Here is a 144179-nt window from a genome sequence, read left to right as displayed (position 1 = left end):
TCTTTTCTTTCATGTAAGAACCATTATAATACATAACATGCCCAGATCAATATTGCTGATAGCCTTTCACTTTAACGTAATGTGTAGTCCTTTGTTTATGTTGATGTTTGCAATCATAAGTAAGTTTATATATGAACAAGTCACATTGACTGTAGTGTAGTTCCTAGTTTCCCACTAGGCCCTGCGCATTGGAATAACATAAACAGTAGTATCGACGTGGAACTGCGGATATTCCAGGCCTCCACTGACTATGCTAAACTTAATTGGGTTGTGTTACCAACTAGCTCAGAGGTCACTGGAAACTTTCTTCTCTGCATAGGAAGTGATCAGCTTCCTTGGCACAGACAAGAAGGGATTCAGTTTTCCAACAACCGTGCAACATGACAACTTTGCTCCTCAGATCAAGAGTCAATCTCTAGGGTCGTGTGAAACAATAGACATGTATTTCACTCAGTCAGTCTAGTGCAGTTTACTTTCACAAGATGTAGAGAATAGAGAGACGGGCGTTTGTCAATAAAGGGTTAACATTTATTGAACAGTCTTTCTTCTCGTACAAGAGAAATGTATTGCCACAATTGCAATAATTGTTATTATAAAAAGTACGTACAGTAAGATAAGGATTGCGAAATAGAACTGTAAAAGCATTGATATGGTTTCTTAGCCATACAATGGTTTAAAAGTAATAAAACATATATACAGTCATATATACATTAGGCTAACATACTCAACTGGTGCTTCTAACTAAGCCTACCCCAGTGTGCCTGACCTAAGCCTAACACGTGGAAGGGGAGTAAGTAAGTAGCTTTAAGTTAAGTTGGTTTTGCCAAGGTTTGTTTCAAGAATTCTCGTCTAAGGGTTTAGTCAACACCATACCTCTGAATAGAATGATGGAGGATTGGTATCTCCTTCAGGGGTCTCTCTCGATATCCCAGTCACCCGCGAGGGTAAACCGGAAGCGCCGGGACTGGATTTCTCTGCACGAGAAAGGCAGCGGCTTCTCTTCAGCGCGTCGAGGAAGGAGGGGGGACAGCGTCCGCGGGCAGCTGGAATCTGCTGGATGTATTCGCAGAGGACGGCTGTTCAGCTCCTTAAGCGTACTGCACCATAGTTCGCGCTGTAGCGGCGATAATGGTAATCAGCAGCTTCACCACCACAGGATAGCAGGCTGCAGCAACAGAGTGCTAGATTTACCAACACGGGGTCATGCAGGCAGCTGGCATCAGCAACAGGCAACGAACTTTGCTTAAGGCAACGTTGGTAATATTTATACCTGACAGGTGCCGGGTTTGACGCAAGTTTGCTGGACATAAGACGTCAATTAAAGATGTCACTAGGAAGTGATAGTTATCAGTTGCTCATTAGAGTTCCATTACTAATCAAAACATAGCAAGCGGGGATTTCCAGGTTTGCTAAGTTTTTATCTTGTTGAAGAACTCGGAGTGTTATCTAGGAATATCAGATAGGGACTGCTGCACTGTCATTGCACTAATTGGTCGCAAAGGAAGTAGCAGAGAGTCATGCTGGAATGTGGCTCTGTTCGTGTGAGGCCAGAGATGACTTTTCAGAAAATCGCACTTGAACGGTTATGCCAATATAGGGAATAAATGGATTTATAGCAGAATAGGGGCATAAGGTCACAGTATCGATCAGGAACCTAGATAAACACGCAACACCCACTCCACGGGTTAATGTCCATCAAAATTACTAAAACTAAGCAATTAGATGCATGTGTAACAATGCCCACCCCAAAATACAAAAATGCATTCGAAATAGGCGTACTTGTAATACATGGAATTTAGGTACTGTACGTTTTTTTTAAAGCATAATAATCATTCAAAAAACTATTGCATATGAAATCAACGGACGTGCAAAAGGAATTACACATGAAGTATCTCTGACAGAAGAAAGGCGAGATAAATCATCACATAAAAATGCATTGTAATAACATGTGTGCTAGAGGCTGGTGTAATGTTGTTATGTCTCTAGATGTGTTTAGAAATAGAAGTGTGAAGCTTCTGTTCTCTAAGAATAGTTTTTACGTTAAGCAAAGAATTGTTCGTGCCAAAAAAGGTCAATATTAGAAAAATTGTCCAATTCAAAGAAAATAGATTTCCAAAGCTCTTGGCAGTTTCTGTTGATCAAAACTGAAGGCCGAATTCAGAGTTCATGGGAACGCTGTGTGTCGGAAAGCTTTTCAAAAGTTATTGTTTCTCTGTGGGTGAGAACATCGTATCAGACAGGCTCTCAAAGAATTGGTCTACAAAATCAGGTGATAGTTCAACCAAATTAGATAGCGCTGTAACTTGGCAGGTGTGAGAATGATTGCTGTCATCGAAGGCAGGACCAGCAATGCTCACAGAACGTTGTACCTGGATGATGTTGCTTTTGTCACTCGCTCCACTGTTACCACTTAGCTGTAGTACAGGAGTCTCCACAAATGCCGTCATCAGGATTGGTAGCCGCTGGGGACAACACAATGCGTGAGCCGTTATTGGACTGAGCAAAGTATCGACGTCCATTGGTACTGCTGATGGAAGTGAAAGACAGATGTCCAACACGCATTCATCGCCGCAAAGCATACACCGTAGCACAGGTAAAATGCAATTTTGCCATATCGGTCTGAATGAAAGGAACCAGGTCATGTTTAGATCTCTCAGCCTGGCCAATCCGAGGACGTTAGTTATCCTGTCCCGGTAGCGCATTGCTAGGATTGTCTCTTCCATTCCCATGGGAGCTATGTCTGAGCCGAGGCTTGCCATAACGTAGCAGGAGGGTCAAAAATAGAATCCCTGCGACGAGTCCCAAAAATAATGGTATGCCGCCAAAAATGGAGCGCACAAAATTAGGAAAGATTCCCAAAATTGCCTGGAAGGGTGTTAGCAGTCCCGTAAAGACTGTCTTAAATATGCCTGGGATGCTTGTTGCACTAGACATGTTAAGGAGTTGGCTGAACATTTCTACGAAATGCACGGGGCAATTTGTTGATAAAAGGTCATGAACCTCAGTAGCCGTCCTTGCGACTAGAAGATCATACGTCTCTTTAGATGACGTTATAGGCACTGTTGTCTGTAAAAGTACAGATTTCATTTTGCTTAATGTATCAATTCGTATAGAATAGAGATTCAGACGAGGCCAGAGGGGAGTCACTATGTCTGGAGGCCCGCTCGGAAACAATGCTTGCATACAACATTTGACCATGGACGTTACTTCTATTAGATAACTTTTCCCTGGCGTGAGGCCACAACATCTGTGATCCGTTCTAAGAATGTAACTCCCGTTCGCGAGTTGCATAAAGAAGGGCTCTATCTGAGTTGCAGGTGTGACTAGCTGGTGGCATGAAAGGTTGTTTGAATTTCCATCACATGCTCCGTGTAAATTAATACCCTGACACAAAAGTATACCGCTTAGTGAATGTTTACAATTTTCACCACTAAGAAATACATTTTTGTCACTGTCACTATAGCAAGAATGAGTGTATGGTAATTTCCATTCGGATTTTACATATCCCTTACCCAATTGTTCATATTGGCCAGCAGGTATGTACTCAAGGCACTTTTTAAATCGGAAAGTTGTTATCGGAATTGTGATAATTCCGTGTATTATCCATTCAATGACAGGACTCTCTGACATTGTCAATGGTAATCTCTCGAGTTTTTCGATGCTCAGGATTGTATAGTCTGCTCCTTTCTGTGCCAAACTGATCTGTTCATCAGTAAGGTTAAAACTGGAAAATAATGACGTTGTGTTGATTAAACGCCAAGGCACATAGCCTGAACGAAGATTTTGCAGCATCCAGCCTAATTCTATAATAGAGAGTAATTGAGACTGGCCATGTTGTAACATTAGCAAATCTCTGTCTATCACATCAAAGGCAGAGGATACAATATTGTCCAAAGAATATATTCTGCAAGACAGAGTCGTTATCCCATTGTCTACCACAGAAAGTGATTTCTCCAAATTAATACGATCAATTTCTCGTATTTTTTCAGCAGTTTCAATTTGCTTTACTTTCCAAGCCTCGTTGTAAGCAGCATAGATACTGGTCGCTATGAAACGCTTCTGACGCTGTTTGCGTGGTCCAAGAATGAAATCGCGCAAATCAGCACCTTCTTTTAATAAAGACAAGTGTTGCTTAATTTCAGCCAGTGTGGACGAGGTTAGCCATTCAAGGCAGAGTTTCCCTACACTGTATGTTGTTATAATCCCTGGATGTTGTCTCTGGGAGTATCTTGAGTCTAATCTGGTCATTTTTATTCAGGAATCTATTTTGACAGCTATCTGTGTCTGTAGGCCAGATTAACCACTTTTTCCAATCAGGATGTGTTCTGTTGAAATTTAAAATTTGTGACACGTCTAACTCAATATCAGCTGTTGCATTTTCAGGTATTGGCTTTGGTATAGACGGTGTTTTAAGGTCTTTGTTCTTAGCTAGGCCAAGACAAGATGTTTGGTGTATTGTGTCATTTAAAAATAACATTTGTTCAGGTATCATGCAGGTTCTAAATAGTGCTTCAATGCCTTGCACCTGCCAATCTTTTGTACCCCAAATTGTTTTCGTTTCAATATTATTTTTCCAATAATCAAAACCAAATGTCATCATTTTGTCATAAAATGCTTCTGAATATATCAATTTAGAATTTGTCAGCATTGTTTTCATTCCTGTTTTATCTAACAGTTTATAATAAAACGTTTCTGCATCACTTGTGTTAAACCCTGAGAAGTATTTGAATTTCTCAAAAAATGCTTTAGAACTGCTTTTAGGTGGTGTAGAACAATGTTCCCATTGATTATACATAAAAACATTTCTAGGCTGTGCAGATTTATGTAAGTAATGATCCCCATAGTGGGTGTAACAGAATAACTGCTCATAGCTAGATGAACCTTGTAAATAATCATGATCTGTGAATCTAGCTGACATTACTAAATCAGACATCATGTCATTAATACTGTTAAAGTCCCAATCATCAGAGAATGTACTTGGTGTCACAAAGTCACTTAAGGAAACCTTTAGTTGATGAGGATACTTCAGGATTTCGACCGGACCATATATCTCATAGTCTGTTTTCTCCCATACTACCCCACCAGGTATTGGAATTGCTGTGACATTTACTGTTGACAGTTCTCTTTTCTTCACGTGGGATGATCTGTGTGGTTTCAGGACTAGGTTGATGTTCTGACTTGCTGTGTCCATTCAATTGTAATGAACTTCCCTAAAATTAAAACTAAAATTAGGCATAGTAGGAGTATGAATACCCCTGAGATAATCCAATGCTCAATCAACGGTGAATCCAGATATAGTTCTTTGATTTGTTGAAGGAGTCCTGTTGTATTTTCTTTAGAATACTTTTTTGTTTCTGGCATCACTTCGGGGTCATTTTGATCTTCAGAGAAGTTGTCGAAGTTGATGAAATAACCAGAGGCAGTTCTGTCAATTGATGGGATTGTTCTTTCAATCTGTCTTTCTGTAGCACTTTCTGATGCCACATTATTGTAGACTGGTGTTGCTTCTTGACGAACTGTTTCAATTTGTGTTTCAAGAGGCACGAGTTCCATGGCATTATTGCATAGTCCTTCATTGTGCACTGCAGGCTGATCGAATGTGATGAGTCTTTCAGTTTGAACCTCTTGGATTGTTGCAAGTTTGGGTATTCTGTTGTTTCTTGGGAGTCCACTGGGCATACTGTTGATTATAGGCCACATGCTTGTGGTTTTACCAGCTTGTGGTTTTACCAGATCGATAGACACGACTCTGTTCTCCTTTTTACCAGCAAGGGGCGGTAGCACAACTGATCTTGTTCCGGTGACTGCTAAGACAGGTACTGCTTTTCTGTAAGAAGGCCCAAATTCCTTCTTAACCGCGATCTTTTCTCTGACTAGATCCCCAATCTTTGGAATCCAGACAGGCCTTGCTGGGGCTGTTGCGGGTGGTGCCTCGTCAGTGGTACTTGGCTGTTGCTTTAACTTTATGTTGCTTAATGATTTTCTTGTTTCATTCAGTTCCTGTAAAACAGCCAAACGGTCTTTTACATCAAAGTGCGTTGTTTCTTCTTGTACCACTGACATCTGACTATCGAGGTCCTGAACGCGCATTCTAATTCCGAACAATAGTTCGTATGGGCTGAAACCTTTTAGAGAATTTCTTGGCATGTTGTTAAGACTAGTCTGGACACTTATTAAATGTTTGATGCACCCAGCGCCTGAACCTAATACCTCCGCTGTTATAGATTGCTTTATGTCACGGTTTTTTCTTTCTACCACACTATTCCCTTCGGGGTGCGACGGACAAGAATACCGCAACCCAATTCCCATGCTGGCCATGGCCTCCTTATAGGCTCGAGAGCTGAAAGCAGGACCCTGGTCAGAATGGAACGTGGTAATTGCGTATGTGCCGATAAAGACTCGCAAATCTTTTATAACCGTTCTAGCGTCAGCCGAGCGCTGGGGGCCTCATTTTTTTAAGTGCTTTTCGCCTTAACTATTAATAGGACGCAGGATGGGGTGTAGGCAGCGTTACGCTCTTTCTGACTGGTAGCCGGTAGCAAGGTTCGCTACTGCGATCCCTATTACAGTTTTCACAGTTGTTTGCATATATTTGGTGTTCTACACTCATTCCCGGCCACCAGAATACTGATTGTAATTCAGTCAGTGATTCCTTGATCTCTCTGTGCCTTAGACCCAAACCCATGTGTGCGTCTGCTATTAAAAATATTCTCCTGTTTATGTTTGGAATTACTCTGTCCCCCACTCCAGGGATTCGAGCAAAAGGAACGGAGTTTGCATCGATTATGTATGCATAATTGAGTGGATAGTTTACGGGTAGTGCTGCACAGTCGCCTTTTACGGTCGTTTTTACTGCCAGCATGGTTTCCCCGTCTATGTACTTATCTGTACGCTTTTTTGTGGCTACGGAAGCCGGTTTAGTTGCTTCCGCTGTGGCTGTATTAGCCAATTAATTCCCTGCAACGTGAACGCCATCACGTTGAAGACTCTGTGCGTGAATCACGTGAGTCTTTTGTAGTTCTTTGTGTAAAAGAGCTACCTCGTTCCAGAGCAATTTATGCTTTATTGTGGCACCTGTGTCATCTTTGTAGTCGTTTTCGATCCAACTCTGCAGTTTGTTATTGTAAGAGTTGACGCAAAAATGAGAATCGCACACTATAAGTGTCGGGAATTCACGTTCTGCATTTTCGAGCGCCATCTTTAAAGATCTGATTTCAGTTCTTTGAACCGAACAGTTTCTTACAGATTCAGTTTTTGTTACTTTCGGTCTGAATTTACCGCACAGCCAACGACCTTTAATGATCGCACACGCTGCATTGTAGGATTTTCTCTCTACGTTAACCTCTTCGCCGCTAATGACAAGGGTAACTCGTCATGGACTTTTCATTGATTTCAATGGAAATTGCAGCACAAGAGTAATTGTACCTTAGCAGCCAAGTGGTTAAAGTGCTGTACAAAGCTATCTGTATAGATTATACAGGCGTATTGTGGGAGAGGCAGAATTTCGATTGGCAGAGGATATTCTTCTTCATATTCTAAATCATTCAGTTCTTCAAATTGCGGGGCGAAATAGTATTTCACGTCTTCCGCTCCTAGAGAATCTATGCACTGTATCCATTTCGGATCCAGTGACACTGTAGGCAGGTTTACTGGGCTGAATAGCGCCTCGAAGGCGGATTCCGCTGTAAGGATATTAATCCGTTTGCCGTGTGCTAGTTCTCGTTCATTTGCTAATGCGATTTGCACTGCGTTCATAGTTCTGTCTGTGTGACTGAATGTTTCTTCTGCTTGTGTGTACAAGTGAGATTTAATTGAAATAGGTACCTTTTCTCCCTCATTAGAGGTTAGGTACGTGAATCCGCATCTTCCTGGGATGACCCGGATTACAAGATCGATCGTGTTGTCACGTGTATCTAATTTTGTTTTTGCTAACATGTCTGTTTGCAGTGATCTCAAAATTTCTGTGTGTTTTTGAGTCCAATTGATTTGTTTTAAATCAGGTTTTATTAGTTCGTAGAGAGGTTTAACCCTCTCTGCGTAATTTAGTATGTAAGTTCTTCCGAAATTCAGAAAACCTAGTATTGATTGTAAATTCTTCAGCGTTTTTGGAGCTTGGAGTACAGCGCACTTCTCTAAGAAGTTGTCCGCTAGGCTTTTCCCTTCACTTGATAATTCGTACCCTAAGAATAGTACTGTCAGATGGGCAATTCGGGACTTTTTAAAGTTGAATTTGTAACCCTCTGCTGCGAACCCAAGTATAATGGTGTTCACTCTTTTCAAGTGAGTATCCAAGTCGTCGTCTGTGAGATAAATATCATCTACGTAAGATAATGCTTCATCATCATAGATTTGTAGTAACTCTGTTACCCTAGCTGAGAATAGTCCTGGGCTGTTCTTGAACCCCTGTGGGAGTCGACAGAATTTTTTCTGTGACCCAAATGCGGAGAAAGCGGTCAAATATCTGCTTTCTGGTGCAATGTTTTGACAAAAGAAACCATTAGATATGTCTAATGTCGTTTTGTATTTTTTCCTAACTATGTTATTCATTAGGGCTGCACTATGCGAGTTTTGTACTGCAAAAGTTTTGCAACATGTATTAAGGTGTCTGTAGTCCAAAACTAGACGATATGAATTGTCTGGCTTGGAGACAGGAAACAAAGGATTGTTCATTTGAGAGGTGCATGTTTCAATCACCCCCTGGTACTCAAGTTGATCTAAGATCTCCCTGACTTGTTTTTTAGCTTCTTGCTTTATGGGATACTGCCGTTGGGCAGTTGGTTCACTTTTTAATTGGATTTTGTGAGGCGGTGAATCCTCATCCCATCCTACATGATTTTTATATAATGCAGGTGCCTGGGCCACTGCCCATTTCCTTGCATATGTATATTTTTTGTGAATCGGAATGTGATTCGAGAAGGCAGGCATAATCACTTCTTCGCCACGAGGGCACTCCCTGACAAACTCTGGGGGCCAATCTTTTTCAGCTAACAGAATATCATAGCCTTTTGAGAGCTTATCCCAAAATAGACCCTTAATTTTCCTAGTCTTATCACCCTCTATACGCAATGTTATTTCGTATATTTTATGGGGCTCGCTAAGTCTGGCGTCGGCAGTTTCAACTTGAATGTATTCATTCGTGTCCACTGTCTCCAGATGACTCATCAAGATCTTGCGCGCTATACTGATTTCTGCTGCACTGTCCAACATTGTCAATGCCCACTCCCCGTTTTTCAACTGTGTCCTCAGTATTCTCGGCATGGTTGATTACTCTAATACTGGCTACCTTCTTTTTCTGAAATTGAGATTTTTTACTCTGAGCAGGTTCCTTGTCTTTGGACTTGGTGTGCTCTCCTGGGTCTGACCGTCCTCTTCTTTCCGAATTCTGTGGAAAAGATTGAGAGGGACGTGTATCAATACTTTGATATCTATCAGGTTTTTTCAGATTATCCCTATTTCTAAGGTTATATCTTTTCTCAGAGGGCTCCCGTTGGGGAGACTGGCGTTCTCGAGTCGGAGTTCTTTCCCTCCGTCGAGGAGACCTTCCTCTGGACTGGAAACCTTTTTCCATGGGAGTGGATTGTTTATTTCCATCCCAGCTCTTTTTAGGAGTATTTAAATTATTTTTAATAAATAATTTTTCAGGATTTTCGAGCAGTTGGGGCTTAACTGGTTTTCCACCCAAGCTGTCTCTACCTAATTCTTCATAGCATTTTTCTATGATTTTTGCAAGCTCAACAGGATCTTTTATATCTGTTTCCCTCAACTTCTGGCGGATCGCCACAGATGCTGCTTCTCCCTTTATGTTGGCTAATAATATAGCCGTGACCTGCTTGAAGTCTTTCAGTAATTTCATACCTAGATTTAAAGCGGGCTCTGGACCGAATTCATTTTGAATCTGTTTTAGCACTTCTGGTATTACCGCCATAGACGGAACACCGTGTGTTTTTGTGTAAATGGAAGCAAAGACTGTACCCCAAGTGTCACAGTCCTCCACGTGTGGTGCGATTCCCATAGGAAGGCAGATGGTCAAGATTCTGTGTTTCTCAATAGGGGTAGTATCAGGAAATACTGCCTCTATTTGAGTGATTTTCTGGGCTAACCAGAAAGGAATTTGTTCCCGTTTTACGGGTGTTTTACCAAGACATGATTGTATGTTCTGTGGTGTAATTTTATTTGTGTTCCCCTGGTGAGGGGTCAGCTGGTGTGAATTAACAGCTGGCTGGACTGTTGCAGTCCGCATTACATATTGGACTAATTGCCTATGTATTTTTATTAATGTGTTTAGATGTGCTAACAGCTCTTCCTTAGACATTTTTGCAATGTCAGGATGTGGTGTGTAGCTGGCTAGAACCGGCCACGTGGCTCCTGGTCTACCTAGTGGACCGAGCCTAGTTATTTGATCATTGTGTTTTAGGGCGCCATTAAACCAGAGCAGGTGCTCTTGAAATTTAAGTGGGATTTCAATCTCCTCGAAAGGAGCGTACTCTCCCGGAGGTTCCTCTATTTTGTAATAGTGAAACTCTTTTGTTATAGCGTTTACCGCTGGAAAGTTTATCCATGAATAGAATACCTCTGTCTGCCGATACTCGTGAGCCTCTATCACGAAAATTACTGTACCACCTTGAGGTGTCAGTCCGTTTACTATAAGTTTTGAAGTTATAGATTTTCTTAAATGTGCCGGGATGATTATTGCATCCGGGTCTGTGTATTCGGGACCTTGCTGAGTCGCATCTGCTGCGGCCCCAGTGGTTCCGTTTTCTGGCATTGTAAAAATGCGATTCTTTCAGAGTAGGTCTCCAAGGAGACAAAGATTAGATGCACAATATTTTGGAACACTGTATCCTTCAACGTTGAATAAACCAGAGCTTTACATAGGAATCTCTTCCTACTAAGGTCGGGCGGATTTTTACCTTTCACCCACTCCAGACGTCTATTGGAGTATTTACGGGAGAAAGGGGTGTGAAATATGCACGACTGAGTTACTCTAAAAGTCTTGCGTTAGTTTATCGCCTTACCAAACGTTTGGGCGCCATGTAGTGTAGTTCCTAGTTTCCCACTAGGCCCTGCGCATTGGAATAACATAAACAGTAGTATCGACGTGGAACTGCGGATATTCCAGGCCTCCACTGACTATGCTAAACTTAATTGGGTTGTGTTACCAACTAGCTCAGAGGTCACTGGAAACTTTCTTCTCTGCATAGGAAGTGATCAGCTTCCTTGGCACAGACAAGAAGGGATTCAGTTTTCCAACAACCGTGCAACATGACAACTTTGCTCCTCAGATCAAGAGTCAATCTCTAGGGTCGTGTGAAACAATAGACATGTATTTCACTCAGTCAGTCTAGTGCAGTTTACTTTCACAAGATGTAGAGAATAGAGAGACGGGCGTTTGTCAATAAAGGGTTAACATTTATTGAACAGTCTTTCTTCTCGTACAAGAAAAATGTATTGCCACAATTGCAATAATTGTTATTATAAAAAGTACGTACAGTAAGATAAGGATTGCGAAATAGAACTGTAAAAGCATTGATATGGTTTCTTAGCCATACAATGGTTTAAAAGTAATAAAACATATATACAGTCATATATACATTAGGCTAACATACTCAACTGGTGCTTCTAACTAAGCCTACCCCAGTGTGCCTGACCTAAGCCTAACACGTGGAAGGGGAGTAAGTAAGTAGCTTTAAGTTAAGTTGGTTTTGCCAAGGTTTGTTTCAAGAATTCTCGTCTAAGGGTTTAGTCAACACCATACCTCTGAATAGAATGATGGAGGATTGGTATCTCCTTCAGGGGTCTCTCTCGATATCCCAGTCACCCGCGAGGGTAAACCGGAAGCGCCGGGACTGGATTTCTCTGCACGAGAAAGGCAGCGGCTTCTCTTCAGCGCGTCGAGGAAGGAGGGGGGACAGCGTCCGCGGGCAGCTGGAATCTGCTGGATGTCTTCGCAGAGGACGGCTGTTCAGCTCCTTAAGCGTACTGCACCATAGTTCGCGCTGTAGCGGCGATAATGGTAATCAGCAGCTTCACCACCACAGGATAGCAGGCTGCAGCGACAGAGTGCTAGATTTACCAACACGGGGTCATGCAGGCAGCTGGCATCAGCAACAGGCAACGAACATTGCTTAAGGCAACGTTGGTAATATTTATACCTGACAGGTGCCGGGTTTGACGCAAGTTTGCTGGACATAAGACGTCAATTAAAGATGTCACTAGGAAGTGATAGTTATCAGTTGCTCATTAGAGTTCCATTACTAATCAAAACATAGCAAGCGGGGATTTCCAGGTTTGCTAAGTTTTTATCTTGTTGAAGAACTCGGAGTGTTATCTAGGAATATCAGATAGGGACTGCTGCACTGTCATTGCACTAATTGGTCGCAAAGGAAGTAGCAGAGAGTCATGCTGGAATGTGGCTCTGTTCGTGTGAGGCCAGAGATGACTTTTCAGAAAATCGCACTTGAACGGTTATGCCAATATAGGGAATAAATGGATTTATAGCCGAATAGGGGCATAAGGTCACAGTATCGATCAGGAACCTAGATAAAAACCTAGATAAACACTGAACATAGAGGTACAGCGGTCATGGGGCAACATATGCTGAAATTACTGTGTGCATATTAACACTTGTTTTCTTTTCTTTATTGTATGAATATCTGAATTTTCACATTGTGACCAGGCTAATATGGCCGCCAGTTTTTTGGGTTAATGTAATATGTAGTCCTTTGTTAATGTTGGCAACTGAAGGCTTTTGTACATTCAAATAAGGAAGCTACAATGACGTCTTGTATCGTTATCAAGGTTGGGATGAGCCAAAATGCGTGAATCGCATCCTTTGCAGATTAAATACTTCCAAACTACAGCCTGAGTGCTGATTCCTTCCTTGTAAGAGAAAGAGACAAAAAAGTTTACATGGAAGGGCGTATCCGGACATTCGCCAAAAAATATGTCACCTACAGAAAGGGAATGCTCCAAGATGATGTACAGAGAAAACAAGATCTTATTTGCTCTGGATCTAGTTCTGACATCAGTTCTGATGATGGGGACAGTCCCAGAATTAGAGCTGGAGCTTTGGGTTTTCACAACAAGTATCGCCTAATACAGGAAGCAGAAAAACTGAATAAGGACAAACCCCTCCTGGAAGAGGAAGGGGTAGGGGAAAAGGAAGAGGCGGAAGCAAAAACGTCGGACCCGAAGAAGCAAATGGAGAAGAGGCACAGGGCAAACAGAACCTGTGCCAGAAGGAGAAAACATAGAGGACACTCGAACAGTGCTTAATCTCTCGCAGAGAGAATTGACATATGAGGAAACATGGCCTCTCCTTTTGCCCGTCTTCAGGATTCGACTATGCTCATGCCAGGATTGATTTGTTTCTGTTTGTCAGAAAATTAAAACAAAACAAATGTCACAAATTGAAAATAAATTCTGGTGTCTTTGCTATTGTACCATTCTGTAATTTGGTGATAGGGGAAGCTGAGGGAATTGTAGTACTGGAAACACTACATGGAGAAAGTGAAGGCTTAGAGCTCAATGTTGGTATGCAACATCTCATGTCAAACTTGGGGATCGATATTGGATCCACCCGTATGAGTCTCTTTAAACCTAAGCCCTGTGCTATTCCCATTACAGCCCACGATAACATAGATACCTTCCATGAAACGGCTACACTTGATTTGGTCGATCTGAGAAACAAAAGTGGGGGGAAAAATGATAACTTAGCACATGAATTGAGGACGGCTATAAAAACTTTGAAAGAAGACACCTCCATTCTAATCAAAAACAGTGATAAGGGCGGGAATGTGGAAATTATGGACCCAGAGCAATACCATCAAGAAGCTAAGAGACAATTAAAGGATGGGGAATGTTATCAGGTTATTACACTTGGTGAATATTGTGATTGCGTAAAGAGATTTCAAATACAACTCAAATCTTGGTATGACGCCTGTATTTTAGATCAGGATGAATTACATTTCTTAAGATCAGAGTATCTCAAGATCCCCATGATTTATTTACTGCCGAAGATCCATAAAAGATTGCCCAACCCCCCAGGAATACCTATTGGTTCCTGTCACCTTTGGGTCACAAGAACGGAAGGAGCCAACACTGGAGGGCGACATTTTAACTCTTTTTATTGAGTTGCCCAAATCAAAAAGTACTTTGAAACACAAAATATAACAAGGGTCCAGGATCCTTCTTTTGGGTTCTTGGGTTCAGTCCCTTGGGTGGAGGTCCGGGTTTTCCAGCGCATGAAAGAAAAGAAACAACAAGGCTTTAGTGGGCTGGTTACTTTTTAGAGGGTTGCAAGGAAGGGGGGTGTGAGGGAATAGCCAGAGCCACCACCAACAGTCATAAGGCAGCTATAACAGAGACCCGTGTATCGTGCATAGGAAACGCGATGCCCCGGCCATCCCTCCTGACTCCTACCCAGTCCCTCCCCTCTTAAATCATAGCAGTGAACTTAAACGAGCACGCACCTGTGGAAGCCACGCGTCCTCCTTCGCGTGGCTGGGCGATACACGGTATCATTGGCCTCCTGGCTTTTCAGCTACCGGCGTCTGGTTCTCCTCCGGTCCTCCCCTGGCGCCTTCTCCACACCTGGTGTCAGCTCTCGGGAAGGGCTCCGCCGCGTTGGTCTCGACTCCCGGTCCCGTCGTGTTGGTCTCGGCTTCCTCGGTCCAGCTTGCGTTGTTCTCCTGGCATTTCACTTCCTCCTCTCACGAAGAGTCCTTCTGGGCCACACGAGACACGGCCTCTTCCGGCTCTTCCCTCATATCACGAGAGGTAGATCCTGATAGGCCCACAAAGTCAGGTGGTCCAGGGGCGAGGCCTTCCTCATGAAAGTAAAGGCTGTTCTTAAAGGGCCCGTAGCAGTCCGCCTGTTAGTGAGACGGAGAATCTGTTAGCTCAGCCTGGGCCGAGCAGGGGACCCCCTGACACATCCTCCCCCCTGACTTTTCCCGTTCGGGGGAAAGTGGATAACGGGACAAGTAGTCAGCATTCCTTTGAGCAGAACCTTTTCGGTGACACACTTCAAAATCATAGGGTTGTAAGGATTAGAACCAACGGAGGATGCGATCATTTCGGCCTTTATTCCGTTGCAGCCACTGTAAAGGGGCATAGTCCGAAAACAGTGTAAAATGTCGACCATCTAGGTAATAGCGAAGCTTTTCGATACTCCATTTCACAGCCAGGCATTCCTTTTCTATCGTGGGGTAGGCTGTTTCCCTAGGGAAAAGCTTCCTACTCAAGTACAGGATGGGTCTTTCCCTCCCTTCCTGATCTCGCTGTGATAAAACAGCGCCCAGCCCAACCCCTGAAGCATCAGTCTGTAAATAGAAAGGTTTGTCAAAGTCGGGTGTTATTAGGACTGGGGACGAGGAAAGAACATCTTTTAGGGCCTGAAAAGCAGCCTGGGCTTGGGAGGATGGGTGTTTGAACTGGGTGGAAGTAGCTGTTTTCTTCAATAGATCTGTCAAAGGAGCTGAGAGAGAGGCAAAGTGAGGGATGAAGCGTCGGTAATACCCAACCAACCCAAGAAAGGCCCGGAGATCCCGCCTGTTATTGGGAAAACTCTGGCATTAAATAGCTTTTACCTTCTCTTGTTGGGGATACAATTGACCGTTACCCAATATGTAAGCTAGATATTTGACTTGAGAGAAGGCTAGGTGCGACTTTTTAGAATTTATGTGTAGACCCGCATTTTCCAAGGCCTCTAGGATCTGTCCCAAGTGTTGTAGATGGGTTTGCCAATCCGGACTATGAATGACTATATCGTCCAGGTAGGCTGCAGAAAAGTTGCGGTATGGGGCTAACACTGTATCCATAAGACGTTGGAACGTAGCAGGAGCCCCATGTAGGCCAAAGGGTAACACTGTAAATGAAAGTGGGGAAAGGGGCACCTGCCAGTATCCTTTGGTGAGGTCAATGGTTGTTATATATTGAGCCTCACCAAGGCGCTCTATCAATTCATCAACTCTTGGTAAGGGATACCCATCTTGTTTTGAGACTTTGTTCACTGCTCTGAAGTCGGTACAAAACCTCTTACTCCCATCTGGTTTTGGTACTAGTACCACTGGAGAGGACCAGTTGCTCTTAGAAGGTACTATGATCCCTGCCTCCAACATTTTCTGTGCCTCCTCTTTTATCAATGCCCATCAGGCTTCTGGGACTCAATAGGGTTTTTGTTTTATAGTCACCCCCGGAATGGTCGGAATGCGGTGTTCAGCTAGGGTGGTTCGACCTGGCTGGTCTGAAAAAATGGACTGATGTTTCAACAATAAACCCTTCAATTCTTTCATCCTGGGTTCGGGAAGGTCGGGATTCACGATCTTGTGGTCGATGGTATGTGTAGGAGTTGTAGCTAAGGACACTGATACAGGGGTTCTAGGAGGGGGACCCAACCACTTCTTTTGAATGTTAATGTGGTAAATCTGGGTTCGGGAAGGGGATAACTGCAGGGTATAAGTAGTCCTACCAATTTTCCTTACCACCTGAAACGGGCCTTGCCACTCTTTGCGGAGTTTGTGTGTAGATGTAGGAAGAAGAACAAGAGCCCAGTCACCAAGGTTTAACTCTCTCCACTTCTTACCTTTATCATAAAAGGTCTTTTGCTTTCCTTGTGCTTTCTCTAGGGTTTCATAGAACAAGTTCCTTAACTTGTGTAACCTAGTCTTCAACTGCTGGGAGTAGTCTAACAACTCTTCAGCATCTTGGGATACTGTCCTCTCCCAGATGTCTCTAGTTATTTCTAACAGCGTACGGGGTTTCCTTCCAAACAGTAACTCGAAGGGTGAAGTTCCTAGACTGCTTTGGTACTGGCTTCTGAGTACATAAAGGGCCAACGGAAGCAGTTGATCCCACTGTTTGCCGTCTCCCGACAACAGTTTTTTTAAGGTGGTCTTTATCAAACCGTTGTATCGTTCTACCAGGCCATCGGTTTGGGGGTGATATACCGAAGTGCGTAGATGTTTTACGTTTAGTAGAGCACATACTTGCTTCATGAGATGAGAAACGAACGGTGTCCCCTGGTCTGTGATGAGATCCTTGGGGAATCCCATTCTAGCAAATAATTCAACCATCTTTTGAGAAATGGCACTAGTCGTAGCTGCCCTCAAAGGGAACGCCTCGGGGTAACGCGTCGCATAGTCGACGACCACCATGACGTATTGATACCCTCTGAGTGACTTTGGCAAAGGCGCTATCATATCTACGCCTATTCTTTCAAAAGGTTTCCCTATGATTGGAAGGGGGACAAGAGGAACTTTAGGAGGAATGTAAGGATTTCTTTTCTGACAAATCTGGCATTCCTGACAGTATTTCTTAACTTGAGCATACACCCCTGGCCAATAGAAGTGTTCTATGATGGAATTAGTGGTCTTCTCTGCACCAGAATGTCCTGCTAAAAGGTGAGCGTGAGCATAAAACATTACTTGTTCGCGAAACATGGTTGGCATTATTAACTGGGGAGTGGCCTGGCCCTTTCCTACTCTGTACAAGAGGCCGTTTTGCTCAATAAAACAGGGATAGGTAAGTTGATTCAGACCTTTGTTATCCTGCGCATTCTGCCAAGCAGTTGCCAAGGAAGCATCGTTTAGCTGAGCCGCCCTGAAGTTGGAATCGGTGGCCCAGGGTTCTTCCGTTAACAGTCCCTCCCGGACCTCACTATTACACTGCTTTCCTAAGACTTCCGACATCAGAGTGGAGAACTACTTGTTATCAGTCCCTATAATAAGGGGTTCAGGTAGCTCTGGGAGAACTCCTAACTCGCATTGCAATTTGGTACCCTTTTCTGTTGTTAAGGTGACCTTGGCTAGAGGATAGGTACGCACATCCCCGTGTACACATTTAATTCGGACAGTACGATCCAAAAATACAGAAGAAGCAGACAGGGTACTTTTCTTTACCACAGAATGGCGACAACCTGAGTCCAACAATGCACGGGTTTTCTTATTGTCTAATAGGGCACTTACATAGAATGCTGGTCCTGTCTCTTGGGCATACAGGATGGCACGAGGAGCATACCCGACCTCCATGTGGTGTTCTTCTTTTTCTTTCTTTTTGCGGCAGTACCTGGCAATATGTCCCCATTCACCGCACTCATAACATTGTGGACCCGTAAAGACCGGTGGCTCTACCTTCAAGGGTCTAGGCTTAAAAGGAGGGGGTTCCCTTTGGGTTTTGTATGGCTTTTTGTCAGTTTTTATGAGGTTTTTGTTGGTAACAGGTTTTTATGGTTCTCGGAAAACAGGCCTGGTTTGAGCTCGAGCGTATGAATTAGCCATTTCAATGGCATGATCTAAAGTCAACCCTGCATGCTGTCTGAGCCACCGTTGGGTGCCATAGGGCAGTGCCTCAAGAAACTGTTCCAGGTAGATTTTGTTCATGACGTTATCCATATTACCCTCTTGTGGTTTCAACCACCTGTCTGCTGCATCTTTCAATTTGTAAAAAAGAGTCTTAGGAGCGTCATTTGGGGTTCCTCTTTCTTGTCGGTAACGTCTTCTGTGAGTCTCATCGTCAACCCCCAGTCTATCTAACACTATTTGCTTCACATGTCCATAGGCGGCTGTTCCATCCTTACTGGCCAACTGGTATGCGGCCTGTGCTTCCCCAGTTAGGAGAGGTGCCAGGTAAAAGGGCCATCTCTCACCTGGCCAGGCGCTGGCTCTAGCCGCCCTTTCAAAATTAAAAAAAAAGTAAACAGGGTCATCTCCTGCAACATACTTCTGGAGGGGTACTACTGCTCCAGGAGGGGCCGCGGCTCGACTTTGTCCTAAAGCAGCCAGCATTTGCGTTTGACCTTCTGCAAGTTTGGTGAGGTGATCAGACTGCTGTTGTATAGCTGCAGTGAACGTAGCTCTATCACTGTCTGCTTGCTCGTTAGATCGCCCGATTGCCCACTCCAGTTTGGACTGTCCTTCACTCATTTGATTCAACAAGGCCTCCATATTGTACTGTCAGATGGAAAGCTCCTGGCTGGCTCGCCACTTGTCACCTTTGGGTCACAAGAACGGAAGGAGCCAACACTGGAGGGCGACGTTTTAACTCTTTTTATTGAGTTGTCCAAATCAAAAAGTACTTTGAAACACAAAATATAACAAGGGTCCAGGATCCTGGGTGGAGGTCCGGGTTTTCCAGCGCATGAAAGAAAATAAACAACAAGGCTTTAGTGGGCTGGTTACTTTTTAGAGGGTTGCAAGGAAGGGGGGTGTGAGGGAATATCCAGAACCACCACCAACAGTCATAAGGCAGCTTAACAGAGACCTGTGTATCGTGCATAGGAAACGCGGTGCCCCGGCTGTCCCTCCTGACTCCTACCCGGTCCCTCCCCTCTTAAATCGTAGCAGTGAACTTAAACGAGCACGCACCTGGGGAAGCCACGCATCCTCCTTCGCGTGGCTGGGCGATACACGGTATCGTTGGCCTCCTGGCTTTTCAGCTACCGGCGTCTGGTTCTCCTCCGGTCCTCTCCTGGCGCCTTCTCCACACCTGGTGTCGGCTCTCGGGAAGGGCTCCGCCGCATTGGTCTCGACTCCCGGTCCCGTTGTGTTGGTCTCGGCTTCCTCGGTCCAGCTTGCGTTGTTCTCCTGGCGTTTCACTTCCTCCTTCTAGGCCACACGAGACACAGCGTCTTCCGGGTCTTCCCTCATATCACGAGAGGTAGATCCTGATAGGCCCACAAAGTCAGGTGGTCCAGGAGCGAGGCCTTCCTCATGAAAGTAAAGGCTGTTCTCAAAGGGCCCGTAGAAGTCCGCCTGTTGGTGAGACGGAGAATCTGTTAGCTCAGCCTGGGCCGAGCAGGGGACCCCCTGACAGTTCCTCAAATGAGAGTTCTTTAAAGAAGCCAGCCATATATATTAACTCATTTCTTTTTCCCTTTATTAAAACATTACCATCTTACTGAAAAGACAGTGGAGATTTCCTCAATGAAATTTAAAAATTAATGACCTTGCATGGAGTGACTCGTATATCATGATTATGCTTGATGTTACTGCCCTCTTTGCTTCAATTGGCCATGATTTAGGAGTACTAGATTGTGAGTACTATTTGGAAGAAAAAAAACCAGTGTGTTTCTTAGAACATGCGCGAATGCTGTTGGAGATGACTCGTGTTTGCTTGAAGGACAATATCTTCATGCGAGATGCAAGGGTGTACAGGCAGACTACGGAAACAGCTATGGGCATCTGCTTCACTCCTAGCTTTGCCTATTTGGTTATGGGTTGGTGGGAGAAACAGGTGGCCTGGGCAGATGAAAATGCAAAATATGTACAACATACACTGGTCTGGACCCGTTACATTGACAATTTATTTTTGTTGTGGAACGGGAAAAAACAAGAGGCCGAGGAGTATGTGAAGATCCTGAACAAGACCCCCTACAATCTGCATTTTACAGCCCAGATGAGTGTAAATGAGATTCCTTTCTGGATATCCAATTACAAGTAAAGATGGTAAAATCAACACCACTGTATCTCGCAAGACAACAGCCGGTAATAGAACTCTGCAATTTAAAAGTCAACATCCGACCAATTTCAAAGCACGCATTCCCTATGGAGAAACATGAAGGCTTAAAAGAATTTGTAGCCAGGATCAGGAATTCCCAGGACAAAAAATTAATCAGAGGTTCAGGAAGCGAGGGTATCATCCAAAGAAGTTAGTTGAGGCTAAACGCAAGTCAGAAAGTGTCAACATAAATCAGTTGTTTTATCCAAATTAGAGAACCCCTAAGGAAGGCATTGCAGCAAGATTTATCACCTGTTTCAATCAAGTATACCAGATCCTGAGAAGACACTGGCAGGTCGTCAAAAGGGATAATGCAATTGGTAAAGATTTATGTATGGTACCCCCAGTAACATACCAGAAAGGGAGGACATTGTGAGATAATCTGTCAAATAGCTATTTCGCTGGAAGCCGGAAACCTGAGACATGGCTATCTCCAATGAAGGGGTTCTACAAGAGCAATCATTGTAAGGCTTGCAGAATGGTGAAAAATGACCGTACATTCAAATCAAACGATTGCCATGTGAAAAAGAGCATTAGTTATTATCATTGTTACACTTACCACTGCATTTACGCACTTAGCTGGCCATGCCACCTGATGAATGTGTGCAACACTATTTTTCCTTTAAAAAACGCATGTTAGAACATCAGCGAGCAATTAGGAACCATAATTTCACATACTTTGTGGCAAAACACTTCTATGACAAACACAATAGTGATCCTGGCTTACTGATGTTCTTTGCGGTTGATCGGATTACCTCAAACATCAGAGGAGGCAACAGAGTCATAAATCTAAGACACTTGGAATCTAAATACAATCTGGATCTGAACACTAAATTTCCAAATGGGTTGAACAGGGATGAGGTGCTAGAAGTACATTTGGATTGAATGGCAGTCTACCCATTTCTCAGTTCCCCTCCCAGTGTTTTGCAATATGCCTTATATTTCTGTAATGACTGTATTGCAATGGGTTTTGATACTGGAAAGTTGTGCAATAGGAGATGGTTTTATCTTTGCACTATAGCACTTTTACATTGGGACATCCCTGATTCCAATTATGACGATATTTTGCACTCAGACACTTTACGTATGTTTAGAAGTTTTGCACATGTATAGCTATTTATTATATTTATAGGAATGATTGGATTTATATAATGTTATTGAACATTTTAGATGTGCATTGATCTATATAGGATCTATACAATATATATTTTATGGGAATTGATCCATTGGTGATCATATCTTATTCACTTATTTATGTATTTCATTCTTAGCTCAAACAATGAATTATAACTATACATATGCACTTTTAGGATGAGTAGAACATCCTGAGGTTGGCAATGCCCTGTATTTTGTCACCAAAGGTTTGATTCCAGAGAGGTTGCATAATGTTTCTTATCAGGTTTGGGCACCGGCCCAAGATTATGCTTCCTAAGTATTTCCCAGATAGTTTGGTAGATGTCATTTGAGATGTCATCAGTGATGTCATGAGTGATGTCACTGACCACGTCATGAGTGATGTAATATGTGACGTCATCAGCAGTGCATTGTGGGCGCACACGTTATAGTTAGCTGAACTAACTATAACGAAGGAATTTCTATGGTTTTGTACGAGTGAAATGTCCAGCTAACTATAACACCGCTGAAAACCTATGGTTTTCAGTGAATTTCTAAGGTTTTTTAAATGCTAATTCCCAACTATGACATGTCTGAAACATATGTTTTTTTCAGTGAATTTCAAACTTTTTTTAAATGCTAATTCCTAACTATAACGTGCCTGAAACCTATGGTTTTTTCAGTGAATTTCAAAGGTTTTTTAAATGCTAGCTTCTACCAATGCCAACAGAGGTACGACATGTGAAGAAAGAAGAAAAAACACATAGAAAGAAACAAAAGAAATGCAGAAAGAAGCATCAGAAGTCCTCAAAGACAAAGAAAAGTACAGGAAGAAGGAAGACATGCAGACAGAACAAACAGAGGAGCAGAAAGAGGCCTTGTTGCAAAATCATCCTGTACCCTCAACTTTTTCAGATGGGTACTGGTGGTAACTGACTCTGACTAACCAGTCCTATAACCGGTGCTCAGAATACAGTTAAAACACGTGACATTCCTAGATGTACAAATTACATGCGTTGATGGCAGTTTACAATCCTCACTACATAAAAAGAAAACTGACAAAAACACAATATTACATCATCGCAGTGCACATCCTAGGAGTTTAAAGGCAAACTTGCCTTATGGCCAACTACTCCGAATTATGAGAAATTGTACGCAGATAGCAGACTATGACCAGTACGCAGAAACATTCTGTGGAGAAATGATAAATAGAGGCTATCCACGAAAAATGTTGAAGCATTCCTATAAGGGGGCTCGCTTCACCCCACGAGAATGTTTACTAGAAGTAAAAGAAAAACAAGAACTAAACAGACTAGTCTGTGTCACTACATATGGCCCTGACACCCATAAGATCCGACAAATGGTCCTAAAAAACTGGCACCTTCTTGAGGATTTAGAATGCCCATTTCGTCACCCACTGTTTGCTTACAAGAAAAACAGAAGCATTGGCCAAAGTATTGTGCGTGCAGAAATAGCTTTGCCCAAACCAAAGAGTGATTTATTATCACAATGGGGGTTGAAACCCATAGAAGGACACCACAAGTGTGGCAACTGTGTGTCCTGCGCCAACACGATTGAGGGTAAAGAATTCCAACATGCCAACATCAGATGGAAACAGGTGGGATTCTCAAACTGTCGGACACGCAATGTAGTGTATGTTGTAATTTCCCCATGTTCAAAAATCTACATTGGTAAGACTAACCAGCAGGTTAATGTACGAATAACACAGCACAGGTCCCGTATTAAAAACAAAGTGACACCAGCCCCTATGATGGAACACCTTATTGACAAACAACATGGGGAAAATGACTTTAGATGGACAGTCTTGTATAATGTCAACCAACTAAAATGCCCCACTGACACAGAGAAGTTGTTGTTGCATAAAGAGGCGTATTTGATTTTAAAATTTAACAGTGCCCTAACGGGTTTGAATACTCTGTCTGAAATTTCGAGACTCTAATCTGAGGAATGTGCAGTGTAAATCACACCTGAACTTAAGAACATGGTTTTCATAACAATAAAAAACTAACTTAGCCCCTTAATAGTCAAGTATATAAAAGAAATAACCGTTTGATGAGCGAATTTCCATGCAAATAGATGACTGTTGGGCTAGCTAATCAATAGGCTTTAATTCCAAAATTGCACGTTAAAAGATGGCCGCCGTTTTTCACATAATACTAAACGTAAAAAAAACACGCTACAAGATGGCCGCGATGTCTAAAGAATCGGCGGATTGAGAACCGACACAAGATAGACAGGTAACACGCGTTACAGTACCAAGAAACTTTAGGAAACTGCTAGAAGCGATGACCCCAAAGAGAGGAAGCCGGGAAAGCCCGTTGTAGATTAGAACAGGTATGCCCCCCCAAAGGTAAACAAATGTGAGTAGTGAATAAAAGATATTGACAGCAAGGTGATGCAATTTCTATAACTTACAGGCAAAATACGGGGAAATATTTCAAGTAGCGACGTGCAGCACCCCACGCATGAACACGTCTACTCGAAAACAGGTATGTCTTGTAAAGTATTGGAAAAATAGGACAATCGCTTAGAGTAAAACAGAGGAGAATAAAGGCTAAACCACTCGGTTTTATCAATCACAGATGTTGAAAAGATAAGAAGAGAGATAAATAATTGATAAGGGTGCCACCACGAAGATACAGATCTGAAAAGGTAGGCTTTAGCAACGCTTTTGCAAACGAGTCCCTGAGCTTTACTAAGAAGTACAAACAAAGGTGTTTACAAATTTAACTTTAATTTTAGAGAAAGACTCAGACGAAACAGTGAGGGAATCGTACAACAGTTGACCGGCAAAACGCTGGAATACAGGTAAAAATAGTGACATAAACCAATGGAGACATAAAGAGAGATAATATCTAAAAAGAGCAATGGAGCACTAAAATAGAATTCTTTTTTGTTTTATATACACTTTGTAGATAAACAAAAGAGACAGAGCCCTGATGAGAACCCACAAAGTGATGAAACTGGGTTTGAAACGCGTCGGCATTTAAAACAGAAACACAATGAATTGCTGCACATCAAATGGCATTTAATAAGGAAAACATATGAAGTTGCTGTATACTGAATGATACATTCTTTAGTGTTTACTTTGTCCTTTGGTTTTAAATCGAATCAGAGACCATTTTTGTGAATATAAGTTGAATGTTGATAAAAGTCACTGTGAAAGGTGTAGTGTATATATTTTTGTAATGTTGAATGTATATGTATTGATATAGTAGATATATGTAGAATGTGTTAAATGTGTTTTTTTCAATCAAGAAAGATTTTAAGATAATGAATTACAAAATAAAAGGTATTAAGTGGATATACTAAACAAACTATAAGAGTAATATTGGTTTGTTTTCCTCAATTGTGAGGAGATAAAAAATTTGAAGTTGGCAATCTCTTTTTTGTATAGAATACAGTTAAAACACCTACATACACTAGGGAACACTATGCATTGGGGTACCCCTGTGATGAGCATGACCTCCTCTGTAAGCCCCTAGTACAGGGGTTCCCAAACTTTTTTGACCTGTGGCTCCCTTGACCTAATCGGTAGCTGGCCGTGGCTCCCCACCATTTTTTTACCCGTGGGGGGGGGGGATGTAAGCCCGACCTCTGGAGTACTTCCTGTTGTCTTTTTTTAAGTAATTGGGACGCAATGATGGTTGGAATGCTTGAATTATTAATCTCATCCACTGGCAATCACTTTGGCTGCATCCCAATCCATCGTTTTTTTTCCCAACAGAGTGCCTGGTCCCAAACCCTTATTTATGCCAGCTGCTGCTTTCAGTAGCTCTTGGTACTGAGACCCACTCTGAGAAAAGGGAACATTGAGTTTGGTCTGTCGTATTCAGTATCACCAGCATTATTTTTACACTAAAAAGGAGGGCTCTTTATGAGTGGCTTCACCGACCCAGAGTGACTCATGCAGGTGCAGGACTATGCGTCCCAGTACCTGTGCAAAGGCTTCGCGCAGTCCTATGCGGAGAAAGCCATGTGCATGGCTTTAGAACTCACTACCCGCTAGCAACTTCCTTTTTTTTCCCTTTCTATTCTTGACTGGGTTTTTTATTTATTTTATTTATAAAGTTTTATATAGCGCGAACAAGATCCCTAAGGATATTAGAGCGCTTTACAAAAGGATGGAAGGAATCAGTTACCCCACAAACGATGCCAATGAGCAAAGAATCCCCCAAATGGGCACGGACCCAGATGAGGAGAATGCTGAACTCCAATATCTATTCAGAAAAGGGGGTGGTGATGAACAGAGTGTCTGAATTAAGCAGACCACTCTTACCCAGTCCAAAGATCAGGGCTTGATCCATCACCATTATTTATCTCACTGCACCATCCCAGCTCAGAACCTGGCTATATGCAAATCAGTCTGTCCCTGGCCCAGTGCATCATGGGAACAGGGCAGACTAAACTACCAAGCCAATTCTTCACCAGAAAGGAGACAAGCTACCGGGGACCGGTTTCTGGCATTTCAGCCGTCTTCGGCCCGGCTTGCTTGAATCCTGATGGTGCAGTGAGAAAAGGACTCATGTCTGAGTATACCCTGCCACACCTATAGTGGCCAAAAACGATTCAGAAAAGGGGGTGGTGATGAACAGAGTGTTTGAATTAAGCAGACCACTCTTACCCAGTCCAAAGATCAGGGCTTGATCCATCACCGTTATTTATCTGACTGCACCATCCCAGCTCAGAACCTGGCTATATGCAAATCAGTCTGTCCCTGGCCCGGTGCATCATGGGAACAGGGCAGACTAAACTACCAAGCCAATTCTTCACCAGAAAGGAGACAAGCTAACGGGGACTGGTTTCTGGCATTTCAGCCGTCTTCGGCCCGGCTTGCTTGAATCCTGATGGTGCAGTGAGAAAGGGACTCATGTCTGAGTATACCCTGCCACACCTATAGTGGCCAAAAACGATTCAGAAAAGGGGGTGGTGATGAACAGAGTGTCTGAATTAAGCAGACCACTCTTACCCAGTCCAAAGATCAGGGCTTGATCCATCACCGTTATTTATCTCACTGCACCATCCCAGCTCAGAACCTGGCTATATGCAAATCAGTCTGTCCCTGGCCCAGTGCATCATGGGAACAGGGCAGACTAAACTACCAAGCCAATTCTTCACCAGAAAGGAGACAAGCTACCGGGGACCGGTATCTGGCATTTCAGCCGTCTTCTGCCCGGCTTGCTTGAATCCTGATGGTGCAGTGAGAAAGGGACTCATGTCTGAGTATACCCTGCCACACCTATAGTGGCCAAAAACGATTCAGAATATCTGGCCTGCATTTAATCCACAAATGCATTCTCTGTTTGTCCATCATCCATTTCATCAAATGCACTTTAGGTAATCAGGAGCCCACACAGTTTCCAATTAAGTTTTGTTAAACGTTTGGCACACCTAGTGAAATAACCTTGCTTGTTTTCTTTCCCTTCTTTCAATTCAGAATATTGCCTACCTGACTTAGTGCTCGGGAAGTCTGTAGGATTGACTCTGAAAGCAGCTCCAAATAGTTTATCCAAAAAGGAATATGAATCTTCCAAACCCGGTGCACAAAACTGGTGCACCATGCACTGCATCTACACTGCTTATGTTGCAATTTAGGCCTACTTCACATGGCATGATATGTGCCTGTAGTAAATATGGACATTTTAGAAGTAAAAACCAAGCCCTGCAAGACAGCTATTTTACATGCCAGCTTCTCTCCTGGTCCATATCCCATTTTCTCTCCCACAGTGTAGCCATTCCTGATATCAGTCGGGCAGCTGTAGCACCTTCAGCAGGCTGGCTCAAGCCAACTATAGGTGGAAACAGCGCAGTTATGGTTGAGTCTGTTTCTATAAAAAATGAAATTATCTTTTTTCCAATAACTTTGGTTCTCTTCGATGAATCTGCATGAACCCCCCCCAACCTTCATAAAAAAATCATATACTTTGGTTCCTTTATACTAGTTTTGTGGAGCTCTGTCCGGTGCGGACCAGGAAAAAGTGTCATATCTTATTTTCATTTCCATTGGAAGTTTTGACACAGAAAAACGGTTACCTTGAATTACACTAAATTTGGTGACAAGTTAAGAGGTTTAATGAAGAATGTGTCTCTGCTAAATTGTTTTTGAAAATTAGTGTTTAAAGAGGGGCGCGGGTGGAGATGTGGAGGTTACATTTTAGAAAAATAGAGCACACTTTGATAGCCAAAGATCCATGGATATACATAAATCCCACAATTTAAATAATACTCCTGTTCTATTGAGAGAGGAAGATTTTGTCAAACTGCATTCCAGAGAAAAAAACTTATCAAAAAGTAAATTGGAAAAGGGTACATTCCTATAATACACTGCATTCCAAGACTCTTTAAAAACACAGACAGACACAGAATACTTGAAACAAACTGTTTCCCAAACCTCTTAAATGGCACACATACATCCACATTTCTCCTTTCCATAAGCCAGTGATGTTTAAAGGGCGGCCCCTAGTTCCATTCAGTCTGGGGCTGGTGCGCGCTCCGTTGGCATTTCCTATTATCACACGGATTGCCAAAGTGTTCATTAAACTGCGTTCAAGCCGTGCCTGCCGAATGACGGACGGATGAGGGCTGTTGGTAGCAATTTCCCACAGTTTGCACGCGGCACCCCTGGCACCTCATCACGGCGCACCGGGGTGCCACGGCGCACAGTTTGGGAACCACTGCCCTAGTACATAATAGGGCAGGGGGATTAAAACTACCTCTTTAAAAGCACCACAGGGTGCATTTGCACACTGGTGAAGAGAGTGGGGGAGCCTGAGGTGACATTTGTGCAAACACGGCCTGTGGGCGTTTAAAGTTGGGGGATAAAGTCCCCTGAATCCTGAGGGTCCCTAGGGTCAAACTAGACCACTGGGTACCTCCAGTAAGCGCCACAGAGCTGAGTTGCACAGAGGAGTAAAAAGGGGCATGGCCTGGACCACCTCTCTGCAATGCAGTGCAGTGGCAGTTACTGGAAGCACCTGGTGGGCTAGTTAGCCTCCAGGGGCCCTCAGAATTGAAGGGGAATTATTTCCCCAACTTTAAATGCGCCACAGGGCGTGTTTGCACATGTCACCTCAGGCCCCGTCCCTTTCCTTCACCACTGTGTAAACGCGCCCTGTGGCCGTTCTAAGTTGAGAGATTAAGTCCCCTTGAATCCTAAGGGTCCCTAGGGTCCAACTAGGCCACTAGGTACCTCCAGTAAGCGCCACAGAGCTGCGTTGCACAGAGTTGTAAAAAGGGTCATGGCCTGGACCACCTCTCTGCAATGCAGTGCAGTGGCCATTAACTGGAAGCACCTGGTGGGCTAGTTAGCCCCCAGGGGTCCTCAGAATTGAAGGAGAAAAGATTTGGTGTAATTCCGTTCAGCAGTTCGGGCTGTAGCCGCGGCTAATGTTTCCCATGGAAGATTGCATGGGGAAAACACGTTTTGGGACCCCCCTTTTTTCTCATACTCTGCTTGTCGAATCACCCCGAAACTTTCAGGATAGGAGCAAACCAGAGCGGGCCATTAGTTTTGAAAATTTCGCAAAGATTCGGCGACCGGCGCAAAAGTAATTGGAAATAGAATGTGGCGGATTTCCTATGGAAAATAGGTCCTAACTATAACTACCTACTGGCGACTGCCAGTAGGTAATATATATATATATATATATATATATATATATATATATATATATATATATATATATATATATATATATATATATATATATATATCAAGCTCGAACTTCCCTTGCACAGCATAAGAATAGACCACACTCATGATGAAAGTGGAGTATACGTTTTTTATTTCCTTATATAAACAAACAGGACGCGTTTCGGCTTCGCGCCTTTTTGGTACTGTGTAACACACACGTCAATAATCGCCATTTGTACCCAGTTTAGTCCAGAAATGTTTCTGGGGGAAATTACATAATTTCCGGCCAGTGAGAAAGTAAACACAGAAGTCAATATACACAATGTTAAGGCACACTTTGTAAATTAATGGCGGACATCTTAAGCTGGTATACAGCTAGATTTCAATCATTGTTTATCTTTACCGTTTTTGCATATACTTTGGGCATGTTTCAAAAAAGAGAGCTCTAGCCCTGAATGGGCAATATGTGCAAAAGTGTTTTGTGCAGAGATATTTACAGTGATTAAGAAACACGAACATTATTTCATGTTCAGACATTCAGTAACAAAGATTTTCGTTTTTTGTTTTTTTAAACGAAATAAATGGTCAGTAACTGGTAAAATTGTTATTATGATTATCCTTCAATACTATATATGTTTGTTAATACTTATTGGAACAATTTGTTTTCAATTATATTATTATTTAGTACTTTAATATTTTCATTAAATTAATTGTAATGCTATGAAAATAATAGATCAATACTCTTATTTTTTTTACGAATTCAGTTCCACAATATTTTTGGCACAATATTTAGATAACTCACACACATTCTATGTAACTCAATAGTTATGTAGATTATACTCTTTACACAATATCTCATCCGATGATATTGTTGCTGATATTCTGTCATTCAACAGTCCACAGTAAAGCATGTGGTTAGGTCCCGTTCAGATCCGGTCACAGAAAATTTTAGAATATAGTAAACAGGATGTGACAGAGGATGAGTACTTGAGGCAGTAGTAGACAGCACACTTATGTTAGACATGTTTTCATAACACATATTTCCAGTTTGGGTCACAGGGCTATGGAGTTCTTTGCCCTCATCCCTTTATTTAGGCCAGAAGAACAGATTAGACACTAACAGCCTGATTTAGACTTTGGCAGACAGAGTAAAGGCAGTCAGAGAATTTTATATCTACCACCAATCCTTTACTCCTCTGCCAGATTTATAGTTTCCCACCAGGCCTACAGTGAACTTTGTGGGTTTGTGCGAACTGCTGACATGATGGTTCATAAAAGGTAATTTAAAAGTTTTCATTTTGACCTTCATTGGCGAAAGGCTCTTAAACCAAACTTAATATGTTTTTTCTTTTCCACAAACTCCCAATGCTGTAGGATTTTTGGGGAAAAGAAAAAACTAATGGCCTCCAATTTTTATGGGAGTTTTCCACATGGTGTGGGGGTAATTTTCTTATTTTTACTTTCCTTCACCACCAGGAGGGAAACAGCGCTTCACACTGCAGCCGTTACAATGCAGGCATTTACCCTGCATGCCGTTGCAACGAAAAAGGTGTGTAGCAGTGGGTAGAAGGTGTCGGAATTAACTCCAACACCTTCCCTACTGTTGCACACACTGGAGTTGGGATAGAAAATTAATCTATTCCAACTTTCAGCGCACCCCGACAGCAAGTCGGGGTAAAGTTTGGCATTGCAACGGCATGCAGAGTAATGGCATGCGTTGTAACGTCAAATAACCCTACCAGGATACTCCTTGCAGTGGCAAAACAGTAAAAAAAAGTAATCTGACCACCCATACATACTCCCTCGGGCCATTGGAGGAAGATTTACTCCAACAAAGTAAATTTTACTCAGGCGGTATAAATCTGGTGGTCTCCTCAATTCAACATAGGGTGTTCAGACAAAGAATTGGCAGATAAGGTTCTCTGTCACCATTGCAATGTCGTGCCTTTTAGGACAAAATCTCAATCAGGTGCTAAATCTCCAGGTTCCCTGGTCTCAGGAGCCCAAATACTAGTTAACGTCTCCTACTTACTAAACTGTGACTAGACTTGGTTTGTGCAAGCAAAATGGTATTGTTAAATACAACTTCCAGCACTCAAAATGGCAATTTTGATCTCAAATATATGGCCCAATGTGCAAATATATGGCCCAATGTGCTGGTGGAAAACATACTGTTAAGTCATGCACTGAGGTTCAGTTAAGTCAAAATATCAATCATATCCTGAACAGGGTGTGCGTTTATTGTGAGCGGCCAATGACTTGAGAATAGCTGGGAGGGACATCGGGCTGCATCATGGGCATGGGCATGTAGGTGCTGGCTGCTCTGCTGTTGAAATTCTGGTGGTGCTGCTGATCAAACTGAGGTGGCGGGTTAGCAGGATAATGGTACCCTGGATCAATCGGATAATTTGCTGAAGGTTCAAAGGTGGGTCGCGGTCCTGCTACGGGGTTGTTAAATTGCGTATTTATGTTGGAAACAACATTGGAACCAGCGACCGTTGTATATATAGATTGCGGTCTATATCTTTCACTCATACGCTTCTTGATGCAAATTTGGGCTATAACGCACGTTAGAAAAACTAAAAACATAATGCCAGACAATACTCCAAATATAACAAAGGGTTCCATTTCTAAGGAAAACACACCAAAGGCTAAAGGAAAGTTTTTTGAGGATATAGAGTATGATTAATTAAATGGCCTTTGTCTACACAGCTCCCACTAACAGCACTTCAGGATCCTGTGCTTGTGGTCGTGGTGATTCTCAGGAAAGATCATACCCACTTTCCTTCATCCAGGGTGTTCCGGGTGTAACACTCTTGAATTATCCTTCAGAACAAAACAGGATGTCTGAATCCTCCTCCGAACATCTAGGAATACCGAAACAAAAAATGACAGTTGGTTTAAACAAGTAGGCATTTAAAATGAAAACATGTAGTTTGACAACTTGAATAGAGCCAGAATTAACTCAGTATACAGGGGTAGCTGAAAAAGGAAAGTGTCAGCAGAGAGGACTTGGAAACCCACACTTATTTTTTGGGAAAAAAGTTGATAAAATGATCTGTAAAAATTGCAAGATGCGTGATACACCAAGAAGGCTTACAAATCTGTGGGTCACATCATTAGAGTCTTTTTTATCCTTTACAAAAAGAGTCATCAATAAAGTCCTTAAGAACTGGCTCCTCATCATCCTTTGGCAAAAACTGATTTAAAGTGGATTATCTCCCAGACATGCATGGCATTGGTTAAGAAGATCCTCGATATTCAATATTGGTAGATCAGCTCTTACAAAGGCATGTCATTGGTACAGAATCTCTGAAACAGACATGATGAAGTAAATGCACCACCACGTACAGATTCTCAGCATTGGTGGATTAGGTCTTAGCAAGGCTTGTCATTGGTGGAACCCTCAGGCATGCCATAGTGTTAGAAATTGGGTTTCTGCTTCGCAGAGGTATGCACCCTGTCGAAGCAGGAGCCACAATCCCAGTCAGGTAAGTCAGATACCCACCCTAAATTAGCCGATGGTCACCCTCTGGTAGCTTGGCACAGAGCAGGCAGGCCTATCTTAAGAGACAATGTGTAAAGTATTTGTGCAACACTTAAAACAGTAAAACAGTGAAAACACCACTCAAAGTTGCCACACTTAGTTTGAAAAATAGAGTGTAGTTTAATTAACAAAACAAGACAAAAACGACAAACATCCAATAAGCAGAACCAGAATTACGAATTTTTAAAGACTATCTTAAAATAAGGTGCTTAATAGCATTAAATGCAAACCAGGGCTATCTGGTCGTGCTTGATTGGAAAAGTCAAAAGTTCAGTCTGATCAGGATAGAACATAGGTCGGATACAGGGGCCAGCCTTGGTCTGGTCCACCACAAAGTACCATGTTGCGCCGTCAACAGATCCAAGATGGAGTAGCAAAGGGGTGATGCAACAACGCTGAGCTTCCAGCTGAAGGTGATGCGTTGCGCAGTCAGCAGGCAATGTACTGATCCTCAAAGATGCGTCAGAAGGGAAAGCGCTGCACCACGAAGTCAGCAAACGATTCATGGGATCCTGGCAGATGCATCAGCGTCAAGGGAGATGCGCAGGTACGGTACAGTGTTGATGCGTGATTTCTGGCAGATGAATAGTTTAGGCCCACTTCCAAAGGTCCAGGACTGGATTGGCACCACTTGGCAGGACTCACAGATGGCAGAGTCGAGATGCTGTTGTTGAGTAGAGTGAAGTCTGTGATGACCCTGAGGCTTCCAAAAGGAGCCAAACAGACAAGCCCTTGCAGCAACTCTGGGTTAAAATGGGGTAGGTCCAATCCTTCCTACCCAGGCAATGAGGATAGCAGGCATCAGGCAGGTCAGTACAACAGAAAGGCAGTTCTTCCAGAGGAGCAGTCCAGCACAGTGGCAGCCCTTCATCAGCACAGCAGTACATCTTGGCAGAGTATCCATAGGTCCAGAAGTGTACTGAGGCGGGAGGGTCATAAGTCCAGTTTGTATACCCAGTGCTGCCATGAAGTGGTGGAGACTTCAAAGAGGGACTGTGAAGTACACAGAGTTCATCCGTTCCTGCCCCAGCTACAGACTCACCAAAGGGGGTTAAGCGGTCCTTTGTGTGGGGACAGGACATAGCCCATTCAGGTATCAGTATGAGGCTGTGCCCCGGTCCTCCCTCCCATTCTGCCCAGGATGGCCCATCAGGGATATGGATGGCCCGTCAGTCACACCTAAGCTCCCTATGTGTGCAGCTGCCTAGAGGGAATGCACAAGGCCCAGCTGTCACCCACCCAAGATGTGTATTGGAAACAGACAGCAGGCACACAGGGCTAAGAGCAGAAAAATACCAACTTTCTAAAAGTGGTATTTTTAAAACTGCAATCATAAATTAGACTTTACCATTACCAAAGACTTATCATTACAATTCCTAGGTACTAGAAAAATCGCAGCTCTACCACCTTCCAAGTGGGAATTACATGTATAAAATGTAATAAGGAATCCCCAATTTTAATATATAGGAGGGGTAGGCCTCACAGAAGTGAAAAACACATTTGGGAGTTTTTCACTACCAGGACATGCAAAACTTATATATGTACTGCCTTTTAGTTACACAGCACCCTGCCCTATGTGCTACATATGGCCTAGCTTACAGGTGACTTATATGTAATAAAAAGAGATTTTAAAACTTGGCAAGGGGTTTTAAATGCCAAGTCAACATATCAGTAAAACTGCACACACAGGTTCTGCAGTGGCAGGCCTGAGACATGTGTAAAGAGCTACTTAAGTGGGTGTCACAATCAGTGGTGCAGGCCCACTAGTAGCATTTAAGGTATAGGCCCTGGGCACACATAGTGCACTGTAATAGGGAATTATAAGTAAATTAAATATGCCAATTGCGGCCTACGCAATGTCACTGTGTTTAGGGGAGTAAGCACATGCACTTTAGCACTGGTTAGCAATGATAAAGTTCCCAGAGTCCTAAGGCCAACAAAAACAGATCAACAAATAGTGAGTCAAACAGGCAGAAGGTTTGGGGGAAGACCACCTTAAGGCTGACAGGTCTTACACCTGTGTCCCCTCAGCTGAAATTGGGACGAACTACCCAACCTCTTGGGAGTTCTCATCAATAAGGCGGAATAGCCTAGAGAGACCATCAGCATTGGTGTGGTCTGTCCCAGGTCAGCTCAGCTCAGGTGTAGGGAGATGAACCACCTCAACCAATTAGGATTCTCACTTCTCATTTGTGTTACCCACCTGAGGGGCCTGTGGTCAGTCTGAATCCAGAAGGGAATCCCACACAGGTATGGTCACAACTTATTTTGTGCCCAAACCACAGCAAAGGATTCCCTCTCAATAGCACTCCACCTCTGTTCCTTGGGAAGTTATCTAGATATGAAAGCTACAGGTTGGTCAAGGCCCTCTTTATTGAGTTGTGAAAGTATTGCCACTATACCATGCTCTAAGGCATCAGTTTGAACAATGAATTCCCTGGAAAAATCGGGAGCCTCTGAGGTCAGTCAGTCAAGGGGGCAAAAATGGTGCCACACCCCTTGACATACCACATGTAATATCCTGTGAGGACCAAGAAGGCTTCCACCTCTGTTTCAGTCTTTGGGGGTCCCAGGCCATGATGGTTTCTGTCTTGGCCTGGAGGGCTGCACCTTACCTCCTCCCACCAGGTATCCCAAGTACACCACAGACCCCTGCCCTATCTGGCACTTACTGGCCTTGATAGTCAGGCCTCAATCTCACAGGGCCCGAAGCACTTCCTGAAGGTTCAAGAGGTGGTCCCTCTAGCTGTTACTGAAGAAAGCCATGTCATCCAGGTAAGCTGCACTAAAGGCCTCCCAGCCAAAATCTGGTTCACCAGCCTCTGCAAGGTTGCAGAGGTGTTCATGTGTCCAAAGTGCATCACTATAAATTGATAGTGGCCCTCTGGAATGAAGAAGGCTGACCTCTCTTTGGCTTTTTCGGTTAGTGCAACCTGCCAGTTTCGTGTAGTGAGGTCAAAAGTACTCATGGCAGCCCCTAATGTGTCAGTCAGCTCACCCGCCTGGGGGATGGGATGAGGATCAGTCTTGGTTATTGAATTGAGACACCTGTAATCTACCTAGAACCTGAGTTCTGGTGTAGTGCCTGGTGGGGCAGCTTCTGGTACCAGCACCACAGGGCTGGGCCAGGGGCCATTATAGAGTTCAATCATCTCCAACTCCAGCATTTTGGAAACCTCATCCTTAATGCTTGCCCTCACTTTATGCGACAGCCCGTAAATGTTATTCTTGACATGGAGGCTGTCTCCTGTATCAATGTCATAGGTACACAAGTGTCACCCCAGGAGTGTCACTGCGCCGATCACCCTCACGAGCACGAAAAGTGCACACCCACTTTTGGGTTACTTATACATACATTGTATTGTAGTGCTGATATAACTAGTTGCAATAAAAACTTCTATCCTCTTACATACTTGTTGTGGTCTCCCCTATGTTAGCTTCTCAGATTGATTAATTCTTCTTTTTATTTGCCTTCTGAAATGATCACCGGTTTAGACGTGGTTTTTTGTTTACATACTCCACTTTGGTCTTGACTGGGTTACCGGGTTTACTCCTGTTTTTTGATACTATGACCTGAGAGAAAGTCAACGTTTCCGGTCGGCCGCAATGGAGCACAGGTCTGATAAAATGGCCAGCCTTGTTGCACCACAAATTGCCTTGCTGTGCCTTTGACGGATCCGAGATGCAAGCAGCAAAGGGGTGATGTGTCATTGTCAAGCTTTCAGCTGAAATCGATGTGTTGTGCAGTCGGCAGGTGATGTACTAGATACTAGAAGATGCATCAGACAGGAAGCTAATGCGCCGCGTAGTCTGCAAACAATGAACAGGATCCTTGCAGATGCGTCAGTGTCGAGGGAGATGCATGGTTCCGGTCAGCGCAATGGCATTGATGCATGCGTTCTGGCAGATGCAGCACTTTAGACCCACTTTCTAGCATCCAGGACTGGTCTGGGCACCACAGAGAACTCATAGATGTCAGAGTCTAGGTGCTGTTTTTGAGTAGAGTGAAGTCTTTGATGTCCCTGAGACTTCTAACAGGAGGCATGCAGCAAAGTCCTTGGAGCAACACTGGGTTCAAGTGGGGTTGGTCAACTGTTACCATTAGGCGAGGGTCAATACAGATTTGCATATGGCTGGGTTCAAACTGGATTGCCATGGGGATCAAGAAAACTATGGAATTATGCCCAGATCTCTGTACTGGGGTGAATGTATGACATTGTTCTGCGTTCTGCCTATCAATTGTTCTTTTTGCATTCGTCACCCTGAGTGGGACGGATATGCCCAGACGTGGGCCCAGTGTTGTCCATGCCACTGGAGTCAAGCTATCCTGGCTGATAAAGGGTGAAACCCTGTAACTGGCCCTAGGATGCTTGTTTCCAGCAAAGGGAGGACCTGGCCTGGCAGTTCGGGCGGGACTATTCCCATTAGGCACAGGGTCAAGACTGATTTGCATATGGCTGGGTTCAAACTGGAATGGCATGTGGATCAAAAAAAGATGGATTTAGACCCAGACCTTTGTTTTAGGTTGAATGTATGACATTGTTCTGCCTTCTGTCCATCAATTGTTCTCTTTGCATTTGTTACTCTGAGTGGGACAGGTATGCCCAGATGTGGGTCTTGTGCTCTCCATGCCAGTGGAGTCAATCTATCCAGGCTGATGAGGGGTGAAACCCCGAAACTGGTCCTAGGATGCTTTTTTCCAGTCCAGGGAGTACCTGGCCTGGAAATTCAAGCTGGACTGTAACCATTAGGTGCAGAGTCAAGACTGATTTACATATGGCCGGTTTCAAATTGGATCGGCATAAGGAGCAAAGAAATAATAGACTTAGGCCCCGGTCTCTGTCTTGGGGTGAATGTATGACATTGTTTTGCATTCCTTTCATCAATTGTTCTTTTTGCATTTGTCACCCTGAGTGGGACAGGTATGCCCAGACGTGGATCCCGTGCTCTCAATGCCACTGGAGTCAAGCTATCTTTGCTGATGAGGGGTGAAACCCCGAAACTGGTACGAGGAGGCTTATTTCCAGTTCAGGGAGGACCTGGCCTAGCAGTTTGGCCTGAACTGTTCCCATTAGGCCCAGGGTCAAGACTGATTTGCATATGGCTGGGTTCAAACTGGAATGGTATGGGGAGTTTAAAAGCCTATGGATTGTAGCCCAGATCTCTGTACTGGGGTGAATGTATAACATTGTTCTGTATTCTGTCCATCAATTGCTCTTTTTGTAACTTTCTAAAAGTGACATTTTTAAAAATCTTAATGAGCAATTCGACTTTACCATTAAAGAGGATGTATCATTACAATTCCATACGTACTAAATATGATAGCTCTACTTTGTTCCAATTGGGAATTACACTTATTAGATGTATGAAGGAATCCCCAGTATTAACCTACAAGAGGGGTAGGCCTCATAGTAGTGAAACATGTATTTGGGAGGTTTGAACTACCAGGACATGTAAAACTTAAACGTATATGTCCTGCCTTTTAGTTACACAGCACCCTGTCATATGGGCTTCCTAGGGCCTACCTTAGGGGTGACTTATATGTAATAAAAGAGGAGTTTAAAGCTTGGCAAGGGGTTTTAAATGTCAAGTCAACATGACAGTAAAACTCAACACACAGGCTCTGCAGTGGCAGGCCTGAGACATGTTCAAAGAGCTACTTAAGTGGGTGCCACAATCAGTGCTGCAGGCTCACTAGTAGCATTTAATTGACATGCTATGGGCACTTATAGTGCACTTTACTAGGGATTTATAAGTAAGTTAAATATGCCAGTTGTGAATAGACCGATATCACTGTGTTTAAGGGAGTGGGCCCATGCACTTTAGCACTAGTTAGTAGTGGTAAAGTGCCTAGAGTCCTAAGGCCAACAAAAACAGATCAGCAAAAGGTGAGGCAAACAAGCAAAACGTTTGATGGAAGACTACCCTTAAGCTAACAGGTCTAACACACATAATGAGGTTTTAGAGATACAGGTTTTGGTGAAGCAGTAACGGGATACTATCTTAGAGAGGTTTGTCATTGGTTGGGCTTTCAGGTGTGGCACTTGTGTACAATATCCTGTCATTGGTGACGCACGTTGACATGGCAGTAGTAGATGAGAAATTCCTTTTCAGGTGCACAGCAATGTTGGAGTCACTCTTACAGAAACACGGCATTGCAGCACAAGTTGTAGCAGAAGCGTAGCACTGGTGGTGCCAGAGCTCTCAAATATGGCAAGCATTGGTGGAAAAGCTCTTAAAGAGATATGAAATTGATGAAAGTCCTCCTAATATTGGGGGATACATTTTCAGAGGATTAACATTGGTGGGGCTATTGCCCATAGAATTAGTTGAGGATCTCTTAAAAAGGCTTGTCACTGGAAGGCACCCAGGCATGGTAATTGTAAATGAGACCTTCAGTTTGAGAACTCTGGCACCGTTGGAGATTCTTTTACGGAAGCATGACATTGGTGGTAACTGAGGTATTTGAAGCCACGGAATTGTTGGATCAGCTCTTAGAGAGGCGTCAGTTGAAATGTTAATTTTTAATTGTGCAAATATATGATAGAGAGATACCTGACATTATTAGTGCTTTTATTTCACAACAAGAAAACTTGTGACTGCAAATGCTGTAAAACCTCTCAAACTTCATTAGATCTCAGTTTGAACTCAGTGGCGTCAACTGGTATGCATCAGTTGGAGCCTGTGACTTAGATAGCATACCAAACTAGTGTTCTGAACCTATGTGCGAAGCTAATGCGCAGGCTGACCTGTTTTCCCTTTGATACTCAAAATGAACATTATAAAAATTTAATGAGTAAAAAAGCACTACATAAGCAAAAAGCATGGATCTCAATGAACGGTACGATCACTCTTTTGTTATTCTTAAAGTAGCTTTCTTCGGGTTCACCTCTTACACCACTTTATATATGTTTCAGGGTTGCCTTGGATACATTATATGGCAACTTTATATAAAAAATATGGGGCACTTTCTATTGTTCCTGATGACTACCACCTTGGTTCATACTTTGAGAACTCTAAAGCGATTTCAAAAATAAATAAAATCATGCAATTCTTTAAATCATGTAGGTCATAAGGCATCTTTTAGTGCTATTATTAGTGTATCCCCAGGTAAGTAGGGCAAGTTATACATTCCTTTATACTGCTATATTTCATTGACTGATAACATCTAGAGTATATGAACAAAGTAAATTATTAACCCATGTGTGTAAATCCACTTGAGCTCCGTGCTCGGTATAGCAGTAGACATATTTGCACACATTTTAATTTGTGGCATTCAAGATTTGACTGAGACCAGTGGAATGATTCCCCATTAAAAGTTTGCCTTTTGGTCCAATCTGAGCATTTTGTTTATATTGTCACCTTATGATATCTCAAGCACTCGAGCTGAATGACATTATGGCTGACAATGGGGAACTTTAAGCTTGTTTTGTGAACTTTTTTTGCATTTGGGAAGGTTGGCCGTGTATATTTGTGGTATACATGTTCTGTTAGGGAGCCGTATTTAACTATCTTATATGATTTGGCAAATCCTCCTATATACCATCAACTACTCAGCTGATTAACATCACAAACAGCCTACAGCCCATGTGTATTAGCCTACAGCACATGTGTGTTTTAGTTTCCTCCTGTTATTCACTCTCTATATGTCTCCTATTCTAAGATCCTTGAGAAATCTGCCATTATTTGATCTTGGTGTTTCATATCAAAGTTCATACACAGATGACCTGGCAATACTAGACAGGACTGTGACTGGCCTCCAGTGCAAAATTAATTACCTTGAGTTTACAGTGAAACACAATTCTTAAGGATAAATGGATCAAATAACCTATTGGTGATATTTGGATAGAGCCTGGGTCTTTTTTCTTGGTGACCGAGTACTGAAAGGCTGCGGGTTAGAAACAGTGCAAATATTTTGATATATACATTATTTACAACCTCTCCTGATTAGCCAACAGCCTAATTACCTGCTGCAATGCTCTGGCCACAATGGGTTTACATGCTAATTTCAACAGAGTCTATGAAGTGTTTTCTATGACCTCTTTGGCCAAGGCTTTCAAAAGCAAGGCACTCTCCTCTGGTCTTTACGTATACCCCACTACTATGGTTCATTCTGAGTTGGATTTTAAATGCTTGGATGGTAAGTGAGGAAATGAGCACTCCATCTGCCCAATTTCTCTATGAATGAGGAAGAATCTTAAACAATTTTTTTGGCAGCCTCTATCTGAGTGGTCCATCTTTGGTTTGTAGTGCCTGTTTAATGGGACTTTGTAACAAGTTACCAACTTGGGCTAGTGTGCAATTAATGAAATTAATTGAATTTTTTTGTCAACTATGAAATTGTCTGCTCTTCCAGTACTTTACCCTACAAAGTTCTTTTGTATAAGAAGCTTAGAGAATTACTATTGTTTTGGTCTGCTATTGATGCCCTAATAATCGGGACTTCTTGACCTCTTGTCAAAGGGTAAATGTTGTTGCTTGTTGGTCCATACTGAACATTTTTGCTTGATCCCCATCTTAGGGGCTACTTGTCAGGTGGACAGGACATGGAGGTCATATCCAACCGCCCATCACAGGAACATATGAGGCAATAGGCAGCTCCAACAAAGACTCCATCACTCACGCTTCTCAACTTTAGCAGAGCAGTAGTCAACCCTAAGATGAGGCTGGTCAGCTCAGCTGTCCTGCAGCTGAGGAACACTCATCGTAGACGTGATAAGGAAAGCTGTAGGTAAAGGTGGCCAGAAAAGGATTTTTCTGGTTTCCCCACAATGGAAACTGCTCCATTGCCCACCATCACAGGAATAGTGCCGCATTAGGCTGTCACTGAAAAGTTGAGGCTAACACTGCGAACACTGACACTCTTGAGTAAACATGCACTTTATAAATATTTGCATTCATTCAAATCACCTTATATCACTGATCACTTTGTGAAGTGTCTTGCTGATTGTCCCCTTGCTTGCCCTGATGAGGAATTAAGCGTTAAAGGAAGGGCAAGAAGGTGATCTATTTCTCAACTGCTTCCAGTGAGGACACAATTGAAACTAAAGGAATTACTGATTGTCTGTGCAGTGAGCTATTTACTGCTGAGGTCAAGAGGAACCGAGTCTCCATTCTTACTGTCCTGCCAAGCTGCTAATATAGTGCAGGCACTGATTACAGTGCTTAAATTGTAAAAGTATAAGTGACTTGCCCAATATCTTGTTATGAAGCGCATGGACGGTGCTGTCGTTGGCCAGGGCTGCATAGTCTTGATTGCACTTTGATCCACCACCAGATACTTCCTGCCCTGTTTTCTAAATCTTGCAGGTTCTTTTTAATGTCTGCTTTCTCCCTCAGTCATTGTTTTCCAATCTTTCTCTTCCTTCTTCTTTCCCCATATTGTTGTTCCCTCTGTTGTCTCGGTCAAAGTTTGATGTGGAAAATAATCGCCAGGCCCCAAATAAGAGTGCTGGTGGACTCCACCTGCAACCACTGTCTCAAACTAAGCACTGGAACTGAATGTGTGCAACAGTAAGTTCATGTTGTTGACAAACTGTACCAGGTGATTCACTGGTTTACTGGTACCAACCCAGAACCCAGACAAATAGCTTCTAGAAATAAAATTAGACTGGTTCCCTCTCTATTCCAACACTGCTAACCACGGGTAGAGAAAGTGCACGGCACAGGGGACCTTGAGTGTGAGGGATCAATTTGTTTCTGTAATGAGTTAATTATCAGCGTCTATCCCCTTCTCTGCAATGTAGACCCCAGAATACATAGTGTTCTCAGAAAAATACTAGAGATTCAAACGTTCACACAAAACAAGGGGCAGATTGTAGGTTGTGTCATGGACGCACATACCACATTGATGAGGGCAAATAGTTGGCTTTCATCATAAACAAAAAATGATCTACCTCAGAGTGTTGAAAATCCAAATATGGAAAATTATCATAAATGTATTCTAATCAAAACCAGTGTTGCCTGGTTTTTAGGTCAAGTAAAGTGGCATCAGATAACTTCTCCAACTGTGCATTATGGTAATAAATGGTGAGTGTCCAGGACTGAGCCATCCACTTCCTGATGGTATGAGGTTATATATCAACCAAATAATAAGAGCTGATTTTATTGACCATATGAACTGGATAGTAAGTCCTTCTAAGATTTCAACCTGTGACCTCCAGGTTGCGGGCAGCTTTCTGAAGCAGGGTCTGGAAGTACTGAGCTGTCTGGACTGTCCAGGCATCAATAGGCAGCAGCATCTAGCACTAGCTTCTGGCACTATTGCTGATTCTTAGCACACACAATGCTATATTTCCTTGGGATGGTGTCTCACTTCGAGTTTGCAGTAAGGCCATTCACCTTTGTGAAAGACTGTTGTGCTGCATTTTAACGTGCAGTCTTGTTCATAGTCAGTGTTACTGCTCTTCTGCTCCCATACCTGCTGCAGGTTGATTGCTGCCAAAACCCAGCGGGTGACATTTTTGCTGACTGTGTGGGACAGTCGTGTCCTATAGGCCTTTTGTGGGGAAATCCCCAATAACTTAGGTATTGCCAGTGAGGTTGATGATATATCTCCACTCCTTTGACCTCCATACTATTAATGCGGCGGTTCTGAGATTTAACTACCAGCAACCTCAGTTGACATTTTCATATCAATCATGCTGAAGAGACCTGCCACCTCAATAGCCATAGGCAGCAAATGAGCACATAGCATAGCACAAAATCAGTGTGAACTCTCCTATTCTTGACGTAAGTGAGAGCCTGGCATGCATCTAAACATAAACGCATTTCGAAAATTTCACAGAGATACTCCTAGCTCTGCTTAATCGCATGGCAATTGTGGTGGATATTAGGAACAGGGAATGGTATCATACCTGCTCCTCATTTTGCTTTTAAACAGGCTCAACATTTGAAGAAGGTCTTGATTTACACAATACCAAGAGAGAGATCAATAGTACAGGTCACTTTGTGGACTTTACCAGGTGTTACTGGACATCACCCATTTGGTAATTGTAGTATGTGTATGAGATCATACAACAGAAAGTTCACAGGAGCTGCACCAAGGATATGGAATTTGCTCCCACCAAATATTAGGAAAATCATGTATGGCCCACGGTTCAAAAAGAAGTTAAGGCCTTTTTGATGGGTAAATGTCTCCCATAACTAACACCAGGGAACAATAAGACTATTCTGAGTTCAGCAGACAACCCGTCGATCCACTACAGTCTGATGTTCAAGTAGACCTTTGTAAAGTATAAGACAGCTACTCCCTTGGGTCTATCTAAAGGGATGTTGCCTACAGTCAAGTAACTCGAGCAATGTATATTTGTTTTAAAGTAGCAATATTATAACCATCGTAGACAGCTAGGATATCAGGAGTGGACCTTTTCTGAGAAGACTGTTTATGGCATGTTTTACTTTTACCTAATGATTTCCTTATTCTTCAATATGTTACATGTTGGACATGGTTTAGCATCTGCCAGTACTATTGAACACGTTTTACGCTTGTGGTTAAATAAATGAACATCCTCTGATTGTAAAGGGATGATGATGTAGAGTGCTCTGACGCCCAATTTCTTGGGTCTTGTTCGTGATATAGAAAACATTGAATAAATAAATAAATAAAAATGTGTGTGCTCACTGGACTGACTACAACGGTAAAGTTTCTGACTGGAAGCATTTGGGATCAAAGACAATATATGAATTGCTGTACTACACATGTGCCCATGTCCAAAAACCTACATGGGAATGACCAGAGATGAGGTTAAAGCATGTATGCGAAAATCTAAGAGTACTATAAAACAAAAGAAACTAACGACTAAATTAGCGACCAACCATGAGAATCAGAATCATGCTTATGCTGACTTGAACATATTTTACTTGAAATCGAATTGATGGATCTACTCTCAGAGATCAGATATACTGGTTTAACGAGAACATTAACTGGAATGTCACAGTTATACGTCATGTTTTTTCAGGAGATCACTAAGAGCAGTAGCATCTTTTTATTCATGTGATTACTCAAGTCCATTCAATTTAAAAACTCTATTCTGTAGCATTATAGCAAACATGAAAGTGAGTCACAATATGATTACCCAAGTTAAAAAGGAAGATCTTCTTGGAGTCACTCAGGTCAGCCAATGACTTCAGCTTGGCTATTCCTGTAATTATTTGGGGAGCTCATCACAGGCCACCTTGAAGTATATGTATAGGGGGAAATATTTTAAATGAGATGACTTTAGAGCCATCAGAAAAACTACTCACGGATGATGTTGTAGTTACTTCAAGATGATGATCATTTACTAAAATAGGATGATGTGATTACTTCAATGGAAAACCTGTGATGATCTTTTACTACTCCAGGATTATTCCCTGACGACTTCATGCTAAGCCTGTTTTACTTAATATTATAACATGATGATTGCAGGATGGGGTTTTATTATACTAGGATGCTCTCAGGATGACTTCAATATGACCCAGTATTACACAAGGATGAATACTTGGAGACTACAGGATTACAACATAATAATTTCAGGATGAGGCTCCTATTATTTAGGATTTTGTCCCAAAAATTCATTCCTGGAAGCAACTGTTTTACTCCAGTATGACACCATGCTGATTATGAATAGTACTGGGTGAATATGTTTGCGAAAATGTGAAAATCATGAAATGTCTCTTTTTTTAAATAAATGACTGAAGACTAGATCATGTCTGTAGAAAACACCTAGAATTGCTTTCATTGCGAATTAGAAAAAGTGGTCAGTTTCTTGTACCAACAATAGAACAGCACTACTCAGTTTGCCACATCACCCTGCACCACAAAAAGATCCAGGAAGACAGGGGCTCCACATTGTTATTCTAAAATGGTTCCCAGTAGCCAAACCGAAGAATCTAACAACAGAGACATGTATGGGTTGGTTTGTGACAGTCAATCAGATCTGCTGAAACAGCTGGCGGTTCAGTTGTTATACCCTTCTGATTAGTTTCTCTGAATCTATTCAAAATAGCGCAACCCCTGCCTGCTCCTCCCATCATAGACTGTCCATGACTGGATGAACAAGAAATCAATCTTGAAGTGGTTTATAGATCACTACAGGATCTCATTGTGTGCTTGCACTTTTTTTGCCTATCATTATCAGAAGAGGATCCAGGAAATGGCAGGTTCTCACTTTTCATGCAAAAGTGGCTCAGATGAGAACTGTAGGATATGTTTTTCAGGACGATTCCACCATTACTACTTGAGGAAGCTCTACGACTGTGACTCTTTTTAATACAATTTCTGTAGGAGGAGTCAAACCATGAATGACAATGGGGTGGGCAAGTTGTGATGAACAGCAATTATGCTTCTCTGTCATTTTGTGAGTGGGCAAGTCAGATACTACAGTTTGAATGGTGGTTGAGTAGGTGGATATTGTAAAGGTTTAACATCAGTGGTAGGGGATTGGTGTTGTGGTGGTGACTTTCTATCAGTAACTGATGCAAAATGGCTTCTTGATCAAATATCGCTTGGAGTGACTCTGGGTCCTGCAAGTGGGGAAAGAAGTGTTTTGTGTGACTCAGTGATATTTTGAGTGGCTTTGGGAATGTGATGTCAGGGAGTTATCATACATAACTGAGTGATATGGTTGTATGGCTGGTTGTAGTGAGAAGTGAGTGAGCATTCGAGTATTTCTTTAATGAGTGGTGGTTGTAAGCAGGTGAACGGGTCATGCTGCACGAAACGGTCAGTGTTTTGTGAGGGGATTATAGTGTGAGGTGTCAATAGCAAAGGATGATTACATGGTGTATGTGAGTGAATGCAAACTGATAGCAGAGGTGAGTTATGATGTGAGTGGATGGTGAGAGTAATTGCTTCTGCAGCTGACCAATGCAACATGGCTGTTTTGCAAATGTGGTTGGATAGTGTGGGTAATGTTGGTGGCAGTGAGTGATACAATAACGCTGAGTAACAGGAGAAGGGTTTGAGTGTTACTGAATACCTGCTTGTTAGTGCTGTTAGCTGCTGGTTTTGGCAGCAGTATAAACTGAAGCAATAAATGAGTGGTGCAAGGGGTGGTGCTCTTTTGTTCTGAGTGTGCACACGATTGCAGTGTGAGAGATGTGAGTGATAGGGCTGTGCTTTACAAGACAGAAAAGGGATGCACCTGGCTCTAGGTGATATGTGATTGAATGGCATGAGTGACTAGTTATGTCAGTGAGTGGTGTCTAAAATGGCTGAAAGTGAGCAAAAGGTGTGTGCAAAAGGGGTGAACAAGTGGGGTGGGGTGGAGTGTGAGTGTTTGCCAGTGACTGATTGCATGAATGATGAACATGATTAATGTAAGTGTTGTTTGTGGGTGGTGTAGTTAGCTGTGTTTGCTGAACGGCTGTGTGTGAGTGCTCAAAGTGGCTAAAGGTATCTAGTTTCATTAAGCAATGTTTAGACTGTGCTAAGGGAAGTAGTGGTAAGAGCTCTGGGGACAAGGGCAGTGAATGAGTTAAGTACGTGCTCGAGGTGAGGGGTGTTGCAAGTATGTGAATGGTGTTGCAGGTGACTGGGGATGAGAGGTGTGGTAAAACTAGTTGGGTAGATGGTGGGTAGATGGCCAAATGATATCAGTGGCAGAACAGTACCCAAGTAATGTGGAGATTAGTGAAGGTTGTTGTAGTGTGATATATGATATGCTGTGCTTGTGAGATAGGGGGAGTGGTTGGTGCTAAAAGTAATTTTGTTTAACCACCTGAGGGTAAGTAATTGGTTGTGTAAATGGGGCTGAGTTCAGCTTGCGTCTTCGCTTTCTCAGTGGATTACCAATGTTAAATGCGGTTGAAAGTGTGATGTGATTTGTAGTTGTGAGTGAATGGGTGATGGCATGGATGAGTGATACTGCATCTGATGTGGGTGTGGGTATAGAAACTGAGAAATGTATTGGAACCAGTGGCGGCTCGTCGAGGGAGTGCTGCGGGCAGTGAGGCGTGGCAAGGGAGAGGCAGGGTTGGGGGTAGAGGACTCCAACTTACGACGGAACAGAGTTAAGTAAGTACATAAATAAATAAAACTATTTACAATGCACGCACTGCATCGCAAAATCGGCGATGCAGTGCACGCAATGTAAATTGTTTTATTTATTTACTTACTTAACTCCGTTCCACCGTAAGTCAGAGAACACTACCCCCCCCCCCCACCCTGCCCCTCCCCTGCTCAGCGCCACAGCACTCCCTCGACGAGCCGCAACTGATTGGAACGATAGCGAGCGAATGGTGTAAACAATTAACTGTTGTGAGTTAGGTTATCTGTTTGTGGTCATAAGTGTTACTGAGTAACCCTGCAGGTGGTGTGCTGACAGACCAAGTGGTATTTTGAACAAATAAATGCTTGCATAGTTGAGTTGATTTGGAAATAGGTGAGATGAGAAATGAATGTTGTAAATTATGCAAGTGGTTCTGGAAGAGAATATTTTATGCCACAAGTATGTGGGTTGCTGAGCTGGTATCTAACATACTAAAGGTAATGGGAGAATTGTTTGTAATAAGTCTAACAACTGGAAATCGCTCAGCATAGCATTCCAACCCATATTTATTTTGCACACCATGCTAAGTTAGACTAGACACATCCATATGAAATTCAGCCTTAGTCATCCTGCAATAGGAACAGTTCAGCCCTAACTGGCAAGCCACATCTTCTCTGAACCGAAACACAAGCAATCAAGGCTATTTTCTGCCTGGCTGGGCCTCTTCAGTAAGGTAGACTATTTGCTAGCAATCCTCCCATCACTTTTTGTGTGTTTAACGTAAGTCCTTAAGTGGGTCAGGGGTACGTCCCATGCTCACTGGGCCACTGGAACTAAACTGCACCCGAGGCCCTACTAGGGGAGAAACAGATCTTGTGTTTCTACTATCCTGGGTCAGAGTTGTTGGAAATTGCATTTTTTGCAAGGTTATCCCCAAATGTTTTGGTTCTTCCTCCTATTTTTCCTGATCTGCTATTGTTGGCTTTAGGACTCCGAGTGGATGTGGGTTGGCAATTCGGGGCTGGACTGTTCCTACTGAAGCAGAATCAAGACTTAATTGCATATGACTGGGTCTAATATGATGTTGCATAGTAAGCAAAATAAATGACAGTTGGGAATGCTATTCTGAGCAATTGCTAATGGTTAGACTACTCACAAGCATTTCTTTCCTCACTTTTTGTTGATGGATGTAACTCCTATAGTGGCCTAGGGTGCGCCCTGTAATGGTCAGTTGAAGCCCAGTGTCCGGAAAGGTGCAATGTTTGTCTGAAGACTGTTTTCACTGAGGTTGTGCAAAGGAAAACATAATACTGATAGTGTTCACACTATTTTGCAGGTTTTATGAGGTAAACACGGATTAACAAATGAGAAAAACCTGAAAGGGCAATTTATTGAATGGGACACTTAATCATCCTAGCAAAGGGAAAGAGGTTAACCCACATTTAAGGTCATGTTAATGGACCTTTTCTGACTTCATACAACATTTGCATGTATAAAGAGTATCAATTGTTCCAAATAGTAGTTTGGTCCTGATGAATCTGAAAAGGTAAAACAGTGAGTGAACATGTTGATATTATTTTATATTGTTTATTTTTATTTTTGTATTGTTGGTGGAGCCAGCACAGTATGAATAAAGGTTTTGGGAGTGAAAGGCAAGGATATTCTAAATATTTCATTCATGGGTGAGAAATAGGGTAAACAGACAAAATATCGAATGGACATAATATCGAGTTTAAAATATAGGCTGGACAGAATATCGAATGGAAGGAATATAGACATCAAAATATCGTTTTGAAGGTAAGTAATGTAATATCGAAATTTAAAATATAGATAGTCAAAATATCGAAGTACATAATATAGGTTATTAAAAAATTCGAAAATGTAATAATATCGAATTTTTTATAGTGTATTTTATGTGTTAAAAGTGTTTATTTATGTTATAATGTATCTAAATTAATGAATTTAATGTTATTTAAATTTTGCGTAATTTAATTCTGTAGCGGGTTATGGGTTTATAGGGGAATAGGGTGGGAAGTAATTTAATTATAATTAATTAAATATGTAAATGTATTTATTGGTATTTGTTTATAATTAATTGATAATTAATTTTTATTTTGTAATTGGTTACATTTTAATTGCCAATTAATTGCCAATTAATTTTATTTAATTGATTAATTGATAATTATGTTAATTTAATTCATGGAATTTTTGTAGCGGGTTGTGGGTTTATAGGGGAATAGGGTGGGAAGTAATTTAATTATAAATAATTAAATATGTACATTTATTTATTGTATTTGTTTATAATTAATTGTTAATTAATTTTTATTTTGTAATTAATTACATTGTAATTGCCAATTAATTTTATTTAATTGATTAATTGATAATTATGCTAATTTAATTAATGTAATTTTTTAGGGGGTTGTGGGTTTATAGGGGAATAGGGTGGGAAGTAAATTAATTATAATTAATTAAATATGTAAATTCATTTATTGGTATTTGTTTATAATTAATTGTTAATTAATTTTTATTTTGTAATTAATTACATTTTAATTGCCAATTAATTTTATTTCATTGATTAATTGATAATTATGTTAATTTAATTAATTTTATTTTTGTGGCGAGTTGTGGGTTTATAGGGGAGAGGGTGGGAAGTAATTTATTTATAATTAATTAAATATGTAAATGTATGTATTGGTATTTGTTGCACTCTCCTGAGTGGGAATAGTAATTTTTACCCCTACGCTATCCAACACTTTCCCTACTGTTGAACTCTCTGGAGTGGGAATAGTAATTTTTACTCGTCCGCTATCCAACCCTTTCCCTACTGTTGCACTCTCTGGAGTGGGAATAGTAATTTTTACCCCTACGCAATCCAACGCTTTCCCTACTGTTGCACTCTCTGGAGTGGGAATAGTAATTTTTACCCCTACGCTATCCAACGCTGTCCCTACTGTTGCACTCTCTGGAGTGGGAATAGTAATTTTTACCCCTACGCTATCCAATGCCTTATCTACTGTTGCACTCTTTGGAGTGGGAATATTAATTTTACACTTCCGCTATCCTACGGTAATAATATTGGACATATTTTTAATTATATTATGTTACTATATATATATATATATATATATGGTTTAACAAATATGATTGTAAAAAAGTTTTTTATAACTTTAATTAATTATTTAATAATTATAGGTTAATTAAAGTATTTTAGTAAATAATTTTTAATATTAATTTAATTTAACATTGTTTTTACTAAAGTCGATATATTTACAAACTATATTTTAGTAAACGATATTTTTTACTCGATATTTTTGTACTTACCTGTTTGTAGATACAAAGTCGATATTCTGTCTGTCGATATTTTGTCAACGATATTTTCGATAGTCGATATTATGTCCCTCGATATTATCTCAGTGATCCGAGAAATAGATTAGGACCTCGAGTCTGCTCTCTAAAAGTAATATTGAGCACAGTTTCAGGGCCTGGAGAACTGCTTGCAAATGTTGCAAATGGTCCTCCCAACTGCTACTGAAGACAGCAATGTCATCCAGGTAAGCAGCAGAGAAGCTCTCCATTCCAGAGAGGACCTGGTTCACCAGCTGCTGAAATGTGGCAGGGGCATTTTTGAGCCCAAAGGGCATTACACAAAATTGGAAGTGTCCCTCAGGCGTGGAGAAGGCTGACCTTTCCTTTGCTCCATCTGTCAAGGAGATCTGCCAGTACCCCGAAGTGAGGTCAAAGGTACTCAGATATTGGGCAGCTCCTAGCCGGTCAATTAATTCATCCGCCCTAGGGATCGGATGAGCATCAGTCTTTGTCACTGAGTTCAGTCCTCGGTAATCCACACAGAACCTCAGTTCAGGTGTGGTGCCTGGTGGCGCGGCTTTTGGCACGAGCACCACCGGACTGGACCAAGGGCTGTTAGAAGGTTCGATAACTCCCAGCTCTAGCATCTTGGCAACCTCTCCATGGATGCTAGCCTTCACCTTGTCGGACAGCCGGTAGGTCTTCGACTACACTGGTGGGCTGTCCCCTGTGTCCACATCATGGGTACACAGGTGAGTCCTTCCCGGGACAAGGGAGAACAACGTAGAGTACTGCTCCAGTATCTGGCGGCAGTCCTCCCGCTGCTCAGGAGTTAGAGTGGGAGAGAGAATCACTCCCTCCACTGACCCATCCTTCTCTTGAGACGAGAATAAGTCTGGGAGAGGTTCACTTTCCGCTTCCTCTTCCCCATCAGTCACCATCATCAACATGACCTCGGGCCTCTCATGGTGGGGTTTGAGACGGTTGGCATGCAGCACCCGTAGGGGCTGTCGAGGGGTCTTAAGGTCCACCAGGTATGTGGCCTTACCCTTCTTCTCCAACACTTCAAATGGGCCTGTCCAGCGATCCTGAAGGGCACTAAGCTCTCCAGGCTCCATCACCCACACTTTCTGGCCAGGCTCCAATTCCACCTGGTGAGCATTGTGGTCATACCACTCTTTCATGACTGCCTGGCTGGCCTCCAAGTTGTCAGAAGCCTGCTTCCACAACTTCGCCATTTGGCTCCTGAAGGCCAGCATGTAGCTCACCACATCCTGGGGGGGTTTCCTGGGAGACTTCTCCCAACCATCCTTCACCAGGCTGAGAGGACCGCGTACAGGGTGCCCATACAGAAGTTCAAAGGGGCTGAAGCCCACTCCCTTCTGTGGCACTTCCCTGTAAGAAAAAAGCAAACAGGGTAGGAGGACGTCCCATTTCCTCCGCAGGCTTTCGGGCAGACTTCTGATCATGCCCTTCAAGGTCTTATTGAACCTCTCAACCAGTCCATTTGACTGGGGGTGATAAGGAGTGGTGAACCGGTAGGTCACTCCACACTCCTTCCACATTGCCCGCATATAAGCTGACATGAAGTTGGTCCCCCTGTCGGACACAACTTCTTGGGGAATCCCACTCGGGTAAAGATCCCCATTAGGGCTCTAGCCACTACAGGTGCAGTGACGGTCCTCAGAGGAATTGCCTCTGGGTACCGTGTGGCATGATCCACCAGAACCAGGATAACCTGTGACCAGCTGTTGTTGGTGGATCTAAAGGCCCTACAATGTCGATGCCCACCCTCTCAAAGGGTGTGCTGACGACTGAAAGTGGTTCCAGGGGAGCCTTCAGCTTCACCCCTGTTTTCCCACTGGCCTGGCAGGATACACATGTCCGACAGTAAGTGTTGGACGCCACTTTCATCTGAGGCCAGTAAAAGTGGAGGACAAGCCGAGCAAAGGTCTTGTCCTGGCCTAAGTGTCCTGCCAGGGGTATAGCATGAGCCAATTCTAGCAGAAAGGCTCGGTATTGTTGCGGGACTACCAAGGCCCTTGATGAACCAAGCAAGGGTACCTTGGGTTCACTGTAGAGGAGTCCATCCTCCCAGTAAATATGGTAATGTCCCGTAACATCACCTGCTGCCTGGGCTTCAGCCTGTCGCCTCAGTCCCTCAAGGGTGGGGCACTCCCTCTGCCCCTTACAGAATTCCTCTCTGGTAGGACCTCCCTCCACATGCCACTCAGCAGGGATGGGTAAATCCTCCAGTGAGTCTACTTCCCCCTCCACGGACTCCTGGTCCACCACCGCAGGTGGCCGATCTATCACATGGGGTGTGGAAGCCGAAGCAGGCTCTTCCTGTCTCCGGGTCTGTCCCTTTTTGGCAGCGGGTTGGGCCATTTTTCCAGGCTCCAACCCAGGCGAACTCCCTCTCCGGGCAGTCGCAGACCGTGTGCTTGCACAGGCCCAGTCAGGTGTACCCAGCATCGCAGAATGCGTCCGGTATTCCACCTCTCTCCAAGTGTTGTGCTCCATGTCATTCCCCAACAGACAATCGACTGGCACGGCAGGGCTTACGGCAACTCGAAGTGAACCTGCAACCCCCTCCCACTCAAAGGGAACCTCAGCCACTGGATAGTGGCCCATTCTGCCGTCAGCCATCGCGGCGGGGTGGAGTACATTGGGAACCACCTGCTCTGGAGACACCAGTTGACTTCTCACCATAGTCATACTGGCTCCTGTATCTCTCAGAGCCTCCCCTCTCTGGCCCTTGATGGTGACCCACTGCCCATACTTTGTAGTATTTGGGGGCACCTGGATCTTTGGAACCATCTCCCGCTCTCCCAGGGACACTAAGGTGACACCCGCCCACTCACCCCCTTATCTAAGGGCAACTCCTCCCCGAGCGCTACACTAGCCACTCCCGGTGATTTTCCTCCGGTGGGAGGGGGTGGTCTCTTCGGGCATCTGACATCTCCCTTATAATGTCCAACACCACCACACTCAAAACAGTGGAGAACCCTTGGCTGCTGGCTTTGGCCAGGATTAGGGTTTCTGGGCGGGTTTGCCTTAGGGGTGAAACCTGCTCCCTTTCCTTGGAAATTATTTTGTGGACCTTTAGAGAACTCCTTCTTTTTATCTCCCCCCTCCTTCTTCTGGGGGGCGCCCTGTCCGGCTTTTTGAGAATCCCCTCCAGTCCCCTTTGAGGACACCCGGGTACTTGCCCAGATGTCCGCCTCCTCTGCAAGCTTCCGGGGATTGGTCAGCTTGCTGTCCACCAGGTGTTGGCGCAGCTCGGGAAAACATTTCTCCAGGAGGTGCTCTTTCAAAAATAGATCATACAGCCCCTCATAATCCTTCACCTCACTGCCCTTGACCCAACCCTCTAAGGCCTTCCTGGCGTAGTCAAGGAAGTCCACCCAGTTCTGGGTGCTTAATTTGTGGCTCCCCCTGAACTTCTGACGGTACCTTTCTGGGGTAAGCCCAAACTTCCTTACCAACGCCAGCTTCATGGTGGGGTAGTGGGTTTGTTCCTCTGGTTCCAGGGCCAGCAAGGTGTCCCGACCGGCAGGAGGCATGTATTTATACAAACCACCCCCCCAGTGCTTTTCCTGCACCCCATGGGCTCTTAGGGAGACCTCATAAGCAGCCTGCCACTTGGCTATGTCGTCCCCCTGACTGAAGCTAGCGGTAAGGTCTTTCGGTAAATAGGGTCTGGACTCCCTGGCTGTCTCTTTTGATTCGCTGCCACCATTCATTTCAGGAGAGGACCCCCGTCGCAGGCTTTGGAGCTCTAATTCCTTCAACCTAAACTCATGGGCCATCCTCCTCTCCTCCTTCTCCTGCTCCAACTTAGCCAACTCCCATCTCAACTGCCTTTTTTCCCTCCTATCAGTGAGCTCGGCTTCAGTTAAGCTTCCCCCAGAGGCGCTACTGCCCCTCCTGGAGTAGGTCACTGGTCCTGGGAGTAAGTTTTCCCCCTCAGAGTGGAATAACCCATCTATCTCCACCACCGTGTCCCGGTCTACCCCTTCATCCTCCTCCTTCCCTTCTCGGTGTGCCTCCACCCAAGCCCTGAGACTGGTCTGGAGCTCCCCCTTCCTGGCACCATGCTTGAAAAATACCCCCATTTGCTGGCAGAACTCTTTCAGCTGAGCCACAGAATAGACCTCTAGGTTTTCTAATGCAAACTCCATTGTGAAATAGGCAAACCTAGATTACACACACCAGAAAATTAGAGTTGCAAGGGCAACCTAAAGCTACCTCCACCCACCACCAGGAACAAATTTGGAAAAATAAAAAGACAAATTAGGAGGGCCGCAAGGAGAAAACTCCTGGTGTAGGCCAGTGTATTGCGTTTAATTACTACTGAGTAGCTGCAACAAAGTCAGGATCCCACCGCTGCCACCAATCTGTTGGAACCTGGGATGTCAGGTCACCTAGGGTAGCCTGGCCTAGGGTAAGACACAATACTAGAGGCACAAATGTGAAGGTTGCAAACCACCCAGCAGTAATTCCACGCAATAACACATAAAAAGGACGCTACACCAATATTGGAAAAATAAGTACCTGTTTATAAAAATAATATCTCTGCTCTTTTGTTTTCAGAATCACATCTTAATACACTACAGTTTGTCTTGGAAATAGCAATTATACTTTTACACTGCTCAGCGAATTATCAACTGGCTTCAACAGTACATTACATTTAGTCACGCACTATAACCATGTCTGGCAGGTAACACTTATACTTTCATAGGCCAGATAAATATGCACTGTACTCTACTTTACTCCTCAGTAACTCTACTCCACCAGGGGGGGGGGCAAGCTATCACGATTTGTCAAGAACCAGAGGCTAGAAGAGAATGTAACAGCAGACTAAATAAGCCTCAGACTCCTTCTGCCCCTCCTGTATAACTTAAGTTCTCTGAGACTGTAGTCTTGGCAGATGTGCAGTTATAACAGTATTTCTACCCCTTTCCCAGCGCAGGAATCAAACAGCGCTGCTCCACCTCAGTTAGCAGGGAGTGGGATGATCCAGGTCACAGTTAGCTTTCAAAAGCCACCCCCTTGGGGTTCCCCGCTTACTTGGTAGCGCGCTGGGGGGTGTGCTCCGCTGCAACACTCCTGCCTCGCTCTCTGGACTCTTACAGCAGTAATCAGGCCTCCCCGCTCCCTCACAGAGGAGCGGAGGCCTTCTCGAAGGTTTTCTGGCACTTTACCGGACTCACGGCGGTGATCAGGCCTCCCCGCTCCCTCTCAGAGGAGCGGAGTCCTTCTCGCAGGTTTACCGGCACGGTACAAGCGCCAGCTGCTCAGCGGACCGCTCCTACCCTTGGCGCCCTTTCCTCAGCTCCGGCCGGCGGTTCCTTCGTGGAGGCGCCAATGCGCATGCGCCTGGAGTAGGCATCTCGGCCTCAGGGTCTCCGCCGACGTCCTCCCACGGAGTAGCGTCTCTGCAACGGGCCTGCTCGAACCTAGGCCCCTCCTGCGTTAACCACCCGGCACAGCTGGGGTCATGCGCTGTAGCGCTAGGGGATTAGTCAGGCTGCTAACTCTTTCCTCTCCTGTGAAGGCGCTGACACGGAGCGCGATCGGTGCCCCAGGGGTCCCGCTCCCAATTTAATGAAGAGAACGAGATCCTAGCCCCTCACTTTCCACCTAACAGGCTGAGAGGCTTGCTACACACCACAGGACCAGTCAATAGTAAGGAAATCTTGAAGTTATTCAGAGGAAGTGCTTCCTTTCCACACTCTAGAGAGGAGGGGGGTAAAAAGGGGGGCTCCTTCAGAATAGAGCACAGAGCTCTTCTTCAGCACTAATCCCCTATCCCTCCTTACTGGACAGACTTAGGGGCACAGGGGAACTCTTAGTTCAGCTCCCAGGGCAGGGTCCTTCTCAGCTCCACAGACTACTGGGATTAACCCCCTCACCTAACTGTCCAGGGTCAGCAGGACGAACTAACTTGGCTAGGACAACAGGAATGGGAGGTAGAAAAGCCTAGTCAGAGGGCTACCCTTTTAGAGCAATCCACCCTTCAGGATCCTACCCCTACCAGACCTCAGCCTTCACTCTAGCTGCTCCTCACTGACAGACAAAATGGCTGTCCAGCATTCCGCCTTTTATAGGCTGACCCTCAGAGATCCAGAAGGGACCAGAAGGTTCTGGAACGCCCTATACTACTCTATGGGACGGGTTCTGGGTTTGGCAGTTAGGGCAGTTGGTAGCCACCATTTTGTGGTTCCAACTATTTTCCTGTCAGAACAGGCCTCTAGGCCTGAGGTGAAAGACTATGAGGGGGAAAAGAACACCTATCCCCTTGACCAACACCTAGAAAAAGTTAGTGGACACAAAAAATTAATAAAGGTATGAGGGGCAAAAAGGGGACAAAATAAATAATAAATTGGAGGGACTACGCAGAAAGCCAGACAGGTCTAACAGGCAGCAACCCTACATGTTATGTTATTTTATAAAAAAACATATAAAGCGCACTTACACCAATAAGTTTTATGGCGCTACTCTAGAACTGGCCAAAACCAAAGAAAATGTGTTATTCGTGTGCCTGCACAAACAGCCATGTTTTGAGCAACTTGCTGAACCTCAGTAGTGAATATACCTAGATAGCAGGTTACTAATAAATTTGGGGCTCTGGCTGTGTAAAGACTTAAAGATTAGACATCCTGTCTTAAAGGCAGTCCGTTGAGAGATGGGAAGCCAGTGTAGTTTTTTTAGAAAAGGTCTAGCAGATTGCCATCTGGGTTGCTGGTGGATCAGTCTTGCTGCTTGGTTCTGCACCATTTGGAGCAGCTTGGTCAACATGAAGAGTGGCACCCCCAGATAGATTGAATTGGCCTAATCTAAATGTGATAGCACCATAGCTATCACAACCTGTATCAGCGCTGCATGAGTAAGCAGGCGGCTGATCTTTCGGATCTTTTGTAACTGAAAGAAGCAGGTTGAGACCATTGCACCTACTTGGGTTTTTAATGATGAATCGTTTTCTATAATAACCCCAAGGCTTTTTTCAGAGGTGGAGGGCTAAGGGGGAGAGCCGAGTTCTACTGGCCAGTAGTGCGGGCCCCATAACATCGGACTCCTCCCTGTTAGCACCATACATCCCACTATTGAGGCTGGGGCAGTGGTAGGAGCTAGTTGTAGGAAAAGGGTAGATACATGTGTAGCCCTCTCATTTGGGGTTAATACACGATACACCAACTGAGATTGTTCACCAATAAGCAGAAATCATGGGGACTTTAACGTTGCTCAGCTCTCCACATTCTTGCTCCTGTGAACTGGTCTCTCTTTTTTCCATTCATCAATGTGTGTATGATACCCTTTTCATACTGACCCAAAACTGTTATATAGCGTTTTAGGATCCAAGCCAAATTTCCAGATTCATGCCCTTATATAGGTACAATTCACATTGCCCTAATATAGACATATAAATCATACCCTTATTTAGACATAGCCCATGCAGTCCAAATACAGGCATGGCTACTTCCACCCGTACCAAAACGTCACAACGGTTTCTTGGAAAATCGGCTTAAGCAGTCAGGGACCGCCCCTTGCTTAAATATTGATTTGTCCAAGGACTCATGTACTTTACAAAGAACTACTATTACCTTGGTGTTCTTTACTGACATTATTATGCCCAACTTTACGTCAAACTAGGCACCTTCAAGGTATAAATATGCCTTCACTTGCTCTAGCAAGACACTGTAGTTCGGAGCAGCTCGACTACCTACTTGCCCGATGCAGCTCGCTAGAGCAAGTGCTGAAGGAAGCCGACCCTCCAGCTGAAGCACTGATCGAGAAGCCTTCCTTTCTCTCGCTGAGAATCCAGCTCCAGTGTTTCCAAGCTCCCCTTGCGGGGTGTTGGGAAAAATCGAGTCCGACACAGAGATACCAAACCTCCTTCATTCTAAACTAAGGTATGGAGCTGATTAGAACCTAAGAGAAATCTTGGATAGATTCTTGGTAAAGAAAACCAAACCTATGCTACATAATACTTACACCCTCCCGCGTACTAGACTTAGGTTAGGTACATTGGGGTAGGCGTATTTTAGAAACACGAGTTAAGTATTTTAGTTAATGTTATTTATGTATGTATTTTTATATGGCTTAGAAACCATACAATGCTTTTACAGTATTATTTTATAATACTATTCTCGCTGTACGCATTATACTTTGCAGCCTGCATTACGATTGTAGTAGTTCATTTCTTTTGCATTAGAAAGAAGACTGTTCAATAAATCCTTTTCATTGAAAATGCCCGTCTTTCTATCTCTCTGCACCTCTGTAGAAACGAAGCATGCACGAGTGAAATATTTATCGATTGTTTCCACGACTCTAGAGATACATTTCTTACTCTTGGGAAACACAGTTGTCATGTTTATGCGGTTGTCAGAAACTAATCCCTTCTTGTGAATTTTAAAAAGCTTCTAGTGACCTATGAGCTAGCTGGCACTCACTATTAAGTTTAATATATTCGATAGAAACCTAGCCGACCTCAGACCTACTTTAACTATAGGATATATTATTCCAATGCGCAGAGCCTATTGGGAATATAAGAACTACACTACATGGTGCCCAACGTTTGGTAAGGCACTAATTTAACGCTAGATACTAGAGTAACTCAGTTGTGCTTTTCACAGAGACCCCTATTTCCCGTAAACTAGACATCTGGAGTGGGTAAAAGGATAAAATATCTGCCATAACTGAGTATGATAAAAATCCTATGTATTAGTTTTTGGTTTGTTTCACGTTGAAGGATACAGTGTTCTAAAATATTGTGCACCTTATCTTTGTTTTCTTGAAACGTGCTCTACAAAACTTTCAGCCAACAAAATGACTGAAAGCGAGAATGGAGGGGCTGCAGTAAATCCAGCAGCCTTTGACATTACAGGTTTCCAAGAGACTGATGCGGATGCTATAATCATCCCGGAAAATTTAAGGAAAACCATCACTAAAAAACTTATAGCAAATGGCCTATCATCAAGAGGTGGTAGGGTGATTTTTGTCATAGAGGCACATGAATATCAGCAGATAAAGGTATTCTATTCATGGATTATCTTCCCAGAAGCAAATCCAGTAACACATGTGTTTCACTTCTACAAAGAAGAGGAACTTACAACGGAATATATCCTTTCGAGGATGTTGAAATTCCACTAACATACCAAGAGCATCCGCTCTGGTTTAAAGGCGCCCTACAACATCAAAATCACATTACCAGGCTCGGTCCATTAGGTAGACCAGGAGCAACATGGTCGGTATTAGCCAGCTATAAACCACATCCTGCCATTGAAGAAATGACAGGTGCGGAACTATTAGTTCAACTGAAACAACTGCTCAAAATACATAGACAATTGGTACAATATGTCATGCGGACTCTAACAGTCCAACCTCCTATAAGGATTCCACAGCACACCCCTTACCAGGGAAACACAAATAAAATTACACCAAAGACTATACAATCAGTCACTGGTAAATTGCCCGCAAAAAGGGAACAAATTCCATTCTGTGTAGCTCAAACAATTACTCAAATTGAGGCAGTATTTCCAGATACTACCCCTCATGAGAAACACAGGATTCTAACAATCTGTTGACCAATGGGGATTGCACCACCCCTGGAGGACTGTGACACTTGGAGTACAGTCTTTGCTGCAATCTACACAAAAACACATGGTGTTCTGTCTATGGCGGTAATACCAGACGTCCTGAAACAGATTCAAAATGAATGCGGGTCAGAGCCTGCTTTAAATCAGGGTATGAAACTACAGAAAGATTTCAAAAAGGTCTCAACAATAATATTAGCTAATATTAAAGGTGAAGCAGCATCCGAGGCGATCCGCCAAAAGTTAAGAGAATTTGATGTAACTGAGCAACCATATGAACTGGCCAGAATAATTGAAAAATCATATGATGAACTAGGTAGAGACAGTTTGGGTGGGAAACCAGTTAAACCCCAACTAACTGAAAGTCCTGAAAAGGTCTTTATTAAAAACACTCTTACTCTTCTAAAGAAGAAGTGGGATAACACTAAACAAACTTCTAAAGAGAAGCGTTCTCAATCCCGAGGTAGGTCTCCTCAAAAGGAGCCCTCTGAAAAGAGGTTTAACCTCAGGAACAGGGATAATTTGAGAAAACCTGATAGATATCAAGATACTGATAAACGTTCCTCTCGTACCTTTCAGACTTCCTCACAGAAATCGGAAAGAAGAGGACGGTTAGAACACAAGGAAGAACGCGTGAAGTCCAAAGACGATCAACACGTTCCAAAAAATAAGAAAACCCAATTGACCAAAAAGAAGGTAGCAGGTCTAACAAGCATTGGAAATGCAATAGGTCTCGCAGCATTAGAGTTAGTGCTTTTAGAATTGTTTATGGGTTTTTTTGTAAATCTTTAGCATTTTTGTTTCCTGTAGCCAATGCTAAAGAATTAAAAAAAAAAAGCCATAAACATTTCTAAAAGCTCTAACTCAAATGCTCCGAGACCTATTGCACTGTGTGAGGGTGAGGGGTTGAGGGTGAGTGAGGGTGAGTGAGGGTGAGTGAGGGTGAGTGAGGGGTTGAGGGTGAGTGAGGGTGAGGGGTTGAGGGTGAGTGAGAGTGAGGGTGAGTGAGGGTGAGTGAGGGTGAGTGAGAGTGAGGGTGAGAGTGAGTGAGGGTGAGGGTGAGTGAGGGTGAGTGAGGGTGAGTGAGGGTGAGGGTGAGGGTGAGTGAGGGTGAGGGTGAGTGAGGGTGAGGGTGAGTGAGGGTGAGTGGGGTGAGTGAGGGTGAGTGAGGGTGAGTGAGGGTGAGGGTGAGTGAGGGTGAGGGGTTGATGTTGAGGGGTTGAGGGTGAGTGAGGGTGAGTGAGGGGTTGAGGGTGAGGGTGAGTGAGGGTGAGTGAGGGTGAGTGAGGGTGAGTGAGAGTGAGTGAGAGTGAGGGTGAGGGGTTGAGGGTGAGTGAGGGTGAGTGAGAGTGAGGGTGAGGGGTTGAGGGTGAGTGAGGGTGAGTGAGGGTGAGGGTGAGTGAGGGGTTGAGGGTGAGGGGTTGAGGGTGAGTGAGGGTGAGGGGGAGTGAGGGGGAGTGAGGAGTGAGAGTGAGGGTGAGTGAGGGGTTGAGGGTGAGGGGTTGAGGGTGAGTGAGGGTGAGGGTGAGTGAGGGGTTGAGGGTGAGGGGTTGAGGGTGAGTGAGGGTGAGGGGGAGTGAGGAGTGAGAGTGAGGGTGAGTGAGGGGTTGAGGGTGAGGGGTTGAGGGTGAGTGAGGGTGAGGGTGAGGGGTTGAGGGTGAGTGAGGAGTTGAGGGTGAGGGTGAGTGAAGGGCGCCAAAGGGATTGGGGGGATGGGGCACCAACGCAGGCAGCCACAGAAGACCCGGCGTAAGGGGTAAGTGGTAGGAAAAAGGGGTCGGCAGAGTAAGGAATTGGTAAGACAAGGATATCCTGCACAAGTATATAAATAAGTCCAGACAGGCCACTCTGGATGCACACCTTCCCCCTCGCACGGCGCATGCTCATAGAGACAAGAAGCCGGACATGTAGGGGAAAGGTTTTGTGCACTCCCGGGGTGGGTACCGATCGTGAGCATTTCTTTAAGTAGGGAGGAGGGAGGAAGCATGTCATGGTCCAAGAGGGCAATTAAGGGGTCTAGCAGCAAGGAATGTCCCACGCGGCCTAGCAGATTACAAAGGCCTGGTCTCCTTAACCTGGCAGCGTGGGTGGGAGGAGCTGCAATAGGCAGGCTGATTTTGTCACGGGGAAAAGAGAAAGCACGGCGCTTGTGAATGAGCAGTGTGCTGATAAGAGTTATTAAACAAGCGCGCAAAAGGCAGGCTGATTTTGTCCCTGGGAGAAGAGAAAGTGCTGCGCTCGTAAAATGACAACGTGCTGAGAAGTGTTATTAAAAAAGCGCGCAATAGGCAGGCTGACTTTGTCACTAGGAAAAGAGAAAGCATGGCGATGTTGTGCAGCTAACACTGTATTAAAGTTCACTTTTACCCAGTTTCTGGTGTGCAAAGCACTAGAGCCATGAGAGCTGTTAGCCTGCCTGGAAACACCAACAGTTATTTAAATGCAGATTCCGGGGCGGGAAGTTTTGTTGGGGCGAGCCGGGGAGATTAAGTAAATTGCAAGCAGTGCCCTAAGCTGCTGCGAAAAGACACCTGCTACTCAGAGGGTACTCCACTCACTAACACAACAAACCTGACATGTTGCTTTCCCACCTGGACTGCACATGATAGGCATAAACTGCAGAACAATGTATTGTGCACAACGGAAGACTGCATTATCACTGAGACATGAAAGTTTGGAAATCCAAAAAAACAACAACCCACTTTCTATCACTTTTGCTGCAACATTAATTTGATGCTTGGTGGATAACAAACTTCTGTACCACTAAAAGCGATTCTCTCCCACACTATGTACAAGAAAGTTGAAGCTTTGCTTATATGAACTAACAGTCAGACCCACAGAACCACCGGAGGCTTGTGCAGTGCCGTTGCAGGTCTCTCAATGGCTCTGGCGCTTACTTGGATTTAGTTAAGAGCAGTCTGCATGGTCTCTGATGGTAGAACCTGTAGGTGAAAGAAGCTTCTCTTGTCTTGGTTGTGACCCCTTGCACTGGATTGCAGTGCACCTCGAGCCCTCCTGCCTGTGGGAGACCTAGACTTAAGCTACTGCCATGTTGCTTGGAAGGTGCCTTGTTGGAGAGCACGATATCGGCAGGGAGGGCGGGCCTTGGATTAAGGTAAAAATAGAACGGCTGCTGATGGATAATAAGGACAGCCCCGTGGAATTAGGTTTTTTGAGCGCCTATTGTAAAAATAAAGCGTGACCTAAACAGCTGTAGCCAAGGCGGGGAACGGGGGAGCAAGCGCCACGCTTTTTTGTAAATCTAAAGGTGCCACCATATTTTAAGTTAAAGTGCGGCATGCGGCGAGAGAGGGGAGGGGGGAGGAGAAATGCGACACGGCGGGAAGGGGAGGGGGCGGAGCGGGTTAAATTAAACAAACAAACAAGATGGACGGACGGAGGAGAGGGGAGGGTGAGGAGAAAGAACCTGTAGGTGAAAGAAGCTTCTCTTGTCTTGGTTGTGACCCCTTGCACTGGATTGCAGTGCACCTCGAGCCCTCCTGCCTGTGGGAGACCTAGACTTAAGCTACTGCCATGTTGCTTGGAAGGTGCCTTGTTGGAGAGCACGATATCGGCAGGGAGGGCGGGCCTTGGATTAAGGTAAAAATAGAACGGCTGCTGATGGATAATAAGGACAGCCCCGTGGAATTAGGTTTTTTGAGCGCCTATTGTAAAAATAAAGCGTGACCTAAACAGCTGTAGCCAAGGCGGGGAACGGGGGAGCAAGCGCCACGCTTTTTTGTAAATCTAAAGGTGCCACCATATTTTAAGTTAAAGTGCGGCATGCGGCGAGAGAGGGGAGGGGGGAGGAGAAATGCGACACGGCGGGAAGGGGAGGGGGCGGAGCGGGGGAGAGGGTGTGTGTGTTAGGAGGGCATTGCGAAATGCGAGACGGCGGGAAGGGGGCAGACATGGCGGGGAGGGGGCGGAGCGGGGGAGAGGGTGTGTGTGTTGTTAGGAGGGCATTGCGAAATGCGAGACGGCGGGGAGGGGGCGGAGCGGGTAAACAAAGACGGACGTGCACGCGCTTTTAAGCTCAATGCGCATGCGCATTGAGCTTAAAAGTTACGGGCACTGCAAGGAATCACCACGATTCCTTGCAGTGTGGATAAAGAGCGGATAAGTCCCAATACTCTCGCCTTGCTCGATGCGCATGCGCATCGACAGGCGAGACCTAAAAATCAGGCATGCCGAGGATCTTGAAGACACAACTCATGAGTAGGCTCAGACAATGCTGGACAGTGCAGCAGAAGTAACCATAGCTCGCAAGATCTTGAAGGATCACCTGGAGACAGTGGACCTCAATGAGTACATCCAATTTGAAACTGCTGATACCAGGGTTAGTGTACCCCATAAGTTATATGATGTAACACTCCGGAAAGAGGGGGATATAACTAGAAAAATAAGAGCACTCTTTTGGGAGAAGCTAGAAAAGGGTTATGACATTCTTCTAGCTGAAAAAGACTGGCCACCTGAATTTGTCGAGGAGTGCTCACATGGCAAATACATCATTATGCTAGCCTTCTCCAATCATATTCCAATTCATTAAAAATACACCTATGCCAGAAAATGGGCTGTATCCCAGGCTCCAGCATTATATAAAAATCATGTAGGATGGGATGAGGATTCCCCTCACCATAAAATACAGTTAAAAACTCAACCAACTGCACAAAGACAGTACCCAGTTAAGCAAAAAGCTAAAAAACATGTCAGGGATATCTTAGATCAACTTGAATACCAAGGGGTGATTGAAACATGCACCTCGTCAATGAACAATCCTTTGTTTCCTGTCTCCAAACCAGACAATACATATCATCTAGTATTGGATTACAGACATTTAAAATCTTGTTGCAAAACGGTTGCAGTACAAAATGCACACAGTGCAGCACTAATGAATAACATTGTGTGTAAAAAACAAAACACTTTAGATATTTCTAACGGTTTCTTTTTTCAAAGCATCGCACCAGATTATGGAGACACAGCGTCAATTCTATCATCTCCCCCAGGGATTTAAGAATAGTCGGGGGTTATTTTCAGCTAGAGTAACAGAGTTACTACAAACCTATGATAATGAAGCATTATCTTATGTCGATGACATCTATCTAACAGAGGATGACTTGGACAGGCACATAAACAGAGGGAATACCATAATACTTGGCTTAGCCTCTTAAGGGTATAAATTCAATTTTAAGAAATCGAGAATTGCCCACCTCAACGTCCTTTTTTTAGGATACAAGTTATCAAGTGAAGGCAAAAGCCTGGCAGCCAATTTTTTTAGAAAAGTGTGCGCTGCTCCAACCTCCAAAAACGCATAAAAACTTACAGTCAATACTAAGTTTCCTAAATTTTGGAAGAACTTACATTCTAAATTACGCAGAAAGGGTTAAACCTCTCTACGAATTAATCAAACCTGATTTCAAAACAGTTAATTGGACTCAAACACACAGAAATTTTGCATTCAGTGCAAACAGACATGTTAGCAACAACACATTTACGGACACACGTAAACGTACGCAACCTTGTAATCCGAATCATTCCAGGAAGATGCAGATTCAAGTACTTAACCTTTCTGAAGGAGAAAAAGTACCATTAGCTTATAAATCACACTTATACACACAAGCTGAAATGAAATTCACCTCTACGGAAAAAATTCTGACAGTGGTTAAAACTGCAGTAGCAAAAGAGAGAGCCCTCGCACAGGGAAAACGCATAATGGTCGTTACTCCTGTACCTGCCTTAGAGGCAGTGACGAAAGCGAGCATTCCGAATGCAAAGGCTTTAAATCCGAGATGGATACAATGGGTTAGTTCTCTTGCTGCAACAGACGTCAAATATGTTTTTAACCCTTTTTTGAAAACACAAGAATTTCTAGAATACGAACAAGAATGTCCTCTTCCCACTGAGATTCTGCCTCTAGAACAGTACGAATTTATAATTTATACAGACGGATCAGCACAGTCCGCAACTGGAGGTAAACAAGCTTATATGCTACGTGCGCGATCGTTAAAGGTCATTGGCACGATGGTAAATTCCGACCTATGGTCATAAAACCCAACCTCTCGGAGATTGTACAGCTCAGCGAGGTGAACTACAAGCATTCAAGATGGCACTCGAAAATACCGATCGCAAATTCCCCACACTCATAGTGTGCGATTCTTATTACTGCGTTCAATCTTACAATGAATACTTGCAGAACTGAATCAAAACGGTTTCAAAGATGCAAAAGGTGGCACAATCAAGCATAAGTTGCAATGGGAACAAGTAGTTCAGTTACTAAAAGAACTACAAAAAACTCACTTGATCCATACATCGTGATGACGTTCATGTTGCAGGGAATCTAATGACTGATGAAGCTGCGAAGGCAGCTTACAGCTTACAAACGGCTTCTGTAGCTACAATCACTCGTTCAAAAACGAAAATAGACTGCAAATTATTGCAAGCTGTCACTGCTTCCAGCAAAGACAGCGGTAAAACATTACCAAAATACTTTCCACTCAAATACTCGTATGTAACTGATGCAAATAATGTTCCAATTGCTCGAATCCCTGGAGTGGGGGATAGAGTAATTCCAAACATGGAACATAGATAAGGACTAATCTTAGCAGCACATGAAGGGCTTGCCTCTGCACACGCAGGTGTTTCCGCTACAGTGTTGTCATTAAAACAGAGATGCTGATGGCCGTGCATGAGGAAACAGACCAGAAATGTTTTGGAATGTGAAATCTGCCAAAAGATGAAAGTTTCTACAGTTAAACGTCCGGCGCAGACGCCCCTGTTAATTTCAGATAAACCATTAGCGTGCATTTACCTGGACCACTGCGGTCCCTTACAGAGGGATGGTAACTATAAATATATCATGGTCGCAGTGGATTCATGCTTGAGATTCATTTGGATGTGGCCTCAGAGTCTCGCCTGACGCTCGAACTGTTATAAAATATTTGCGAGTCATTATCGGCACATACGCGATAGGCACGCTACATTCTGACAAGGGTCCTGCGTTTAGCTCAAAGGCTTACAAGGAGGCCATGGCCAATCTGGGAGTTGCATTGCAGTATTCTAGTCCATTCCACCCTGAGGGAAATTCGGTTGCGGAGAAAAAAAAACGGGACATAAGCAATCTGTAACAGCTAGGGTATTAGGCTTGGGTGACGAGTGGGTCGAACAGCTAATAAGTGTCCAACGTAGTCTTAACATTCTGCCAAGAAGTTCTCTGGGTGGAATCACTCCATATGAAATCCGTTTTGTAACTAGAATGATTGTCCAGGACCTTGATCATCACACTTCAGTGGTAGAACAGAAACCTTTTGATATCAAAGACAGTTTGGCTGTTTTGCAGGACTTAAATGAAACAAGGAGAAGTCAAAGCAACACATTGCAGAAGCCAATGACCACTGAAGGAGAACCACCTGTCCCACCAAGGCCTGCCTGGATTACAAAGATTGGGGATCTAGTCAGAGAAAAGATCGCGGACAAGAAGGAATTTGGGCCTTCTTACAGACAACCAGTGCCTGTGCTAGCAATCCACGGATCAAGAACAGTGTTACTGCCGCCCCTTGCTGGAAGAAAGGAGAACAGGTTCGTATCTATCGACTTGGTAAAACCACATCATGTGGCCAATCATAAGTAGTAGGCCAAGCGGACTCCAAAGATGTAGCAGACGACCAAATCTGGCTCCTATCCAAGAGGTTCAAACTGAGAGACTCATCACCTTTGAAGAATCTGCAGTGGGAAAAGAAGGACTAAGCAACAAAGCCATGGAACTTGTGCCACTTGAGACCCAAATAACAGTTCGTCAAGAAACGCCTGTCTACAATGAAATAGTATCTGACTATACAAATGTAACAAGTGATCAAGTGTTTCCAGCAATTCAAACGAATCCCGAAGCAATCCCTACAATTGAAAGACCTGCCTCTGGCTATTTCATTAACTTTGATATGTTTTCCGAGGATCCCAGTGAACCTGAAACAACGCAGTTCGTCAAGAAACACCTGTACACAATGATATAGCTTCTGACTATACTAATATGACAAGTGATCAAATAGCTCCAGCGATTTCAAATAATCCTGATGCAATACCTACAATTGACAGAACAGCCTCTGGCTACTTCATTAACTTTGATACGTTTTCCGAAGATCCAAATGAACCTGAAACAACACCAGCAACAAGAACTTTCAAAGAACAAGCAACAGAACTTTTTCATCAACTGGAAAAGACTTATCTGGTTTCGCCATTGTTAGAATTGGGGGTCTCTGGTTGGCACAGGTATGCACTTGTGACAAACAGGGACCCCTCCTCTAGTCAGGGCAACGGACTTACTCCTAGAAATAACCCCTGCTCACCCTTTAGGTAGTGTGGCGCGAGCAGACAAGGCTAATCCCCAGAGTACATACGGTTAAGCATTTGTCATAACACACACAGTAAACTATTAACCCACCACACAGGGACACAAGACTGTTGTTTTGTAAAAATATATTCTTTAAACAAAAACGTTCAAGCAGACTTTAGGTACAGTTCTAAGGTTTCAGAAAGGGTTCCAGTTACTTTCAAAATGCCACAGTTCTTAAATATCATGTGTAGTACTTAAAACAGTTTAAATGGCTCTCAAAATGGCTTCACAGTACTTAAAAATGGCTCCACAATAATCATGGTAGTGTATAAAGCGTGCCGACTCCTTTCGTTACAGCTTGTGTGCTTCGTAGCGCTCTGGTACGTCTCTTACTGTCAATGCGGAAAGTGCCTCGCTAAACCTCACCCATCTCGCGTACCATACGTATGGCGCGGTTGAGGTAACGAGGAGTATGAGGCGTAGGGCGGCTGTGCGACTCGTACGGCGGGAGTAAGACAGGCTGGAAGAGTCTCACGCATACGGTGAATACAGCATTGGGGGCAAAGGCTTTTACAGGAGGTGCGCGCCTCACGGACTCCTCAGTCCAGAGCGCTGCAAACAATTCAACACGGACATAGTACCTTTTACATTGTGGGGGTTCGAGGCGGACGGATTTGGGAGTCAGTCTTCCTAGGTCGCAGTATCTTCCCGGGGGCGATGTGCGCTCCGGCTCGAGGCTCCAGTAGGCACGGTGCTCTTGGGGTAACGATGCGTACGCTTCTACCCTGGAGGGGGAGCGGCCGGCTGCGGTGCGAACGGCAGTACGAGCCTTAGGGACACGACGTACCCCAGCCGTAGCATACGCCGCAGCTATTCACTTTAATAGCAGCGGGCGCTCTAGCAGTACGCTGATCAGGAGAGGAGTGAACAACGGCGAAGTCCAATGTTACGGTGCGCGCTACGGCTCGGGCCAGTAGATCGCGGTGCTTGGAGGGACAGGCCTCTGCTTACGTTGTGAGCTACGGCTCGGATTCCGCCACAGACACTATGCTCGGGCCGGCGGGGGGCTGGTCCTTACGGTGCGAGTGCGGCGTAGCTGGGCAGAAGTCGCGTTGTTCAGTGGAGACGGAGTGGCACAGGTTTTCAGAGTGCGTGATGCAGATTCACGACGCACTGCGCTTTTCTTGATCATGGCTGCCGGGATAAACAGCACAGCTAGCAGCTCTTCCTTCAGCGGGAAGTAGCGCCCAATGTTCCTGGGGCGCAGTTCAGGGGGCAAGTTCACCGGCAAGCCATTGGAGATTGTTCACAGGAGGCACAAGTAGATTTCAAAAGTCCTTCAGTCTTTCTCCTCTCCTTCTTGCAGCAAGGCACCCACCACAGGCCAGTCTCTCAGGCTAGAGACAGTAGTCCTCCATGCAGCTTTCCCAGGTCCTTCTCTTCAGGCAGAGTTTCTTCTTGGCGTAAACAGGATCTGATTTCTTAGGAGCAAGGCTCCTACTTTTATACACCATTTCTTTTGTTCTTGCAGGCCAGGGGGGCCTTTGCCTAATCCAATCCATCTCTGAGAACTTTGTTTTTCAGGCCCTGGCTTCTCCTTTCAGTGTGCAGGGCAGGGACATCAGACGCTCCGCAGGAGGTGGAGCCAGCATTGTGATGACAAGTACATTCAGGAGCACTCTGCTGACAGTCTTCCCTCTTCCTGGACCAGGTGCAGGGCAGAGTCATCAGTTGCTCCCAAGGGGGTGGAGCCAGCATTGTTGTGGCAGAGCACAGCCCTATTCAGATTCAAGGGGTACTCCCCCCACCCATCCTGGTGTAATCTCTCTATTCACCACCTGTCAGCCCCAGCCTGTCTTCTGGAATTCCCAAGCGCTGTCACACACAGAAACCAGACAGCAGATACACATCAGAGCAGAGGCCGGCTAAAATGGTTAGGCAAGCAAATATTAACTTTCTAAAAGTAGTATTTGCAAACACAGGATATTAAAATAAACGTTATAATAAGTATTGTATTATTCTGAGTTCAGGCATACAAAACTTGACTTTCTACCATGCTCTCCGAGTCTGTTGGGATTATAGAGTGTAATAATTCCAGCAGCCCATTCTGGCCTATGGAGAGTAGGTAGCCTTACAATAGTGAAAAACGAAAAGGGCTGTAATTCACTATTAGGACATGCCACACACATCAGGGCTTGTCCTACCTTATGCTTACAATGCACCCTGCCCTTGGGCCTACCATAGGGGGGACTAATATGAAGTTTAGGGAAGGTTTAGGGACTGGCAAGTAGGTGCACTTGCGCAGTCAGTATGACAGTATCAGACTGCACGCAGGTCCTGCAATGGCAGACCTTAGACACATTTTACCAGGCCGCTTCTGTGGGTGGCACAACCAGTGCTGCAAGCCCACCAGCAGCATTTGTATTTACAAGCCCTGGCACTCCTGGTGCACTTTACTGGGGTCTGACAGTAAACCAAATAGGTCAATCATGGACACCAATCACATATACACTTTTCAGTAGGGAGAGCATATGCACTTTAGCACTGGTCAGCAGTGGTAAAGTGTCCAGAGTCATTAAACCAACCAAAAAAAAGGTCAGAGAGAATATTGGAGGAAGGCAAAAGGTTTAGGGATGACCCTGCAGAGAGGGCCAAGTCCAAGAACCATGGATTGAAATTTGGATTTGTTGGGTGTACTTTTTCTTCTACTTTGGTTGACTCTTGTACTAACTTTGGGAATGCTGATAAATGGAAGATATTGTAGAAAGGACACAGCAAGTAAGAACAACTTACACTTAAAGCCACACAAATCATCTCATCGTGAGCAAAGAGACTTGCCATCAGTGAACATCACAGCCGTTCCTATACCTGGTGGTATAGCTTGGGACGGAACTAATTATGACATCTCTGGTCCAGCAGAGCTGTTGAAGATTCCACACCAATTCAAGGTTTCCTTGAGTGACTTTGTTTCATGTAGTACCTTTCCTGATGATTGGGACTTTGATACTGTTAATGATATGATGTCAGACTTAGACATGTCTGCAAAATTTACAAATCATGAATACTTAGAAGGTTCAACAGATTATGAACAAATGTACTGTTATAATCACTATGGTCATAATTTCTTGCATAGATCTGCAAACCCTAGAAATGTTTATTCTTATAATCAATGGGAACATTGTCCAACGCCACCAAAAGGCAGCTCAAAAACATTTTATGGCAAATTTCCGTACTTTTCAGGCTTTAATATTTCCAATCCAGAATCTTTTTACTTTAAAAATGTTAATAGGACAGGAATGAAAAGAATGTTGACTGATACTAAGCAAATTTATTCTGCAGCCTTTTATGCTCAGCTGTCTACATTAGGTTTTGACTTTTGGAAAGACAACATTGAGACAAACACTGTCTGGGGCACAAAAGACTGGCAGGTGCAGGGATTAGAAGCCTTATTTAGAGCCTGCATCATCCATGAACAGATAATGTTTTTGAATGACACTGCCTAGCTAAGATAAAAGATTTAAACAAACCGTCCATACCTACACCTACACCGGATAGTAAGAACACTACAGAGGGGGTGGTCGACGTAAAAACTATTTTATTTAAAAACAGAACAGATCCTGATTGGAAAAAATGGTTAATCTGGGCCACAGACACAAACAACTGCCAAGATAGATTCCTAAATAAAACACAAGGGTTTACATTCACTAGGCCAGATCCAAGATATGTCCAGAGACAACATCCAGGCATAGTAACAACATACAGTGTAGGTAAACTTTGCCTTGAGTGGCTAAAAAAGTCCACACTAACAGAGGCAAAACAACCCTTATCTTTACTTAAAGATGGGGTTGATTTATAGGACTTCTTACAAGGACCTGCAAAACCGCGTCATAAACGTTTTATATACGCTGGTATATATGCCATTTATAATGAAGCTCGGAAAGCAACGCAAGCAGAGACTGCAGAACGAATACGAGAAATTGATCGTATTAATTTAGAGAAATCTCTCTCTGTAGTTGACAATGGGTTAACGACTCTGTCCTCCAGAATGTATTCTTTGGACAGCATAGTATCCTCTGCCATAGATATAATGGAACAGGACTTGCTCATGCTACAGCATGGACAGTCACAATTACATTCTATAAGGCTTTTAGGATGGACGTTACAAAATCTGCGTTCTGGCTATGTGCCATGGCGTCTAATCAACACCAAATCATTGTTTTCTGAATTTAACCTTCCAGATAAACAAATCACTTTGGCACAAAGAGGAGCAGACTATACGGTGCTGAGCATTGAAAAACTGGAAAGATTACCATTAACTGTTTCTGAAAAGCCAGCAACAGAATGGTTAATTCACGGAACAATCACTCTGCCTGTCACAATTTTCTATTTTCAGTATTGTTTGAAACATATACCAGCAGGCATATATGAGAGGTTGGGTAAAGAATATATCAAGTCAACCTGGGATTTACCATATACACACCGATGTTGGAGTGGGGGAAAATAAGTATTTCTTAGTGGTGCAAACTGCAAAAATGCACTAAGCGGTACACTTTTATGTCAGGGTATTAACTTACATGGGGCCTGCGATGGTTCTTTGACCAACTTATCCTGCCACCTGCAAGGTTCTCCAGCTGCAGTGATAGATCCAATTTTTAGGTAGCTTTGTAACAGAAGCTATATTATATTGACTGATCACAGCTGCTGTTTCATGTTGCCAGGAATAGCCTATCTCGTAACTGTGTCAGCTAGGGTCACTTGCTGTATGCAAGTATAGTTTCCAAAAACCAAGACAGACGGGGAATCGCAGTTATGGCCTTCACTGAACATCTCTTTTATATGAATTGATACTTTAAGCAGAATGAAAGCCATTCTTTTACAAAAAACTGTGCCACTGACCTCGTCCAAAGAGACATATGAACTGCAAGTTGCAAGGACTTCTGCAGAGATACATGCCCTTTTATCCACAAACTGGCCTGTACATTTCTTAGAAATGTTAGGTCGTATCTTAAACATGTCTGATACCAGTGGTATTGTACATGTATTTAAGACAGTTTTTTCAGGACTGTTAGCACTCTTTGAAGCAGTCCTAGGCATATTTCTAAACATCGTGCACTCAGTGTTTGGCGGCCTGCCTCTCATTTTGGGACTCATAGCAGGAATACTATTTTTGTTCCCTTTGCTCCGATATGGAAAGTCAAGTCACCATCGACACCCAGATTACCTTAGAGAACACTCTCCTGGAAATGAAGGTTCGTGAGTGCATGATACAGATTCTGGGCTTGGCTCGTTTAAGAGATCTGAATACCACATGGTTTCTATCATTCCGACCAATCTGGCAAGAATGCATCTTACCTGTTCTACGATGCCTGCTATGTGAAGAGGAATGCGTGCTAGACATCTGTCTGACACTCCCATCTGTCCTGCCAACGGATGTTGATACTTTGCTTGGATGGGTGACGGCTCATGCACTGTGTTGTCCCCAGAAGCTACCAATCCTGATGATGGCATTCGTTGAGATCTCACAGATACAAACTGCAGACGGTGAGATACGTGGAACGACAGGCACACAGGTATTATCTCCTTCGAACATTGCTAATGCGGCTGACGCTGACGGCGATGCTTCTCATCTTTGTGCAATCGATCTGCTTAACGAGGTGGTCCAACTTTCACCTACTGTAGTAGATGAATTCTTTACCAGCTTAAAAGATTTGATGTTTTCTCCAAACAATGGGACTGACTTTTGAAGTTAGTACACAGTGTTCTGTGAGACTCTGAATTCAACCTTCACTTTCCAAAACAAACTTCTAACTTTCAAACTCTGTTTTTTAAATTTTTTCCAAGAATTTATTTTTTTGGGCACAAAGTAATCTGCTTAAAGTAGAACTATTCCTAGAGAACAAGAATTATTTGAATACTTCCAAGAGACAATATTTGACTTTGTCCACAACCGAACGAATTATAAATTATGTCATGGAATGGACTCGACTTTTTCTACTGTATATAAGAGCCATTTCATAAATGTATTTTAGTGATTCATTCGGATAGCATTTCCAATATTATACTATATGCTTTGAATGAAAACATTGCTTTTAAAATGCGTGCAGCACAAATGCTCTTTTCGTGTACAACCAAAACCAATGCATTTGTTTTGTATTTTGGGTGGGGTTTCAACACATCATGCTTTAGATATGTTTTATGTGCTTAGAACCTGGTAATGCCGTACATAATAAAGTGGAGTGGGTGTTGTATGGCGTTTTAGGATCCGAGCGAAATTTCATGATTCATGCCCTTATATGGGTACAATTCACATTGCCCTAATATAGGCATAGATATCATACCCTTATTTAGTCATAGCTCATGCAGTCCAAATACAGGCATGGCTACTTCCACCCGTACCAAAACGTCACAACGATTTTTTGGAAAATCAGCTTAAGCAGTCAGAGACCTCCCCTTGCTTGAATATTGATTTGTCCAAGAACTCATGTACTTTACAAAGAACTACTATTCCCTTGGGGTTCTTTACTGACGTTATTATGCCCGACTTTACGTCAAACTAGGCACCTTAAGGTATAAATATGCCTTCACTTGCTCTAGCAAGACACAGTGGTTCGGAGCAGCTCGACTATCTACTTATCCAGCTCCAGTGTTTCCAAGCTCCCCTTGCGGGGTGTTGGGAAATCGAGTCCGAGACAGAGATACCAGACCTCCTTCATTCTAAACTAAGGTATGGAGCTGATTAGAACCTAAGAGAAATCTTGGATAGATTCTTGGCAAAGAAATCAAACCTATGCTACACAATACTTACTCCCTCCTGCGTACTAGACTTAGGTTAGGTACATTGGGGTAGGTGTATTTGAGAAACACCAGTTGAGTATTTTAGTCAATGTTATTTATGTATGTATTTTTATATGGCTTAGAAACCATACAATGCTTTTACAGTATTATTGTATAATACTGTTCTCACTGTACGCATTATACTTTGCAGCCTGCATTACGGTTGTAACATTTCATTTCTTTTGCATGAGAACGACTACAGTCTTGGTCCAAAGAAAATAACATCATATCCGACATTCAGTTCGGATTCAGGGAAGGTCTGGGTACCATTGAGCAGGTCCTAAATCTGTCCCTGCTCAAGGGTAAATACGTGGATGCAATAGGGGGAAGACTTCATCTGGCCTACGTTGATCTTACCGCTGCGTTTGACTGCGTGGGCCATTTGAAGCTAAGAATCATTCTGGAAGAATTGGGAGTTGACCTAATGCTGGTCAAATTTTTGCGGGAGATGTACTCGAATGCCACAGCACGAGTTAGATTTGGCATGGATGGTGAGCTGACAGCACCGTTTAGAGTTGAGCGGGGAGTCAGACAAGGTTGTGTATTGGCCCCCTTCCTTTTCATTTTGTACACCAATGGCCTAGAAGACGCCATGTTGGAGGGGGCCAAGGACCTACCCTCTACGCGGATGATGCAGTGATTATTGCCCGCACTCCTATTGAAATCCAGCGCTCACTGTCCGATATAATTTATTTATGTGAAAACTAGATCTAACAATTAATATAAAAAAAACCTTCATTATGAACTGTGGCCATAAAAGAAGTAAAAGCCGAGCAATTTATCTTGACAATACCAGTAAAGAGCACTCCCTGACCTATCCGTACCTTGGAGTCCTAATAGATGAGAAGGGCACTTGGAAAAAAGCCATTGAGGCAAGAAAATTGCAGTTTTTAAAATCAACTATGGTCCTGGTAAAATTTACACAGAGATTGGGAAAAAGAGCGCCCGAAGAGCTGATACATATTTATAAGGCTAAATGTATCAGCACCGCCACATATGGGGCAGGGGTGTGGGGTTATGTCCAGGTAGAAACCCTCCAAAAAATAGAAAATAGTTTTCTAAGATTTTTGCTTGCTGTTCCTCGGGGCTCTTCCACATTTGGATGCCATTTAGAGTTGGCTTGCCTTATATTACTGACATCATAAGTGCTGAGCCCATACTCCTAAGGCACCATCTCTGGACATCCGATAAACTTGCCCTCACCCAAAGCATTGTAAGGGATTGCCTTCAGCTAGAAAATAATAACAAGATCGGCTGGCTTGGATATCCTCTTCAATGCTGATGACGGAACTGCTCTGTCATCAGCCACGGTGGTGCTGTACTGATGACGGAGCGGTTCCGTCATGGCCCGCCCGACGCGCCTGCGCGGCGCGGATTAAGCGCCTGCTGCGCTGGGCGATCTATTGAGCGGGCGGGTCCCTGACGGAACAGCTCCGTCATCAGCACAGCTCACCCGAGGCTGGTGACGGAGCGATTCGGTCACCACCGTGTGAGCGCCGCGCAACCCTGATCCCCCCCCACCAACCCCCTTAGCGCTGCGGCGGAATAGACGCCGCAGCGAAGGTGCTAAATCAAAGGGTTCCTCTATGATATGGGCCTAGAGAAACTATACCTTACTCCCCAACAAATGCTCTCGATCTTTAGGAAGACATTGAAAAATATGTGCTTAACTCACCTAGCGGAAATCCGTTTGACAATGGAAGCCAGCAAATCTTCGATTCAGCATGCTCTTATGATACAATCTACTATGCTGATCCAGCCTTATCTAACCTGGAACCTAAGTAATTATGACAGATTTCTGTTAACCAGGTTTAGGCTAAACATTATATTTAGGCTAGTCACATTTCCTAATGTTAACGACTGGTCACAGCTGCTCCCTTGCGGCCCCTGTGATGGTGCTTCTTCTCAATCCACTATACACTAGGTTCTTTTTTGTAAATTCTACCTAGAGCCTAGAAAGAGGTACATTTGTCCAATCTTAAAAAACTTTGGATTACGTCAATGTTGCCCTGCTTTATTGGTTCTCCAACTTCTTGAGACGGACTATTTAGCATTAAATGTCGCCATATTTTAAAAATTTTGCATCCGACGTAGAAAGAACTTATAGGTGAACCTTGGTGTTTACTTTTTTCAATATGAAGACATGTTTATTTTAATCAAACAATATTTTAACTACTTAACTAGTGTATTTTTTCTCTATACATATGTGTCAATATTTTATGTATGTACTTTTATGGTTTTTAAAATTTAAAACTGAATAAAGTTATTACTGACTGACTGTTCAATAAATTCTTTTTATTGAAAACGCCCGTCTCTCTATTTCTCTGCACCTCTGTAGAAACTAAGCATGCACGATTGACTTAGTGAAATATTTATCTATTGTTTCCGTGACTCTAGAGATACATTTCTTACTCTTGGGAAACAAAGTTGTTATGTTTATGCGGTTGTCAGAAACTAATCTCTTCTTGTGAATTCAAGAAAGTTTCTAGTGACCTCTGAACTAGCTGGCACTCACTATTAAGTTCAATATATTCGATAGAGACCTAGTCGACCTCAGTCTTACGTCTAATCTATAGGATATATTATTCCAATGCGCACAGCCTATTGGGAATAAAGGAACTACACAACAAAACCTATGGCTAGTATATACAGTGATATACCAAGAATTGGCTCTCATAATACTTGACAAGTTTCCCTAATGGTAGAGGTTTATTGGAAAAGGTGTTTCCTTGTTTGTGTAGGAAATGGCTTAAGTGCTCCTTTATTTCCTGCAAAGTCTAACTTCTTTATTTTTACAAGAGGAAGATGAGCCGTACACATTCCTTCCCTTATTTTTCATCTAGATTTTTGCTTCTAGTAGTTGGTTCTTCCACTGAAAGTCTATAGTTGGAATTCTTGCTCACCCATTTTCTCCTTCCTGGTGTCAGGGGGAGTTTGGTAAGCTGCTGTTTCTTCATTATTAAACTTCATGTTAAATCAATATCTAAAGATTGCCAACTGAGTTGTTCCCATTTCTGGAAATCCTTCCTAATGGAGATTCTCTTAAGGAGACACTTCACACCTTCCACATATTCTGTGCAGGGTGGCGCTGTTGATAATTGGAGGAATCATACTTTCCTGAGGCAGTGAAGAAAGGGACTCAACAAACCTTCTCATTGTTCAGTTGTAAGAAAACAGGCCTTTTTGTAGATGTCCCCCCACTTTTTGCCCCATTTGGACTACTAGTTGCTGGTCTTCGACTCTCGCAGAGCACTGAAGCCTGCTAACCAGTCCCCAGTGCCAGTGCTCTCTCCCCAAAAACTGTTATATTTGAATTGGCACCCCCAATTGGCAAGGACTTTAATCCCCTTATAAGTTCTTGGTAAATGGTACCAGTGGTCCCCAGGGCATGGGAGGTAAAGGTGTTACCAGGGCCTGAAGACTGTTTGTGCCACCCTAAGTGACCCAAGTAACCTGATGACAGCAGTCCTGCCATTGCAGACTTTAGAAGCAGTGCAAACTGCTCCAATTCAACTTTGCCCTCACCATGAATGGCAATGTCAAATCACCCCTAAGGAAGACCTTCTAACTCCAGTAGGCTTGGTGCATTGTATTAAATGTGAGGACATGTAAGTGCAAGCTTATGTGTCCTTATAATAGTTTTTCCATTAAGGTCTACTATAAGTGATCAGCGGCCTATAGGATAACATGTGCTGGAACCCCGGCAACCTCGGGGTTGCCAGCTTCAATATGGTGCCATCAAAATATGGCATGCTTGGTATCAAACAACTTGCCTCCTCACCCTTGGCACTATGCTCATGCCAGAGGAGATGTGGCATGCACCCAGGTGGCTACCTTATAGGTTGCCCACCTGGTTGCCCCAGCCTTTTCTGTGCTCTGGCTGGCAGACCACAGCTGCTGCTGCCAAGACAAGAATCTGACCCCATGCCAGGAGTTGTGAACTTTTCCAGGACTTAGAAACACTGGCCTGGATGGGAAAGAGGTGACACATTTGCACCAGGGTAGGTGGGAAAATTATGCAGTCACAAGGTGTACACCGCCAGAAGGCTAGCCACACCTCTGTGGTGAGCTACCTCATCTACACAGCTAAGGAAGGTTTCTGCCATTTTTAAGAGTGGCAGAATTGAGGGTTCTGGGTAGAAAAGTTGACACACACCCCTGGATGTGGTCACCTCCAGGGCAGTTAGCCGCTCGGGCTAATAGCCCATCGGCCACTTGCACCCACACCCTTAATGCCCCTAAATCTTGGATTTAATGGGCACCTCTGACACCCGAAACTCAGTTCTGATCTGACTTGCAACAAAGGACAAAGAAAAGACCTGTGTCTGTGACAACAGGAAGTGCACAAAGCAAAGGTGTGATACTCTGCACTTGTGACAACCTTCCGGGAACTGCACGACTGCGACTCGTTCCAGACCAAAGACTGGTCTATCCGGACAGAGGGACCACTTTGAGAGCCAAAGCCAACTTCAGACTCCCCTAGACTGGTGGCACTAGTCCTCTGCACATCGCAGGTAAAAACAATGTACTGGAACCAAAGAATCGCTGGCCATCAGGCCCTCCGAGGGATCGCCTAAAAGTAGATGGTGCAGTGCATTGTGGGAAACATAGTCCTGACCCCCAGCAAGTTTCAGGCAGCCACTGTTTTGCCCCTGACGTCGAAATAACTTTCTACTGAGCTTACCGCTGCCAAGGCTTGTTGGTGGCCAGTCCGGCAAGCACCACCTTTACTCAATGCTGCATCTCAACACCACAAAACCTTCATAAAACATCAGCAGTAGCTTTGTCAACAGCTTTTTGCACCTTTTTGCAGACGCGCGTGAGGAGGTGTACGTTAATGCTGCTATTTTTTAAACGCTACCATTTAGCTGTTGATACTCTTGATTATGTTTATGACACATGCATTGAATTTTGAAAACTTGAATACATCTTTTACAGTTTCTACTGCTTTTATTGTCACTTTGCTACATCGTTTGTACTGTACCTGTTGTTCTCCCCGTTCCACCGCGTGTTCCTTGGTCCCAATTGTGTGGAGGGAGACAACTTCCGGTCCAGGGGAGATTGGCGCTCTAGTCGCCTCCCCACCCTTTAAAACCGGATGCAGAATCGAACGCGCAGCGGACGCGCGTGAGGAGGTGTACGTTAATGCTGCTATTTTTTAAACGCTACCATTTAGCTGTTGATACTCTTGATTATGTTTATGACACATGCACTGAATTTTTAAAACTATAATACTTCTTTTACCATTTCTACTGTTTTTATTGTCACTTTGCTACATCATTTGTACTGTACCTGTGTGTCGTTCTCCCCGTTCCACCACAGGTTCCTTGGTCCCAATTGTGTGGAGGGAGACAACTTCCGGTCCAGTGGAGGTTGGTACTCTAGTCGCCTCCCCACCTTTTAAATCCGAATGCAAAATCAAGCGCGCAGCGGACGCGCATGAGGAGGTGTACATTAATGCTGCTAATTTTTTAAACGCTACCATTTAGCTGTTGATACTCTTGATTATGTTTATTACACATGCACTGAATTTTTAAAACTTGAAAACTTCTTTTACCATTTCTACTGCTTTTATTGTCACTTTGCTACATCGTTTGTACTGTACCTGTTCTCCCCGTTCCATTGCGGGTTCCTTGGTCCCAATTGTGTGGAGGGAGACAACTTCCGGTCCAGTGGAGGTTGGTGCTCTAGTCGCCTCCCCAGCCTTTAAAACCGGATACAGAATCAAGCGCGCAGCGGACGTGCGCAGCGGGCGCGCCGGCGGTGGGCCGAAGTGCGCCAAAGGCAACCCCGTCTGCGCCCGTCCGCGCCAAGTCTGCAACAGGGGCCAGAGATGCTGTTCCCTTCACACTCCATCAGGGATCCTTAAAATATTCGAGAGAGGAACTTCTGGACCTATGCCCGGTAAGGGCTTTCTGCCTCCATATTATTGACTGAGTTGTTAGTGGACAGAAAGTGTTTTATCTGCACTCAATTCAATGTGGTCATCAATAATGTAGTTATGGCGCCACCCCCTCCGCATTCTCAAAGCCTTGATTGCACTATGTTGGGCACTATGTTGGGCTATTTTATTAACACTAGGGGGCATATTATCAAGCCAAAAAAGCGGAGATAAAATTATCTCCGTATTACCTAGCTGTCGCTAACACTAGTTAGCGACCGCTAGTAGGAGATAGCGACCATCTTGGGCCCCACTGTGCATTTCAGAGAAATTTATCACTAATGACATGCAAAGTGGCGTGCCAGGATGTTAGCGACTGGAAACAGTCGCTAACATCGCTATCTCCTATTACCAACTTTTGGAGATATTTGCGCTAAGCGCGAATATCTCCAAAAGCTAACACCTGCCCTGAGCAGTTCTTAGCCATGTTATCCAATGGGAGGTGGATAACATGACTAAGAGCATTCGCTCGGTAATGCCTGAATATCGCTGACTTTTCAGCGATATTCATGCATTGCGGCCGATTTTTATCGCATTTGCAATAAACCTTGGTAAAACCAAGGTTTATCTGCGATAAAAATCGCCGCAGGTTGGCGATACATTTTTGTCTCTAACCAAGCAATAGCGATAATTATCGCTATTGCTTGGTAATATGCCCCTAGATCCTTGATTAAGAATAGAGTTGCATTTGAAGACTTTGTGTCCCTAAGGAACCCAGATTGGGTCTTTATCACCGAAACCTGGGCCTCGGACTCCTCAGGGCCAGATCTTGTTGAGGCTATTCCGGATGGCTATCATCTTGCCAGATGTGACAGGACTGGCTGGCAGGGCGGAGGCCTTGCTGTCCTTAATAAGGACTGTTTGGTCTGGCACACACAGCTGCTTTCTGCTCCTTCGGACCCCTTTGAAGCTTTATATTTTTCTATTAATTCCCTTCCAACGGAAAGTTTCTCCGGTGTTTTTTGCAATAGGCCCCCCGGGCACACAGCTGCTTTCCGCTCCTTCGGACCCCTTTGAAGCTTTTTATTTTCTATTAATTCCCTTCCAACGGAAAGTTTCTCCGGTGTTTTTTGTAAATAGGCCCCCCGGGTTCCAGGACGACCATTGGCCAGAAATGTTGTAGCCTTGTGGAACCTTTTTTAGATAGATTGAATTTTACTTTCCTTGGTGATTTTAATTTTCATTTGGATAACTCTCTCTGCAGGGACACTGAATCCCTCATTGAAATTTGTAATGGCTGGGGTTGCCCTCAATTGGTCAGGAGTCCTTGTGTGTTTGCGGGAGACCCTGTTCCCCTGACATGGTCGGATCATTTTGCGGTAACTTTTTACTTACGCAGTGGTTTACCCTGGAGTAATACTTCAGAGCTCAAACATTGGGTGGAAAGAAGAGACCTTAGCCATATAACTAATGAGGCCCTTACTAGATTATTAGACAACTACCCTCCCGCTAGGCATCATGATGTCAATCAGGCTGCTAAGGAGTTGTCGCAAAAACTCTCAAATGCTTTGGACAACCTGGTACTAGTTAAGAAGCACTATTTGGCTAGGCTAAAACCTTCCGCTCCTTGGTTCTCTGAGAAACTTAGAAAACTGAGATTAATTTGCCGTAGACAAGAAAAGTTATGGCGCTCAAAGTTAGATCCTGCAGACAAGGAACTCCATAAGATTTCTCTGAAACATTACAAGGAAGCTATTACGGAAGAAAAAAGGTTTTATTATTCCAAGACGATGGATTTGTCTAAATTCTCCAGGGAACTGTTTAAGGTCATTAACTACCTCACTTTTCGACAACAACTCATACTGTTGACTTCTCACAGTCATTTTGTGACAAGATCTCGGATTTCTTCACCTCCAAAATTAGAGATGTATATCTGGCTCTCGAAGTTGCCAATGTAGGACAGCCCACTATCAAAGGTGTGGAGGAACTGGCTTCCTCTGAGACTCTCCCCGCATGCCTCACTTTTCCATTACTAGCGTATGAGGACAAGGATAGATTGCTTGAAGGCGTTAAGTCGGGTTCTCCGCTAGATCCATGTCCCCTTAAGATATTAAAACGCTGTTGAGATGTAATTACACCACGTCTCACTGCTGTTTTGAATGTGGCTATCTCTGAGGGACAGTATAATTTGTCCTGGAAGACAGCAGTGGTAAAGCCTTTGTTGAAGAAGCCTTCCCTTGATCCTGTGGAGCTCAAGAATTATTGTCCGATTTCGTTGCTCCCGGTTCCGGCTAAGATTATTGAAAGGCATCTCAATTCTCATCTTTCTTCTTATCTCAGTGACCATCATTTGCTGGACGATTCACAACACGGCTTTAGAAGCCTGCATAGCACAGAAACAGACCTTACGGTAGTTTTAAATAATATCCGTATGCAGGAGGATGCAGATCATACAACCCTGCTGATTCTTCTCGACCTCACAGCAGCTTTCCATACCCTGTCCCCTGTGAGGCTAGTAGAGAGCCTCAGGGAGAGAGGGATCGGGGATCCAGCTCTAGGGCTTCTTGCTTCCTTTCTGAATGATCGGACTCAGATGGTGAACCTTGGGCCCTTTTTCTCTGCCCCCAAGACCATGGTGTGTGGCGTTCCTCAGGGCTCCTCCCTGAGTCCGACGCTTTTTAACATTTATGTGGCCCCACTCGCCAATGTTGTAGGATCGTTTGGGTTGGAAGTTTTATCCTATGCAGATAATATGCAAATTATGGTGTCCATTACCCATATTATCAGAGATGCTGCTTCTAATATCAGGCTCTGCATGGAAGCAGTTGCTTCGTGGAGGAGTTCAAATTTTCTTAAATTAAATGGGGAGAAGACTGAGGTGTTGATTTTTGGCAGTAGATCGGATATCTGGTCCAGCGATTGGTGGCCAGATTCTTTGGGTGCCTGTCCATGCCCTGTTTTACTTGGAAAAAACCTTGGTATGATGGTGGACAATTCTCTCACCATGAGTGGGCAGGTGAGTAGGACAGTTTCCACCTGTTTCGGGATTATCAGAACTTTAATAAAAATCTCACCCTATCTTTCATTGGACTCCCGTAAACAGGCTGTGGCCTCACTTGTGACATCCAGACTGGATTATTGTAATGCCCTTTATTTGGGCATTAACAGAGGTCTGATTCAACGGCTTCAGCTAGTACAGAACGCTGGGGCCAGGCTTGTGATGAACCTGCCCAAATTTCATTCCATCTCTTCATCTCTCAGGACGTTACATTGGCTTCCCATTGAGTGCAGGATTCTTTTTAAAACATTATGCTTAGTTCATAAGGCTTTTTCTGGTACTGGTCCAGAGGGTATCAAGCTAAGGTTCAGCAAGGTTAGGTGGGGAGGCCGTGCTTTTTCTACGGTTGCTGCCAAACTTTGGAACTCCCTTCCTTATGATCTTTCGGTCTTCCCTCTCATTCACTGTTTCGTAAAGCTCTGAAGACATGGCTCTTCACTCAGTCCGCAGCTTAATGTTCTCTGCCTTCTCCATGCATAGTTCGTTTTAGCGCCTTGACGCCCTTGGGCTAAGTCGGCGCTTCATAAGACCTAGTTTCTTTCATTCATTCATTCATATTTCCTCACCAGCACTGTGTAAGCAGTAAAACCAGCTCCACCACAACTCCTGCTTCAGCACCACAGACAGTCAGGACAACTCTGTACTCAGGCTTCTCAAGCCAGGTAAAGTGGAACTGACTGCCGCGGCTTGGACCCACATCACCTTTACCCTCCTTGGGTTGCACGCTACTCGACCTCTAAGTGACCGATTGTCAGTAGTGCTTTTTCCCATTGGCCACAAAGCTAACGTTTTGCAGCATTAATTTGCTGTGATTTATTATATCATCTAAAACACATAACTCTGGTTGTATTTAAGTGATTTATGTCATTATGAATCTAAAGTTTTATCAAAATCTGCTTTATTTTATTATATTGGTGTCGGATTTTTTTCAAGTTGTGTCAATTATCGTCTATGGTGGTATTCTGAAATGCTTAAATTTGGTTACTAGTAAAGTCTGTCTGCTCTTTGCTACTCCATAAGGACTGAGCTAAGCACTTATTATTGTGAACCCAAGGCCCATCTTTGGTATATTGTGAAAAGCATTGAATGTTGAAGCCTAACATGCATCACCACATAATACACCACCTTCCTACATCAGTCCTTAACAACAGATATGTAAGAAGCATACATGAGGGAACTGCAGTGCTTTACAGTGTGAAGGGCTGCTTACCATCAAGTTGCATGTAGTGTCCATTGCCCTAATAGGATCCATGACAAGACTACTTCATCAGTGTCCATTTAAGGTCAGATTGCTGAAGTTTGAAAGCCTAATTGACTTTGGACTCAAACAAACACATGGGCCGAGTTGACAAAACGTACCACATGCTCCAGCTGTACTATATTGAATATATGAATTATATTTGGCATAAGAAGCAGGCAGTACACATAATGAATTGGCTAAGTATAGTAGGTGTTTATAATTGCAAATCAACTCCTGGAAGGAATAAGCATTTTCTTAACTTTAAGAAATCTGTTAACCTCTTTTTGGTTAAGGCAGCAGCCTCAAACACTGATAAGTTGAAATGTGTCCTATCACTATTTTCACTGATGGAGTTAGAAGATGATAAGTGGGGTATCCATGCCGATCTTTCCCCAATTTATTCCTGGACTGCCAAAGATCCAGCTGGCTGCTTTGAGGCTTGCGATCCTTCAATGGAGGAATGAGATCTGATAGAAAAGTTGCATTTACTGTAAATCGACCTGGCCACAGGAGCAGAATTGATTATATTATTATTTCCACCGGCCTTTGGCAATCATTGAAGGATATGAGAATAATCAAGTCCACGAATAGTGATCGCAATGCCCTCCATTTAACATGGAACAGGTCAATTTAATCCTGTTACTGGCCCCACATTTTTAGAAGACCAACAGCCTACTGTCCTCAATAATATAAGGTCTATCAGGTTCCATATAATTCAACATCTGGAACCATTAGTATAAAATTATAAGGAGGTCACAAATGCCATGAAATACTTAGTACAATGTAATTCACCTCAAATTTATGGGTCACATATTCTTAAAACTCATAATAGATTGTTTGAGACTCTAAATGCAACCTTTTGTTGAATACTGGAGTCATTATTCCCACAGGATAAGAAAACTCCTTGGTTTAACAAAGGCTGGTGGAAGGCAAAAACAACGCCTGTCACTGCAATGAAGAGGGGAATATGGTTGCAAAAAAGGAGGCCTGGTGAAATTATAAACGCTAATTAGCCCAGAGTAAGAGATTGTGGCAGGAAGACTACTGGTGCGAGCTTATAGAAGCATTGAAGAGAAATGACTGCAAAGTGTTCAGGCACATAGTTGCCAATGGTAGCTACCAAGCACAAACTACAGTAGACTCTTACATAAAACCCAATATTTGGTCAAAACACTTTGGAGATCTTTATTCCATTCCATTATCTGATAGTATTGCCAGCTAGCAAATAGATACATTGTGCACCAATCAGGGTATCAAGGGGTTGGTATTCTCTTTACATTTTACCTTGACAGCAATTGGCACTATGAAACCTGGAAAGCCCCCTGGACCTGATAAAATCCTTGAGGGGCTCCTCCTCTCAGAACCAAAGATTTGGGCACCTTACATCAATTTAGTTTCTAACGCAATAATGGTAGGCTCTGATTTACATGGAGGGGGAGTCGATAACTATCCTTATTTACTAAACGGGTTCATTAGCTTAATCGACAACCTCCAAAACCTTTTTTGCAGACCTGTCCTTTAAAAACTTCAGGACTTAATGGTAGAGAAAGATGTTCTTTCTCATGGTCAATTATTTAAATCATTTTTCTACATATGTAAGTATTAAATTAAACATTCATTGGTCTGTGTTATACCATCATTACTTTGATAAACAGTAGAAATAATCAACATAATTGAAGTTCATTGATTGTTTACTATTATTTTTCAAAAGTGCATAGTTTTTTCAGCTTCTTTGCAAACATATTCACAATTAATTTTCATTGAAAATATGATTCAATTGTTTCTAACAGATGTCAAACTAATACGAATACAAAAGAACAATTCCATCGGAATTCGTGACGACTCCCAATGCATTTCGATGCCTCAGCATCTTCGTCAGGGGAAATGCTGTATAAGAAAAAGCTGTATAAGACAAAGTAGCAATATGTACATATTTCTCAAATATTGTCATCAACCATCAATTTGTGCTCATGCACTGTACAGTAAGTGAACACGCAACCTATTTACCCATGCAGATGCATTGTCTCACATTATCCAAGCATGGCAGCTGTCCCAGCAATTGAATAATAATATTGTGGTATACCCTATACATGCCATCAAGTATAGTCTAGTGCACCCAACGTGTGTGTCCCATGCACAAGTAACTATTATAAAAAGTGTAAAGAAAACGTACCCTCCAGACGGGTACTATATCACCTAAACTCAAATTCCGTGTGGAAAAACGACTGTTCCTGGAAATAAAACGGAACCAACATCAGTATACCAAAACAAAATAACGAGTGCCTCTTGTCACCCCGTGTAGACCAACTACTTACTTCCTGTTATCGTTACACAAGACTGGAAACTCCTATATTACTGTTGTTCCGCCTGCGAAACAAAAATAACCCTTACTATGTACGTTTAAATCAGTCCTAGCTCTTCGTGAACATAATCATCAGAAACCCGTAATATAACTCGCGCTGTGCAATACCTTAAGCCTCTGTCCGATGCGTGCACGCTGCCTCGAGTCTGTGAAAAAAACGCCGAACATCGGCGCTGCATGCCGGGACGTATTAACGCCCAACATCAACAACGGACTGTGGTCCCCGCCCATTTACTCGCTACTTCCAAACATTGTCGTGAGGATTCTCAAATGTTATCAAACGTGTAGTTTAAAAGTATAAAGATGTGATAAATGCTACCTAATCGTGTCCAGCAAAAACGGGGCAAATTCATTTATTAATACACACGAGCATCCAACCAGTGTTCATAGAAAGCGGACTGAAGCTTTCAACTACAAAAACTTTATTCAGTACACTTAGTCTACTCCGGTCTCATCCCTCGTAATCGTGCAATATCTCTAACTATCATGTATAGAATGTCAAAATGACAATAGAAATGAATAACATAACCAATCGTGTAAAAGAACATGAATCATGGTTTCTACATAATATACTCATAGATAACACGCAAATTCGATTTTGTCATTCAGCCCACCCGGTTTAACGGTATTCAGATACCTCATCCAAAATGTCTCTCTTTGGGCTATTTGTATGTTGGGATCCACATGGGGCTCAACCAACAACAAAATCGAATTTGCGTGTTATCTATGAGTATATTATGTAGAAACCATGATTCATGTTCTTGTGGTTTTAAGCGAGTTGTTAATACAGGATCAAGTTCTGGTCAAGCGCCACCAACGTTAGTGTATACATGACACTTACACTTCTTCATATTTTTTATGTATTTTTATGTATTTTTTATTAATGTGGTTTACTTTTACACAATTGTTTATGTTTTTCATTTCTATTGTCATTTTGACATTCTATACATGATAGTTAGAGATATTGCACGATTATGAGGGATGAGACCGGAGTAGACTAAGTGTACTGAATAAAGTTTTTGTAGTTGAAAGCTACAGTCCGCTTTCTATGAACACTGGTTGGGTGCTCGTGTGTATTAATAAATGGATTTGCCCCGTTTTTGCTGGACACGATTAGGTAGCATTTATCACATCTTTATACTTTTAAACTACAAGTTTGATAACATTTGAGAATCCTCACGACAATGGTTGGAAGTAGCGAGTAAGGGGGCGGGGACCACAGTCCGTTGTTGATGTTGGGCGTTAATACGTCCCGGCATGCAGCGCCGATGTTCGTCGTTTTTTTCACAGACTCGAGACAGCGTGCACGCATCGGACAGAGGCTTAAGGTATTGCAAAGCGCGAGTTATATTACGGGTTTCTGATGATTATGTTCACGAAGAGCTAGGACTGATTTAAACGTACATAGTAAGGGTTATTTTTGTTTCGCAGGCGGAACAACAGTAATATAGGGGTTTCCAGTCTTGTGTAACGATAACAGGAAGTGAGTAGTTGGTCTACACGGGGTGACAAGAGGCACTCGTTATTTTGTTTTGGTATACTGATGTTGGTTCCGTTTTGTTTCCAGGAACAGTCGTTTTTCCACACGGAATTTGAGTTTTGGTGATATAGTAACCGTCTGGAGGGTACGTTTTCTTTACACTTTTTATAATAGTTACTTGTGCATGGGACACACACGTTGGGTGCACTAGACTATACTTGATGGCATGTATAGGGTATACCACAATATTGTTATTCAATTGCTGGGACAGCTGGCATGCTTGGCTAATGTGAGATATTGCATCTGCATGGGTAAATAGGTTGCGTGTTCACTTACTGTACAGTGCATGAGCACAAATTGATGGTTGATGACAATATTTGAGAAATATGTACATATTGCTACTTTGTCTTATACAGCTTTTTCTTATACAGCATTTCCCCTGACGAAGATGCTGAGGCATCGAAATGCATTGGGAGTCGTCACAAATTCTGATGGAATTGTTCTTTTGTATTCGTATTAGTTTGACATCTGTTAGAAACAATTGAATCATATTTTCAATGAAAATTAATTGTGAATATGTTTGCAAAGAAGCTGAAAAAAACTATGCACTTTTGAAAATTAATAGTAAACAATCAATGAACTTCAATTATGTTGATTATTTCTACTGTTTATCAAAGTAATGATGGTATAGCACAGACCAATGAATGTTTAATTTAACACTTACATATGTAGAAAAATGATTTAAATGAGTGGTTAAATTTTGCACCGGAGCAAGTTCGAACAGTGCACTCCTGCACTAGACATAGTTGTGTCTGAGTGTTCAGTTAATTTAAAGACCTGACAGGGGTCAGTCAGGTAGCAGGTTTGCACCGATTTCTTTAAAACCAACTTTACTAAGGTCTAAAACAGTGGTGCGCAGGTTACTCACATATTTACTTTCTCATGGTCAGTCAGGATTTAGATACAAAGTGAGTTTGATCTATCAGGTCTTTCTATTCCTTCTTATTCACTAGAAAATAGTTACTTTACAGCAAGGTTGCCTATATGTTGCATTCATGGAGCTTAGGTCAACATTTGACATGATCCTGAGATCCAAACTATGGGCACCTCTTACATGTATGGAGGCACTGAGCAAGGTTCCAGGAGAGGTGAGGTATACTCCCTGTACAATACAGGTGAGTGCGAGTAAGTCAAATATTTTGGTCACCTTTTTGGGATCCTGACCATATGACACCCTATGTTGAGGACTTACGCTGTATTCTAATTTTATTCTGAACAGATATAAACAATACTGATTGCTACAGAGGAATATGAATATTCGGATTACACATATGTATCCTTTAATTGGTTTAGTTATTTTTCACTTTTTTGATATGCAGTAGCAAACGTTTAGGACTGTGGCCCTGAAGAAAGCCGTGGGATGTGTGTAGCATCCTTCACTCTCAGGCTTAGCTGTGGAGTGCACTGTGTGATGTCATGGAATCTATGTTGTAACCGCAGTTACTGGAATGTATGTTTTGAAGCACAGACTGTTACTGCTCTGCACTTGGATGGGATCTGGATGTGTCTCTCTTTCCTGCAATAAACCTGAGCTTCTTTACAACTTTAATGCTGTGTCAGCCTCAACTTACTTTAAAACCAGAATCCTACATTGGCGTAGTCGGCAGCTGAGGAAAAGAGAGGCTCAACTATCTCAACAATTTTTCAAGGTACTGTTTTCACCTTCTTTCTGTGTCTGTGATTGCACCAGCGGCTGATAACTCAGACTTACTTAGTCTAAATGGTAGTGCTTTGATCGCACCAGCGTCTGCTTTATTAATTATTTCAACTATCTCTAAATTAAACTGATTACACCTGTGACAGTTGTGATTACACCAGCGGCTGACAATTTGGACTTGCCTAGTCTTAATGGGAGTGCTTTGATCGCACCAGCGGCTGCTTTATTAAATGTCTCAACCTTCTCTAAGTTAATCTGATTGCACCAGTGACTGCTTTCATCTCGATGTGTTGTCAGTCTTACGAGACAATCTCAGAAACTATTTGAGTTAATTCACACTCCTTAAACCTTTATAAGCAGATCTTTACTTGCGAAGTCTGAAATACTCTGATAGTTTATTTATTCCATTTTCCTTAAGAATGTGAAAGATTTGAGATTCACATATGCCGAGGTTTTAACATCGTTCAAAAGCTTTCTTTTAAATGTTTTAAACTGCCTACCTCGCGCTTGAGCTCATCCTCAAGCTCCAACCTGCTGATGTCATTGCGCTACATTTATTAAACGCTGTACGCTCTTCCACAGGAAATCTCCTGATTGCCTACGCTGCGTTCCACCACCTGCGTTGCGTTTCATCCAACAATTAAGCGGTTTCTTTGGCAACGCTTCACACATTCGCAGCAAATCACCTGATTGTCTACGCTGCGTTCCACCTCCTGCGTTGCGTTTCACCTAACATCAAAGCAGCTTCCTTGGCAACGCTTCGCCGGAGCGAACATTTTCGTTTTAAGCACTCAAGACAAGGTTCCTAATTCAACGCTTGACAGGATATCGTCAGCCTCAGATGCCACTGGATTTCGAGTGTCCATTTTTCTTGGTTTGGAGTGTGGTGACAATTATTGTTTTTATTTCTTTTTATTTTTAGTTTTAAGGGTGAACCTAGTTTAAAAAAAAAAACCAGAATGTTTCTTTTTCTTATGTGTTAAACTTCATTTAAGGTGTATTACCTGTTGAACATACATATTGCAGTGTGATGCATATTGTTGTGACCTAATTTTATTCATTCATTATTTCACACCATTTTAACTGTTTGCTGGTTCTAAAGGAGACTCAAGGTTTTGGCAATTCATTATTTAACTTTTAGTCATGCAGAATGTTACTGCAGCTCCATTCTTTCCGTCATCCCCGGGTGACCTTCCTATTAAATGGCAAAAATAGAAAAAAGTTTTCGAGCGTTACGCTGAGGTCTGTGGAGTCAGCTTAAGTGCTGAACGCAAAACCTCCCTTCTACTCCATTGTCTTGGCTCAGAAGGTCAAGATGTGTTTGACCATTTGGCAGAACTTAGTTCTGTAGAAGAGAGAGGTCTTAATGAGTTTGAAATTTGCATGAAAAAAATGGACAATCATTATTTGCCCAAGGTTAGTACCATATTAGAAAGGTACCAATTTGCAAAAAGATTACAAAATGAGGGGGAAAAGGTTGAGGGGTATGTCACACAGTTAAGAAAATTAGCATCTTCTTGCAAATTTGATACTTCCATTGAAGAAAGAATCCGAGATCAATTCATGGTTGGATGTAACATCGAAAAGGTTCGAGATGAATTATGGTTAAAAGATGAACCATCGTTGGATGAAGTTCTGCAACTAGCTAAGAGGGTCGAACATTCTTTAAAGTGTGTTGATACCTTGAATAAAGACAAACAACCCTCTGTTCAAGTGGTTAAAGATTCTGTGAGTGACTCACAGAAAGGCTCAAGTTCTAGTAATCCGCTTAAAACTAAAAAGAAATCTTTTGTACCTAAATGTTTCAGATGTGACAAGGTTGGTCATTATGCTAATGACACAAAATGTCCTGCCTTTAATGCTATATGTTCAAAGTGTAAGAAGAAGGGTCACTATTCTAATCTGTGCAAAAGTAAAATCCCTTCTGCTTCAGTAAAAGTTGTTGATAATGAGTCCTTGGAGGAGGATTTTGTTTGTGGACAGGTTGTGGTCCAAGTCACTTCTACAGCTGATCTTAGAAACTGTCCGGTTGATAAAATTCTTATTGAGGGTGAATCAACTGATGTCCTTTTTGATTCTGGGGCCAAAATAACAATTATATCTAGAAATTTCTATTTGGGAAAACTAACCAACAAAGTTCAGTTGTCAAGAGCTGACATTCGTCCTTTAGCATATGGAGGTAAACTCATATCTTTGTTGGGATGCTTTACAGGACGCATAGAATATAAGGATCGTTATACTGTAGGGAAGATCTATGTTTCGCAAAAAGGGGACAGTATCATCAGTTGGTTTCATCAGGGTGATCTAAACATAATGCTTGATCCTGATTCTCCTAATCCTATTATACTCAAGGAACTGGTTAGTTCTGTTCAAACGGATTCTAATGTTGATTTATTGCGTCGCATTAGAATACAATTTCCCAAAGTATTTAGGGATGAACTAGGATGTCTCAAAGATTTCAAACTGGAGTTTCCCATAAGAGCTGATTCTCAACCATATACTTGCAAGCCTAGACCTGTTCTCATAGCTCTAAGAGATGAAATGATAAGTGAGTTGGAAAAATTGAAGTTAGGAGGGATTATTGAAGAGGTCACTGGAACTGATTGGATTGCACCTGTGGTGGCTGCTCGCAAACCCAACGGGTCATTGCGTCTATGCATTGATTTGAGGCAGCTTAACAAGTGTGTCATTAGTGACAAATATCCCCTACCTAACATCTCAGATCTTTTAACTAAAGTGGGTGGTGCCAAAATGTTTAGTACTTTAGATTTGGCTTCTGCCTACCACCAGATCGAGCTAGAAGAATCTTCAAGAAACCTTACATCGTTTACCACACCCTTTGGGACATATTGGTTCATCAGAATGCCTTTTGGTCTTGTCTCAGCGGCTTCTGTTTTTCAGCGCATCATGGAGAGGGTACTTAAAGGTTGCAAAGGTGTGTGTGTGTACCAAGATGACATTTTAGTTTTTGGAAAGAATGATGAAGAGCATGAGTGTATCCTTTTTGACGTGCTGAGTAGACTTGAAAGGGCCAATCTCACAATCAAGATTGATAAGTGTCATTTTGGAGTTTCCTCAATCCATTATTTGGGTCACACCATATCCAAAGATGGAATTGCACCAAAGGCAAACTTGGTGGATACTATAACTAGGATGCCTCCTCCCTCTTCTAGAGAGGAACTCATGAAATTCTTTAGAATGATTGAGTACTACAATAAGTTTGTAAAAGGTTTTGCTGAACAGTGTGTAGGTTTAAGTAGTCTGCTAAAAAAGGGTTCTGAGTTTATTTGGAATGCTGTTTGTGAATCAGAATTTAAAGCTCCTAAAAAAAGGCTTGAGAAAGCTCCTAATCTTAGAAGCTTGGATCCTCAAAAAGTTTCTATTCTCACCACTGATGCCAGTCTCAAGGGACTTGGTGCAGTTCTTCAACAGGAGAATGTTCGAGTTTTGGACACTATTATGTTTGCCTCACGTGGTCTCAAAGACGCTGAAACCCACTATTCTGTTATTGAACAGGAAGCGCTGGCCGTGTTTTGGTCTGTCAAAAAAGTCTTGTGGGGAAGCAGGTTTATAATTAAAACTGATCACAAGCCATTGTGTGAAAGTTTCTCCAAGAAGGGTATTGATTTAGTGTCCAGCAGAATAACCAGATGGGTCATTGCATTGCAAGAATATGATTTTACAATAAAGTACATTCCTGGTGTTGATAATTGTGTGGCTGACACCCTGTCAAGGTTTGATGATGTCTCTCATGATGAACCTTTGGAATGTGACAGTGATGAAGATAAGTATCAAGTTTGCCCTGTGTCTGTGGAAGTTATTGATGAGGCTGAGTGGCGCTCGAAATTGTTTTCTGATCCAATTCTCTCTTGTGTAATGTCTCTTTTGCAGAAGGGTTGGCATTCTAAGAAACAGGCCTCTATTGAGTGTGCCAAGTTATGGGGGGTCAAAGATGAATTGACAGTGTGCAATGATCTTTTGGTTCGTGGGACTAGATTAGTTCCTCCTTCTGAACTGCGTAAGAACATCATTGATTTGGCTCATGAATCACACTCTGGAAGGACAAAAACAAAAGAAAGAGTTTGCTCATCATACTGGTGGCCTGGTATGGATTTGCACATTGAGCGTGTCATAAGGGATTGCGTGATTTGTAATTTGAGTGATAAGTCTAAAGTTGTGAGAGTGCAACCTATGGTCATCAGGGATCTCCCAAGTGGTCCTTGGAAAGAGATCTATTTTGATATTCTGAGTCCCATTTATACTGATGGGCAACAGGTTTTCATTTTTGTGTTAATGGATTTATTTTCCAGATGGCCTGAGATACACTTCACATCGAACATTGAGACTAGCAGTGTTGTAAGATTTTTGGAGGCCCTATTTGCAAGAGAAGGTTTTCCACAATCCATCCTCACTGATAATGGGGTCCAATTGGTTTCGAAGGAGATGGAGTCTTTCTTACATAGGTGTGGTATAATTCATAAGAAATGTGCGCTTTATCACCCTGAAACTAATGGAATGGTGGAAAGATTTAATAAGGTACTTAAGGAACCCATCTCTTGGGCTAAAGGGGCAGGCCTTAATTGGAAGGAACAAGTTCTTAAGAAGGTAGAGAGCTATAGGCTCACTCCTCACACCTCTACTGGTAAATCACCTTTCGTTCTCTTTAAAGGAAGATCACCTTGTACCTTGTTAGAACCAACCTGGGTGAGAGATCTTGGAGAAGAAATTACTAATTGTTCTAGGGATTGCAATGTAAGTGATAATCTAGACTGGCATGAGGACGAGATACTGAATTCTTCCAACAGGAAACTTTATTTTGATTCTAAACATGCTGCAAAAGTTACATCTGTAAAGGTTGGTGATTTGGTAGTGATTAAATTTCCTGGTAAAAAAGTTAAATTTTCTGAACCAATAAAAGTGATAAAAGTATTCAAAAATGCTGTGAGAACTCCGGATCACAGAATATGGAACTTGAATAGAGTTTGTGTTTTCTCGGGCAATCATCAACTTTGTGATTCTGAGGTTGAGTCGAAAGTTGGTGATTCTGAGTATGACACAGACAATGAAAGTCCAAGGGTGTTTCGACGCTCATCCAGAATTGTCAGGAAACCTTCTCATTTGAAGGACTATTGCCCACATGCATCAAGCATTTTTGGAGTCGCAAACAGTGTGATTCCTTAAAATCGGCCGTTTGCGATTCCAAAAATGCTTTTTGAGATGCATCATTTGTTTTGGTTGAAAATCGCTAATTTTGCGATTTTCTAAAATGCGATTGCATTTAAGGAATCGCAATTTTGCGATTCCTTAAATGCAATGCATCATTCTTAAAAAAATTGCGAATTTTAAGATTGCAAGTGCAAATTACCACGAGGTTGAACCTCGTGGTAATTTGCGAAAAATGTTTAAAATTCTCAAATTAGCATTTTAAACACTGTCATGTTACAGACACACATGTCCTTAGGACATGTGTGTGTGAAACATCCATTTTAAAATACATTTCAGGGGTGCAGGGGGGGGTCCTTTGGACCCCCCCTGCACCCATGGAAAGCATCAACATTTTGCGAATTCCAATTTGCGAATTCGCAATTCCCATTGATTCCTATGGGCCTTTTGGCCCATAGGAATCAATGGGAATTGCGAAATCGCAAATTGGAATTCGCATAATATTTACGATTCTGTAAAAATTGCGATTTTTACCGAATCGCAAATATTATGCACTTTCAATAATGCATCTCGTTTTGCGATTCCTTATTTGCGATTCGGTAAAAATCGCAAATTTGGAATCGCATAACGGGAGTTTGATGCATGTGGGCATATGTGTCTTTATTTACATGATGGTTTCTTTCTATTTGTTTTTGCTTTTGGCTTTTGTTTTTTTTGCTTTTTCTGTTTCTCTTGGTTTTTTTGTTATGGGGAAGATGTGTAGCATCCTTCACTCTCAGGCTTAGCTGTGGAGTGCACTGTGTGATGTCATGGAATCTATGTTGTAACCACAGTTACTGGAATGTATGTTTTGAAGCACAGACTGTTACTGCTCGGCACTTGGATGGGATCTGGATGTGTCTCTCTTTCCTGGAATAAACCTGAGCTTCTTTACAACTTTAATGCTGTGTCAGCCTTAACTTACTTTAAAACCAGAATCCTACAATGTGTTTCCCTTTAGGCTGAAACATGTTGGCCCTTTATATGCAGTTATATGGTTAGACTGCTCTCTTTGCACTGTCCTTGTTTTTATTAAGGGAGAGATCAGGTTATATTAAAGTTGGTTGTATTGATCCTCTATCCCTTTTTTAAATTCACTACACTTTATTATTTATGCACTGCACCTAATTCCATCACGATCATTAAACTCATGGTCTTCACGGCGATTGAGGATGTGACCCAGATGAGTATGGGCTATGGACCAGTCTCAATGATCATGAGACATACCATCCCTGTTTGGATGACCAAATGAGAATATTTGATCTACACTTGACGTTGATGGGAATCCAGTATTTCTCTGTATGGGTCTAATCAACAATTGCAGTGAGTCCAACGATATAGGTTGTTCTTTTGGCACTTTATGAGGTAGTTATTTGTATCTAGCCCCTTTAACGCTCACTGATTTATACAGGAGAGCACAAATATTTGGGAGTCTAACAGGCTCTTATATAGACCCCCAGTTTGTTTTTTGTATTTGATTCTTTGTACAAGGGACTTCACTCTGGGCAGGTCTTTAAATATTTTTCCTCAGACCCTTCCTTCTCCGTTAAAACCTATTCTCCCTGTATATAAATGTCTGTGTAATGATTCACCACAAGTGGCTGGAAGTACGTTACCTGCCCTACTCTTTGCAGAAGACACTTTACTGACATTGCAAACTCGATTGGGCCTTCAGTCCCCTTTAGCTAAATTGGTTGACTCCTGCTATGAAATTAGGTTTAATGTTAATCCCTCTAAATCCAAGTATATGTGTTTTAATACTCACATATCACAAAGGTGACCCAGGAGCATTCAATGATTGAAAAGGTTTCCAATTTTGATTACTTCGGGATAAAGATCCCTAGCAGCATGTCCTCTCAAGTTATCAAGTCTCATCTAATGCTTGTGCATGGTGCCTAAGCATTATTGAACATTTTCAAATTTACTTTCTCTAAACTGATTTCTCCATTACTTGCGGTGTACCACTCCTAGGGGCTGGGTTCAGCCGTCGATGATGCAGAACTGTAGGGTTGTTAGAATGTGTCAAGTTTGGCTTGAGCTGAAAGCAAATTTCTTAGGGCATTGGTTAGTTTTTTTGTAAGAGTACTTGTATATTTCATGCACCTGAGATGGTCATGAAAGCTATAGTAGACTTAATTTAAATGTAGACCTGTACCATACTTGGTGAGAATTTGGTCACTGATTAGCTGGATCCGTACTGCCTGGGGCTAGAATTGTTATCCTTGGACCAGGTCCATGTTATACCACGCCTGAAGTATGTGAACATTTGGTTACACACTCTGGGTTGTGAATACTGTGGGACGACCTGAGAGCTGCATCACAAGAGGAATTGTGAAAAACTTAAAAAAGACTTATTAGTGATATGTGATTAAGCCTCAGTGTGTCATATCAAGGGCAGGAGGTGTTATTGACCAATTCCTCAATTTGAAGAATGAGTACCTTCTTGGATGACATCACACCTGTGACTAAAAAACAAATGTATATGAAATTTGCATAAAGAATTTTACCTGTCAAAACTATCATTATTAAATGGCAAGCAGGTAGTGATACCCCTTCTTCTGATTTGTACCCCATGTGCCTCCTAGAGAGGGATACGGAAGAGCATATGTTTTTTTTTCGTCAGGCATAAACACCACCAAGGAAAATGTACAGCTCAAATCCAATGTGTGAAACATTTTAAAGTTATTCCAAGCATAATATTTGGAGGGGTACAATTCCTGCACAAAACCTATGCTAGGAATCACACACACACCTTTATACAATGGTTCAGCTAAACTTGAGTAAATGGGTCTCATATTGTTCGGGCATCTAAGAGAACACAAGCAAAGAAGGCTATGTTTTTTGAGCTGTAAGAGCTGAGTAAACAGCGCTAACTTACCAATTACAGAGGGAGGGTGAGTGAGGGTTAGAGGATTTTTGGAAGCTTTATGAGCACAGAGCCACATATAACTACACATGAAAGCAAACCCTGAAAAATTAATAGAAACCTGGTTAACGGAAACGAGTAAATCTATGCACCATAGACGTATACCTGTTGTTTCCTAACAATTGCTAAATGTTATGGAATCATAAATTCCATTGACAGAACACTTGCAAATTTACAAGCATTTGCAATGCAATAGGTCTCGCATTTGCGAGAGTTTAAGTTATTGGCATTGTAAATGATAATGCCTTTTATTTATGTTTTAAGAACTGTTGCAAATGCGAGACTTATTACATGCAAGTGCTTATTTACTATTATCCCGTTCCCTCTCGAATTCCAGTGATTCTCCTCCTCTTACCCATCTCTCTTTCATTATTATCTCACCGCTCCTCCTTTCACCTCCTATCCCCTCCCGGTCTTTCCCTCAACACCTTCTCTCCCTTTCCAGTCATCCTTCCTCTTTTCCTTTATCACTCTCCCTACTTTTCTGTTTTTTATCTCTTTTCATACTACACTGACCTACTCTCACTCTTTTTCCCGGCCCTCTCTCTCCCACAGTACTCCTCCCTCCTCTCTTTCCCGGCTCCATCTCCCTCCTTTTATGTCTCTTGAACATCTGGATTCTTCGATAGACCTATGCTTGGGTGGGCTGTAAGAGCACGTGGATGGGCTGATTGGCCTGGGTGGACGAACGAACCGCGGATGGACAGATAGATGAGGTAATTCATTTCAGAAGAATCGAAGTGGATGTGATGAGTCTGGAAGAGACTGAGAAAGATGAGGGAGAGGCTGGTTGGTGGATAGATGGGCGAGTTTGATAGGGTCAGAGAATGAGAAGCAGGAAGAGGATGGGTTTGTTTTTGGATGAGATGAGGATGAAGAGGAAAGGTAGTATGAATTTGAACGCACAAAAACAGTAGGATGGGGGAAGAGGTGGACGGGCTTACCCACGGGTGGCAACTAGAAAGATGTAGTACTGTGTTTGCTTGAAAGGATGGATGGTCGCTCCCAGGGATGGGTGGATAAATTGATGGATGGATGAATGAATGGATGGTCTTCCCAAAGACAGATGGGTGGATGGATGGATTGTCCCAGGGACAGATGGGTGGATGGATGGATGGTCCCAGAGACAGATGGGTGGATACATGGATGGATTGATTGCAAGGGTGGACGGGGGGATAAAGGATTGGCTGGTGAACAGGTGGATGGATGAATAGAGGCACTGAGAGATGCAAGAGGTATTTCAGTAAATTGGCAGAGACGTTCAGTCAATGGAAGGAGAGACACGCTGAGCTTGAAGCATATGAGTTATTTGGCGTGACTGAAGGTTTAAAACACTGCAGAAATACTGTGTTCGCGCTGAATAAATAATACATTGTTCAGATGGCTTGCGGTGCAGAGCTGTGGTTTGTGCAGCGAAGTTGTGTCACCTCCAACACCATGGCTGGAGGGTCCTACGGGCCAGTTATCCACTGTTGAAAGTTATCTGTGACCGCGCGCTGTGTGTAACAGTGTACCGGGTTTCAAAAGAGAAAAACAAACGGCTTGTTACATACAAACAATTCTCTGACTTCTGGAAAGGGCCACACTCCATCCACTTCCATATAATCGCTGAGCTTGAAAAATATGTGGTATTTGACGTGACTGAAGGTTTAAAACACTGCAGAAACACTATGGGGGTCATTAGGATGACGGGCCGACTTAGTCCACCCGCAATCCCATCGGGGGAAAGGACCACCCGCCATAAGGGGGGGGCCGTGGGGGGTATTAGGATGCGCCCGCCACAGCGGGCGCATCATGCAGGTTTAACATTGTGGAGGGCGGTGCCCTCTGCACCCAGGCCACAATGCTAAAAATGCACCGCGCAGTGCCTGCCACATTGTGTATGCAAATGCAGGGGGGGTACCACAGGTACCCCCCATGTGCACCCCCATCTCGCCTTCACCATGGGGGCTCGCAGGAGGCCCCCATAGCAAAGACTGCATGCTTTTCCGTGGCGGCATTGCCACTTGTGCAAGTGCATTTATTCTAACACAATTCCCCGATGACTCATGTTTGTTTATAGCGCTGCAGCAACACAATATTTAAAGCACATCTATGAACCTCATGTACAAAGCCCAACAGCTCCCATATCGGTAGGGCATTTGGAATTATGCGGCAGGGTGGACTAAATTAAGCGGCAACAAAGGAAAATTATGTGGCATAACAAGGCACAGTTTGTGATAATATTACTTCCTTATTTTTAATTTGTACACGTTAACATAGTACGGGCGTAGGTTTCACCTCACTGATGTAAGTTTAACATCCAAATACATCAATAAGCAACAGAAAAGGTTTCCAGTCATCCTTTGCAAAAGGCCTTCCACTGCGCGCCAACTCATGTCACAGTGTTTTTAGTTAACTTTTGACCCGTTTAAGCTAGAAACAAGAGTTATTTTTTCTTAAAATCTACAGATCATGCAACACATGAGGGATTATGTGGCAAATGTGGAAAATCCGTACATATGTGTGAAACAAATCCAAATTTATGTGTGAAACACCGAACCAGCAAAGTGGCATAATTCCAGTGGCCCTGCATAAGGGTCTATCCAGGGCTTTAAGAGACCGTAGTGTTCACCAGACGTTTCCCCGGTGGGCCGGAAGAGTTGGGGCCGGTGTTAGACTAGTGGGGGCCGTTTTTGTTACTGGGGGCTGGTTTTGCATCGGCCCCTTGTAACAAAAGCGCAGAATCAGTATTGACGCCGGGGGAGAGGGGGGTCAGCCGTAATTGCCAGGGCTGGTTTACGATCCCAGTCGGCCCTGGCCGGTTCCTTCTGGTGCTGAGCACCGGCAGTTCTAAAAAGCAGGTGCCGAAACAGGTCCCTATCGGGCTCTCAATTTTCACCCTCACCCTCAGGGTGAAAAAAATAATCTTAACTCTGCAGCAGTACCACCCTTCACTGCCTTTGACGTAACTTCAAAGAGACTCGTTTAGTCCTTTCATAGTCTCATCATGTAAGAACTGAAGCATTTTCAATATTATTCAACAAAGCCATAGTTGATGCTTATTTATCCTATGCAACTAACAACTATTGACAAAGCCAATAGTCCTGGCTTATTGTAGGTATAATGTTACTTGTTGTATTATATATGTGGACACTGCAAGTGGGTCGGGTCCTGCCGGTGCTCAGCACCAGCAGTTCTAAAAAGCAGGTGCTGAGACGGGTCCCTATTGGGCTCTCTGGTTTTGCCCTCACCCTCAAGAGTGAAAAAGATATCTTAACTCTGCAGCAGTTGCCACCCTTCACTACCTTTGATGTAATTTCAAAGAGATTCGTTGTAGGTCTTTTATAGCCTTATCAAGTCCGAACTGAAGCATATTCAGTGTTATATATAATGAAGCTGTAATTGTTGCTCATTTATCTTACACAACTAACACCCATTGGCAAAGCCGATAGCCATGACTTGTTGTAGGTGTAATATTACCTGTATTATATATATATATGTTAGGGTGACCAGACGTCCCGGATTTCCCCGGACGGTCCCGGTTTTGCGAGAAGTGTCCCGGTGTCCCAACACTATCCCTCAAATTAAAAAAATGTCCCAGTTTTTGTGTAGTGCCTTGGGTGTAGCAGAAAAATGTCCCATTTTTTTTGTTTAGTGCCTGTATTTAGCATACCATTGGAGCCCTTGTTGCAGAAGGATAAGTGTAGCACGAAGGGAAATCCATGAAAGAGACACATTTTCTCTCTGGATTTACCCTTCTCTTTCTATAAAGGATAGCCACCAGTGTGACCCTGCTCTGCCCTTTAAAGGGAGTGAGCCTTGAATGTGTGCATGAACGTGTGTCGTACATATATATATTCACTGAAAAAAACATAGGTTTTACAGACGTTATAGTTAGAAATTAGCATTTAAAAAACCTTAGAAATTCACTGAAAAAAACATAGGTTTCAGGGACATTATATTTAGCTGGACATTTTACTCGTACAAAACCATAGAAATTCCACCATTATAGTTAGTTCAGCTAACTATAACTCGCGCCCCCTCAATGCACTGCGCATGACATCACATATTACATCATTCATGGCATGGTCAGTGACATCACTGATGACATCGCAATCACATCACTGATGACATCACTAATGACATCATCCAGTGACTGTGTGTTTCTGTAAAGTTTAAGTATCTTTTATATATATATGCCAAGATGTATTGAAGAATGAGTGGGTGTATAAGTGTCTGGATGGAGGATTTAGGAGGTGAGTGACTGATTGTATAAGTGACAGATTAAACGTGTCTTACTGAATGCTTGGGTTAGTGACTAAACTGTGTGAATGTCTGTATCAGTCTGTCTGTTGCTGTGTAAGCTGGTACATGGGTTGGTAAGTAGCTACATAAGTGTCTATTTGGGTTATTAATTGTTTGCTTGAGTATTTGTATGGGTGCCTGAGTGTGTATGTGGGTGGGTTGGAGGTGTGTGAGTAGTTGATTCACTGGGTGTATGGGTTCAAGAGTGCATGTGGAAACAGCTCTATGAGTGGGTAAGTGTGTGTATGGGTGTGTTAGTGAGTGAATGGATGTCTCAGTGGTACATGTGAGTAAATACATATGTAAAAGGCGGAATATGTGAGTGATGATGTATATAAATAACTATATGTGAGAGTGAGTGATTGTGAGAGTGGCTGTATGGATGAGTGTGTACTTGTATAGGTGATTATACAAGAGAGTAAGTATGCGTTACTATCTGTATGAATTAGTGAGGTGGAGTGTGTGTATAACTGTGTAGGTGAGTAAATGGGAGTGTCATTGATTCTTTACATGACTCACTAGGTGTGTGAGTAACTCCATGGATGAGTGGCGGTGTGTGAGTGTCTGAATAGGTGTATGAGTGCACATGATAGTGTTGTATTGATGAGTGACTGCATGTATAAGTGATTGTATGGGTGAATGAGTGGTTGTGTGTGTAGACCTAGGAATCAGTCAGTGCATATGTAGTGACTGTATTGGTGTCTTGATGGTTTGGCAAATGGTAGTCTTTATTTTACAGTGGGTGTATCAAAGGTTATATTAGACTGTGAGGAGGTGCATCAGATTTTCACGTGGATGATGTCATTTGAGATTTCATCAGTGATGTCACTGACCATGCCATGAATGATGTAATATGTGACGTCATGAGCAGGGAGATCTATTGTCATTAACTTGCCTCGGAAGGGAGACAAGAGAGTGGCATGCGCATGTCGGACTGGAAATGTGAACGTGCCGTGCACATCTCCTGTCCCCCTTCCTCGCAAGCCTCCTGTAGTTTCACAATCTATGCGCACGCGCGCTCAACGCTGGATGTCCTTAAGCCCAGTGAGCAACGCGCTTTTTCTTCAAACAGCCTGCAAGCTCTCACTTGCCAGCTCAGTGTGCAGGTTCCTTGCCCGTCTCTTGGCACACCGCGGGTCTCTTCACACCACTCGGGAGTCCTGTGTTGCCTCTGGTGCCATGCAGTCTGCCCTCGCTCTTCGCCCGGTCCCTCTGATGGGGCCAGGGATTGCAGCATGGAGCCTGCAAGGTTCCGGACGTACTCCCCGGTGGTTCCTTCCTGTTCCTTTTGCAGGCCCCGCCCACGTCCCAACGAAGGTTGCCTGACTTCCGCGATGTCGCCTCTGTTCTTCAGCTCAGTATGATTTGTAATTTTGTTTCTATTGCTTGATATCGAAGTTATGAAATGTATCGACATTCAATTGGCACATGATTATATATTTCCAATTTTGTTATTTTAATTTTTTCGACCAATTCCAAGTATTGCCCTTTTTCATGCTGCACTGTCTGAGATCCTCTGTCACTTACTCTCTAACAGGGGACAAGTGCCCGCCCTTTGTTTGGTGTTGCATGTACCGATTTATTCCGTGCCACGTTGTGCCAAATGCCACTAAGGCCCTCCCGGCCCCCCTCCCCGCCCCTGTGGTGCATCCCGGACTCACTGACCCCTTAGAAATTATCCAACTTTTGCAGATGTCGTGGGAGTACATATTCCGAGTAAGTAACACAACACTGTGATTGGCAGGTGCAATCTGTTTCTACCAATGACTGACTCTCATGGTTATTGCTGATATATCTCCTGAATTAAAGGCATTTTATGTATACACTTTTACTTGCTAGAGGCTGGACCAAGAAGTCCCCCAATCGAGGCAAGCAGATGTAGTTTTCACTAAGTGCTATATTTGCCTATATAAGTAGATCAGAGCCATGGGTAATCAAATTTTGTATTACACAATCTAAGGTTTGGTACCTCTCAGTTATTGGTCTTCGTATAGTGGACCGTTTTCCAGTTCCTCTTCTCCTATGCCTGGCGCAGTTTTTGTCTTGTGGGTGTTGGTGCTGAAAACGGATTTGCGTGTTTCTGTGGTGTACCGTACACAAGTGCTTACACTGTTTGGCGTTCATTATTATAAAGTCATGTAGCACCACTAACTTGAGAACATTTTGTACTCCAGTTATTACTTTACTTAGCTTTTCCTCATGAGTGACTGAGCACAAGCGTAACAAATGGTTGCAAAAGTCTAGGAGAGATGCCTGCGTGCTGTAAAATTGCTCGTAAGATTCTCTGGTGCCCATTGTAAGTATGGCAGCATCTGCGAGATTTGCAGCCGCCAGCAGCCCGATAACTTTTGCTGGCAGTCATTCTTGCATAGGTGCTGTCTCACTTTGTGGGAGATGTGCAGGGCATTCATTTTTTTTTTACATTTTTTTATTTATTAAAGCTTGCATATGTATCAACAGAATAGCAAACAAAATAAATTGTGGCAACAAAGTTTCAAGTACCGACCGTTCACAACACATTTCATAAAAACAAAAAAAGAGAAGGGGATAAGGAAGGGTACATAGGGAATCCTAAGACATCAAAATAACTGCACTAAAAAAATTAGTGATTATGAGGCATAATAACCCAATAACCTAGATAGTTGTAAAAGCTGTGCAGCAAGGTCATGGCCAAAGTACTCCAGCAGGGAGGCCCTGATTCTGGTGACCAATAACTGACTTTGAACTGTGTCCCGGCCCTCCTTTATGATGCATATGAATTGGATCTCTGTGACCCGCAGCTCCTCAATACGTCTATTAGTTTGATCTTTGATTGTCCTTTGCCGAAAAGCCGAAAAGCTCTTTGTTTTTCCACGGACTGCAGCTTTTAACGTATCCCATACAGTAGTGCAAGAGGCAGTCCCTCTATTAATATCTATAAACTTCGATAACCAATTCGTCATATGCGCTACATACTACTCTTCTAGTAACAGCTTTCTTTCAAATGTCCATGCCCTTGCGATGCTAGGCCTGTTAGTGAAAGCATACTCAATAATCAAAGGATTATGGTCCGACATAATTCTAGGGGAGACAGAAATAGAAATAAATTCTGCGAGCTGATCAGACGTAAAAAAATAATCTAATCGAACCATTTTATTGTGCGGAGCAGAAAAATATGTATAACCATTATAATGTTTATTGTGGTGAAACCAGAGATCAGTCAGACAATGCTCTTGAACCAGAGCTTGGAGTGCCCTAAAGACTCTGGGTTTCATACCTTCATATTTTTGGCTCCCGGATAGGTTAAAATCAGCAGTTATTATTCATATCCCCACAAAAACAAATTGGGTGCAGCCAGAGAGCCAATTCTACGTTCAAATGATGCAGGACTGCTGGGTCGTCCAGGTTTGAGGCATAAACAGTACAGATAGTTAAAGGTCTGCCTTTGATTACCACCGCAGTAATTACCCAACTCCCACTACTATCTTGACTGGTTTTTTTACATGTCCCTAGCCCCAGTCTTATTAAGATTGCCACCCCTCTGATCATGGAGGTCTGGCGGGAACACCCAAATAAATCAAATCCAGGGATTTTCAAGAAATCACGTTTGCTCCAGGGGACATGAGTTATTGCAAACACAATACCTCTATACGTAAGGCCTGAATGACTCTCGCAAACAGGGCCCTTTTCTTACCATTATTCAGACCACATATATTCCAGGATCCTATTCGGAGTTTACCCTGCGCCATACTCTTTCTGAAGCAAGAAGCTTACAGCGGTTAATACATAAAAAGCAGTTTTAGACAGCCCTTCACTGGATGAGCATGTCCAGATACAACCTACATCAATGCTGCCGTTATGATGTGAACAAATGTCGAGAATACAAACATCAGTCAAGGCACCACAATTGTGCTGTAAATACAAGCATTTTTTTATTTTAGAACCACTCCCCAACCCCCCTTCCCTACCCCAACCCTTGAACCCACCCGCCTGCACCCCCCTTGCCCCGCCACCCCCCAAACAAGGCATCAGGACTTAGGTCCTTGTGATATAAGGGATGGTTTGCGCAGGCACCCCCGGTGTCATCGCCAAACTTATTAATACCAGTGGGGGTTATGCCCATGGAGAAAAAAAGGAAACAAAAAACACATACAAAACAAGACACTTCTCCATCATGCGAGCAGTAATCCCCTTAAGGATTAAAAGGTTCCGGAAGAAAAAGAGAAGAAAGAGAATAACCTCAGAGAGCAGAGCATATGATCCTAAAGTGAGTCCAGAAATACTTTAGCCTGAACTTCAGAGACAAAAAACCTGGTCTGGCCCTAAAAAATAACTTTAATTTTAGAGGGGAAAAGCAAAAATACTTGAGCGCCCTTGGACTGAAGGGGTGCTATCAACTGCCGGAGCTGCCACCTCCGTTCCACAGTTGCTGGGCAAAAATCGGGCCTAACAAAGAACTCACAGCCCTTGCCGGCCCGTCTCCTATCTGGCCTAGCTAGGTCCTATAGCTTTTCCCTGGCCAAAAAGCTACTCAAACATATTAAAATAGCACAGGCCTATCATCCGTTGGACAAGTCCGCTACTTTTGCTTAAACGGAAAACGGTGTGCCCGCTGTATTTCAAGCAGCCAGGCCCACTGTTTGACCTCCGGGCATGCTTCACTAAACAGTTCGGCCACAAACTGCCTGAAATCTGACCCTTCAGTCCCTTCCGGGACTCTCAGAATTCTCAGGTTGTTCCTTCGTGCTCTGTTTTCAAGATCGGCTAGTTTCCACTAGATATTGTCCCTGTGAGATTTGATAAGGTCCGTGACGCCTCTTTGGGTAGCCATATCGTCCTCTAAGGTGGAAATCCTTGCTTCTGCCTCCCCAATTCTGGAGGCAATATCTGCGCAGGTTTTAGCTACCGTGCAGATGGAATTTTGCACCCTGCGGCATGCTCCCTGAGTTCGGGCACTTTCCTGCCGGGTCTCCTTGCTGTGTGCCATTATTGTCTGATAGATTACTGCAAGAGTCATCTTGCCTGGGGGTGGATGGGAGGAGTTAACACTGTTCCCCCTCCCTGGCTCAGTGGTGTAACTGTCCAGACCCGACTGTGTGGAGAATGAGTAGTCCCAGACTAGAGAGCCAGTATTCAAACAGGATGCTGAGGGCACCTTATCTTTAAGTACCTTTCGAATTGTGCAGAGGCCGTTAGATAGAGCATCTGGGTTTAGTCCATTACTAATTTGCCAGTCACCCAGCTCACTATCCTCATCATCAGTCCATTCTTTATCCACCCCACCTTCATCCTCAGAAGACCCAGTATGATCTGATAGGGAACAAAAAAATTATCGCCTTCTGTATCACCATTAGAGTTCGCCAGGGCATCCTGTGAGGGAGCTTGAGATAAATTGCCATGAATTGTCATGTTTAACTGTGGCTCCATAGCGTTTTGGGCAGAAAGGGTATCTACAGTCTCTGTAGATACCAGAGCCAATAGGGACTACAACTCCCAGCGGGCTACTGGACTGAGCTACATTGGCTGAGTGGACTGCGCTGTCAGAGGAGGCTCCAGATACATTGTTACAACCGACCCCCGACCTCCAGCTCATTGGACTTACTTGATGGTCCCCCCTTTCTAACATCCACAGCCAGCAGTGCCAGAGAAAAAGAAAAGGGTGCAGCCGCCTTACCGGTGAGAGAGGATGTCTGGACTTTTGGGGAGGTGATTACAGGTTGACTCCTTTTGTTGTTAAAAACCTGTTGTGGAGACTTATTTTTATCCGCCTTAGATTTAAACATAGTAGGCAGAGTTTGCCTGCCTTCCCCTTGAGTGGAGCGGATGTCTCTGCGGTCATCTGAAGACTCGCCTCCGTACTTTTGCCGGCACCCGCTCCAGATACAGCAACTGGAGATAATGTTGTCACGCCGAGCTTCGTGGAGCCAGTGCCCCGGTGCGCCATAACACGTCCAGCAGATGCCGTAGTCTTCGCCTGTCCCTTGGGCGGCATGGCTGGGCTTCGAAAACAACAAGGGTGAGACGCCAAGATAACACCGGAGCAGCAGGTGGCCAAACGCTTCCGAGAAGACAGGATCCAACTGGTGAGTCGGCGTCTGTAAACCAGGGGCCACCACATTATTATGTGATTTACTTGCACTTCATTTCCAGAAAAATAGCGAGTTTAATAGAATCCCATCTATTTCATTTTTTCTGTCGTTTCCTCGATCCTCCAGAAAACCCGTAGAACAGCAAAGTTTGGCAAGACAAACAGGATAGAATGCTCTGACCAGCTCACTCAGCCGAGTGACTGGCCGCCGTCTTGCCTTACCGCCATGAGTGATTGAGCATAAGCGCAACAAATGGTTGCAAAAGTCTTGTTTTTCTAGGAGAGAAGCCTGCGCGCTGTAAAATTGCTCGTAAGAATCTCTGGTGCCTATATTAAGTATGGCAGCGTCTGCGAGATTTGTAGCCGCCAGCAGCCCGATAACTTTTGCTGGCAGCCATCCTTGCATAGGTGCTGTCTCACTTTGCGGGAGATGTGCAGGGCATTCAAATACCATTTATTCCCTCCCATAGCTCTACCGCTAGACCATGCAAGTCAGCAGGCAGGTTGCCATGTCTAGTTTTTTTAGCGTTCACCTTTGTTGCCTTAATGACTTTAGTATCCTGCTGTGATTAATTTGCATCACACAGATGCTACAGAGGAATAGATTCTTATCTTTCTCAGTTGGCTTGTTTACAGTCAATTTGTCTGGGCTGGATGCTTCTCAAGTGTCTCGAGTGTCACAGAAATTCATACTACAGCAGACTTTCAGGCAGCCTTTTGTGCGTTTGTCACAATACAGACGTTTATCTGGCGCTGGTTAGAGGAAAACATCATTTTTACTCGTGGCAGCCGCTTTCATAGCGTTGGTCACAATACCGTACATATCACATTTACTCCACTTTCACAAACTAACATTATAAATAACCTTTTATATATTTGTTGCTTTAAAAAAAATAGATAATAAACAATGTCATTTACAATACCAACAACTTTAAACTTTGCTACTGCGAGACCTATTGCATTGCAAATGCTTGTTTCTGTAATGTCAGCAGCTTGTTTTTAGAAACAGACAGAATACAACAAACATTGCTCCTTTTCTGGCTCATTTGAGTTCATATACTGTGACTTTGTATACTATAATATCGACACTGTACTTGACTTCAGAGGTGTTGGTGACCTGTCGGCACAAGGACTAAAGATTTATACATCACCAGCTTCTGGTTGTTACTGTATTTCTCCCATTGGATCATATACTGTCAATATTTATATTATAATATTAACAGTTATGGTGATCTCAGAGGAGTTCATGACCCGTCGGTGCGAAGACTAAAGATATATATGTAACATCAGCAGCTTCTGGTATCTAACTCTCTTTTCCCCGGGGATTATATAGTATGAATATATATATATTATAATATTCACAATCATTATGATCTCAAAGGAGTTCAAGTCAAGTCAAAACCACTTTATTCGATTAATTAAAATCATAAAAGTATACTAGATCAAACTTAGGTACATACTTAAAAACAAGATAAAAGTCAAATTAATACAATTGAATTCATGAAAAAAGTTTAAAAAGCCAATTTTCTCTCATTTTTTCCTCCTATTAGGATGACAACTACTGCAATGTTCCCATTCCTCGTTAAAACTCACCAACGTTAATTCATATACAAGGTACAGTTTTAGAAAGGATATTTTTACAGTATTTAAAAGTCCAATCTTTTCCTCCTGATTCTTACGGCAACTGTTAAAAAACTAGCTATACAGTACATAATGAAGGGGGTTTCCAACATTAATAAAAATAACAGTGCAGGTTTATATTGAGTAAAACTCATCTCTTTCAGCAAAGGTTTAAGATAGCGCTTCCGGGGTTCACTATACCATGGGCAAAAAAATAAGAAATGCGCAGTGTCCTGGACAGATTTATCATCGCATTTACATGGGGTAGAATCCTCTAACTTGCACCAATTTTTCATATCCCATAAGACCGTATGAATTTGGTTGAAGTGGAATTTTGACAGTAGCCATCTATGAAAAAAATGTGTTACCACTGACAAATAAGGCACCATTTCAGGAGTAGTGGTTATCATTATATGACTCCTCAATGAGATTTTACATAATTCCTCCGCCTCTCGTTCCGCATCACAAAGCTTGATGAAATTGGTTTTCACCCATTCTAGATCTTCTTTGCATAGGGATTCTGGACTTCTGAAAATTTCAGGGCGCCCTAACTTTTTGGCCACATTCTCTACATAAGACAACCACTGAATGTCCCTCACATTGTCTAGTTTCATACAGTCTTTGATAATTTTCTGATTCAGGGTAAGGTGCTGATTTAGCCAAAGTTTTATCCATAGCACAACGGGTGCACAAAGTCAGTAATGAATCCCACCCCTAATTCAAGGTGTACGGGGTAAGATGCTGTTTGCTGGGGCAAACCAAGCAATGATTTTAGGAATTTGTTTTCTTCCACTTGTATGGGATCAACTTTAGAATATCCCCAAATAGCTGCCCCATAACGTGCTATTGCAACTGATTTGGCTTTATAGATGGCCAAAATAGCCTCTATAGGTTTCCCCCCTAGTCTTTTTGCGAACCCCAAGACTGCATTTGCCTTGGTGGTTAGCTGCGGTACCCATGTTCCCCTTTGGTCAAACACTACCCCTAAATAAGTGAAAACCTTTACTTCGGAGATAACTCCACTGCCACAAAAAAATGTTTTTCCTTTTCTTTTTGAACAACCCACTGACATTGTGTGCGACTTGGTACTATTGATGACCAAATCCAGATTGGACATAAAAGATCCAAAAGAATCAAGGAGTTTTTGTAGGGCAATCGGGGTCCTGGCTATCAGGACCGCATCATCGGCATAGAGGAGCACCGGAATTGGCCTCCCCCCCATGCACGGGATGTCCTGAGTTGCTGCTGTTAGATTGGTCTCCAATGAATTCACGTACAACGTGAACAGCATGGGGGCCAAAATACAGCCCTGGCGTACCCCTCGTCGGGACTTAAAGCTTGCTGTACACTTTCCATCGGTAGTCATCCTAATGGAGGCATTTAGGTCTTTATGCAACTCCGCCAGGAAGTGTACTAAAGAAATGTCAAGGCCCATATTCAATAGCATAGTCCACAGCTTTGATCTATTAACTAGATTAAAAGCTGTGGATAAGTCCATAAAGCCTAGGAATATGGATCCCCTTTTAGCCCTCGTGTACTTTGCTATAATCAAGTGAAGGTTAAGACATTGGTCTTCTGTGCTCCTCCCCGCTCTGAAGCCATATTGTACGTCTGTCAAGATGTTGTTCCTCGTAGCCCAGGAAGTTATTCTAGCTAATACAACTTTTCCTAGGATCTTAACAGAGGAGTCCAATAATGATAAGGGCCTATAGCTTCTAGGATCTCCCCTCTGGCCTTTTTTGAACACTGGGATTATGGTAGCTCTGGACCAGGATTTCGGGAATCCCACAGCAGTTGAAGCATTAAAAACTTTAACTAAAATATCTGCCCAGAATAATGGGTTAGCCTTAAACATGTCCGAGGGAACCCCGTCTGGGCCCGGTGCCTTTTTGCCTGCGCTATTCTCAATGGCTTCAATGACTTCAATTATGTTAAAGTTTACTGGCCCTGGCGGAAGATCAGAAGCAGGAAGCTCAAAAGGCTCCTGCTCCATATTACTTCCATAAATATTTTCAAAGTGGTTAAGCCAGTCTCCCTCAGGAATATTAAGTTCCAGTTCCTCGTTCTGCTTACGAGCAAACAGTGGGGTATTTATTATTGACCAGAACTTCGAGCTATTTTTTAAGGTAGCTTTATCCATAAGCTCAAGCCAAGCTTCTCTTTTTAGAGCATGTTTGCGCGCTTGGGTTACCCTGGAATAATCCTTCCTCAGCTGTCGCACTAAGGTTATATCCCTAGGACGGGTATTAAGTGCTTTTTTAAGGCGATTGTGGGCTTTACTGCAGGTAGTATCAAACCAGCCTAATGCTGGTCAGTTCTTCCCTCCCTGACCTTTATATGATAAATTCTGGGATATTAAATGGCAGATGCCTTCAAAAGAGGATAAAACCTCCTCACCTTTTGAGAGGGGGTTAGCACAGATGTTCAATTGTTCGTTAGCCTCGGTGGTTATGGTGAGAAAAAAATCCTCCGGTACTACGTGACTCCACTTGAGCCTCCTCCCCTGATCTTTAGTCTTAATGGATAAAGCAGCCTGAGATTTAGCACTGAAACTCATGAGGGAGAAGCCATTTACTAGTTCCAGCCCCACTGGGTTATGATCACTCCCAGGCATCGGCACGGCATTGTAAAAAATCACAAATTTAAGAAGACCTAGCGATAGAAATATAAAATCAATTATTGAATCGCAATCCCTTCCAGTATACATAGCTACCCTAGTATTTTTATCAAAAAATTCTGCCTCATATAAGTCATTGGTCGCTAATAAATTTTCCATAGCCACCCCTTCTGGCTATGTTCATAATGCGGGGGGATATACTGTCAGCGGCATCTGCATCGATAAGGTCACAGTTTACACATAAGTGTACATTAAAATCACCCAACAATATAAAATGACAATAAGTGGTTTGCTTCTCTTTATAAGTGATTAAAAAGTTTGTTAGCCACACTAGATGTTCATCAACAGGGTAGCCATTCGGTGAATTATAACAATTCACAAAGAGTATTTTGCTGCCATCTACCAAAGTTACCTCTATAGCCAAACAGTTATGGGAGTTGCAGTCAACTTTCATGATTTTACCCTTTACATTCACTGAGACCAACATCAGCAGGCCCCCTCTATTTCTTCCAGCCGGAGATAATAAAGCCGGGACAAAGTAGGAAGTAAATCCATCTAGCCAGAAGTCACAATCCATGTCCCAAGTCTCCTGCATAGCAACAATGTCATATGCTTTAACAAAGTTCAGCCAGTTGGGATCTTCTCTCTTGGACCGTAAGCCGGCAATATTCCAGTTTAATAATCTGATCTTATTCCTTTCATCCGTGGTATCCAATTCTAGTTTGTGTCCAAGATTATCTCAAGAAGGTACAAGAGCCATAGGGGCTTGGTCCACTACAGCAGCATCTTCCATACCCTCTCCATCCCCCCGTCAATCGCACAATTCAAGACCCAACAAAGCGTCAAATCTATTGTGCGTTGTACTATGGGGACCAAACCTAAAAAGGTTCTCCCTCCCTGAGGCCTGGCTAAAGGTAGGTGATGGAAGGCCTAAAGGTGTAAAAGGGCTTCTGCCTAAGCTAGGGGTTGGGGGTCCTGGTAGGTGATTATAAAAATATCCCAAGGGGCGCACACTGATGCTACTACTATCTATGGCCATTGAGGCTGCCCTTAGTAGAACTGTGGCGACATGTTGAGGGAATCTAAAATTTACCACCACGCAATCACCGGTACAAGTTTTGCGTGTGGGACCAATCCAGTTTACCCTCCTAACTGTGATTATTTCTCCAGCAAATTTTGGAGGGAAACCAATTTTAGGTTCAGCCATGATACAACTTTATTTTTAAGGGAGTCATGTGACTCCTCAAATGGCTCAGCCAAAGAAGAATTATGTGGGGGGACATTTGCTAATACAATTACATAGGGGGCACAGCCTGGCGGGAGATCAATAAAATTGCTTCTCCTCCTAAAGGTAGTAGATGGGTTTATAACCGGCCCAGATTTATTGTGTACTCCTGTATTGATGGGTGGAGGTGTAGGTAAAGCAGAAGGGGCAGGAGGGTCTTGGGTGGCGCTAGATGCTAGGGATAAGACGTGTACATTTTCATCGCTCTTGGCTAACCCTTTTCTGCCAGGCTCTATAGAGCCTATATTAGGTGTGGGTAGACAGGGCTTTACTTTACCTGAGCCAGCTACTCGCTTCTCTAGTAGGTCACCCAATCTCTTAACCTCTGCAGTGACAGTTTCTAGCTGGGACATTAGTGGTTTAAGGGATTCTGCTAGTTTCAGCTCAAATTTGGTCTCCATATTGCGAATTAGCAGGTTGAATTGGCCAGGGCTCAAGGTTATATTTTCCTCATTCTTATTCTCCACCATGACAGTCAGGACCGGAGAGGAATTGTTTGCAGATTGATTGTTTTCTGCCTTTCTTTTATGAGCATGCCTTCCCGCCTTCTTGCCTTGCTGCTTCCTACAGTTTCTGAATGGCCTAGTGTGAGTTTGGACAGGGGCTACGTCTTCCTCCTCCTCCGTCTCCGAGGTAGATTTATCAAGTACTACAGTATCCGGGGCCTGATGAATCAGTGCTTCTACTGTCGTGACTGCCACTGGTATATTATCAGTAATAATGGCGGTATCCACTGGTATATTATCAGTAATAATGGCGGTATCCGTTAAACCCTCTGGTAGAAAAGGGCTCTCCAGGGCTTGGTCATGATCTGAGGAGTTACCTCTACCCAAGGAGGCCCTTCTATCATTGTTAATTTTATTTACCATTTTTACCAGGAAATTGTCAATAGGGCCCGCCCCCACCGTTATCTTGTCTTTCACGACCCCCGGCATGAGTACCAAGTGAGTAATGTACACAGAAAACCTTTCAGAGGTAATGTCAATTAAATAGCACAGCAGCTCCCAATGGACCATACACCAATGAGTTTGATTTACCTTCGGATAGTGTTACGACACTCCAGTGGAAATGAGCAGAGTCTCTGGCCCTGCCCTGCCTCCTCCTGCCTCGGACGGCCACAGACGGCCCCGCCCTTGTCCCGGGCTTCTCCCTGGCGCCTCCCGCGCGCGACTCGCGGGGCGAGTGGGAGGTCAGCGTTATCTAGCGCCTCCGGGCGCTCCAAGCGCGTCACAGGCGCGCCGCCCCTAAGGCTGCTGGGGGCTGTAGTATCGGGTGTTGGCCAGCGCTCCTCCGCCGGTATTTTGTAAATGCCGCCGTTCCCCTCACGGCTCTGCTCCGCCCGTTGGCGTGCAAGGTACACTGGTTGCGCTTTCTGGTGTTCCCCCACTGTACTCCTGGGAGGTCAGCGTTATCTAGCGCCTCCGGGCGCTCCAAGCGCGTCACAGGCGCGCCGCCCCTAAGGCTGCTGGGGGCTGTAGTTCGGCGTGTTGTCCAGCGCTCCTCCGCCGGTATTTTGTAAATGCCGCCGTTCCCCTCACGGTTCTACTCCGCCCGTTGGCGTGCAAGGTACACTGGTTGCGCTTTCTGGTGTTCCCCCACTGTGCTCCTGGGAGGTGAGCGTTATCTAGCGCCTCCGGGCGCTCCAAGCACGTCACAGGCGCGCCGCCCCTAAGGCTGCTGGGGGCTGTAGTTCGGCGTGTTGTCCAGCGCTCCTCCGCCGGTATTTTGTAAATGCCGCCGTTCCCCTCACGGCTCTACTCCGCCCGTTGGCGTGCAAGGTACACTGGTTGCGCTTTCTGGTGTTCCCCCAAAGGAGTTTATGAGTCGTCAGAACGAAGACGAAAGATTTTGAAGTTCCGGAGAAAAAAAGTATTGAACATCTTCACCACTAGAAAATATTTCGTTATTGATCTTGTTTTGTGTTTATCACTTTATTTTCCTTTTCCCTTTTGTGTGGCATCAGTGATACTCTCTATATTGTAGTAGAGTGTCATATTTTCACACAAGAGGAATTGGAGATTTGTCACCGCCAGGAGTAAACCATCTGAAATACAGTGTTGTATATATTACTAGTTTCAGAATAGAGATTGTAAAAATGTTGTTTTATTTGTTGTGCTCCTTATTCTTCTTCTCCTGTGGAATACTATAAACTCAAGCTGTACATTTTAATACTGTGAACTTATTGTACTTGAGAGGGGTTGGAGATCTATCTCTGCAAGATATTAACAACATTTACTACAGTTATTTCTGATGACAACTTACTACGTCGCAGTTTGTAACACTGCTAATATTTTATAAAATAGTAGTCCCTAAAAAAAACTGTACAATAGTGCTTTATTTAATGTGTTGATGAAGTGTACATTTCTAGGTCATATGACAATCTTTGTGTTTAACTGTTTTTTTGTTGTTATTGTTGTTGTGGCCTAAGATGATGCAGCAGTGTTTCTTGTAGCACTTCTTTTCTAATTTATCTAAAAGTAACTGGTGCCCTCTTATATAAACAAGAATATGGAGAAACATTTTTACAAACTATAGGCGCCAAAAAAAGGAGGGTGTAGCCAAGTTTAAGGGATATTTTACGAATCCCGTTTTTATTTGTCACCCCTCTGATATATAGAGCTACACTTTCCTAAGAAAGTATATTTGGGATTGCTTAATAAAAACTGTTCCAAACCTATACTTAATTTTTTTGCAGCGCAACCACACCTACTATTTTGCTGCAAGGAAATAGCACTACCCGTGACAGGAGTAAGCACCGCACTCTAACAATATATTTTAAGTAAACATTGCTCCCGAGAAGTAGCTTACTCAGACCTTTATTTAAATGAAGACCGCAGCAGCGCACTTTCTTTTTCAACCCCCTCCTCCATATTATAATATTTGCTCCTAAGATGTAGGACTCCCCGTCAGAAAAGTAAACACCACATTATAAGTAAATACTGCTCTAGTGAAGTATCTCACCTACTGACTTAATAAAAAGAAGACTGTAACACACTGTTTTTTTCCCCGACATGATTTGTAGGCCCTACGCACATTATATAAATGGCCCTCAAAATATATAAAAAACAATTTTTACCTTCACAGTCCCTGTCCACCACCTTGTGACCACTGTACAGAGTTAATTGTTTTCCTACCTTCCCCTCTACTACTTTGTTTTCCCATACTCCTTTGAAGTGCGTCACAAAATGGCTGGCAACAGTGAACCGTTCCCACCCAAGAAATCCTGCTGTGCCCTCGAGAAAGCCTAGTGCCACAACCAGTCAACGAAAAACATGCCAGCCCTCAAGAACGCCATCCGCGCACACCACCAGCTGATCCGCACCGCCAAAAGATCATCCTTCAGAGAATGACTGGACAACAACACCCACAACAGCAAGGAACTCTGCAACATCGTGAAAGAGCTCTCCAACCCCAACGCCAGCAACAATGACATCACGCCATCGCAAGACCTCTGCAACTCTCTCGCCACTTTTTTCCATTGCAAGATCGCCAACATACACGACAGCTTCGGCGCTCAGATCGCAGTACGGAAGACACCACCCACACGATGAACACCATCCACTCGTGCTCCCCAGCCGATCCCTGCCCACACCACATCTTCAACAAAGCCGACTCCATCATCGCACCCCAACTCCGGGACATCATCAACAACTCCTTCGTATCCGCCACCTTCCCGGAGAGCTGGAAGCATGCAGAGATCAGCGCCCTCCTTAAGAAACCCACCGCAGACCCCACAGACCACAAGAACTTCCGCCCCATCTCGCTCCTCCCCTTCCCTGCAAAAGTCATCGTGAAAACCGCCAACAAACAGCGGAAGCCTTCCTCGAGACGAACGGCTCCCTCGACCCATCGCAGTCCGGATTCCGAGCGAACCACAGCACCGAGACCGCCTTCATCGCAGCCACCGCTGACATCAGGACCCTGCTTGACAACGGAGAAACCACCGTCCTCATCCTCCTCGACCTTTCGGCTGCATTCGACACGGTCTGCCACCGCACCCTTACAACCCGCCTCCACCACGCCGGGATCCAAGGAAAGGCCCTGGAATGGATCACCTCCTTCCTCTCCAACAGAACCCAAACAGTCCGTCTCCCGCCCTTCCTCGCAGAAGCCACCAAGATCATCTGCGGCGTGCCTAAGGGCTCCTCGCTCAGCCCCACCCTCTTCAATGTCTACATGAGTCCCCTCGCAGCCATCACACGCAGGCACAACCTCAACATCATCTCCTACGCCGACGATACCCAGCTGATCCTCTTCCTCACCAACGACCATGCACCGCCAAAGCCAGCTTCCAGGACGGAATGAAAGACGTCATGGACTGAAACTGAACTCAGACAAGACGGAAGTCCTCATCCTCGGCCCATCCATCTCCGCCTGAGACGACTCCTGATGGCCCCCTGCAATGGGCACCCACCCCCAAGCCAATGGACCACGCACGCAACCTGGGCTTCATCCTTGACTCCTCCCTCACGATGACCAGGCAAGTCAACGCCGTTACTTCCTCCTGCTTCAACACCCTCTGCATGCTCCGTAAAATCTTCCGCTGGATCCCCACTGAAACCAGGAAGACGGTCACCCAGGCCCTCGTCACCAGCCGTCTGGACTACGGGAACGCCCTCTACGCTGGGACCCCTGCCAAACTACAGAAAAGACTCCAGTGCATCCAGAACGCATCAGCACGACTCGTCCTGGACATCCCCAGACACAGCCACATCTCCGCCCACCTGAGGGACCTGCCCTGGCTCCCCGTCAGCAAAAGGATCACGTTCAGACTCCTCACCCACGCACACAAGGCTCTCCACGACTTGGGCCCGAATACCTCAACAACCGCCTCACGTTCTACATGCAAACCCGCCAGCTCCGCTCCGCCAGCCTCGCCACTGTCCCACGGATCCGCAGAACCACCACCGGAGGAAGATCCTTCACCTACCTGGCGGCCAAGACATGGAACACCCTCCCCGCCCACCTACGACTCACCCAGGACCATCTCTCCTTCAGGAAGCACCTCAAGACCTGGCTTTTCGAGCAGTAGCGCCACCCACCCCTTCTCCCAGCGCCTTGAGAGCCTCGCGGGTGAGTAGCACGCTCTATAAATGTTTTGATTGAATAAGGAGCAAACTTGTACTCAGAACACTTTAGCCAATAAAATGTCCATGGTGTTCCGCAGAAGGGTTACTTCTACTTTTAATGCTTCACAGCCAATGAACATTAAGCTTGGGAGGGTCCTGCTTGGAACCTGTTACCCAATGAGATGTCCTTAATACTCCGCGGAGTGGAAGGGAATGACTGGCAACACTTCTACTTTCAATGGTTTACAGCCAATCAGCATTACGCTTGGGAAGGTCCTCCTTGGAACATGTCAGCCAATCAGATGTCCCTCCTATTCCGCGGAGGAGAAGGGAATGGCTGGCAACACTTCTACTTTCAATGGTTCGCAGCAAATGAACATTAAGCTCTGGAAGGTCCTCCTTGGGACATGTGAGCCAATCTGTCCTTGCTACTCCGAGGTAGGGAAGGGAATGGCTGGCAACAATTCTACTAGCACTGGTTCGCAGCCAATGAACATTAAGCTTGTTGTTGGAACACCTCAGCCAATTAAACGTTAATTTTGTTCCGCACACAGGGAGAGAACACACCCTCCCACATAATATTTAATTTCCTGTAACAAAGTCACACTATCCGTGAAAAAAGTGAACACCACATTAGAAGTAAACATTATTCCACATTATATTAAAGAAAGGCTGCAATACGGCGCATTGTTGTTTTCCCCATATGATTTCCACAGCCTACTGAATATTGCCGCAATACCGCGCTTTATTGTTTTGCGGACGTGATTCCCACGGCCTATATAACTTTCACACTACCTGTGTGTGCACCCTACACACTGCTTGTCGCAATACGGTGCATTGTTTTCCAGACAGGCTTTCCGGAGCCTACTCAACCTTGCCGCCATACCGCGCACCTTTGTTCAGCAGATGTGATTTCCACTACCAAAGCAACATTAAAACTCCCTGCTTCTTATACAATATTTCTCTATTGTTTCCCCCTACTCCTTTCAACATAAAAATAAATAAAACAAATTTTGTTGCGCGCACTGCATCGCCAAATGCGATGCAGTGCGCACAACGAAATTTGTTTTACTTATTTATATGTTTACTTACCTGTAATCGGCCGTAATCCGTAGTTTACTCCCCCCCACGTCACCGCCAGGCAGCACTCCCACCACCGACCGCTACTGTGTATTACTGTATAAAGGCACATATTTACAAGGGTACGCAAAAACCAGGACAGGCCAGATGTAGAAGTAAGACTAAAGGCTTTAGTCCTACTTTTATTTCTAGCCTGTCCCGGTATTTGGTCCTCAAAATCTGGTCACCCTAATACAGAGGCGCAACTAGAGCCAAATTTCGGGGGTGGCTAAGAAAAAATTTCGGGGGGGGGGGGGGCTGAAACATTAATCTGTAGGCACAGTGGAGCTGCAGGGCCTCCAACAAGGGGTGAAACAACAGCAACACCTAAATAACATTCAAATGGTCTTTTAAAGACCTGTAAAACGTTCGGGTGCGGCTCTGTGTGTGCCCCGGGATCTGTCTCATTCCGGGGCTGAAGCCCGGTGAGTCCAATGGGTGTTGCGCGCCTGCCCTAATATCTGTATGCATTGACAGAAGCAGCTAAATGCCAGTCGGGCGGCACACTATGCTAAGCACAGGATTTTAGCTTGGGTGTTTTTTTAGCCACGCCCTTAATTACCTAGGCCACGCCCCTTTGAGAGACCCCCCCCCACACACACCCCAGTTTTCTCATCTCACTTTTAAAGCCCTGTATGTGGATGCAATGACAGAAGCCGCCGAATACCAGTCGGCTGGCAGACTATGCTAAGCACAGATGTTCAGTTTACGTATATATAAGCCACGCCGTTAATTACAGTAGCCACGCCCCTTTGAGAGACCGACCCCCCCCATCCTCCAGTTTTTCATCTCACTTAAAGACCTGGGTCCATCTATAACCAGTAACCTTCCCAACCGTGCACTCCGTAAGGGCGCCCAATCTCCTTGCGAATCAAAGCGCTTCACGGCTTCACGCAGCCATCTGAGGTATGCAGCGCTACATAAACTCTATAGTACAATTCACACGAATCTTAAAATGTCTGACTGAATTAGCACACATTTCGAATCTAAATCAGCCTACAGAAAAAAACACTTACCCGCTTACGGTGGATGGGCTGTTCTGCTTTTACAGCGAAGCTGACAGCGCCTTATGCTCGTAACAGCGCAATAAATCCCCTTCTGCTACCTTCCAACACCACTGGACCAATCTTCGCTCCAGTGTAGTAACACTGTAGTTGCCAAATTAGGAAACTCCACAACCGAGCACGAAGCATGCCTCGGCCTTTCTGTCCGTTGTCACACAATCCAGTTAATAGTCGTTTATTTTTTCGCTAATTTGTTTATTTGCTATTTCGAAAAAAAACAACCAGAAAACGATCGGAATTAAACAGAAATCAGCCGAGAAATAACTTAAACAAAACTTGCAGAAACTATCCTTAATGCCAACTGAGGGCACGAAGGGGCGTGGTGTTTTGTCATGTTTTTGTAAACTACTCCTTTCTCTGACGTATTCTGAAAAGCTCCAAAACTGCCCTGCGCATGCCCACAGGCGTCGTTGTTTTGTAATAAGATTTCTGGCAGTCAGCCTCCCAGCGGAAAGATAACTCACCCAGGCTAGCATTCGCTTGCTTCCTGAGTGTGCCTTAACCCCTTTTCTGCCTTATTATTTAATTGTCCTCTTCCCATGGGCTTCTCACCAGACACGAGAATGTGTTCCACGGCTTTACTCGAATAGAGTGTGACTCAGAGGTCGGCTGGTTCCAGCGGCATATCATTCTGGCTTTCTTCACGGCTCTGACGTTCATGGAAGGCATGTGAAACAGAGCCAAGTCGGCGAAATGTATGACCTGAGATGCTCTCAGCTTTGGGAGCCTGGGTCTGGATCACAAAGCATTTTTGACAGGAGCAATTTCATTCCCTTAATGGTAAATGTGACAACGTTTACTTGCGAACACTTTTAACCAGGTCTCTGAAGGTGGCAATGTGGCTTCTGCCTGCCCTCACTCCTCTGTGCAGGGTGTGGCGTTACAGCCAGAGCTGCAGACTTTAGAACTGGAGAACAAGGTTCGATTCTTGGTCCCTACTCAACCCCCAGTGATTCTGGGAAAATCACTTCGGTCCTGATTTCAGCATTGGTGACGCTATAAGGGGCAAAACAGCGTCGCTCGCCTCTGAAAGTGAAGGAAAAAATAAAATGGTAATATTCTGGCAAGCAGCCAAATCTGAGAGAGTGGGGCCGGCAGCAGGGAGGAAATGTAAATGTAAATCCGTATTTGTAAAGCGCTACTACTCACCCTTACAGGTCCCAAGTGAAAATTAAGTGAGCTATCGCCCAGGGTCACATGATGCTGAGCTGACGCAAGAGCTGGGGATCGAACCCTGTGCTCCGACGTCAGCTGCCCTGGCCACTGCACCACACCTCAACAGTGGAACAGTGGGCCCAGTGCACTTCAGTTTAAAGTGCTCAAGTACTGAACTTAGGATAACCCTTGGCAAAGGTGGAAGTGCGGCACTGATACTTTTTTTTTTTTCAGTTTAGGAAATTTTTATTTGGTTTTAAGAGAAACGCCTGATACTTTTAAACCTGTCAGCAGCATTCAACACCATCAATCATGACATGCTGGTGTTGTAGTATGATATATTGGTAATAGTCCAAGTAGAAGTAGAAAGGTATTTATTGGAGCATCCACCTTGTACAAGATCTGCAGTGTAACTGACAACTGTCTGATCCAGTTAACTTGAACAAAACAAGCATTTTCAAAGATACACAAATCATGTAAAGAATACTAAACAAGAACCATTCTAAATAGAATTAACAAGGAGAATTCCATCCGGAATTCTTACATAGTAAACATTCTAAAAGAAAGACATAGTTAACATAATACTACACATCCCCTCCCTTTATAAAATGACGAAAAAATACAAAAGGTAAAATTAATTATAAAGAATAAAATCTTCTAATTTTTTAGGAATACGTTTCTGTCTTTTAGAAACTTGAATATCAGAAGAATTCATTTGTATATGTCAAGAATAATTAGAAACATTACAATCAGATACATCATGACCAATGGTATTAGCTGTTAACTCATCATTAGGATTTACAGTATCACTGGAAAAGTCTGGATCAAGAAAGGTATGCCCTTTGAAAATAGAAGAATCAACTTTGGCAACTTTAGAGATGTTCCACCAAGATCCATTATCCAAAAGAACAGAAGTCTTGCCAATTTTACAAATGACAAAAACATTTGAAAACTTAGATTGACCTTTTTTTTTTTTGTCCTCATAACCACCATGTAGACAAAGTACCGAAAGGAATTTACAGAGAGCAGCTGACTCAGTTTATCTGAAAAACTGGAAGGGACACAAATCTAGTGGGGGCCATCTATCCCTCAGCTGTCAACTGTATTCCATAAAGACACAGAGTCCATGATTTACCAATCTTCGGCAAACCTTGGGGTAGTTTGGCAGCCAGTTGGGGCCAGGCATGAACCGGATAACGGCTGTTCCACTGGTGCAGGCTTTAGAGGCACCATAGGAGATCAATCATTGGACCCGGGGGAAAAAAAAATAGATTGACCTTTTTTTAAAAAAAAAAAGATAATTTAATTTGAACTTTATAACCTACACATAACTTGGGCTTGACTAAAGGAACCACATTATTAAATGCAGAAGCATTCTCCTTTGCCTATCTATAAACAGTGGTCAAATCTGACTTTGAATTAGTTTTCTCAGCCCAAGAAAGAGATATTTCTTGCTGTGGATCTCTACCTTTAAGTAACAAAAAAGGAGAGAATTTTGTTGACGAATGTGTGTGGTGTACATAAATAAGACCAAACTAAATCAGCAACATGAGCTTTGACATCAATTTGAGATTTCATAGCCAACTGTATACCATCAACTAAAACTTTGTTAAATCTTTCCACAAGACCATTCATGTTAGGAGAATGCCACGCTGTTTTGATGTGTTTAATATTAGTTTTTTTAAGAAAAACCTCAAACAAACGAGAAGTAAATTGTGTTCCATTGTCTGATACAATAGTCAAAGAAAAACCTTCTCTTTTAAAAATTTCCCTAAGACAATCAAATATGGAAGAAGAATCAACTTGAGATAACCATTTGTATTCAACCCATTTGGAGAAATAATCAATAACAACCACAATGTATAATTTACAAGATTGAATACCCTCATAAGGACCTAAAATATCAATCGCTAATTTTCTCCAAGGTTTATCCGGAATTTCAACTCTCACCAAATCAGAATGTAAAGGTTTTAACACTTTGTCCGAATTGGCACACAAAGTACATTTTTTAACAAAATGAACAATGTGATCATCCATATAAGGCCAGCAAAACATTTCTCTCACTTTTTTAATAGTGCTAGGCTGACCTAAATGACCCAAGTGAGCAATGGAAATAACTTTTTATCTGTTCGAATTCGGAGGAACAAAACAATCACCTTTTAAAATCAAAGTATCATTATACACCAATTCATCCTTTACTTTCCAAAATACAGCAAGCTCTTTCGACAGATTTCTCTTAAGTGGCCAACCATCTACGATATATTTTTGGACCAAAGATAGATCTTCATCTAAATCCATTGCTTTAGACCATTCATCTTTTAAAATAAGGTCAGACGTAGACTGAACAACATCATCTACAGATGCAACAACACATTCATCAATCTAATTTCTAATTTAAAATATTTCTAGAGCGCAGCGTACACCTTGCGGTTTCTTGGCGCTGGGGGGATTGGCAACTGAGGGAGAGAGACCAGAAGAAAGGATAAGAGGAGATATTAAGAGAGTTTAAGAGGGGAAGGCCTGGCTGAAGAGGAACGTTTTCAGATCTCTACAAAAGGGGAGGTACTGAGTGGCAGAGCGGAGGTGGTCAGGGAGTGAGTTCCAGAAGGTTGGAGCCAGGGTGGAAAAGCTGGCCCCGCCCCACTTTTTGCGTGTGAAGCGAGGGGTCTGAAGAAGGGACTTGGAGGAAGACCGAAGTTCTCTTGCAGGTACATACGGATGGATTAATGAAGAGATAAAAGCGGGGGCAGTGCCCTGGCGGGCCTGGAAGGCCATGCAGCCGATCTTAAAAAGGGAGCGTTCTTTTACAGGGAGCCAGTGAAGCTCCCTGAGAAGGGGGGTGGAATGGTGATAACGAGGAAGGCCATACACCAGCCGGGCTGCCTGGTTTTGGATAATCTGGAGTCTACGCAAACAGTACGCGGGGATACCATGGTAGAGAGCGTTTGCGTAGTCCAGTCGCGATATCACTAGTGCGGCCATGATGATCTTAAGTGCCTGGGGGGAAAAGAAACGGGAAATAGTGCGGATAGTGCGGAGAGTGAGGAAACAAGAGGATACCACGGAACTAATTTGTGAATGGAGAGTGAGCTGGTTGTTTATTTTGACACCGAGTGTTTTGACCGTGGTGGAAGGGATAGGTGAGGGGCCAAGAGAGGGGGGCCAAAAGAGAGAGTTCCAGGGGCTGGATGAACCATTTGTGAGAACCAGCTCGGTTTTATCCGGGTTCAGCTTAAGGTGGTTGTGGTTCATCCAGTCCCTGATGAATGTCATAGTTGACTGGAAGTTAGAGACAGAGAGAAGAGAGGGGGACAGATCAAAGATGAGCTGGAGGTCATCCGCGTAATTATAAACGGTGACCTCCAGCTGCTGGAGTGCGAAAATAAGAGGAAAGATATAGAGATTGAAAAGCAGAGGGGAGAGAGAGGAACCCTGGGGGACACCGCAAGTGACAGGGAGGGGAGTGGCCGTGAAGTCGCCTAGCCGGACCGCCTGAGTGCGGTCCCTCAGAAAGGAGGAGAGCCAGACCAGAGCTGATCCCCCGATACCAGCCGCCTTGACACGGGTAAGTAAGATGGTATGGTCCACTGTGTCAAAGGCGGCGGCGAGATCAAGGAGGACCAGTGCCTGGTGTTTGTTCTCATCCATGCCCTTTCTGAGATTGTCTAAGACTGCGACCACGACTGATTCGGTCGAATGCCTGGGACGGAACCCGGCTTGGCGGGATGCCAGTCCTCCGTTTGCCTCAACATGGGCGCTAAGTGCCGCGGTGACGTGGCGTTCCATCACCTTGCCCAAAAAGGGTAACAGGGAGATGGGGCGGTAGTTGGCCGAGATGGAAGGGTCCGCGCCAGGTTTTTTCAGGATGGGCACTATTGTAGCTGCCTTTAGCACAGAGGGCACAACGCCCTGTGCCAGAGAGCTGTTGAGGAAGGCGATGGGGGAGTCAGGGCAGCTGGAGTAAATTTGCTGCAGGACTCGTGCCGGGCAGACGTCCGCAGGAGACCCCGACTTCACTTTGGGAAGTATCTCCAGAAAAGAGTCCTGAGTGAGGGGGGGGGATGGAGGTAAAAGGGCATAGAACGGAAGGGGGGGAGGGATCGACGAAGGCAGACGAGGGTGATGGGATGTTGGTCTTGATGGTAGCAATTTTCTCTAAGAAGTAGGTATTAAGTTGATCGCAGAGAGGCTGGGAAGGAGGAATTTGGGACAAAGACAAATCAGAATCATTAACAAACTTTACATCAGGCAATAATCTGGACAACCAGGAATATAAATTATTTCATAATTAAACTCATAAAGTTTGGCAAGGATACGCACCAGTCTCGAAGAAGCTTTACCTACACCAATGTTGGACAACAAAAAAATTAACGGTTTGTGATCAGTATTTATTTTAAAAGACTTTCCCCAAAGATATGTCTTAAAATGTTCAACCACCCAGGAACAACCTAACGCTTCCCTTTCAATAGTGGAATAAGTAGATTCAGAAGTTGACAAAGGTCTAGACGCAAAAGCAATGGTAAATTCCTTGTTACCCTTAACTTGACTTAACACGGCACCAAGACCGGTAGCACTTGCATTAACAGTAATTACACTAAGAGCAGTAGGTGAAAATGGAGAAAGAGGTTTACAATCAATAATAGTGATTTAATAGCAGACACCGCACTAGAATGTTCACTGGACCAGATAAACTTACATCCTTTTTTAAGTAATAACATTAAAGGTAAAACAATATCAGAAAAATTCTTTACAAACCTACAATAGTATTCACATAAACCTAAAAATGATTTAAGTTGATCTTTGTCCTTAGGCTCATTCATATTCTTAATAGAAGAAAGAAGATCTTTTTTAGGAAAAATACCTTTTGAATTAATCATGTGTCCCAAATACTCAACCTCTGATGCAAAAAATGTGCACTTATCAAAACAAATGGTCATTCCTCTATCATCTAGAATGGACAAAACACTATCAAGAGTTTTTTTATGTTTTTCAACAGATTCTGAAAAAAACAAAATATCATCTTGAAAAGCAATAACTTTTCCAGTATTTTTAAACAAAGAATTCATTAACTTTTGAAAGACTGAGGCTGCAGAAGAGAGACCAAAAGGCATCCTAATATATCTGAACGTACCATCAGGTGTGATAAAGGTTGTGATGTCCCTAGAATCTTCAGTCAATTCCACCTGATGATACGCAGATTTAAGGTCTATTGTGCTGAAAACTATTGCTCCCTCTAATTCAGCCAACAAATCATGTATTTTAGGCAACGAATGACATTCCATAACAATTTATTTATTTACAGATCTCAAATCCGTGCACATACTAAGCTCGCCATTTTATTTTAACTAATACTATGGGAGAAACCGATTCAGATGCATGTACGGGTTCAATAACACCTTCAGAACATAGCTTCTTAATCATTTCAGACAACTCACTCCTGACCGAAAAAGGAACATTTCTTGATTTATGTTTAGAGGGTACTGCATTTTTTTTAACACAATTTTGTGTGAAAATCCTTTAACCTTTCCAAGTTCTTTCTTAAAAACATTTTTATGCTTAATAAGTTTGTCTGACATAAGATTATCAGTATCTTTACACTCAACACTATTAATATGCAAAACACACCTGTGTTTTGGCATTGGGACGTAAAGTAATGTCAAACTTTCCTTGATGTTCCAACCATGTACTTGTAGACCATCAATAGCCACATAGACTTTTCCACAAATAGTTTTTTGTTTGAAATAAATGTCAGAAACAAAATAACCCAACATATCAATAACTTTACCACCAAAACTAAAAACACGAATATCGTTAGGTTTCAATGGTTTGTTATCCCAAGATTTATAGAAGAAGGCATCAGAAATAATAGTCTAAGGAGAGCCAGAATCAGCCATGACCTCTATATCCTTGCCTTCAACTGAAATGGTACACATGGGAGGAACGTATGGGTTAGAATCAATATCCTCATTATCAAGCACCACTTGACCTAATTTGTGAACCTCTGTGATAGCAAGAATTTCATTTTCAAACGACTGTTCATTAGATGTTTCTTCTTGAATCTCACAATACGAAAGAATTGCTACTCTTTTATTGGATAGACAATAATTTCCAAAATGACCTATCTTTTTACATTTAAAACATTCTTTACCACTGGCTGGACACTGTCTAAATTGAAAAGAATGCGATTTTGACCCACAAAGATGACAAAATACCTTCCTTCCAGTATTCTGTGGTTTATAATTACTCTGTACAGAAGATCCTTTGGAGATTGATTTACTATTAGCAATAAGCTTAGATTTAGAACTGGAATCTTTAACATAAACAGCAGCAACACTGTTGGAAATTTTATCAACATTAATAGTATTGAACAAAATAATAGAACGTTCCACTCTTTGCAATTCGTATTGTTTCCTCTAAACTTGGGTTACGTTGTCTAAGTAATTGTTCTTGAATTTATTTTATTTGAACATCTAATAATTAACTGATCACAAATATATTTGTCAATTCGATCTCCAAAGTCGCATTCTGCAGCAAGAACCCTAAGACATTCAACAGAAGTATCAACAGGTTCATTAACTAGTTGATGTCTTGTATAAAAGTTATATCTTTCCATAACGATATGAGGTTGTTCAGTAAACCTTTTATTTAATCTGTCAACCGCTTCAGAAAAGCAGTCATAATCACCACTATCCATACTAGTAGGAGTAGGAGAAGCTGGTAAATGTATAAAAACATCTTCAGCATGACCACCTAGTGTATTTAAAAGAATAGCTACTTTTCTTGAAGGACTATAACGGGCACAATCAATAGCTAATAAATAATGGTCAAATAACCTGTACCACTTCTCCAATTTCATGCTAGGCTGACTTGGTCCTGAATAAAAAGGAGGTGGAGGAGTGCCACACACAGTACTCATGGTGATGACTTAACTGTAAATTAAATTACAAATAACACATTTCATAGGAAAACACTAATGTCCAAATATACCACACAGCACAAGAAATTCAAATTGAGCATTAATAAAAATCTACAATTTTTCTTACTTATTTGCGTTGAAAGCGAACCACATAAATGAACATAAAAAAATAAGACGATCGTGAGCTTCCCTAGTTGCCTAGTAACTAAAATAAACCAAAATGGCCACTTATGCGTGATGACATCATCACGTGAGAAACATCATCACGTGAGAAACCAAGTACGTTACAGCAGTCCGTGGTGTGCGCGTCACCAAGACGCACAAGAAATGCCGCGTTGAAATCCTCGGTCGGCAACAGTGACATGGAACCTCTCACGTTCTTGAGCTGATGTCCACGAGCAAAGACCAATAACAATTGTGATGTGGAACTTCTCAAGCGGAAGGTTTGCTCTTCATTTAAAAATAAACATCAAAGGAGTCTCAAAATAAAATGCGCTCTTAACAAAATGGTCTGCCGGTAATAATCACCAGGTGCAGACAAAATAAATCTTTGTGAGACGAGATCGCAAAAAAGTTGCTCGCTGTCACCAACCTGTTCTCCAGCAATAAATGTCTGTGGTAGTAATCACCGATGACCATATCGGAGCAAGAAAAATAAACAATCCAATGTATAAATGTTGTTAAAGCGATAGTTTATGTTGTTTCGCCTGATGATCGTCTCAGTTGACTTCTTGACTTTAGTTCCAAATATAGTTTCAATTTGTTAAAAACTGTAAAATTCCTCACAAAATTGAAATAAATAGAGCGCTGCAAACATCACCAAAAGAAGAGTACACTGCAGGATAATTAATACAGTCAAAAGACTTCAAAATAGTAGAGTAGAATCTTCAAATAAGTAATCTTCATGAAAAATAATGAGAACATTCCCAAAAATAATCTGTGGATGCTCCAAAATGAATAAATAAAAATCCCAAACGTCGCCAATATGTTGTAGTATGATATATTGGTAATAATCCAAGTAGTCCAAGTAGAAGTAGAAAGGTATTTATTGGAGCATCCACCTTGTAGAAGATCAGCAGTGTAACTGACAACTGTCTGATCCAGTTAACATGAACAAAACAAGCATTTTCAAAGATACACAAATCATGTAAAGAATACTAAACAAGAACCATTCTAAATAGAAATAACAAGGAGAATTCCATTCGGAATTCTTACATAGTAAACATTCTAAAAGAAAGACATAGTTAACCCAATACTACAGCTGGTCCATCGTCTTCCCTTACTGGGAATAAGGGACAAAGCACTCCTCCTAATCAAATCCTTCCTGTCTAACAGGACACAGTCTGTAGCGCTTGACCCGTTTGTTTCCCCAGACTACATTGCCCTGTGGAGTGCCTCGGGGCTCATTGTTGAGCCCCACTCTTTTTAATCTCTACGTCACTCCATTCGCCAAATTGATAAAAACGTTTGGATTTACGCTGGTGCCATATACGGACGGCACGCAAATCATAGTGTCTATTAATAATTTTGTCCTCTGACACCGCGTCTCGGTTTAAAAATGGTATAAGTCCTATTGGGAATTTGATGCAGACACATTGTCTTAAGCTCAACGCCTCAAACACAGAGGTCATGCTTTTTTGGCAATACGCCCATTGTCTGGTCAGATAGTTGGTGGCCAAGTCACATGGACCCTCTCCCGGTACCAGCTGATAAGGTCAAGAACCTGGGAGTTCTGTTTGATGCCAAGCTCTCCTTTGAGCCCTAGATTAACCATACAACAGCAACCTGCTTTTCATCCTCAAAATCTTGAGGAATATATTACCGCTCATCCCGTTTGAGCTCAGGAAAACAGTAGTCACAGTCTTGATTGGTTCCAGACTAGACTACTGCAACGCCCTTTTGATCAGTGCAAGCAAACGTAGTCTACAAAAATTGCAGACTACCCAAAGTGCTGCTGCTAAAGTTCTGCTTGGGCTTCCTTGTCTCGTCTCAGCTTCCAAGGCTCTCGCAGAACTACACTAATAACAAGCACATCCAGTTCAAAGCCTTGTGCATCTCATTTAGGGCAATACACGGCAAAGGCCCACAACCACTCTCATAACTCCTTAAACCTACATCCCAGGCAGATCACTAAGATCTGTTAATAGTGGCAATCTCGCAATGCCCAAGATCTCAAGAGTACAATGGGTAGGCAAAAGCGTCTCCTATACTACCACTAAACTCTGGAACTCCTTTTCCACTTCCCTGAAAAAAGAGCACAATCTGCTAATTCAAGAAGCGCTTAAAAACCTGGCTCTACCAGTAACATCTCTCTGGGCATAACTGCCTTTTAGTGTTTCTCGCGCCTAGATATTTCCGAGCCATTTTGCGCCTTAGAAATTCTTCATTTCATGGCACTTTGGCGGGCTGGCTTGAGCTGGCCAGCCTGACATGCACACTTTAAATACTCCAACCCAAGCTGACTTAGGCAGGTGGTTGGAGAGAATGCACAGGCCTCCAGGGTCTGAAGGAACGTTGGACCTGGGCACTCCAGCCAATCTTGTCGCTGTTCCCATGCTGGCTGAGCAGCATGAGAGTAGCACCAGGATTGGTAGAAGGGACTTGGGAGAGGCTTCTGGAGTTGCTGCCTGTACTGGAGGAGCCACTGAGATGGGTAAGTAAATATTTATTTCGGTATTTTAATTTAACATTTAACTCGCTGGTAGGTACTTTAAGAAACTCACAGTGCCTTGAGCCTCCAGTCCAGAGCTCTCAATTGGGGCCTGTAATAAATGTTGTTTAAAACGGACCACGGTTGAGAGCTTATCGCTGAGCCTATGGGCACTGCTGTTTTTTTTTTTACCAGTGCCTGTCAGTGGGTTAAATATTCACCCCACCCGTTTTGTTTGCCTTTGGCTGCCACTGCTGGTTTTCACGTCCGCTGAAATATAAATCCAATTATAGCCTACGGGATTTATATTTTGGCGGACAGGATATCCATCACAGTTGTGACGGAGTACCCTGTCCGCCAACATCTAAATCAGGCCATAATCTTCCTGTGCATATAAATAATGAAAATGACCTTGTGTAATGTAACCAGTGGTTGATATAGGGCTTGTGATGCTGTGTGCAAAGGGGGTGGGGTGAATGAGTGTGGGGCCAGGGTCAAAGGCATAGCTTAAAAAAAAAAATTATGTAATTGTTTTCGGTCTTTCACTTTCAGGTAACCACATACATTCACCCCAGTACAGGGATCTAGGCCTAAATCCATCGTTTTTTTGCTCACCATGTCATTCCAGTTTGGACCCAGCCAAATGCAAATCAGTCTTGACCCTGCACCATGGGAACAGTCCAGCCCAAACTGCCAAGCCAGGTCCTCCCTGGACTAGAAACAAGCATCCTAGGACCGGTTTCGGGGATTAACCCCTCTTCATTCAGGATAACTTGATTCCACTGGGACAGTGAGCCCAGGACCCATGTCTGGGCATACTTGGCGCAAGGTGAAGAATGATTGTTCTGCATTCTGTCCATCAATTGTTCTTTTTGCATTTGTCACCCCGAGTGGGACGGGTATGACCTGACGTGGGTCCCGTGCTCTCCATGCCACTGGAGTCAAGCTATCCTGGCTGATGAGGGCAGAAAACCCAAAACCCGTCCTAGGATGCTTGTTTCCAGTCCAGGGAGGATCTGGCCTGGCAGTTCGGTCTGGACTGTTCCCATTGGGTGCAGGGTCAAGACCGATTTGCATATGGCTGGGTCCAAACTGGAATGGCATGGTGAGCAAAAAAACGATGGATTTAGGCCCAGATCGCTGTACTGGGGTGAATGTAAGACATTGCTCTTCATTCTGTCCATCTATTTTTGGATTTGTCACCCCAAGTGGGACGGGTATGCCAGTCAGTCAGTCAGTCAAAATTGGCTTTATTTCGATATAAAAACATATCTTTTTTTTTTTTTAAACCTTTATTAGTTGCGTTCAACAGAGAGTCATGACAGTAACAGCATCGACAATCCAATAAAGCAATGTTCATGGTACATTCAGTGGAGAAGCATCATCTTTACAAGGGCTAGTACAATGCAATCACATCCCTCAATGTCCTGCAGTGGGAGGCCAATCAACAGGGAACCCCCCCCACCCAGTCAGGGGCGGAAGGAATGGGGAGACCACCCTACCCTCGTATACAGGTGTAATGCCAAGCAAGGAGGAGAGTTAACACAGAACCCTCCGACCCACGATTGTCTCAGCCCCTACCGGTCAGCCAGCTGCGTCACCATGTGCAGTAGTGTGTCATATGCGCGTCAAGAGAGCGCGGCCCCGCTCAGCACTTCAGCGGACGTTCAGTGTAAGGGCAATCGGAATGCAGTACAGCTTAAAGCGGTGCATAGCGCTCAACAACCCAGATGCCATCTTTAACGACGTGCAACTGCAGGATCCAGTGCATACGTCTGCCCTCCACCGGCCCATTATGTCAAAGTATCAGGAGGGTTAGAAAGACCTGTCTCATAAGCAGCATCACATGATCCGCAAGTATCCCAGACTTCCCAACACCACCCCATCAACAATCGCACCATCCCACCCCAATCAAGGCGGGCCAAGGTCCCATCCATCGTGTGAGATGTAGTATGGCGAGTGTGGAGTAAAGCACCTATACGCTCATGGGCCCGGCATCGGCTCGTCATCTCCAGAGGAGTCGCTATGAGTCGTCTGAGACATCCAGTACACCTGTAAGGGGGACCAAAAGTCACTGGGTGCACAGCGGGCAGGTAACAGTTCCGCATAAACGCCATGCTTGTCCTGGCACTACGTGAGGTCGTCCAGCCATTCCTTAAATTTTGGTGCCCTACCCCTCCCCCATCTGCAAGCAATCCTCCTCTTAGCGAGTAGCAGCGCAATATCAACAAATCTACGGTCTGACTTGGGTACATTTCTGGTATATCCCAGCAGCATCACCACCGGTTCCATGGGAAGAGGGCCAGCAATCATTACTTGGAGCGCAGCATGTACCTGCTCCCAGTATGCCTGTATTGCTCCACACTCCCAGGCCAAATGGAGAAAACCCGCACCTTCCGCCCGGCATCTCGCACATCTATCGTCCTCTGAGAGGCGAAATCGCAGCTTCCTGACTGGAGTATAGTAGTATCTCTGTACGAACTCGTAATGAATAATTTTCAATCGACAGCTGGAGGAGACTTTGGCCGTGACCGAGCAGCAATACCTCCACTGCTCATCAGTGAGTGCAGTAGTTAAGTCAGAGTCCCAGTCAGCTCGCGCTTTAGACAGAACCATTGGGCGTTGCTCACGAACGGCAGCATACAATTTTGACACCAAGTGCCTGCCATCCGATACGAGCAAGATATGCAATGGCAGTACTGTCCCCGGTTCCTCCGGGAAGCTAGGGAGTATGTCCCGCATACCCTGACGGAGTCTAATATAATAGAACACCTCCATAGGCGTCGGGGGAGTAGTCCGGAATATCTGATCTTTGGTACGTAACAGTCCATCCTGAAACAAGTCACCCCAGGTATTAAGGTGTACGCGGTTGCACATGGATCGAAATCCATTTTCCAATAAGAGCGATAGCTGCGGGTGGTACGCAAGGGGCATTGCCGGTGAATAAAGCATAGGGGCTCCCAGCAGTCTAGTCACTCTCCGCCAAGAGTCAATAGTACAAGTAACAGTGGTAGCAGGTGTCTCGACATCACCAACCAGTCCCATCAGCATGCCCTTGAGCGGGAGTGGATGCACGATCCAATCCTCAGCAGCAACCTGTGGCATAAAGGGAGCGGGGCTAACCCAGTGATAAGCATGCTGAGCCTGAGCACTAAGGTAATACACTTCTAGATCGGGTACATCAAATCCGCCCCTATCATATGGCTGCGTCAAGACAGTCCAACTAAGGTGCGGTTGCTTACCGCCCTAGAAAAGGCGAAGCAACTCAGATCGAAGTCTTTTGAAAAAGTAGGCACCCGGGTAGTAGGGTATGTTTTGAAAGAGGTATAGGAAACGTGGGAGGATGACCATTTTAATCAGGGAGGCTCTGCCTGCCATCGAAAGTGGGACGGCCAACCAGCGGGTCACGTTGTCAGTCAATCGTGAGATAGCCACCCCATAATTCAGCCGGATTGTGTCGTCCTTATTGAGCGACACTTCAATGCCCAAGTATCTCAAGTCAGAACTGCACCACTCCAAGGGGTAATCTAGCGGAAAATGGGTAACTGAGGCCGTGAGGGGGAAGAATTGCGACTTCTTCCAATTGATGTGTACTCCGGATATGCCACCAAACACCACAAATTCTCTCAGAAGCGGGTTGAGGTGTTCTTGTGGGTGCCGCACATACAAAGTGACGTCATCCGCATAGAGGGAAATACCAATCTGCCGTTGATTACAATTAAAGGCACTGGCCTTATGTAATTGCCGGATCCTGCAAGCCAGCGGCTCAATTGCCAGGGCAAAGAGCAGGGGCGACAGGGGGCATCCCTGCCTGGTCCCCCTCGTGATCGGCATCTGTGCCGAGAGCACCCCATTGACGACGACCCTAGCGACTGGAGAAGTGTAGAGCAGCGTCACCCAAGCGATGAATATCCGGGGGAACCCCATTCTGCTCAAGATGGCCAACAGATAACCCCACTCCACCGAATCGAACGCCTTGGTGGCGTCCAGAAACACAGCAGCGACCGGCAGGTCGGGCGAAATGGTAGGTATAAGGGAGAACAGCGTACGGAGGTTATGGGATGTGGCTCTCCCTGGGACAAATCCAGATTGATCCGGCAGCACCAGGGTATTCATAAGCAGGGACAGCCTAGTCGCAAGCACTTTTGCCAGAATCTTCGCGTCGCAATTTAGCAGCGATAGGGGTCTATAGGCATCGTTATCCGCCGGGTTCTTCCCTGGCTTCAGAAGCGAAGTGATCGCCACCTCCCTCATAGAACCCGGCAGTATCCCCACCTCTAGCGACTCTTCAAAGACCTCTTTCAGTACCGGTGCCATGATGTCAATGTAGCACTTATAGAATTCGGCCGGTAGACCGTCCAGCCCCGCAGCTTTGCCATTGCTGAGGGACATGATCGCTTCCCGAATCTCATCCAGCTCGAAAGGGCATCCCAAGAATGCCCTGTCGCCATCGCTTAGCCAGCAGAGTGCTATGTCATCTAGGAAATTGCCGAACTCCACCTCGCCTATCTGCTGTGTGGAATATAGCCGTTTGTAGTGCTGCAGGAAGGTGTCCTGAATTCCTTTAGAATCCTGGTAGGTCCTGCCTTCGCCATCAGAGATTTCTAAGATATGGGTGGCGAAGCGCTGGTGCCTCGTGAGTGCCGCAAGAACCTTTCCTGGCCGATCCCCCTCACAATAGCGCCTAGCCGTCCAGTATTTGCCTCGGAATTTCACCTCTCTGGCCGCTTCCTCCTCATAAGACGACAGTTTGGCCCTGAATTTCACCGCAAGGTCAGGGCAAGGATTACCGACCATCTCTGCCTCTAGCGCCTTAAGCTCCGCTTCAAGTTTAGTCAACGTGCGCACTATTTCCCTTAGTATACCACAGCTCTTAGAGATCGTGACCCCTCTCACAGTCACTTTAAAAGCTTCCCAAATCGTTTCGACCTTATCGACATACCCCTTGTTCCTAGGGAAGAAGGCTTCAATCTCCTCACCAAGTTCATGTTTAAAGACAGGGTCAAGCAGGGCCGAGGGGAAGAGCCGCCATGGTGGACGCACTCTAGCATATCCAGGCATCTCCAAAACGGTCAGTACAGGGCAATGGTCCGAGTAGGTACGAGGTAGATGTTTCACCTGAACGACCCCCCAGCCAGGCCCTGCGAGATAAAGCAGTAGTCGATCCTTGCCCATGAGTGCGCGTGTGCAGTGAAGTGGGTACCTTCCCTAGCTGCCGGGTGTGAGTGCCTCCAGCTATCCAATAGTCCTGCCTCCGTCAGTATGCCCTGAAGTGTGTCCCTGGCTTTCGTGTTGTATTGTCCACTACTGTCTGATCTATCCGCCCCAGGATGTAACGATAAGTTGGAGTCCCCCCCCAGACTATGTGCGTGGCTTCGGTCTCCAATACATGACCCCACAACATCAAGAAGAAACCAGGTGTGTCAATATTAGGTGCATAACAATTTACAAGAATTATCACATCAGTGCCCAACCTTCCCCAAAGGATCACATATCTCCCTTCATTATTCGCCCGCACTCCCAACTTTTGGAACGGCAATCCTTTATTGATCAAAATAACCGTCCCCCTAGAGTAGGTGGAATAGGAAGAAAACTCTCTCACAGTCGCCCATCTGCTTGCAAACTTAGGGACACTACGTGGGCTTAGGTGGGTTTCCTGGAGCATCGCTATCTGCACATGATGCCTATCTAAATATGCAATTACATTTCTGCATTTCCGGGGGTCATTAAGGCCTCGAACATTCCAGGACATTATGGAGAAAGTAGTCAAAGCGTGATCACCCATGTTTATCACCATATCCCTTAAATAAGCCTATGTCCAACGCTCCAGCCCTCAGTCGGAACGTACCAAGTACCAATCTCTCTGCTGTCCAGAACAGTCGCATCACTCGACCATCCATTCTTACACACACTTTATCTCTAGTCCCTGCATACATGCCGTGAACGTCATCCGCAAGAACACCTCCACTTTCAACAACGCCCATCCCAACAGTCAAACACCCCCCCTCCCTCCACGCACAACAACCCTACCCGCACAACAAGTCCTCCCCCCACCCACTGAAGCTACCCAAACTTGCCAGTACCATGACCCCTCCCCCCACCCCAGACCCCAAACTCAAGAACCGCAGAAAAACCATGTGGGGAACCCCCTCCTGGGGGCGTCAGAGGTACGCACCAATACACCCCAACACTCCCCTCCCGCCCCGCATATACCATACGGGGAAGACAGAGAAGAAGGGGTGGTGCCTAGCATACATTACCCCTGCAGGCTTAAGCCCGTACATCAAACCAGTGTCTCTCATCGCCGCCCCCCCCCAACCGGAGAAGTTACCAATTAGTTCAGGTGAACCGTCCATGTATCAGCTGCTGCCCACACCGTCTCCTGCACTGCCAGCAGCCTGCGCAATCCAAGAACAATCCCAGCAGCGGGGCAAAGTGTTCGAGCCCAGACGCCCCTCCGCAGCAAGTCTACAATGCAATGAAGCAGCCATCCATGTCTCTACAGGCAGGACAGGCCTGCCCCGGCGGGAGCAGGTCACAGAATCCGAATCCAGCACCAGTACAATAACAGGGAGCCAGCAAGCAAGTGTTCACAAGGACACAATCAGGACTCATCATGCTCGGCAGGGTTCCCACCTGCCTCGCCTTCCTCCTTGTTTCGCCTGTCCCTCCTAGCAGTGCGGAGCTTCTTAACATAGTTCTCAGCGTGCTGCGGGTTTGTAAAGAAATGTTGTTTGCCCTGATGGGTCACCCTGAGCCGCGCCGGGTACAGAAGTGCGTAATCCACCTGCATGTCCCTCAGCTTCCTTTTCACATCCAAGAATTTCCTCCGCTGGTCCTGCACCATGGGCGTGAAATCCGGGTATAAGGAGAACTGTACACCATCACAAGCCAGGTTCCGGTTCGTCCGAGCTGCGCGTAGCGCCGTGTCTCGGTCGCGGTAGTTAAGCAACCGGGCGATGATAGGCCGCGGCTGCGCCCCCGGCTTGGGAATCGGGCCCAGAGAGCGGTGCGCCCTTTCTACAATAAATTGACTAGAGAAGGCCTCCTTACCCACTGCAGTGATTAGTATGCGCTCTACATAGTCCTCCATACGTCCAGTGTTGGTGGACTCCGGAACCCCCGTGACGCGAATGTTATTGCGCCTGCTCCTCGCCTCCAACTCCTCATTCTTCGCCGCTATCACTCTCAGGATGTTGTCCATACAGGTTAGGCGCGCTTCGTGGGCCGTGGACGTGTCCTCTGTAGTTGAGATGCGTCGCTCCGCTTCCGTCAAGCGCTCCTCATGGACCTCCAGTTTCTGCGCAACACCATCCATCCTGGAGGATAAGCGATCAACCTTATCCACTATCGTGGCGAAGCCCTGCCGCATCTCCTCCATCAGCACTCGCAACTCTGGAGCCATGGGTGTAGAGGGGGGCTCAGTGCTCGATGGTCCCGGGGCACTGCCGGCTCCCGCCGTGCTACGCAACGGTTTTTTTGCGGCCGCAGGTTCAAAAGAGAGCTTGGGCTGTTTATTATCGTTCTTGCCCATCGTGCCCCGCCGGTGAGCACCCGATGGGTCCGGTGGGTGGCAAGAGGTTCTGTGCTCTCCGTTCCCAAACAAGTCTGCTCGCCTCGGCAGCCCCCCGCACGGCGTTCATGCCCGAGGCGGCGTCGCCAACGCGAGAAAACAGGCCAGCAACGTCCAAGTGTCCCTCTCGCCCCTCCGCGTGCCGGCTCCAGTGACTAGGGCCAGCCGGTAACGTCCGCGGTGGAAGGCGGGCAGCGGATCGCTGGAGTAGAGCTAGGTAGGTCCGGGCATAAGGAGCACCAGGGGGGTGGCGGGCGGCGGGGTGAGGGGAGGCCCAACACGCCACCAGCGGGCTGCGGTACCTGCAACACGGACACCTCCGATGTCCTCCGGCGGCCTCTTGTCGCTCCTCAGGCCTCTGCACCCAGATGCAGCAGGTTCACGGAAGGAATCCGGGGCAGCGGCGGGGATGCACGGATCAAGGCCGGGAAGATGTCCAACCCCCTCGCTAGGCCCAGGCGGATATTGCCGAATTCGTCCGTTCCTCCAGCAGGTCACCGGATCATTGTACAGTGTCCCCACACGCTGCAGCGGCCTTAGAGGGGGAGAGACTCACCTCCGCCGCCACCCGTTGAGCATCCAGCAGGCGACCCGCCCAGCAGGCCGATCTCCGCAACTCCGAGGCCTAGCCACCTCGTGGCGAGCCGCGGCCTCGCGTGGCCCAGTGTCCAGGCCGCCTCAGCAGCCCTCCGCAGTAGCGCACCCCGGGCAAAGTTCTCAGACACGTTATTCAGGCATCAGACTCCGGATCGTCCCCAAAATCGGACAGGTGCTGCAGAGCAGGGAGGTCCACTAACGCTGTGATTTCCAGGCGTCCACCTGCAGGCTAAGAGGATAAATTAAGGATGTTTCTGGCCAGGCAGCCAGAGCCTCACTGAAGTGCGGCCATTAGCTCGTGCGCCCTCTAGCGCCCCCGATATAAAAACATATCTTTAAATGCAATACATAAACATTATAAAAAGATAAAAGGGCCAATCCATAGAAATACAGTCATACAAAATAGAATACGAAAGGCACCAATAAATTACATAAAACAGTCAGACATAGAGACTATGAATTAAACAATATACATAAGCCTTTTTGATCTGATTAGCCATGCCCAGCTTAAAAACTTCGCCATACCACGACAAATAGGGGCCGTGTATCAGATTTCAGGATTCGCAAGGCCTCACTATAATGTCTGGTACCCAGCTCTTTACACAGAGGTTTAAGCCACCTGTAACGAGGAGCTTTATATGCAGGGCATTCAAATAAGAAATGGGGGACCGACTCAATTCTTGAAGCACAAAAAGGACAAAGCTTAGTGGTCTGTGCCGGGATCTTCCAGCGAGCGGTCAGTTCACCCAAAGGAAGTGTTCCTATTCTGAATTTAAAATATAAAGCTCTGTCTCTGGGTTTTAAGATAACATCAAGATAGGATTCACATAAGGTTACCTCCTTTACTATTAAAAATTCTCTGGTGGTTCTACACAGATTAGGGTCAGTATTTCTCTTGTTTATTACCCACTCCCAATAAACTTTTTTTAAGACTACCTTAGGGGGTGCGGACATAGACGCTTCACCAAATCTCAATTCTCCAAGCAGTTGCTTAACATCCCTCAGCCATCCTATTTTAGACCAACCAGACATCGATAAGACCTCCTTTAGCCCTTCCGCGTAGCTGACAAGTTCAGGGACTCTCCATAAGCGGGCCCAAAGAAGGAGAGGTTGTAATCTGGCCTGGTCTTTAATGGGGGGTCAACCCATGTCTAAAAGTAGGGGTAGAGTGGGAGTGTTATACGGGAGGCCCATTAAGTCCTTCAGGAACTTGTTCTCTGAGCAGGATAACTGATCCACGTTTTGGGCTCCCCAAAGCTCTGCTCCATAGAGCCCCGCACAAACCCCTCTCGCCTTATAGATGTCTAGTACCGGGGCGATAGGTTTAAGAGTCGATAGTCGCTGCTCTTTGAGCAGGGCCCCCACCTCCCTTTTGTGGCTCAACAACATCTTTTGGAGATGACAATTCCACCTCATGGTATCAGACCGGCGGATCCCCAGATAATCAAACTCCTTGACCCTTTCCAGGGACACCCTATTTAATACAGGTGGCCGACCATGCTTTTTCGGGGGGATTCAAGACCAAGTATTTGGTCTTTTCAGTGTTAATTTTTAATCCCCGAGACTCACAAAAGGATTGAAAGCTATTAAGGAGGCTCTGTAGCCCAACCGGGGTTTTGGAAATCAAAAGGGTATCATCTGCAAATAATAAAGTGGGTATTCTCCTGTTCGCCAGGGAAGGAGCATCTGAGGGATTTTTTAAGAGATGCTCCAACACTCCGTTGACATACAATGAAAACAGAGTGGGGGCAAGAACGCATCCTTGGCGGACACCTCTATTTACTGTTATACAAGCGGTCTTTTGGCCCTGTTTGCCCCACCGCACCTGCGCAAAGTTCTCAGCGTGGAGCTTAATTAATAATGACAGCAAATACGGGGACATTCCCAAATTGGACTGTACCCTCCAAAGGCAACCACGGGGCACTAGGTCAAAGGCAGTCCGTAGATCGATGAAAGCAAGATACAGACTGCCTTTGCCTAGTACGACCACCTTCCAGTAGAGCAACAGCAGTCGAAAAGACTGCTCAATGGTCCCGGTGCCTGACCTAAAACCAGCTTGAAAGTCAGAGAGGATCCCATTTTCCTCTACCCACTGGAGCACCCTTCCAAGAACCACCTTCTCCGCAACTTTCTGTGATGAGTCTAATAAACTTATGGGTCGGTAGTTGGCAGGGTCGTCCCGACTCGTTTTTTTGAAGATCGGGACGACCTCTGTGCCCATCCAAGATTCTGGGAGAGCAGCATCATAGTAGCTTGCATTAAGCAGTGAGGCAATAAGATTCCCCCATTCTAGTGAATTAATGCGAATTAAGTCTCCCGGTAACCCATCGGGCCCTGCAGCCTTATTGGGAACGAGAGACTTAATCGCATGCTCTACCTCTTTAACGGTAAACAGTAGATCCCCACTCAGCCCAGGAGGGTCCAGTGGTAATCTCTCAAAGGATCCC

The 144179-nt window shown here is 44.0% G+C and overlaps 1 long non-coding RNA gene across 1 annotated transcript; it reads right to left on the bottom strand.

Annotated features, from left to right (window-relative positions):
- Window positions 1-29391: 29391 nt before the first annotated feature.
- Window positions 29392-123415, bottom strand: LOC147728242 (uncharacterized). The gene is made up of 2 exons (XR_015309368.1): window positions 122794-123415; window positions 29392-32130 (listed from the first exon to the last, which is right to left on the bottom strand). It is a non-coding gene; the product is annotated as an uncharacterized LOC147728242 (long non-coding RNA).
- Between the last annotated feature and the right edge of the window lie 20764 nt (window positions 123416-144179).

Source organism: Lissotriton vulgaris, chromosome 3_1 (assembly GCF_964263255.1).
Source record: "Lissotriton vulgaris chromosome 3_1, aLisVul1.2, whole genome shotgun sequence".
Lineage (NCBI taxonomy): Eukaryota > Metazoa > Chordata > Amphibia > Caudata > Salamandridae > Lissotriton > Lissotriton vulgaris.
Note: the sequence above shows the minus strand (reverse complement) of the source record. Positions and strands in the feature narration are given on the sequence as shown.